This window comes from Melanerpes formicivorus, unplaced genomic scaffold, assembly GCF_026170545.1.
Source record: "Melanerpes formicivorus ecotype bairdi unplaced genomic scaffold, bMelFor1.0.p_v2 SCAF_10, whole genome shotgun sequence".
NCBI classification, from domain to species: domain Eukaryota; kingdom Metazoa; phylum Chordata; class Aves; order Piciformes; family Picidae; genus Melanerpes; species Melanerpes formicivorus.
Genome location: NW_027142362.1, coordinates 8501250 through 8642609, shown reverse-complemented (window position 1 = coordinate 8642609; position 141360 = coordinate 8501250). Strand labels below are relative to the sequence as shown.

General features: G+C 43.2%; 7 protein-coding genes and 5 non-coding genes across 13 annotated transcripts; 9 read left to right on the top strand and 3 right to left on the bottom strand.

Annotated features, from left to right (window-relative positions):
* The first annotated feature begins 25938 nt into the window (after window positions 1–25938).
* Window positions 25939–41302, top strand: LCTL (lactase like). Its single transcript, XM_068143539.1, has 14 exons — window positions 25939–26047; window positions 30783–30936; window positions 31473–31633; window positions 32551–32638; window positions 33246–33355; window positions 33652–33780; window positions 34717–34812; window positions 35619–35673; window positions 35765–35926; window positions 36640–36914; window positions 37268–37394; window positions 38053–38252; window positions 38800–38863; window positions 39631–41302. Exons 1-14 carry the CDS (start codon window positions 26021–26023, stop codon window positions 39744–39746), a joined length of 1764 nt encoding a protein of 587 aa, XP_067999640.1. The 5' UTR covers window positions 25939–26020; the 3' UTR covers window positions 39747–41302.
* Window positions 41290–52161, bottom strand: ZWILCH (zwilch kinetochore protein). The gene is made up of 18 exons (XM_068143537.1): window positions 51890–52161; window positions 51698–51749; window positions 49554–49649; window positions 49316–49434; window positions 48808–49004; window positions 48271–48350; window positions 47842–47997; window positions 47538–47609; window positions 47110–47203; window positions 46116–46171; window positions 45868–45970; window positions 44956–45035; window positions 44173–44329; window positions 43706–43734; window positions 43171–43307; window positions 42759–42854; window positions 42556–42674; window positions 41290–41689 (listed from the first exon to the last, which is right to left on the bottom strand). Exons 1-18 carry the CDS (start codon window positions 51943–51945, stop codon window positions 41598–41600), a joined length of 1791 nt encoding a protein of 596 aa, XP_067999638.1. The 5' UTR covers window positions 51946–52161; the 3' UTR covers window positions 41290–41597.
* A 172-nt stretch (window positions 52162–52333) lies between these two features.
* On the top strand, window positions 52334–58518 carry RPL4 (ribosomal protein L4). The gene is made up of 10 exons (XM_068143538.1): window positions 52334–52438; window positions 53828–53999; window positions 54831–54937; window positions 55705–55843; window positions 56440–56564; window positions 56940–57069; window positions 57458–57614; window positions 57802–57885; window positions 58112–58232; window positions 58322–58518. Exons 1-10 carry the CDS (start codon window positions 52436–52438, stop codon window positions 58436–58438), a joined length of 1155 nt encoding a protein of 384 aa, XP_067999639.1. The 5' UTR covers window positions 52334–52435; the 3' UTR covers window positions 58439–58518.
* On the top strand, window positions 53656–53756 carry LOC137444089 (small nucleolar RNA SNORD16). Its single transcript, XR_010988072.1, has one exon. It is a non-coding gene; the product is annotated as a small nucleolar RNA SNORD16 (small nucleolar RNA).
* On the top strand, window positions 54677–54749 carry LOC137444087 (small nucleolar RNA SNORD18). The gene has a single exon (XR_010988070.1). It is a non-coding gene; the product is annotated as a small nucleolar RNA SNORD18 (small nucleolar RNA).
* Window positions 55529–55628, top strand: LOC137444088 (small nucleolar RNA SNORD16). The gene has a single exon (XR_010988071.1). It is a non-coding gene; the product is annotated as a small nucleolar RNA SNORD16 (small nucleolar RNA).
* On the top strand, window positions 57115–57186 carry LOC137444086 (small nucleolar RNA SNORD18). Its single transcript, XR_010988069.1, has one exon. It is a non-coding gene; the product is annotated as a small nucleolar RNA SNORD18 (small nucleolar RNA).
* A 418-nt stretch (window positions 58519–58936) lies between the features above and the next one.
* SNAPC5 (small nuclear RNA activating complex polypeptide 5) lies at window positions 58937–60862 on the top strand. The gene is made up of 3 exons (XM_068143536.1): window positions 58937–59068; window positions 59586–59675; window positions 60170–60862. The coding sequence occupies exons 1-3, from the start codon at window positions 58979–58981 to the stop codon at window positions 60275–60277; spliced, it is 288 nt and encodes a 95-aa protein (XP_067999637.1). The 5' UTR covers window positions 58937–58978; the 3' UTR covers window positions 60278–60862.
* A 2605-nt stretch (window positions 60863–63467) lies between these two features.
* MAP2K1 (mitogen-activated protein kinase kinase 1) lies at window positions 63468–104098 on the bottom strand. The gene is made up of 11 exons (XM_068143535.1): window positions 103806–104098; window positions 84277–84487; window positions 82316–82462; window positions 77512–77589; window positions 76936–76987; window positions 70274–70398; window positions 68669–68876; window positions 68115–68179; window positions 66492–66553; window positions 65469–65514; window positions 63468–64382 (listed from the first exon to the last, which is right to left on the bottom strand). The coding sequence occupies exons 1-11, from the start codon at window positions 103883–103885 to the stop codon at window positions 64269–64271; spliced, it is 1188 nt and encodes a 395-aa protein (XP_067999636.1). The 5' UTR covers window positions 103886–104098; the 3' UTR covers window positions 63468–64268.
* A 7479-nt stretch (window positions 104099–111577) lies between these two features.
* On the top strand, window positions 111578–119948 carry TIPIN (TIMELESS interacting protein). Of its 2 annotated transcripts, none has more exons than XM_068143532.1 (8): window positions 111578–111891; window positions 112574–112732; window positions 113753–113846; window positions 114717–114792; window positions 115352–115474; window positions 116634–116697; window positions 118974–119171; window positions 119424–119948. In XM_068143532.1, the coding sequence occupies exons 2-8, from the start codon at window positions 112600–112602 to the stop codon at window positions 119573–119575; spliced, it is 840 nt and encodes a 279-aa protein (XP_067999633.1). In that variant the 5' UTR covers window positions 111578–111891; window positions 112574–112599; the 3' UTR covers window positions 119576–119948. The 2 variants fall into 2 exon arrangements, with proteins under 2 accessions (XP_067999633.1, XP_067999634.1); XM_068143533.1 differs by lacking the exon at window positions 111578–111891 and adding an exon at window positions 112041–112203.
* LOC137444085 (small Cajal body-specific RNA 14) lies at window positions 117490–117626 on the top strand. Its single transcript, XR_010988068.1, has one exon. It is a non-coding gene; the product is annotated as a small Cajal body-specific RNA 14 (non-coding RNA).
* Window positions 119949–120678: 730 nt separating the features above from the next.
* Window positions 120679–138827, bottom strand: DIS3L (DIS3 like exosome 3'-5' exoribonuclease). The gene is made up of 17 exons (XM_068143531.1): window positions 138681–138827; window positions 136165–136318; window positions 135024–135149; window positions 134266–134401; window positions 132898–133074; window positions 131938–132016; window positions 130511–130690; window positions 128996–129165; window positions 128061–128222; window positions 127074–127321; window positions 126286–126378; window positions 125072–125605; window positions 123949–124103; window positions 123673–123851; window positions 122903–123048; window positions 121282–121456; window positions 120679–121208 (listed from the first exon to the last, which is right to left on the bottom strand). Exons 1-17 carry the CDS (start codon window positions 138808–138810, stop codon window positions 120897–120899), a joined length of 3156 nt encoding a protein of 1051 aa, XP_067999632.1. The 5' UTR covers window positions 138811–138827; the 3' UTR covers window positions 120679–120896.
* Between the last annotated feature and the right edge of the window lie 2533 nt (window positions 138828–141360).

Genomic DNA, 141360 nt, shown 5'->3' with positions numbered 1-141360 from the left:
TCCCTGCCAGCGTGGCTTCCCAGGCCGTGAAACTGAAATCCAAACTCTTCAGATGTCCTCCCCAGAGCTGGATGAAAAATGAAAGCCCTTTTCTCATTAATAGCTGGAAATTTTAAACTTGTTCTTAATACTCCCCAGACTGTCTCTGTTCTCATGTCTTTCTTGTCTTATGCTTAAATCGTTTGCTCCTTAGGGGATACATTTTGATTTGTTATCTTCATACAAGCTTTAGGAGATCTGGCCAAAAGCCAGCTACAGTATTTAAAACCAGGGAAAGAGTCAACCTGTATCAGATCAGAAGTCCATATAGAACAGCATCCTGTCTCCAGTGACTCCCAGTAGCGAACACTTTGGGGAGAAAATGCAAACATCAGAGCATGTGTGGACTGCACTTCTTTCCTGCTTTCTGCAGCCAGTAGCTTAGTAACAATCAAAGAATAAGACACAAAAATGGATATTGTGGCATGGGTACATAAAAAATAGAGAGCTAAATACCATTTAGTATCTCAGTCCTCAGCATCTGTGATGCCACATTGCTGTGGTTGCTTCTTTCAGAGGGAGCTTTGGCAAGCAATGGAAACTTTGTCCTGTAAAGTTCTAACTCATCACCTGAGGTAGCTCAAGCTCTGCTGCCAGACTCTGGCAGAGGCAGCTGATGAGTTGTACCCATCCTGTTTTACAACCCTGTGTAGTAACTAACTAAATCAGTGTCAGTTCAGGTTTAAAGCACTGGGCTGTAAACTGGGATGATTGATGTGTGTCTCCCACAGCAGTGGCTGCTACTGGGACAGGAGAAGGTACCCCCATCAGCCCTTCCAGCTAAATCTGCCTGGACACATCAGACAAAACTTTTATCGCCAAAGTCTGTCCTTGGAAAAATGTCCTCCCTCGATTATTTAGACTGGAAAAGACCTATATAAGATCGTCAAGTCCAACCATTAACCCAACACTATCCAGCACACCACTAAACCATGTCCCTCATGACCACATCCCATGCCTTTTCAGTCCCTCTAGGGATGGGGACTCCACCACCACCCCGGGTAGACTGGGCCAGACCTCAAAAACTCTTTCCATGAAGAAATTGTTCCTCATGTCCAGCTTTAACCTCCCCTGAGGCAACTTGAGGCAGTTTCCTTTTCTCCTATCTCTTGTTCCTTGGGAGAGGAGACCAACCCCCACATGGATCCATCCTTCTTTCAGGGAGTTGTAGAGAGCCAGAAGGTGGCCATTCAGCCTCCTCTTCTCCGAGCTGAACAACACCAGCTCCTTCGACTTGTGCTTTAGACCCTTCATCAGCTTCACTGCCCTCCTCTGGGCCTGCTCCAGCACCTCAGTGCCCTTCTTGCAGTAAGCAACCCAAAACTGAACCCAATATTCCAAGTGTGGCCTCACCAGTGCCAGTACAGTAAGAAAATCATCTCTCTAGTCCAGCTGGCTACACTATTGCTGACACACACCAGGATGCTGGTGGCCTTGGCTACCTGGGCACACACTGGCTCATCTTCAGCCTGCATCTACCAACACCCCCAGGTCCTTTTCTGGCAGGCAGCTTCCAACCACAAGAAACTATTATGGTTGTTGGAAGACAGGATGGCATGCAAATAGTTCAGCACAGCCTCACATCTAGATATTAGGTTTCCATGGCATGAATAACTACGAGAAGCACAAGCTCTATACAGGTCCTTTCTCCTCAAGGGCAACCACTAAATTTCCTACTGCTTGCCAGAGTGACCACCATAAGGAAGAATATGGTCTAATGGACAATACCTCTACCCCAGCTTAGTCATCAGCGAGGGTGGAAAATAAGGTGACCCAAAGACAACACACAGAGAAGAATGAAGACTTTTATAAGAAATGGAAATACATTCATATGGGTTTCAAGCTTTTTGGTGTGGTTTTACATACGCAGTTCCCTTCGGGGTAATTGATGCTGGGGAAGAGTCTGGTTTGCAATAGGCAGGAAAAATTAAAGCACTCAAAGCAGCTTCATGTTGTTTGTGGGCTAAAGCAAAATACCAGGACTTGCATGTAAAACACAAATGAGAAGAAAGGAAAAACCATGTTATAAAAATCCCAGCAATGGTGCTGGGGTTATGAGAGTCACCAGATAACTTTACCTCTAACCTAACCCCTCAAAACAAGGTTTGAGCCTTTTTCCCACGGCCCTCCTCAGACTTTGGAGGAGGAACTGAGCAAACTGACATTTGTTTGTCAATACCCTGGAAACTTTCAATTCAGGAATACTTATTTCAGGAAAATGGGACTTAGGAACTTGAAGATTATAATATATTGTCCTCAATAGTCTGGTTTTTATGTCATAGAGAAGAGCAAAGCATCTCCTTATTTTCATGCAAATCTGCTCCCTCTGGTATTAGAAAGAAAACACTGCAGTTCATTGATGGGGAAGTGACTGCCAGAGAGCATAAATCCTTTGCCCAAGAACCACAAAGTGAATCTGGATCTCTGGAGCTATAATTCAGTGCCTTAACATCCAGGCTATTCTTTCTCTCTGACTCCACCAAAAGCCTCTCAGTCCCTCTGCACTTAGAACACCTGAAATTCAATCTCCAGCTTTACCAGAGTCTTGGTTGTACTGGTTGAATGCTAACAAGTCAGTAACACAGCTAACATGGTAGTGCTTGACCCATGCAGCATGTCCTTCTCACAAATGATGGTGTCATCTTGCTGATTTAAAGCTGATCTTCTGAAATGTTTCAAAATCCATGTTTCTCTGGGTTGTCTTCATAAGTTCTGGACCTTCTGGGCATCCAGTATAGGGTGAGCTATCCAAAATTCACATCATCCTTGTAGAACCATAGAGTTGTTCAGTCTGGAAAAGACTTTTAGGCTTCCAAGATCAGCTCTTTTAACATTTTTGGGTTGTACCTATATAATGCTAACTGCCTGTTCAATGAGGGTTTGCTCCCCACCCTACCACCTTGTTGGTGAAACTGTACTTAGAAACATGCTCAGCACAAGAGTTGAGTGAAGCTGCCCAGCCAAGAAAATTCAGCTTCATATAGCTGCTGACTCCAGTTAATATATTGCTGAAGATCCTCTTGCAAGGTCCCTCCAAAAAGCTGAGCTTGTCAGTGAGGCTTTGGTTCCAAGACCACAATCAGTCATCCAGGCTCATGTGACTAGAATCACACAGACGGAAGTCTGCATGAGAATGGCCTCATCTTACATAATATGCAATAACACACACAATCCAATGCCACCATGTGTGCCAGTTCATTTCTTTTTAGCTGGTGTGAAGTGTCTCTCTTACAAAGACAACAGGCACAAACTGGAAGCCAGGAGGTTCTATCTGAACGGGAGGAAAACAGTTTTTGGTGTGAGGGTGCTGGAGCCCTGGTGCAAGCTGCCCAGAGAGGTTGTAGAGTCTCCTCTGGAGAGATTCCAACCCCACCTGGCCATTGTGATCCTGGGCAAACTGCTGTGGGTGACCCTGCATTAGCAAGGGGGTCGGACTGGATGATCTCCAGAGGTCCCTTCTAACCCCTGCCAGTCTGGATTTCTGAGTTCTCAGCTGAATAATCTTTAACAAATTCATCACAAAGAAAAACAGTATCTTTTGCAGAACTGAGAGGAAATGTGGACAGTTCCCTTCTGCACAGATTTATTGGAAAGGTTTTAATAAACACAGATGTTGGGAACGGATGGCTACTGTGTAATCATCTGCAGAAAAAGCCAGAGGACAAAATATCCCTTAATGAAGACCTGCATACCACACCATATTCCAAAACAAGTGAGGGATAAATATGGTCAGTGTTAAACACAGACAAATCACAAGCATCCAGATGCCAAGATTAACCTTTTTTTTTTTTTAAGTATTTTTTCTTTTCCCATCTCTCACTTGTGAGCTAAAGAGCCCTTGCTCTGAGAAACATGAGAGACAGCTCAAGAGTTCAAGACACCTACATGGCATTTGAGTCAGTTTCAGAGAATTAAACAAGGAAGAGAAGGCTCCAGGGAGACCTTAGAGCAGCCTTCCAGTACCTGAAGGGGGTTACAGGAAAGCTGGGGAGGGACTTGTAACAAGGGCTTGTGGTGATAGGATGCGAGGGAATGGATTTAAGCTTGAGGGAGTCAGACTTAGACTACATGATAGAAAAACATTCTTCACAGTGAGGCTGGTGAGGCACTGGAACAGGCTGCCCAGGGAAACTGTGGATGGCCCCTCCCTGGAAGTTTTCAAGCCCTGGTTGGACAAGGCCTGGAGCAACCTGGTCTAGTGGCAGGTGTCTCTGCCCATGGCAGGAGGGCTGGAACCAGACTATCTTTAAGGTCCTTTCCAACCCAAACCATTCTATATACCTATGATTCTATGACATTCAGTTTTAAACTAGACTGATAGAGAAGACACTATTCCTGATATCCTGATTTTACACTCTCTGGTCTTACAAGGAGTGCAGACACCTTTTAATATCAACATGGCCATCGGGGCTTGTATGAAGAACTCAAGAGCTTTAACTAGATTTTAGTCTCTGTTCTGGTTTGTTTTTTAGAGACATAAAAGATCTCCATCAAAATATTTCTAAGGCAATGAACCCATTATTTGCCTGTGCAATTCCCAGGAACAACACTGTGGTTCTGCTGTGACCAGAAGTAATCCTAGAGTAGCACAAACGCTTTCACTTTTTCCAAAGAAAAGAAAAAGAAAGGACACTGAAGCAAATAAAATGCCCAAATTCTTGGCTTGTAACAGTTTTCACTACACACTGACCATATAATAAGCTGGCACAATATCAGAATCACATTTTTACTGAATTGCCCTTCCCTCTTTTGGGGACTTCCATTCACTAATCACAACTACATAATCCCCAGGAGAAAAAGGGTTTGCTTTTTTTTTGCAAGCCCAATATCCTTGTTATGCCAGTGAACTTTGCTGGAGGATCCAAAACTCAGGCAACTTAAGAACATATTTGTAATATTCAACAAAATAATAAATTCAGCACATGACACAGGAAATAATAATCAGATGATCTCAGCCCCAGAAGCATTTCACTGCCGTGGAAATGCCAGGTTGGAGAGTTCATGTGGAAAAGGAAAAGCCTTGTAACTTCTCCAAACATCAGTCATCACTTCCAGATACCTCTAAATACAGCCATTCATTTCACACTGCAGGATATTGTATTGAAAAGCAAGGCAGGGCCAGCACAGCACCTTCCACCACTAAATATGTGCTGCACAAACCTTAGCTAAGTGTGTTTTTCCTATTTGGAATAGGCCTCTTTCATTAAAAAAAAAGAGAGAGAGAAAGAAAAAAGAGGTTCTTGCTTCTCACAGAGCAAAGTATTTATAGCCACATGCAAAAAAAACATAAAAGAGCCTGCAAAAGGCCAACCCCAAGGTATTCCAAGATAGCTGCATGTCAAATATAGAATGACTCATCCACCTCTTTCAATGAAAATGTTCATCCTAGATAGATCAAAGGCACTAAGTACACCAAACCCTTTTTGCTAAACCTGGCAAGAAAAGTAAAAAGGTTTTCAATCAGCAGCCACTTGGTGGGAGGTCTGCGAACAAATGAAAGCCATAAGACGCTGCCATATGAAAGAGACCATCCCCTGCAAGGCACAATAGGGACAATGGAGAGCATCTAAGCAGTTTGCAAGGGGTAGGAAATCTAGATGAGTGGTTTTGTGCAGCTCTACCATATACCATATGGATCTGATATTAGCAGTTATGCATTATTTTTGCTATCGGCTTTCAAAGATGTCTCACACTGCCCACCACAGACACAGCTTTAGGACAAACACAGCCCCTTGTCTCATTGCAGAGTTACTTTCCAGCTTTGCAGTCTCTGCATTCCAGGATTCCATGACTCCTACCAGCTTACAGTTGGTCTGATTATGTCTTTAGGTAAATGAGTCACTACAAACGGTTATATTCTTCTTAGAATATAAATGACAACTTCTCTACAGACTTTCAAGACTCATACGGAAGCATTCCTGTGTGACCTGTCCTAGGTGATCCTGCTTTGGCAGAGGGGAGGTTGGACTCGATCTCTCAAAGTCCCTTCCAACCTCTATGATTCTATGAAGTTCATGCTGCCACCTCTGCCATCGCCCCCACAATGGCTGGGCTGTGGGAGAAGGGAAACAAGAAACCACAAAATGAAGGAAAGCAAAATGTCAAAAGTCTCATTCAAAATAGCCCTGCCTTGCTGCAGTGCAGAGCAGAGCAACACAAGGCTGAAGATGATGTCGCACAGCACTGCTTTGTGCCCTGCCTCAGCTGCAGCCTCTTCCCCGGCAAGCGCCGAGACCACGCTGCCATCGTGTGGCCAGCGGGGCCAGGCACCTTCCCCTCCTGGGCACCCAACTTCCTCTAGGCACAAACCATAGAACGGTTTGGGTTGGAAAGGACCTTAAAGATCATCTAGATCCAACCCCTCTGACATGGGCAAGAAGACCTCACACCCACCTTCCCCCAGGGCACACATCTGCCCTCAGCCACCCAGCTGACCCCTGGGCACCTTGCCCCACAAGGATTTTTCTCCAAAGGAAGATCAGAGAGATCCTGTCACTTGCCTTGCTCCTCTGAGCTGCACATGATCCCATCAAAACTTTTGCAATCGTGGAAGTAAGCTTTTGGACAGCACAGAACCATACAATGGTTTGGGTGGGAAAGGACCTTTAAAGGTCATCTAGCCAACCCCCCCTGCAGTCAGCATGGACACCTGAAACTGATCAGGTTGCTCAGAGCCCCAAACAACCTGACCTGGAATGGTTCCAGGGATGAAGCATCCACAACCTGTCTGGGCAACCTGGGCCAGTGTCTCTCCACCCTCATAGTGATGAATTTCTTCCTCCTGTCTAACTTAAATCTCCCCCTTGCCAGTTTGAAAACATTGCCCTTTGTCCTACTGCTACAGCAGCACTGTGTGGGCTTGGGCAAAGCCTACCTCCTCAGGACTGATTTCACAGACTGAGCTCTCTGAGGCAGGCAGGCTGTGAGCAGGCGCTCCTGCAATGATGAAATAAGAATGAACATCTATGGGCAGAGTGGATCCCATCCCCAAAGGTTCAGCACTTCTGAGTAGTGAAGCCAACATCTCATGTCCCTCTCACTGAATAATTTACCTCACTGTCTATGGGAAATGGAGAGAACAATATCCTATAAAGCCTCCTTATCTCATTCCCACTTGCCTTTGTCCTCCTGCTTTACTAGCTGTTGTTTACCACTTGCAGCAGCAGAGACAGCAGGCGGGGAGACCTATTTTACATCCTACAGCATGGCTAATCCATGGCAAACAAATAGCCAGAGGGACCAGTAATACACAGGCTGGCCAAATCATTGCCTGTGAAGCAAGAGTTGCCAGACCACAAGGCACAGCCCCAACTCACTCCACACTTCAATGCTGTGGATACAAGGACCGGGGGTGACGCAGACCTGCATTAACTCCAGCCTGACCACAGACTGGTGCCACTCCAGCTGCTACTTCAGGTACCCACACATGGGCTGGGCTGCCCAAGGATCACTGGTAGCTCCTGCAGAAGAACAGGGAGTTTTTAGGGACTTCACACTTCATCATGAGAACATTGCAGTGAGAAAAGCTGAGTTGCAAATTTCTTGGGTTCAGGGGTTTTTTTTAGCTAAATTCTTGCAACCCTTTTTAAATATTAAGTGTGCAGAACTGATGACTACCACAGAGGAAAAAAAATCCTGACACTAATACATAATCTTAGTCATAAAGAATTAATGTATTTTCCTCTATTTTGAAACTCATTAGCCAAGCTTTTGGAAGCAATTTTTTCCCTGACTCTCACACTTCACCAATAACAAACAGTTTGAAGATTTCTCTGGGTAACAGTTGCCTGCAAAAGCACTTCAAATTTATAAACTTCTCATGCAGTTTCTGACATTTATCATTGCTAAAGTAAATGGAAGCAGTGGAATCGACTATGCATCATGAGTAATATAATGCAATATTAAAGGACACCCAGCGGAGTACTTTAGGGGAGAAGAAATCTAAATCATACGCTTGGTGCTGGGAAACCATACAGGAAAATGTTTGTTGGGTGAGCGTGGCTGTGGCTGCGCAGGGCGCAGTGAGAGCAAAGCTGCTCTGCTGATGCACAGGGTTACATAATTGACAGCAGTGATTTACTGTTCCTGTGAATTAGAAGAGAAAGGAACTGTGGAAAGAATTCCTGAGGAGTGATCACAAGTCTTTCCACACCGCCCGCCACAGCCCAAGCTAAACAAAACCTTGCGGCGAGAGACGGAGATGAGCCGAGGCAAACCAAAAGGCTAAACTTACACTGCTGCCACTGTTGGGGTCTCAGGTGGGCAGCCAGGAACACCCCAGATCTTTTGGGGGTGTCACTCAATAGAGAAGGACAGGTAACTGGTATCATGGAATCATCAAGGGTGGAAAAGATGTCTAAGATCATCAAGTCCAACTGTGACCCAACTACCATGACCACTAAACTATATCCTGAAGTGACACATCTACAGCTTCTTGAACACCTCCAGGGATAGTGACTCCACCACCTCCCTGGACAGCCTGTTCCCAAGCCTCACCATTCTTTCAGTAAAGAAATTTTTCCTGTGGAAGAGTTTGATCAGAAGGATGAGCACAAACCCTAAACCTGCAAAGTGCAAGATGGAAATGAAGGCTGAGTGTTTCTCTCTGGTTTATATTTGGCTGTTAAGACGGACATGTGTGCGTCTGACCGTGGAAAGCTAACTTGTTGCCACGTCATGCTGCTCCTCATTGCCATTTCCTTAAAATCCTTGCAGAAACATCTGAGACTGACACAAGGAGCTAGCAAGGAAGCAAGATTCACATCTCATTGTGTGAATTCACCACGCTGAGTTTCCCTGTTTTGATGGCATAGGCATGTTTCTGTCTGTGCTTTATCAGTTAACTAGTAACAGGGATCACAGAGTGCAGTCAACAAGCTTATCTGCCCCAAGTTTCCCATTTCCAGCTCTACTTGACAAGCTAGCTGGTCATGTCATCTCCACCTACAGGGTCAACAAAGCACCACTGCATGGTCCTCCCACTAGCAGAGGGAGGCAAACCAAAAATCTTTATGGAGTCCTCAGCCACCAAGGACTGAAAATTGAAGACAACTTCAAATCTCTTGCTTTCTTCTGGAAGTCAGAGATCTGTAATCAGCTGACATCCTCACAGGGACTGTGACAACTCTTTCACCAAGCCACTCGTACTGCTGCTTCCCCTCTGGCAATGGATCATGTCATATGCAACACATTTGCCTACAGAATCACAAGAGAAGGCCAGGGACTGCATTAGGACATCTGTCATGAAAGGAACTATTATCTTTACAGCTGCTGAGGAACATGTTTTCTGACTGGACTTGCCTGAACACAGGTCTCACGTCAAGCAGAACCAGAAGTTATGAAGGCCCTGGTGTATGGTCCTAGATACAGCATAGGGAGAGACAGGTGTTAGATGTGCTTCACATCAACGTGAGATTGGTTTTCATAGAATCATAGAATGGTTTGGGTTGGAAGGGACCTCTAAAGGGCACCTAATCCAACCCCTGAAGGGGCTGGGCCTCAACCACCAACCTGGGTGACCTGTTCCAGCACTCCACCACCCTCATTGTCAAGAACTTGTTCCTAACATCCTAAATCTACTCTTCTCTAGTTTGAAACCATTGCCCCTCATCCTATCTCTACAGGCCTTTGTAAAGAGTCTCTCTCCATCCTTCCTGTAGGCCCCTTCATGTATACACTTGTTCCTGCTTGCACACACAAAGACACGCCAACCCATCCCTTCTATATGGCAAACTCATAGAATGGTAAATTAGATCCTGAGCTTCCTGAAGATGTTTTGGGCAGCATTAAAAGGAGGCCATACTCTAAAAGTGTAATGTGAAAGTCTAATTTCTTGCTCCAATTTCCAAAATGCCAAGCCCCTGTGAGAGACAGACACTTTAAAAGACAAAACATCATAAAAAGACCAAACATTTCTCTGGGAATATATTCTCTGCACTCTTCAAAGCCAAAAATCCCCTCACTTGCCCCTTTGCAAACTGATTCATTTTAGTGGGAACAACCTGCTCACAAAATCAGCAACCTCATGCAGTGACAATAAGTCATTTGTACACCTTACTCAAGGCCTGCAAGCAAAACCAAGAGCACCCTCTGTATTTTTTCCCCTCTGCTTGACAGAAACAAGAGGATTTTTACTAATACTCATTTTCAAGCTGCACTTGGTATTTAATCTGTTACCAGCCAGTTTTTTTCTTGAGTCATTTTGCACATGGATCAGATGCAACCCCCTTTCCCTGAGGTAAGGAGTAAATGAGTGCACCATCTGGCCAGCCCCTCATCTAATTCAGCCCCAGCACCCGTGGTGCTATTCCAAAATGTGAGGAATGCTCACCCAGTAGACCCAGTTCACATCCTCCCTCCTATTGACTAAAGCTGCTCTGTCCCCTTCTGGGCTGCTTTATGTAAGAGTTTCGTGGGAAGACTGGGTCTCTGAAATCTTAACCATCTTCAAATGTGCCTGTGTGTGGTCTGAGCAGGCAGCTTATGCAATGAGAAGTGGGAAGCCACTAAAATGATTCTGCTTCTAAATATTTTGACCTTTATTGACATTTATAAGTAGCAGGCAGCTTAATTACCAATTAAAGGAAGTTATTAGCTACAAAAGGAGCCTGTTCTTTTTTTCCCCTTTATGGCTTCTTTCCCAACCCAGTGCTGTTAGTTGAGATTTCTATGTCAGGACAAGGCAAAAGAGCCCAGGAGACCAAGGCTACGATACCGCTAACCCATACAGAAACGGTTGTAGAAGTCAAAGAACATTCATAAAGTGGATACTCCAGAGACAGCCCATTTGGATCAACAGACTCTCCATTTCTGCTGGAGCTAAAGCCTTGTATTACTATGTTTTGTGCCACATTTTTCAAGACAGAATTACTTGGTGGGCATTGCTGCTGGCTGGGTTTTTTTCAAGTACACCTATAAACAAAGCCTCCCCATACAGCTGTTTTCATGATATGCACTTAAGAGCTGGAATGAGGAGCTGAGAATATACAAGAGCTGGCTACTAGTACTAGTAACACAACTAGAAATTCTATGCTAAAGATGCATGAATTAGAATCATAGAATCACAGAACCGTAGGATGGTTTGGGCTGGAAGGGACCTTAAAGATCATCTAGTTCTAATCTCCCTGCCATGGGCAGAGACACCTTCTACCACACCAGGTTGCTCCAAGCCCTATTCAACTTGGCTTTAAATACTTACAGAGTTCAAGCCTCCACAACTTGCCTGAGCAGTCTGTTGCAGTGCCTCACCACCCTCATGGGGAAGAATTCCTACAGCAAACAGGACTCTCAAGACACTTAACACTATTTTTTCCCTTTCTCTGAATTTTTCCCCCCAGATCCTTCTGGCTATTTTATCTTTTTTGGCTCTGTATCCTTTACACTTTTTTACTGAATTAGTAATTCACCCTAAATTTCAGAGAAAAAAAAATAATATATTCATTTGCAACCTATTTGAAACTAAGAGTTTGATCCTGCAGTCACTGAAGGCAAAGGCAACAAGGGCATTCTGTTCAATGGGAATAGACCCAGAGTTCCCAGGCAGTGTGGTTTTAATCAGAGAGCCTTCACATTTAAAAGGAAATAATTTGCATCATATTAGTATTCATTGTCCACCTACACAGGATGGGAAGTTTGCTGAACAAAAAGGTTAAGTGTGCTGATGCCAAGAGGACTTGCACATTGCAGAGCTGATCTGGGCAGTGGAAGTGTCTCAGCTGTACCTGTTCCAGGAAATTACACCAAAGCCCCTCACATTCATGGCTCAGGGGAGTCAGACCTGCTTCTTATGGCACATCAAAAGTCAGCTGAAATGGCTGTGTGCATTCTTTCACCCCAGGAACATTCCAAGTGTACCAAAATCAAAAATGAAGTGAAAGAAGGTAACAGAAGGGAAGCTGCTGTAGCCTATCTGACAAGGTTTACTCAAATATGTCACTTCAGATCAACAGAGAAAAGTCCTCCTGAAAAGTGTTTATCAAAGGATCCTTGACTGGAAAAACCATACAAGAGTTCTTTGTGCCTGTTGCAAGAAAGCCTATGTGGTCTCTACCATGCAAGGGAGTTCCTTCTGTGCTTCACACAATCAGCTAGAGTCTACAGCTACTTCTGGAAAGCCTGTGAAAAGTGGCTGAGACAGAAGAGTTTGCTGTCAGAGGGCTACAATGTGCTTTAGGCACCTCCAGTTCAAAACCATGTTATTTAGGGGTTTTATACAAAGTGGACCTTTTTCTGTTTGATCTGTTATTTTACCTCTCATGATAAAAGACTCAAACCTCTAATTTTATTACAAGAGGCTCCCCAGAGCTCCTTTGAGTCTTTTCTCACTTTTAGTAGTTTCATTTATATTCACTGAATCTTCTTCCTCCTCATCTTTTAATTTAGAGGACAATCTGAAAGTGCAAAGCTCTTGTCCAATACCTGCTTGGTTTTTTGTTTGGTTGTTTGGTTTTGGATGGTTTTTTGTTTGGTTTTTTTTTTTTTTTGGGTGTGTGTGTTTGGTTTTTTGTTTGTTTGTTTGAACTCTGGAGGGATATCTGATGATAAACAGCACCATGTAAAACATCACCGATAAAACCAGGAGCTTACAGAATGGTGAAGGAACCCCTGGTTACTGCCCTCCCGTCCTGGAGAGCCTACTAGAGACAGTGTGCTCTCAAATATACTACCTGTGAGCTTTCTAAAATATGCCATAAAACTTAATCTGAAGCATAGAAAGGATAAAAAGGTGAATTACATCTGAGTTCTTGTAATTAATCACTGAACAGCTCAGGAAAGCTGGTGGAACACAACAGGTATGGAGATACCTTTCCTGCTTCTTGGCAGAAAGCAGCTTCTGTCACCTGGGTTGCACATGGCTCAGCAGGTCAGGCAGGTCACACAATGTTGTAGGCACTAACATTAGCATCCTGCCATTGGGATAGAAATTAATATAGATTGAACTGAACAGGGCAGAAAAATATGAGCAGTGCTTGAAAACAAAAAAGCTATGAGGCTCGTTGGTGTCAGGAGACTCGCTGTCTGTTCAGATTGAACGAAGCTCTGCATCGTGCAAGGGCAGTGAGCTCCTCCCAGCACCTTCAGTCCTGAGCACAGAAATAATAGAGAATTATCCACTTCTTTGGAAAGACCCTCAAGAGATTAGCTTTCAAGTGGAAAACACAAAACAGTGGAACATTTCACTGACATGTTGTAGCTGTTGAGGACCACATGAGAGAGACTGTTTACAAAGGCCTGCCACTGTGGGCAGTGGTTTTGAACTAGAGAAGAGCAGGTTTAGACTGGATATGAGGAACAAGTTCTTTACCATCAGGTTAGTGGAAGACTGGAAACGGTTGCCCAGGCAGGTAGTTGAGGCCCCATCCCTAAAGATATTCAAGGTGAGGTTCAACAGGGCTCTGGGCAACCTGATCTAGTTGAGGATGTCCCTGCTTACTGCAGAGGGCGATGGACTGGATGACCTTCCAAACTAAACCATTCCATGATTCTATGAATGCCACACCCTAAAAAGCCTGTATAGCTTCTAGGAAAACATCTCAGTCTGATTCCTCCTCTTATTTGGCAGCAATTCTGGCAGCTTCTCCCTAACCATTACCAGAGGGACAGAATGGGATCTCACAAACTGTGTGAACATCTCTGAGGAGCAATGCTATTCAAAGAGAGTCTCCTGAAGGTTAATAACAAGGAAAGCTTAAAGAAGTATCAGTCAGAGTAGCTGCTTGGAAAACCAAATCAAATCTGAGTTCACAACAGTAAAGAGGTAGGAAAGAAATATTCGCCTGGACGTTGATGTTCTTGGGCAATTCAATAAATCACATCACATGTGCAGCTTGATAGGAGTCAGACAGCTACAGAGCTCTTGAGGACTGGGCAGTGGGTTCTGGGAGGAAGGAAATAGCTGCCACACGCAGTAAATAAAAAGAAGGCTAAAAAAAAACATATACACACACACACAGAGTTCTGCTGCAGAATCATTCCATTCAGCATGCCTAGGAACACAGGCAGCCACAAACCAATCATTCATCTCCAGCATAAACACAGATTTGGTTAGACCAGCAGTGACATAGGTTGAGATTTTTAGTAGATGACATAAATAAGTGTATTTTTATATTTCCTGACTGCATTAAGCTTGAAATCAGAGTTCTAAAATGTGAGCCTCACACTATAAGGCTTCTAATAGCCAATAAATTCAGATAGTCACAGTGCAGCAATGTTCTCTCCTTAAAGGTACAGTCTGCTGCAGCAGATATAAATGCAAGAGGACTTGGGGGGTTATGGATTTGAAATTATATGAAGCTGAACATGATCATTCAAAAAAGGTTAGAGTTCTCTTAGGATGACAGCAAGATGGAAACCACTTCAGAATGCACAAGCTCAGATTCCAAATATTATTTCTACATGGAAAGAAATTAGTAAGGAGATAGGGGGAGTGTTGGGAAAAATTACTTTCCCCCCAAAAGGAGCAGTCCAGGAGAGGGAGAGATCAAACATTTCAGTCCAAGAATATCACCGTAGTTCTCTGTTCCTACCGCACTTCTTCTACACTAAGAAAGCATAAAACAAGTTCACAGAATCATAGAATGGTAGGGGTTGGAAGGGACCTCCAGAGATCATTGAGGACAAAACAGGATCACCTAGGGCAGGTCACACACCTAGACAGGTCTTGAAAGTCTCTAGAGAAGGAGACTCCGCAAGAAGTCCTCACCCTGGTCAGTGAATCCATTTCCCATTTGTAAAGTAGGGACTATAGTGCTAGAATTCCATTAGGTGGTGTTACAGGAATGATTGATCTTAGACAATTACCAGTAATACTGAAGAGCTCAAATACTTAGCTGCTAAAGGTTATTTTTAATCTCTATTGCAGCACTTTAAAGTGGAGATAGGTATTATCATCATATCCTACACCGAGGAACTAAGTACCACAGACACAATGGATTTTTCAGCTTCTCAGAACGGGATAGTGGCACTACCAGGAGTGACTTTCAGTCATCAGTTTGGCCATACAACACTTACAAGGCATCTAAGATCCCTAAAGGCTGATGTCCAGCAATCAGCAAATGTCATGAGAGAACCTGCAGGATCACAAGACTGGATTTCAGCACGACACTACTCAGAAAGCAAGCTCCAGCTGAAGGACGACAGTGCACTGCTTGGACTTTGAGGACAGGTCCTTGAATATGGAGCAAAGTTTAGCTGTGGGACCTACCACTTTCTGTGGGTCTCATACACAGAGACGTGATCCCAGTGGGGGAGCAATAAAGAGAGTCAGTGTGTACTGGCTCTGCTGCCCATTATTGACTGGAGGCTGCTGGAAGGGCCAAGAAGAAAATATCTGAGTGCTGATGTCGCTTTGATACAATTGCTTTGGAGGCCACTCAGTTTGCCTTGGGGTGCCTATTCACTTTAGGAGACTTGCTGATCTTCATCTGGTGGCTGGAGTTTTATGACCAGAAAGAAATGAAGATGGCAGCTAAGGGCCTCACTTCACAATGAGTAAAAGAATCCTTGTAAGGCAGAATTTGTCATTCCTAGTTCAGTTTAAAACCCAGCAGTTGAGACTAAGTACATGGGATGTACTAGCAGAACAAATTTTAAAACACCAAGCACTTTTGAGTGGAATTTAGCTGTGCCATGGCAAACAAACCAAAACTAATAACCACCTCTCCACCCACCTATGTTAAGGTTGAAAAGTCAAGTATTCAAGAAGAAACACCAGAATTGAGGTTGCCTTGTGTAGTTCTAATTCACTTCTGCTGTGCAACACAATTAAAAGATATTTTTCCCCATGGCCTCACCCCATTCAGTGGGCAGGATGAACAGAGCCATTCAGTATTGCTTTTTTTCCCCTTTTTGAGGCAACGTGTGGCCTTGGTTTTATATATAGCACACAGTTTAAACTCCTCACTGAAAACAGGATTATTCATATCCTTGTGGGTTTTAATATAACACTTATCACAGAAATATTTGCTTCAAAAACATAACCAATGTCTCATGAGAAAAGCCCTGCCAGTGAGCTAGGATGGTAGCAGGGTCCCTTCAGCCCAAGCACTCAATCAGCATCAGAGATCCCACAAGATTGTTTTGAGTAGTATGAGATCATCTGAATGTAACAGAGTGTATCACATAGTCTTGTTTTTAGCAAACCAATGGTAACAAAACCCCATTTCTCTGACAGAGAGCTGCAAAACTTCCACTGCCATCAATTCTGTGTTTGAGAAAGCATCTATTTCCTTGCAGAATCATGCACAGCATGTGCAAACCTTGTTTTCTGTGGTTAAAGCACCTCCCTCTAAGACCACTGGTCAAACAGCTCGATACAGAGCCAAGAAATGTAGCAGAGTAAGGCTAGGAGGAAATTATTCCTAGTGGACAACTCCCACTAAAATCTGGAATTTAGAAGAAAAAAAGGAAATTGACTCCCTACCTCTGTGTAGAAGTGTACATACACGTGGCTGTGGTTATACACCTACACCCCCCAAAGGCAGTCAGGTCTGATTGCAAAAAACACTTGATGTTTGTAAGAGTTTTGCTGGGACACCACAGTGCCAATGTTCTTTCTCAGCAGTTAATCAACCATCAGTAAAGTTTTAAATAAACTGTAATTCAGTGACTGTGCATAGCCATTCTTGTCACAAACAAGACAATTTGCATCTGCACTTTTGATTGGGATCTGAGATGCAAAGCAAGGAACTCTTCTTTTGAGATGGCCTGTCTGCAGAAAACAACGTTGCCTCAAGTGTTTCCACCAGCATGAAACCCACTGGAGACATGCAGTTTTCAAGGTAATGGATCCCACCTCCACAACCTCTTGGAGAACTGAGGTTCTGATTCCCTGTGTCATACAGTTTGTTTTACATCATAGTCCTAGAGAAAAATGCTTGTGTTAGAAATGCTCTTGTAAAAAGAACTACTTACTCTTCTGAGAGCCACCAAGATCTCTTTCTATTCTCCTGGTCCACGGTGCTTATCCCAAACTGTTCCTGCTCTTCAGAGGAGAGGATCTGACAGCTGAAAGAGAAATGCACCATGCAGGCAGTTTGTACCCACAAGACTGGAAATTTGGCATGTGTGGAGGCTTCAGCATCATTATTATTATTACAAATATATGTTGGAATTTGTATTTTTGGCATAACTGGGAGATTAAAGTAGCTCTTCTTTAAAATGTGTTACATCAGCTTGCATTGTCTCAAACTCAATTACTTCAGCAATGATTGGAACTAAAAGTCTTTTTTTTCATTTGATGTGGTGAAAAGAAAGTTAACAAACATGATTCAAGTCTCACTTAGCAGCACCATTAAAAATACCGCCATTGTTATCCTAGGATGCAGCTACCTGCAACGCTGGCACTGCCACAGCCTGCACTGGGTCAGCACACTTTTGTTAGCTAGAGTGTTGGTTTTTTTCTTGGCCTTTCAATCTAAATCTCCTCTTGTCCAATTTCAAGCCATTGCCACTTGTCCTATCACTGCAGGCCTTTGCAAACAGTCCCTCTCCAGCCTCCTTGTCGGCCCCCTTCAGATACTGGAAGGCCGCTGTTAGGTCTCCCCACAGAGCCTTCTCTTCTTCAGTCTGAAGAATTCCAGCTCCCTCAGCCCATCCTCATAGGAGAGGTGTTCCAGCCCCTGATCATCTTTGTGACCTCCTCTGGACCAGCTCTACCAGGTCCATGTCCTTCTTGTGTTGAGGCCTCCAGAGTTCCGCTCCACAGCACTCCAGGTGAGGTCTCACCAGAGCAGAGGGACAGAATCGCCTCACTGGATCTGCTGGCCATGATGCTTTAGACGCAGCCCAGGCTGCCATTGGCCTTATGGGCTGTAAGTGCACATTGCTGGTTCATGTCCAGCTTCTCATCCACCAGCACCCCAAAATCCTTATCTGCAGGGCTGCTACCACCTCATCCCCCAGCCTGTATTGGTAAGATTGTTCCCACAATGGCAGTTACTCCACTGTAACACCTCCTAGTTTCAGGCAAGACCTCGAGTTTACACAGACAGAATTTGATGCTACTGTGTGAATTTTAAGTCCATCCTCCCACCCACTGTTATCTTCAGTAGTATCAGTACTACAGCTCAATACAAATCAGTTGTAATAGCACCAGGGATCTTCCATTGCAGATGTGGACTTCACTTAACTAACTAAGTGTTGTATAAACACAGCAGGGGGGGGAAATGCTTCCTTCCTCAAACATCAATGCAATTATTTTGTTGCTCTGCCATGAGTCTCACAAGGCATTTTGCAGTGAAGTCTCTCAGGAAGAAAGGCTGTCTTTTCAGCCCTGTATTAGAGGTGGGAAAGTGGAGGAGAAATGAGTTAATTAGTAAGACATAACAAACTATGCTTTCTACCTGAAAGTGGACATAGCCAGAGTGCTCACAGGTTTTCCATTTCTGCAGAAATTAGCACTAAAGCCCAGAATCCATACAAACTCACAAGGCTGCTATCAGTATTTAACCCAGTGTAGAAGCACCTACCTCCTCAGCTCGATTGAGAGGCAACCCATTGTCCACCTGATGTTCTCATTGAGCTCACTGCAGTGCTCTCAAGAGTGCAGAAGTGCCTGCCAAAGGAACACATACAGACTCACTAATGCCCTGGAAACAGGTCAATGCTGCTTCAGCAACATGCTCAGGAAGATGGTGATGTAACAGCTGCCACAAATATAATCATTTTACTGCCAACACCTGGCCAAGTTGAGATGTGAATCTTATAAAGCTTCTAGTGACACTGCCTCATGTTTTTCTGAGCTTGGATTCACTCTCAGCTCAGGGTTGGGGTTTTTATTTTAAACTTTAATAAATGTATTTTCTGATCCAGAGCAATGTTTCAAGAAATTACTTCCATTATTCTTTTTTTCACTGCCAACCAAAAAAAAAGCTCCACCAAGGCTCCTGAAATGTTAACCCTTCACATCACAAAGTGACAAAGGCTCTCAGAACATCACCCATGCCATGCTGTAATTAGCTGAACTTTCTACTGACTTAGTCAGCTTTGGATCAGTCTCCAAAACAATAATGGGGCTGTGCCACAATGAAGCATTGGGGCAGATAATTCATTTTAAGAATATATTAAATCTCCATTGGCATCACCTGGTGTTTCCCCTTGAGGAAATGTTGCTAACAAGTAGTAACTAGTAAGGCCTCATCTCTGAAATTTATCCCTGAAAAGGTGAAAGGAACAGCAATTGCCTTTATTTGCTTAAACAAATAAGCTACAAAAAGTACCAGGTCATGTCACCAAATAACTGTCACTCTAAGAGCTCACCCCAGCTGGGCAAGGATTGAGATGACCCTAGTTCATCTTAACACTTTCCCCATGCAGTTTGTAAGTTTCCCCAGGAAATCAGGAGCCTGGCAGTTGAAAAATCAGTTCTCTCAGGCTGTGCTCCCATCAGCAAAGTCCTCCTTTCCCTCACAGTACTGACAATCCAATTCCAGCAATCCTGAGGCTGCAAAGTGCCTTTCCCATAGCTTTACTGCTCCTCTCCACATGTATTTGCCAGGCAGAAAGAGATAAATTTCTACCACTGAACCACTATCAGTAGCTCATCCATAAGTACAGATTTCCAACACTGTGGTACCCTGTGCAGCACTTCTCACACGCATTTTTCAAAGGAGGTGGTGATCAGCACGGTGACCATTTCACATGCTCAAGCTGGCCCTCCCCTGGCTCTCCTCAAGCTCCTCCAGTGCAGTGCAATGCCACCTCTTGGTGGAGCACAGCTAAATGCTCTGAAAAGCTCTCAAATCTTCTCTCTAGCCTAAACCACTACACCTGAGCAGAAGCAAAACTAATCTCAACATCTTCTGTTATTAAGGTGCTTTATCTGTCTACTTGCTTAAAATCTGGGCCTGCCTGCTGCATAAGAAAAGGTCTGATACTGTATCTTCTAGGGAAGCATTAAACATAAAGTGCCTCAGGAATGGGTTTTAAAACTGGTAGTTAAACTGGACAGCCAGAAGCACTGAATTTGAGTGTTTTGTAAGCTAAGTTGAATAGCCATAGGAAGAACAATTGGATGATTTTAGTAATGAGCTACATCAACTAATTCAATAATGTACTCATTCAACCCCTTCCAAAACAATTCATTAACTCCTACTCATTATCAGTTTACAGGGCTTGGGGACCTTCATTAATTATCACTACTCCTTGTTGTTACATGTATTTATGTTCTGGGTACAGTGTAAAGAAGGACACAGGGGGGAAAAAATCATAGCTGTGCCTTGTTGTTCATTCTCAAAAGCAGTGATGGGAAAACCTCCAGAAGCATTTTTGATGTTTTGTAGTTGTCAAGACACTTCATTTTCTCTCATTCCCAAGCTTCAGAAGCTTCCTCTTTCTGATTGCAAACAGATGATGGTAGAGCATGCAATTAGCCTAATACCAGTGAATTCCAATCAGTGGTAGCCTGCAGCAGCTTCTCAGTGTTCACATCAAATGGAGGCCTGCACTTAGCATGAAGCTGTCAGCAGGAAAAGATAAATTAAAATTGATTATTAGAAGCAAACTTCTGTGACCTTCTTCATTGCACCCAGGAGTATCTCTAACATCTGTCATTTATCATATGTCCTGGTCGGGATTTTCAACAATCCACTGAGCTTGGGCATTCAAAATCCAGTACACACCTTTGACTAAATCAGTGCAAAGTCTCAGGAGTTTGGGGGGAAAAGTGTTACCCAAAATGGAGAAGTGCCTGCACCTCTACATACACCAAGAAATATGATTATGAATATGCAATTTAGAAGCTTCTTGGGAAATTACACCTTTACAATCTCAGGGTTTAGTACAACTAGAATGGATTCTGCAGATTTGCCCTGTTCCTGATGGTCTCTGCAAAACAAGAGATGGCAGAGACCCAAGTATTTTAGTTTTTCTGAAAATTATCCCAGTAAAACCAGTGGCTAATGATGAGACTGTGCTCAGTGGGCACACAATAGGACAGCACCAGCTTGCAGAAGAGTGTAGGAACTGCTAAGTAAGTAGGCTGTAAGCTTCACAATTGCCTATCTTGATATCATCCCAGGGAACACAGTTCAAGCAAAAGATCTTTCAGATTTCTGGAGCTTCTCTCAAGATGGAGACTACCCCCAGATTTCCCAGGACACCAGAAGATGGTTATCCCCCCTAGTGGGAGGCCAGCAGAGGTACACCTGTCAAAGTGGGAATCAAACAGCTCCATGGCAAAATTCTGCAAATGGTGCTAGCCAAAGTTATCAGTGCATTGCATCCCAGATGCCCTGGAAGGGGTGCTGAGCCTCCTGGTGATCCAAGGGAAGGCAGGTTTGTCAGCAGACTATTAGTGGATGGTGTGAAGAGCTGAGGAAAAGGCAGATAACAAGGTCAGGCCCACTAGAAATTTTTGGGTTAGAAGGCAGAGCTGTGCAAATGTGACCACATCAGACTATTAGATGGCTAAAAGCATCTATGTCAGAAAGAAAAATGGCTCTAAGCATGGAAAAGTTGTCAGCCTTTATTCTGGGCAGCCCTGCTGTATATATGCAAGTTCAAAACCAGGCTTTTTGGAGCAGAATAAATCTTTAGTCCTTAATCTCTTTTTAGGGGCAGTAAAATGCATCTCCCACATTTCCAAACACTCCTTTCTGCCTTTAGAATGCATTTGGTCATAAGGAACAGTTCTGAACATCTTCTCTACTATATTCAACTGCTTCGAGTCAAAGCAGCACCATGACTGGCTGCAAAGCAAGGTATCCTCATTTCAGTTGCTTTCAGTGTTCTGTTTTCCTCTGGAAAAGTGAGTCCACGCCATTAGTACAGTTGAGCATTTGACAAAAAGTTTCCAAAACCAGCTAACATAATGCAAGGAAAGGAATTTTGTAACACAGCACAAAAAAATACAAGTACAGTTATACAAGTGTTCTTCTTCCAAGAACAATTGTAAGTGGGTTTTGTTTTGATTCTGAAAAATCTCCAGTATCTCAGGGTAGCTGCAGCAGACCACACACTGGAAAAATAACGTGTTTTTCTGGTCACTGTACAACAAGAAAGGATTTTTCTCTCTGGGACAGAAAAGGCCCATTCAAGGTTGGAAAGGGAGTGCAGCTTGGAAGAATGAAGAATCAGGAAGCTGGGGAGATAGGTTCTAATTGTGTGAGGATGATTTGATCGAGTTGTCTGAACAGCTGCCAGGAAGTTGGGAAAGACAGCTTCTCCTTTTTCATCAGCCTAGACAAAACATAGGGGCTAAGGGCAAAAAATCAAATAAATACCAGTTTATGGTGTCTGCAGTTAGAGGTAACTCCATCTATCTGGAGATAAGAGGGTTAGGAACACGAAGTGTAGCACAGCTAGAAAATAAAGTGGGGGGATAAGTATCAGCTTGTTTAAGACGGTGGGGGTTGTGCCAAAGTCTTCATGATACAGTCACCCAGGACCCTGCAGCAAGACAATACTGAAATCTCTACATCATTTATGGGTGAAGATCCACTCCCAGCTGCAGACAAGTGAACAGCAGATAAACTGTAACCTGAAAGTCAGTTGTGACTCTCCCCTGAACTTCACAACCCACAGTAGTAGGCCAGTTGCATAACCTACTTTCCAGGTTATTTTACTGCAATCATTGGGCAATTTTTGGATGAACTCCACCAAGTTTTGTTGTTGGGTTTTTTTTTTAACATTCTTTTTACTAGTAAAACAAATTAAAAGCTTTTATAGCCTTGATGTTTTCTGGCACATTTTTAAAACTGCTGCTAATAAATTTTTTTTCCCAAGAGGAAAAAAAATGACCAAGCTGTAGCAGTGTAAATATCTCATGACTCTTAGTTTTGTTTTTTGTAAAGTTGGGGTTTTAAGCAGGAAACTGTGAAACAACATCAGAGAAAAAGGTTGTGTTCAGAGAAGAAAACCCATGTAAGCACAACTTGCAGAGTGGGATGGTATCATGTTTCTGTCAGCCTGTGCTAAATGTAGGCTGCAAGAATCATGTTGTCATGCACACCAAGGGCTCGCTCCTTCTGCCCAGCAAAGTCAGTGGCAATTCACCAGATGACTTCAGTGATGCATGAGCTGGTCCCTGAAGCATCAGCCTGGTTTACACATATGGCACTGGGCAGAGAGCCAAGAGATCTGAGTTAAGCTCCAAGCTGGATACAAAATCCCTGTGCGATTTCTAAGGCAGTCTCTCTGGGCTTCAGCTTCTCATCTGTGAAGAGGGGTGATCTGTCTTTGTCTGCTTCCTCTGCCTGCCTCTGAATAGTCACAATCTGTCCTGTGACACACCAAAGCCCTTGGTTTTGGTGTGTGGTTTAGGTTCAATACTGATTTAATGAGGAATGACTAATCCACACCCTTAATCATCACAACTCTAGCATCATACAGCACTGCAGTGGCTCTTGTAGACTGCCCTGCCCGGTTCTGCAAGAGTTAAAGCATGCCAAAGGCAGAGCAAGTGCTTCAAAATGTGCCTTAGCACCAAACTCACCGGCAGCAGGCTGACCTGTGGGGACAATATGACCCTTTTGTGCATCATAAATCACAAAGTGATTGATTTTCAAGGGTCACCTCCTCCATGTTTGAAAATGGTCCATCCCATTAAGAAGGAAGTCAGGCAGAGGTACCAAGAGACCTGCATGGATGAACAAGGACCTTCCAGTTATATTGCTTCTACAATATCAAGCACTGTGGAGGGTTGAAGGCACTTTTTCCCTTCTGAGCTCATATGAACTACAATGCTCTGATTTCACACTACCAGGTGACATTTTTAAAGCTCTTTATGCAGGTCAAGGGAGGTGACTCTCCCTCTCTACTCTGGTGAGACCCCACCTGGAGTACTGTCTCCAGTTCTGGAGCCCCTACTACAAGAGGGATATGGAGGTGCTGGAAGGTGTCCAGAGAAGGGCCACGAAGATGATCAGAGGGCTGGAGCACCTCTGAGGGCAGACTGAAAGAGTTGGGCCTGTTCAGTCTGGAGAAGAGAAGGCTCTGAGGAGACCTAATTGTGGCCTTCCAGTATCTGAAGGGGGCTACAGGAAGGCTGGGGAGGGACTGCTCAGGATCTCAGGTAGTGATAGGACTAGGGGCAATGGAATGGAGCTGGAGGTGGGGAGATTCAGGCTGGACGTGAGGAGGAAGTTCTTCCCCATGAGAGTGGTGAAGCCCTGGAATGGGTTGTCCAGGGAGGTGGTTGAGGCCCCGTCCCTGGGGGTGTTTAAGCCCAGGCTGGATGAGGCTCTGGCCAGCCTGATCTAGTGTGGGGTGTCCCTGCCCATGGCAGGGGGGTGGGAACTAGATGATCCTTGTGGTCCCTTCCAACCCTGACTGATACTATGATTCCATCATAAATCGACCACTAGAGGGCACCAGTACAGCTTTAAAAAAACCACCAGGCCTTGCAGCACTAAACCCAAAGATGTCACTCTTCTGGTTGTGGCACATTTACATCCTTCAGAACAAACGCTGGAGGAAACTCATGACACACTTAAAAGGTGGTTATGCCTACATAAGCATTTTCCTCCCACTATCATGTGAAGGGATTATGTACACTTGCAGGACCACAGGTGTGGAAACACTGCTGTGATGCTACCATTGGCTCACTGCCTGCAGCTACTTGGAGTGTACACACCACAGTTTACCAGCACAGTTTTGTACTAGCACTCACACCCTCCCTTTTACTTTCAGAAACACTCCAGCAGTGGAGAAAGAGGACAGAGGACACAACAAGGAGCCCTGGCTCCCTTGGCTTAAATAAAACCCTGCTCATCTTTACAAACACATTTTGCAACCACTCTGGAATAAGAGGCTCATGTTCTTCTTTCCTTCAAGGCACATGAAGCCTTTGTGCTTCATTATGTCACGAGCTCAAAACCAGCCATCCCTCTCTGACAAGCAGCTCTGGTTGCTTCCACAGCCAAGGGGCCAAAGACACACTGATCACGCTCAGAACGATTCCAGTCAATACCCTAAAATACAGCACAAGCGATTCCACACAGTTTAATTCACTTGGAGCTTCATCACAGTTTAATTTCCTCCATTATTCACATTCTGTCCCTTCTGTTGATGCTGTTTAACTACACTGCTCAGTAACTGCACACCTATTTACCCCCACACCCCAGTGTGTGATGCAGACTAAGGCCTCTTCAATGATCATTCAGCGACTGACCCAAAATTGCCTCCTGGCTTCTGTTTTAAAACCCACCTCTTGCTGGGACATAGCTTTTGGAAAGCAAGAAGTGCACCTTGCAGCTTCTTCCCTGTAACATCTCAGCCAACCCAATCTGCAACTGCCTGATTGTGAGTCCTGGGGAACAGACTGCAGGAAAACGTAGCAGCCACAGGTGCTCCCAGCTGCCATACCCTAGGAAGGGCTCTGCTTCTGTGTACCTGTCAGTGCTGTCCCAAAGTATCAGAGCACCTGCAGTAAAAAAGAGTCTTGTTTTTGTCTCAGATGGAGCTGGAGCCCTGTAGGATGTGTCAGGGAGCTCTGAAGGGATTCTCTGGTACCTGAAGGATGTCCTCACACCGTTCCTTGCATAGTGACACCTTTGACCTGTATTGTTGGCCTGGTTTGGAAAGAACATCCTGGGTTCCAAGTTCAGTTCCAGATTCCCCTCTTCCACCTTCATCCGAATTTATTTCAGCTTTCTATCAAATTGACTCTTACAAACATTCCTGACAGGAGAGCAAGGACTGCAGTGCAACAAGGCACTTGTTACAGAAACCACTTAAGAGAGACCTCAGCCAAATGTGGCCAAGCGGAGGGGGGCCCAGCGCAGGGCCTCTGGGAAGCGTAGTTCCCACGCCGGAGACCAGAGGGCGTTGGGCGGCGGGCAATGCCCCGCGCCCTGCCCGCGCCGGCGCCCTGCGCACGCCGGAACCGCTACGAGATGTTTGGCTTGGCGCTCTCCTGGGGGTGGAGTGTGCGGCAAGGGCGGTCGCCGGGTTGCTTCCTGTTCGGTTTTTATTGTTGTTTTGGTTTTGTTTTTGAAGTTTAAAATAGCTGACTGAAAGTCATTTCCGTTGAGCACAACATCTAATGAACTGGAATTTAATTACTTTTCAGGTATTCGAGGTGAAAGCACACACCCAAACCCCTGGTGTTTACAGAAGATGAATGACATCGATGTAGGAAAAAAGTACATTGTACCAAGTTCTGGGTATAGAAGTGTGAGGGAGAGAGCCAACTCGGTGCAGCATTAAGAGCAGGAATGGTCACGATTTCAGCATGCTAAACATAAGGTCTGTTTAGTTTCCCATTATTGTTTTGCAGTATATAGTTATTATATGCAGCAGCCTTTTTGCTGTGCCAGCTCTATGGAGCTTCACTGCATTGAGGGTCAATAGTGAATGCTCCCATCTGCGTGAAGAGGTCATTCCAAGGGGTACTGTAACTGCCTTACTAACAAGTCTGAGCACTTACTGAGCATTTTCACTTGTGAGTGTGACTTTTTATTAACATTTCAAATGCATACTCTCTTCTGGTGTTCAGATCTTCATGTGAATACTGGTTACAGAAGTACTGTGTCCTTCAGATAAGGCTCACCTTGCTTCACTTTGGAGGATAAAGGATTTCACCAGGTGTCTCGTGGGCTGACAGTGCTGCACTGCTGGTTTTTTTGACATGGGAGTGATCTACTCTGCAGCTGGCAGAGTGCAGTTTGTACTCGCAGGCCCTGCAACTCCTATGTCTGTACAGGCTCTATGACTTGGCAGAGTATTGCTGACAGTGTTTGGAGGAAGGTAGAGTCTATAATTCCATTAGAGCAGGCACCAGTGGAGAACTAAGAGCCCTCTGGAGTTGCAGCACAGCTTCTTAACAGCATTCATGATGTTGGTATCACGGCTTGCCAGCCACTTTAGACCATCCAGCAGCAAATCTGCACTGTCACATTAATGGTGATGACAGTGATGCCATTGGTGGGCAGGTCTGTTCCCTAGCCAGTTGCAGTGGACTTAAGCAGCAACAGTCGTGTGTTGTCTCTGCCTGTTGGTCTGTGTCATCTAATCATGTTGGTGCTTGGTTGAATGTTTCAGGACAAAATCCCTGCTTTACCTCTGTCCTGGTTTTGACTGTGATGGAGTTAATTTAGCTGGCACAGTGCCATTTTGCATTTAGCATGAGCATCATGCTGACAACACACTGATGTTTAGCTGTTGTAAAACTCAGTCAGTGACTTTTCAGCTTCTCATGCCCTGCCAGCGAGAAGGCTGGAGAGGCACAAGAGAGAGGTTGGGAGGGGTCACAGCCAGGACAAACGACTCAAACTGCCCAAAGGAATATTCCATACCATAATAATGTCAAGCCCTGTGTATAAATTGGAAGGAGCTGGCCGAGAGGGCAGATTGCCAGTCAGGGATTGGCTGAGCATTGGTCAGTGGATGGTGAGCAGTTGCACTCTGCCTCACTTGCCTTTCTTGGGGTTTATTTCACTCTTTTAATCTTACTATTACAGTATTTTAGTTTATTGTTCTTATCTTACTCCATGAGTTTTACTTTTGTTTCTTCTCCCCCTCCCACTGGGGAGAAAGGAGAAGAGTAAGTGAGCAGCTGTTTGGCACTTAGTTGCTGGCTGGGCTTGATGTGACAGCCTCTAAATGAATGAATGCAACCAAACCAAGACATTTGTGGGTTTTTTTCTCTGAAGGCTGAAAGTAAGCCATGTCCTGCAGATCTATACAGTGTGGCATTAAATTCTCTGAGGATGCTTCAGGTCAACTTAACTCTATTGCTGTAAGCTTGTTTACCCTTCTACCTCTACCATTTGACTTGCTGCCTGCAGGGTAGTAGATCCAGATAACTGATTGCAAAACAGGGATTCTGTAAAACTTGTGATCACTGATGCAAGGAAGTTGCTTACACTCATTCTTAACTGGAACTTTATCTGTTTGATTGGAAACACGAGAAAAGAAAAAGCATGGTATTTTTCAAGGCTGCATCCTGAATATCTGATTCAAAACTTTGCCATGTACAAACAAACCCTTTGGCCAAACAAAATCTCCCAGTGAGATCTCCCTGACAAATACCATCTAGGACACAGACATTTGCACCAAGAGAAAAAGGTTTATAAATGAATGATCTACACATTTATAGATGGCATAATTGCACTTGCTCTTGATATTCAAGTGCCATTCTGTATGAATGTATAGATCACTCACAACACAAACTTTGCTTACAAAGGAAAATCCCTCATTGCTAAAAGATTCGTGTGGTTAAGCTAAACCTTTCCCTGCAGCATTGACTGTGAATACAAAAGGATTGTTCTTTTTTGTTTTGGCTGTAAATGCTCTTTCCAGCTAGATGTTTCTCCCGAGTTTTTGTGACAGTTGGATTAATTCCATGCAATTACTCCCTGAAAGGAAATTTATTCTGAATGCCCTAGTGAATTTCTGGCAGTTCAGAGGAATCTCCCAGTTGGGAAACATCCACTGTGAAGCAGAGCAGGTAAGCCAGAAATGGGGGGAAATGAAAGTAACTCCATCTATGATAAGGGTAGAAGGTAACAGAGCTGCTGGAGAGCAAGACAGTCAAAAGGGTATTGTTCAATACCAGCCTCACAGCCTAAATTTGATGAACTTTTTTGCACTATTCTAATAGCTGTTTCCTCTGCTGCATCGGTAAAGCTATGTGCTAGAAGAACAGAGCAATGAGGAGTTCCAAAACCATGTATTCATTTGAAAACAAAATTGATAGTGGGGTTTTCTCATTGTGGGCTATTCTATTTTCTCCAGTATAGGGTGGTGTAAAATAGTGTTTGCTTTAAAAGGTGCTTCTTGTGCTTGAGGAATTCTAATTTCAGGACTGAAGTAATTTCTAATGCAGTTATCAGGGCAATGAGTGAAAAAATCCAATGCTTTTGATTCAGCTGTTATTCCTCCAAAATATGAATGAGATAGTTACAAATTATTAAAACCATAATAAACACCCTAAAACCTTGTTAAAGCTATGCTCTAACTTTGGAACAGAACCATCAGCACCCCTGTGTTGTTCCCACACAATGCCTCAGCTACAGAAGCCAGTGCTTTACCCTGCAGAACACACTTCCCCTCCTCGCTTCCTTTCACCTTAATGTTGCTCACTGCTCTGAAGAATATGAAGGGTAATGCTAAATTTAAGCTAATTTATTGACTGGGCTGAAGAGCCAGATTTGATTGTCAATGTCTAAATTAAAATCAGATGTGTTTGCAATCTTTTATACTCTAAATACTTAGAGATTACTTAAGACTCTGTGATTTTTTACATGGTTGTATCTTGCTCTCTTTTCCTCCATTGCAATCTAAGCATCCAAACTAGAAATGCAGTGGTGAAGATTCTCCTAATCCAAGGCTAAAGGCTTTTGATGTAGAAGCAGATATATCTCCCCAAACCAGCTCTGCAGTTGCTTTGTTAATGAGGAGCTTTGAGATGCTCTTTAACAAGCACAGAATAAAGAGAGGTCTCTGAGCTCACACATTCATTACATGTTCTGAAAAGTGCTTCCTTTGCCTTCTGGTTTTAGACAAACCTGTTCCTTAATTTTGGTCAGGAACCAAGTTGCAGCCAACACAGGTACAACACAGGCTGTTTGGATCCTGTATCCCAGGTTACCCAAGGACTGACCAATAGTTCAGAGAAGTTGCTGCAAAGATTTGGTGCAGGTCCTACATTTTTACATGCAGGAGACAGATGCTTCAAAATCATGTTAAAAAGCAGGTCAGAAATAAACTGTTGCTCAGTTCTGTTTGGCCAGTCTCTCCCATTACTGATGCCTCCTAGCAGAGAAGGTGAAGAGCACACAGTGGGCTCACCATGGGTCTCCTGATTCTGAAGATGGTTTTGTCACTTGTCCTGGAGCTGTGCAGAAGGAGCTGATGGGAAGAGATGCTGTGTACAATGCAGTTCCCTTCTTGGGTGTTGCAGACAGACTGCAGCAAGGCTGGATTCATAGAGGCAGGCAAGGACATGGTGTTTTCAGACCTTCGTGTTCCTGCTCTTGGGACTCCCAAGGCTGTGAAATGCTTTGTCCTACATAGGTAATCCAACTGACTGGTTCAGTGTAATCCCAGTTTACTTTTCAAAGTTTCAGATGTATCTACTTTACACAATTCTCCAACAGAAAACATTATTATGTTTAATAAGATACTTGTTCTACTTTTCCTCACCTTTTAATTCCCTCTTAAATTCAACCACAGAGATTCAGGAATGTAAAACAGATCCTTGGGGAACTGTGTAAATTTGGGGAAAACAGTGTTGTTCCTTCTGAAACTTTATACAAAATGGATAAGATTACTCACCCCATCAATAGTTTCACCTGATTTAGCAGTTTAAAACTTAGTGCATACACAGTAGCACTAAAAATCAATCCTGGACCTGAATAACAGCAACATCCTCAAGACAGAAGCTGTAATCTTTTAGAACTGTAACAACTGCAAGTATTCATTTCCCTTTTCAACTTCCACAAGGTTTGTTTTCAGTAGGTATTTAGATAGCAAGATGCTAGCAGCATGATCACTTTTCTTTCTTGCTCTCACTAGTAACCACTCCTTACAGGAACAGTTTGAAATCCAGAATAAAATAGATACCAACAAAAAGACTTTTTGAATATGGTCAAAGATAAGCAGCATTATACAGAAGATGCAGTTAGAATTCTGCTTTTCATTCTTCTTTCATCAGTCTGCCAAAAGCTGCATTTCCACTTAACCCAAACTCTGCTTTTAGCCTTCAATGAAAATTGGGTGGGAAAAATAAGCTTTTGCCTTTTGCTCACCTTCAGCCTGCTCTGTAGAGTGGCAGTCCTTGACAATGCTCTTCTATTTTTCAGGTGGGAACTTGCAGAGGATACTTAGCAGCAATGAAGACTCGTATTTTGGGAACATGGTACATGCTTGTGCTGGTAATACATCTGAACACAGCTGAGGATTTCCAGTGGACAAAGAATAATCCAGGCTCTTTCTATTATGGCACCTTTCCAGCTGGTACTTTTAAATACAGTTCATTGTGGGTTTCATAATGGTCTAGATCCACCTGTGTGTTTGCATAAAGAAGTTACCAAAACCTTTTCCTTGTCATTTCAGGCAAATAGCAGAAACAAAAATTCAGGCTCTTGCAGAACACAGTAAAATGGTGATTGATAATATAACTATATATATATGTAAGAGCAGGCAGAAATTATGTGGAAGCTTGACTTTTGTCTATTTTTTTTCCTTGCAGAAAGGTAATTCTGCCAAGCTATCACTGCACTACCTCAGCACTGTAAAATACCACTAACAAGGTTTCATCTATGAAAGTAGATTCCTTTACAGAAATGGACACCTGTAGTCTAGACCACATGTTCACAGTTCTTTTATACGTACTAATAAAGTAGAAATCATCAGCTTCTCGTTCAGCAGACATGGAACCACACACCTCACACCAAGCTATGCAGCTCTCAAGGTGTATCAATTGCTTTTTCTTATCAAAGTTCAGTCCAGTTTTGCAGGAAACCATTGAAATCCTAACTTTTTACCTTCAGGTTTTTTGTGGGGTGTTGGAAGCTCTGCATACCAGACTGAAGGGGCCTGGGACAAAGATGGGAAAGGACCAAGTATCTGGGATGCTTTTACTCACCAGAAAGGGAAGGTATTCAGAAACGAGACGGGAGATTCAGCGTGTGATGGATACTACAAAGTCAAGGTACCATTAGCGAGGAACCATTCCTCTAGAAACATTCTGGAGTGATTTCCTGAGACTGATTTCCCATCTTGAAATAACAGCCAAGATAAAATGCTTGAATTGCTCTATGATTGCAAAAGGAGTTAAATGAGTTGCTGTCATTTAACATAGAAAGCCAAGGGATGATATTCTCTATTAGCTCTGTAAAGTCTTCTTCCCTAATAATCTCAGAGAATCAATAATACCACAGAATTCCCTAAAATACATCTCTCTTTTTCCTCAAATCCTGTGTTCAGTTTTGAGCCCCTCATTCCAAGAAGGGCATTGAGGTGCTGCAGCATGTCCAGAGAAGAGCAACAGAGCTGGTGAAGGGTCTGGTGAACAAGTCTTGTGAGGAGCAGCTGAGGGAACTGGGGTTGTTTAGTCTGGAGAAATGGAGGCCGAGAGGAGACATTGCTCTCTACAACTCTCTGAAAGGAAGCTGGAGAGAGGTGGGAGTTGGTCTCCAACTCCAGTATAAGACAGTTAAAGGCAAGCCTGTGTAATCCTGCTTGTGTGCCTAAGATGAAGCGTTTGAGCTCAAGATCTACAGGCTCACATTGTATTTCAAATCACGCACATTACACATTATGATGCAAATATAACTGTGCTGCAGAATACCACAACTCATCTTTCTGTCCTATCGTGGATGATGAAAACATTCAGTTCCCATAACTGTTAATACAAAACATTACAGAAGAGAATAAAAGCAATGGTTCAAAAGAAGTACCCAAATAGAAAGAGCCATCAGTTCAAAGCAAATGGCAAATGTAACTGATGGGATCCTCTTTTCTGCAACTCTTCTGTTGATGTTTTGCACTCAGGACTACTTAAGGCAAATGCATAACTGAAGAGTTACTCTGCTCTTGAGATATGCTGATTGTATTTTCTTTACACAGGATGACATTCAGTTACTGAAGGAGCTGAAAGTTAATCACTATTTGTTCTCTATCTCCTGGCCTCGGATCATGCCCACTGGCATCAAAAGTAAGCATAACCATTCTACTGTCTTCTTACTGCTATTAGCAGGAAAGTGATTTTACTTGTGAGTACACAAGGACAGGCTGAGTTGGGTTTGTTCAGCCTGGAGAAGAAAAGACTCCAGGAGACCTTCTGGTGGCCTTTCAGGACTTAAAGGGGCTGAGGAGAAAGCTGTGGACAGGCTTTTGAGCAGGGTCTGTTATGACATGACAAAGTATGATGGTTTGAACTAAAAGAGGGAGATTGAGACTGGAGAGAAGGAAGAAATCTTTGACCCTGAGGGTGGTGAGACCCTGGCCCAGAGAGGTGGGAGATACCCCATCCCTGGAAAAATTCCAGGTTGTCTGGGGCTCTGCTCAACCTGCTCTAGTTGCAGATGTCCCTGCTGGCTGCAGGGGGTTTAGACTAGATGACATTGAAAGGTCTCTTCCTTCTCACCCAAACCACTCTATGATTCTATCCCATAGTTGTTTAACATGACTGCTAAACATGTTTCTGGGATTTTTGTCTGCAGAACAGAGTGCAACCATTACACATCTATCACTGTAACGTAAAACTCCTTGATTAAAGTTTTTAGCAGTCCAGGTCATTTCTCTTGTGTGTCTTTCATCAGCAGAGCAACTGAATGAGAAGGGAATACAGTTCTACAATGACACAATTAATAGTCTTCTGGAAAATGACATTATCCCTATTGTGAGCCTCTACCACTGGGATCTGCCACAGGTTAGGCAGCATTTAAATTACTGAAACGCCTTAAGAGAAATGCTGCTGAGAGGAAATTTATTTCTACATTTAAGGACTATGTGTGCTTTAGAAAAATGCTTAAAGATGCTTGCATACATTTAAGTGTGTTTATCATTATCTCCAATTCATTTGCATTTTATATACATTGAAGTTTATATACCATGAAGCTTTGAATAATCTCCTTCTAAGCTACAGAAATATAAGACCAAGTGTCTGTTAACAGGCAGATAAAACTTAAATCAAGTTACTGAATCCTGAAATTCTTCTTTATGAAGGTTCTCCAGGAAAAGTATGGTGGCTGGCAAAACATAAGCATGATCAATTATTTTAATGATTATGCAAATCTGTGCTTTGAGAAGTTTGGTGATCGTGTGAAACACTGGATTACTTTTAGCAATCCTTGGGTAAGTTATCAATGTTTTCCTTCCAGTCACTCCCATTACACTTCTCTGTTCCAACCATTCTGTGGAACTGACACTACAGAGAAATAAATTAAGAATTAGAATGGGAGTGAGAAAAGAAAGACTTATGCCATTCATCTTTGTGCTCAACATCTCAGCAGCCAGATTCAAGAATCCTCAGCACAAGAAGGATATGGACTCGTTGGAGCAGGGCTAGAGGAGGCCACAACAGTGATGGGAGGGCTGGAACCCCTGTGCTTTGAGGACAGGATGAGAGTTGGGGTTGTTCAGCCTGGAGAACAGAAGGTTCCAGAGGGGCCTTCTGGTGGCCTTTCAGGACTTAAAGGGGCTGAGAAGAATGCTGGGGGCAGACTGTTGAGCAGGGGCTGTTGTGACTGAACAAGAGGTGATCATTTGAACTAAAAGAGGCAGATCCAGACTGGAGAGAAGGAAGAAATGTTTGACAGAGGGTGGTGAGACCCTGGGCCAGGTTTCCCATAGAGGTGGTAGATGCCCTATCCCTGGAACCATTCCAGGTCAGGTTGTTTGGGGCTCTGAGCATCTCAATCTAGCCGAAGATATCCCTGCTAACTGAATGGGGGTTGGACTAGATGAGCTTTAAAGCTCCCTTTTGCACAACAGCAAAGCTTTAAGATATGAGAGAGATTACAAATGACCCTTTTCCTCAGGTAACAGCATGCTGGTGAGTCAGTCCACTAATGCTAGTTACCAACACATTGCTTCCAACAAACCACAGCATCTTATCTAGCAAGCAGTGGGGTAGCAGGTAGGAGCCAAGCAGAGGGCAAGGAAAGAGGGGCCCGGAAAGAGATTGAGATAGCCACAGACCATGCAGAAGAGCACAGGATCCAAGTCCACAGGATGGCAGAAAATGTCTTAGCTCTGATGTTCAGAGAATAACCAACTCTGTGTTTGTAGGCAGTTGCTGAGAAGGGTTATGAAACGGGAGAACACGCACCTGGACTGAAGCTTGGTGGATGCGGAGCATACAAAGCAGCACACCATATAATTAAAGTAAAATTATGTGTGAATTAAGGCTTTTGAGCAGATAATTAAGGTTTTTTGATTCTGCTCTTCAAGCAGAAATACAGTTTTGCAATGTTTTAATTTCCAACTTGCATATCAAAATGATCACCTGTTTAAAAACAACCACAGATTCTTCAGGTGCCCCAGGAGATGCCAGGTGCTTGTTGTGACACTGCTGCAACAACTTAAATTTCCCCTTGTTATTGGAGTTTCTTTTACAGTATGTTTCAAATTGGTTGAATAAGAAAACCTCTAGAAATAAGGAGTAAAATCCTGACCTGCTGTTCCAGTGAGACACTGGAATGGGTTGCCCAGAGAAGTTGGGGACACCTTATCTCTGGAAGTGTTTACAATCAAGTTGGATGAGGCTTTCAGCAACCTGATCTAGTGGAATGTGTCCCTGCCCATGGCAGCAGGGTTGAAGTTAGATGATCCTTAAGGTGCCTTCCAACTCAAACCATTCTATGATTCTATGAAATTAACCCTGAATTTGGCAAGTGACTTCAGTAAGCCTGGCTCTTATAAACTTTGTTTTGCCTGAATAAGTTAGGCAAAGACACCCAAAGAATGCTGCTAAATGCTGCATACAACATCCTGGAATATAGGGAAAGAATCTTGTATAAATGCTTTTTTGACCCCTTATAGGAATTGAAAGCTTCCACAATACACATAAAAAGGATTATGTCATGTTGTCAGACACCCCTTAGTGCAAAAAACTGTTCTTCATCTTCCCTGGCTTTCTCTGCCATGGCATAACAGATTAAAATGTGCATAGGATTGATTTTAACTTACAGACTCATGCAAAGGTCTGGCACTCTTACAACACCACGTGGCGCAGTGAGCAGCAAGGTAAGGAGGACTCACTTCATAGTTATGCTTCTCTTTATATTAAGGGCTTAAAGATTAGGCACAGACTGCAGATTTGTCGCTGTGTTTCAAGGTATGGTTGGAATTTCCTTAACTAGTGGTTGGGGTGAACCTGTTGATCCGCACAACCAAACAGATCGAGATGCTGCTGAAAGATACATTCAGTTCCACTTGGGATGGTTTGCAAACCCCATTTACAGAGGAGACTATCCAGAAGTCATGAAGAATTATGTAGGTAAGTCTCAGTAACCCACTGCAATGTGAATAAATTACACACTCCCAGCACATCACAACAGAACAGCCCCTGTCCCTCTCCAAAGTACAGTTTAGTGAGGTATGAGGACACAGTAAGTGTCCTGCGAGTTAGACACAGCTCCTGAGCAGTTTGGAGGACACAGCAGAACCAAAGGGCTGAAGCTGCTGTTGAGCTGCACATCTCAGTGCTCCACATCAGAAAAGCAGCAGCTACCTCTCTTTTCAGTCATAGCCCATTTTAAGTGGCCAAATCAAGGGCTGTTAAATCTTTGTCTTGGTTTGCCACTTAAGGACAATGATTCAGATGTTTTTCCACCACAAACACTACAGGGTTCCCCTATCTTTGTTTCACAGCATGAAGACGACAGGCAATGTGCCCAGCAGCAAAGCATTTCTGTTTTTGTCATATTCCATTTCCAAGCATTCTGTTGCTATTTATCATGCTTTGGGAGAAAAACCCAAACAAAAACAGAAACCCCAAAAAACCAAACACACCCTTTAATTCATTGTCTTCTCCCTGAACTGTTCCCAACACCTCTAAACTGAAAGGGTGAGCGGTTATTTCATCATGAAAAAAGTGATCAAACTAACCTGTCCTCTGTGCTAAACTCAGGGAAATTTTATTGTTGCTGAGGTAAAGAAAATGAATTTCTGTACTTTTCAGAAGTATGTTTCCTATAATTATTTTGATAGGTAGGAAGAGTGCCCAGCAGGGCCTGGGGACATCACGATTGCCAACTTTCTCAGTGCAAGAGAAAGCCTACATTAAAGGCACGTCGGATTTCCTGGGAATAGGTCACTTTACTACTCGTTATGTCCTGCAGAAGAGCTTTCCCTTTCTACAAGTGTCCAGTTACCACACTGACCGTGATTTGGCTGAACTGGTGGATCCAAAGTGGCCAGCTCCAGGACCTAAATGGTTATATTCTGTGCCTTGGGGAGTCAGAAGATTACTCAACTTCATTAAGGTGATTACAAGAGCAAAGCTTTAAAGGGATGTGATCAAAATGTCTGGTTGCTTACAGAAGCTGCAGGGGAAGCACTTCTACTGTTTTAGATTTTCAAGTTTCACCTATGTAGTGTCATAGGGGATGTTTCTTTGCCAAACTACCTACCTTAATTTCAGTTCAGAAAACTGCAGAATTGAGTATTTTTTCAATAAAACCTGTAGTTCCATTCCTAGATACACATTTGTCTTGCTAAAGGTAACCAAGTAAATCTAGGGAATTGCTGCTAATGCATTTTACTAAGAACATCCTGTTCTGTCAAAACAAGATGATTGTGCTGATACAAGCCAGTCTAAAACTCTCTTTGCCTGCAGACCCAGTATGGGAACCCTCTCATTTATGTGACAGAGAACGGAGTTGCTGAAAAGGTGCAGTGCAGCCAGCTGTGTGATGAGTGGCGGATAGAGTACCTGAGAGGATATACTAATGAAATACTGAAAGGTAACTGGGAAAAAAAGAGTCCTTGAAGTAAGTTTAGACTGGATTAGAAAGAAGTTCTTCACTATGAGGGTAGTGAGACTCTGGAATAGGCTGCCCACGGAGGCTGTGGATGCCACCCTCCTAGGGATGTTCAAAGCCTGGTCAGATGAGGCTTAAGCAGCTGAGTCTAGTTGTGGGGTGTCCCTGCCCACGGTGGGGAGGTTGGAGTAGGTAGTATCTAAGGTCCCTTCCAACCTGAGCCATTCTATGATGATGGTTCTATGAGGATTTTGGAGTGTTTTCACCTTCTGTTTATGTTTCAGTCTTGTAATTTATATAAGACATAACTGCCACTGATCAAAATGGCAGCAAACTAGACTAATGTTCACAGGAATGACAACCTAGCCTAACCCTAATAAATAACCTACATGAGATTTAATACTGTAATAGATCAGTTTCTACTTTCAGCAAGGAGAAATGGCACCTCATTTCCATTCTTACAGAGCTCTAGTACCTCTAAGCTAAAGAGAACATTGCCAAAGAATCTAAATTACTTTACACTTCATTTTTCTGTCCTCCTTTCCTTCTCTCTTTCTGTATAAAACAAAAACACAAAGCCAAATAAGTATAACAAACAGAGGCAACAGGTTTAACAGAGTAATTTGTGTTCTGTTTACAGCTCTAAATGATGGTGTCAATGTCAAAGGCTATACTGCCTGGTCACTGCTTGATAAATTTGAATGGAACAAAGGCTTCTCTGAAAGATTTGGATTTTATCACATTGATTTTAAAAACAAGAACAAGCCACGATACCCAAAGGCATCTGCTGACTACTATAAAAATATTATCAATGCAAATGGATTCCCAAATCCAAGAGAGGTGATGTCAATTGCTAATTTTCTTTGGTTTTTTTCTTCAGTGTATAGCCAAATATCACTTTTGTGTTTGATGAAACAATTTGCCTGAATACAGGGCATCAGAAGGCACTTTGGTGCTGTAAATAAGAGAGGTGTTAAATACACAGACCTCCAGAGACAGAGGAAGTAGGGACAGCCTCAATTACTGTTTCCAAAGTATTTCACAAACTAATTAGCCTTAATGATATGATCAGAGGTTCTGAATCCTAAATTACCAGTGCTCTGCCTGATTTCTAGGCAGAAAATGACACCTATATCCTACCTTAGTAGAAAATAATGTGGGATATGTGCTTTGAAAAAGGTCCTTAAACAGCTACCTATATGAAATATACAGCAAATCTATTTCACTGTAAAAAAAACTCCAAAGAAACTCACAGAAAACCACGTGTTTACAGAATAAAATTGTTTCAAGTCAACTGTAGTGGACAATATTCAGGGACAGATGAAGTTGCCCTGAATGAGAGAGAGCATTGCAATCTAATTAAACTGCTGCCTATCAACCTTCCCAGGTGGCAAACTGGTATGACAAGGCCATGGACACTTGCTCTACCACACAGAAAGTCCTTGCTACAGGTAACAATCTGTTTTCTGTCTTGTTTTGTGAAGCTGTATTTCAGATTTTGGATTTCTCTGTGAATACTACTATTGGTAGGTCCTAAAAGCACCAGAGCTTTCAAATACAAGCCTCTACAGTCTTTACTCCCTCCAGCTAAAATCTCTGTAGCTAAACAGATTAACTTTGGGTGGTAATGGAAAACACCAATTGAAAGATGAGATCAGTTCCACCCAGTATAAAATGCCAAAGTCACAATGCCAACTTTATCCTACTTGGTCCCAGCTGCCGAGGTCTGTGTGAATTAACTGTGCTTACTGAACTCTTTGAGGCTTATCTATGGAGCAAAACACTTTAAACTTAATGTGTTTTATTTTGTAAAGAGCTGTAATGCAATCATGAATAGGTGAAGTGCTACTCAAGGATTTCTCTGACAATTCTAATTTATACTTTTCCCTAACCAAGGGCAGACCACTGACAAGATACTGCATTAATTCAGAACATGCACAGTTTTGCAGCCCTTTGTGCACTGACATAGCTTCAAAAGTTTGCCTTAGAAAGAAGAAAAAAAGAATGAAAAAAAAAACAGGGAAAACTGACAAGGATATGCTCCAGCTTTTGCAGACTTACTGAATTTTGTTTGCTGTTTATGCCAGTGTCAACACTTAACAAAACAACATTAGCCACTGATGTTCAAATAATCCTTAAGCTGTTAGCTCGTAAGTGAACAAGTAGTGCGTTCCAGAAGATGAAATTTCTTATGCATTACTCATTTCTCAAATTTTAGATTCCCTGATTACTCATATGGAAAAGGTGACAGAGATTGTTCTGCCTACAGTTTTCGCTCTCTGCATACTCATCAGTATTGTCCTACTCATACTCTACCTTCGAAACCACAGTTAAAACCCCATGCCTGCACACAGCTTTACTGTGCATAATAAACAATATGCAACTCTTACACTGTATTGGTTAAAGTTGATCACAGATGCCTCTTTTTAATACAACTGTAAAGGTAAAGTATTACTTTACCTCTCCACTCAGCACTTCTACAGGTTTTCTCTGTTCAGTTCCCAAAAGAAAAATACAGTTATTTTTTTTCTCAACATCCAAAGTCCATTTTCTTTCTGCATGAATTCCTACTAATTTTAAGCAGCAGATTTGGTTTGGAAATTACTATGCATTTTGTTCGCCAGAAAGCAGTTAGCTGACATTAAAGTGGCTCAATCTTTCAAGTGACTAAAAGCTGTTTGCAAAGTCTGATTTCAGTCTGTTCAGACTTTTAATTAGCTTGTAACTGCCATTTGAAGAGAGAGACACATGATTTTAAAACAGAGAAGGATTGAAATACTCCAAGGTAATTGCTCTAAATGTAACTTCTTATTTATGTCTAAAAGTTAGGATAACATGCACCTTGTTATTTAGATGTGGAGAAGAATTATTTGAAGTGATTAACCAAAGATGACAACTGCTGAGTCAGATTTAAACCAAGGACTCTTCTCTAGTTTTGTTTACAGGGAGCTAAGTTTCCCTCTTATAAGGCAATACACAGAATTGTGTATTACAAGCAATTCCAAAGTCCAAATTCCATGCACTTTTACTGCAGGTAGCAGCAAGTTAAGTGCATGGGTATAAAAATTTCATTCCAGATTCTCTGGCTGTGTTGGCCTTCTGATATGCTTGAAATTATTCCTCTAAAGCAGAGCAACACACAAGTTTCCTGTTTAGCTTGCACTGGATTTTTTGACTGCAGAGCAGCAGTATCTGAACCCAAAAAGACTTGGCTCTTAGCTTCTCTACAAAACCTAACATTTAACTGAGTTACTAAGACACAGTATTAGGAAAGGAATAACAAATATGATTTACTGAGGAGAAGCCAGAAGTGACAGAAATGTACAGCTTTTAAAAGGCACGAATATTAGAGTTTTCCTTATTCTTACTTACCAACAGCTAACAGTTTCTTTTATGCAAAATACTTCTATCTCAGATGATTTAATCAGCATATACTACACTATGTAATGGTTTAAAATTACACTACCAAAACATTACAGGCACTAATCAACATCAGAACACACGCAGCTGCCATCCCAACATGTTGAAATGATTACACCCAGCCAATTTTGCTCAACATTTTCCTCAGAAAATTATGCAAAGTACCCAAGACAACACTGGTAAAATGGTTCACTTTGCAATTGAGGAGGGAAAAAAAAATATTAATCTGAAGAGAAGAAAGAAGAATACCCAAGAATACTCCAAAATATAAACACAGGGACAAAGCAAATCAGCCTGCAGAAGTTCACAGCACCCTGGATGCACAGCTTTCCAAATCTATCTGGACATTGGAACATCCCTTGACACCAGGAAGACATGTCAATATTGTTTGTGTTGGGTGAAGGCAATTCCCACTTTGAACAATGTCTGATTGCATTCTTAATGAATAAAAATGAAATTCAAACCCCCAAAGTGCAGAACTTTATTGACTATATGTAAATATATGAACAACAACCAAAAAAATAATAATCTATTAGTGCATAATAATTTATACATTCAGAATTGCACATTTCTAAGCAAACTAGATGGGTACAGATGAATTACGGCCACGTATGTCACAATCCAAGCACACTAAAGCCAAAGCACTCTCTCAGATGTACACTTCTTCAACTCAGAATATTTCTAAATGTACTGGTGGGACATAGATAGAACTGAGCTTTCCCTTTACTGTACCTTTCCAGTGCCTGCCTGCAGGGCAACACGCCTTTATATGAAATGCACCTGACTGCACCGAGCCATTGTAATGAAATACTGCCTTTCTTCACTGCTTCCATTAACTGTGGAGTCAGAAAAGAGACCTGCACAGATCAAAAGAAAAAGATGTGATTAGCCACTAGTTTTAGAAAGGAGAAATTGCAGAGATTGGTTCATGTAGCAGCTTCCAGAACTGGTTTCCAATGGTCAGTTTTACAGAATGAGCACTTCTGTCATTCTGGTTTTGTCCTGAAAAGCTTTACCCTGTATCAAACCTCACCCCCAAAAGGCAAATTATTTTTACACCAGTCTATATGCTTGATTCTTCCCCCTTCTCATGGGTTTTCACATGATCTACACTTCACTGCAGCAAGGCATGCCTTCTCTCTCCTTAGCATCTCCTTGTTTCCCTGACCAGACACCAGTTTGCACTAACAATTCCTCTTCAAACCCACCCTCAGACACACCGGCAAAGATTTTTAGAAATAAGATCATAGAATACATTGGGTTGGAAGGAACCCTCAAAGGTTATCTTGTCCAACCCCCCTGCAGTCAGCATGAACATCTGCATCTACAGCTTGTTGATCAGGGTCCCATCAAGTTTGACCTTGAATGTGTCCAGGGATAGTTTGTTCAGAGATGTGGTGGAGGCCCTGTTTCAGTGTTTCACTCCCCTCATTGTGAAGACCTTCCTTGTTCCTTGTGGAGAACACTTAATTTTGTAATTTTTGGAACTATTAACTTTAAAAAGTTAACTCAGCACAGGTCAGAAGGCAGCCAAGTCACCACTTCCTGAAAACTTTTTACATTATATAAACAGAGCTTCACCCTTTCATTAAAAGACAAAACACTGTTTTGATTTTTGCTGAGGATTAAGTAGGAAAACATTCAGACCACTGAATCTAGTATAAAAACTGAGCTGTTTGAAGCATATACTTCCATTATTCCTCTCACCACACACACTCATTACCTGTACTGTCTGATGTCATGTGTTCAACCGGAGAATTACTACTAACTTGCCATGTTGTTTTAACCTCCTTTGGTCCATGTCCACTACTTATTTCCACCTTCCATATTTCTGGGTGATCACTGAAATAATCAGATTGCGTCAGAATTCAGTCAAGTACTCAGTCAGCTGAATTTCAATGCTGCAGACAGGGAAGTTTCTCTTACTTTTGGCAGAATTTTGTGACAAGAGCTGGTCTGATGGGCAGTTGAAACACATGCTTCTCATTTAGAGGGTTGTCCTTGTAATACTTCATGCAAATTCTACAATAAGAAGCAATTACTGAAGTTATTTACAATTACAATCAATTTCACCAGTTACCAACTTTGTTTAGAGAACTGTTTGTGCAACACTCTGTAAACCTTGTGCAAAATTAACTATGCTCTCAGATTTTATAATTTCCTTTGGGTTTCAGTTTTAGACACACAGCAAAAATCGAGCAGGAAGATCCAACTGCAGTCTCACTACAGCTGGCACTAAAGAGGGCTGCTTTGGGATTTTAAGAGTTTATCACAGCTATGGAAGAGAATCTATTTGCTGTTATCATTTAAGATCAAGAAGCAAAAATGCAATAATTACTGTGTCAAAGGGAAGAGGTTCTCATGTTTAAACTGAAGCAAGACTGTACAGCTGACCATTATCTCCAGCATGTGGTGAAGCTTTTGAACACGATGAACTTGCTCTTGTAGATCTACTGATGTGGAAATGAAGTAATCCTGCAAGAGTAAACAGCTTCTGCTTTTAATTGGACACTCAGCTTATAGAGACACAACACATTCTCAGTACACTAAAATCCTTTTCCTGACATTTTCGTGAAGCCAAAATTTTAAGAAGGGCTCAGCAGAGCCAGAACAAAGTTCCATGACATCAAAGTCTAACCAGTGGTTTGCTGACCTGCCTGACAATGACCCACATCAGATACCCAGGAAATTATCTATGGATAAGGCAACAACATAATGACATTTCTGCTATCCATTGTTCCATCCTCATGATCTACAACTCAGTTTCTCAGCTGATAGGAAGGATATGACTTGTATCCACCATCATCTAAGTGTGCTTTACTTTATACTGCTTTCAGAATAGCAATAATAACAACAATAATAAAGCATCTCACCAAGCAGGTTAAGGTTGCAAGCTCCTGGCCTATACAATGAACAGGAAAACAAAAAGATAAAATTAAGATTTACTGCACAGGGTCAGATGAAATATAACCAACATCCATAAAGGAAGAAACAGAGCATGAGGGGTTTACTTTTTACACCTACAGCAAACAGATACAACACCCAAAGAATCCACAGTTACCTAAATCTGTTATTTATTTTACTTGAAGTTCAATCTCAAGGTTATTTTTTTTAATTGAATAAGAAATGCACATTATACAATCTACAGTTATTCTGAATTGCTCTTTTTTCCATTTTGAAACTATATAGAGTTGAAAAGTAAATGACTAAAGAGTCTGGGAACAGCCCTTCAGTAAATGGGAGAAGAACTGAGATCAGAGTTACTAAAAACCTCATGTTTTCCTACATGGAATAACTTTTCTCTTGAATTTCTATCCAAGTTAGCAGGTACCAGGCTTACCTATGAAAAAGTTGACATAATCCTTCTTCATCTTATCCAAACCAATCTCCAAGAGCATCTGAATTGGAGTGATGCCAGTGAGGGAAACAACCTCTACCTTCCCATGGTAAGACTGCTGAATGAGTTTACTCAGCAAACTGCTGCTCCCCCGATGAATCTAAAAATTGGAAAAGTTTTCTTTGTGGTACAAAATATCACAAACATTGTTCAGAAGTAGGGAACAGGGAAATAGTGCAGAAAGTCCAGCAAAGGCTATGAAGATGTTGAGGGAACTGGAGCATCTCCATGAAGAGAAAAGGCTGAGACCTGGGGCTCTTAAGCCTAGAAGAGCAGTGTGAGAGGGAATCTTCTCAACACTCAGCAAGAGATAGAGTTGGAGGCAAGAGGATGGGGACAGACACTCTTCAGTGGTGCCCAGGGACAGACAAGGAGCAATAAGCACGAACAGGAACCCAGGAGGTTACACCTAAAAGTAAGAAGGAACTTCTTTGGTGTGTATGGGCTGGAGCCCTGGAGGAGGCTGCCCTGACATTGTGATCCTAGGCAAGCTACTGTGGGTGCCCCTGCTTTAGCAGGGAGGTTGGACTGGATGATCTCCAGAGGTCCCTTCCAATCCCCACCACACTGGGATTCTGTGAATTACAGCACCATGCAAACAGAGACAAACTCTGACATGACAAATTAGTGTAAAAGCAATACATCCCAGAAACAAGGGGCAGTTAAGTGACTGCAACAATAACCTACTCCAAAATTTAACAGTTGTTGTGAAATCCAAATACATACCCAGGGCTGTATCTCCCCATGTTCCAGGGATTTTATGATCAGTGTGAAACACTCTACCAACTCCTGATAGGAACTGACACCTGAAGAAAAGAAAATTTCAGTATTTGGTTTTCCAATCCAGGCTCCAGCTGTTAATTCAATAATACATGCAAGAATGAAACCCCCCATTTAAAGAACAAGAGCTGAAATGATAGATGGAGCTGCTTGGTGTTACATTAGTCATATCAGGACTTTAAAAGAGTTATTCTAAAGAAACAATGATCAAAAGAGACTACAGAACTGCACGACTTAGAGAACAGCACAAGGGAGAGTCAAGCATTTTGCCTGTATTCTCTCTGTACACATTGAAGCTCAACACTTCATATAAATTTAAGTATCTAGAATATGAACTCTTAGCATCTGTCTATCCAATTAACTGCTCCCCAAGCAAGACAAAAGCTTCCACACATTCTGAAAACTAGTAATAAGCAAGTGAAAATGTGTTTTACTGGAAGACTGAAGTGTCTTACAGAAATGATAATGTTTGTATGCAGCTTTCTCAACCCAAAAATTGTACTTTTGTTCTAGAAAGACCAAAATTGTCTAAAGTTTTCAGTTTTAGAGCAACTGAGTGTTACTGATGGGTTAGTACCTGTTTTGATCAAATAAAACACAAAATCTCCTCACACATAAAACAAATCTCCTGCTAGCTCTTGGTCTACCTAAATATACTGTAAAAAGTGAAGCATCTCACAGAGCTAAAATGAGCTCTTTCAGAACAAGGCTGTTGATAACAATTTTCTGAAGAGCTGATCAGTCCTTAAAACTCAGAGAAATTGTTATTCATTTCACTGAGGAAGTAAAATGCATGCACAGAACAAAGAATTAAAGGGGGAAAAAAATATGGTGCAAATAAAATCATGCCACACTTACTTCTCATTTTGCACCACAACTGTTCAGCAAAGTCCAGGTCTCCTCGCTCAGTGAAGGCTGATGTGATTGAACTGTCCACTGCAGCAGTGTCACATTTGATTTTCTGAAAGAGTTTGACTCAAGTGAGAAAAGGATGCCTAAGACTTTAAGGCCTTAAGAATTCTATTTCTATCCAGAGATCAAAATGGGGTGCACTGTTAATTTCTCCCCTTTCCTAGAGAACCTACTGCACAGGGAAGCACACATACCTGTGTTCCGCTCTGGTTTCCAGACACACAATATCCCTCAAGCTTCTTCTTTAAATCTAGCAGAAAGGAAGATTAATTTTAGCATTAGGAAAGAAAAAAATACATACCAAATCACCTGTACAAATCTCCTGGCACATCATAATCAAGAAATACACTGATAGATGGCTGATAGAATTTATCCACTTTTAAACTGTTTTTACAGGGTAAGAATATTGTCTGAAAGATAATTTCTCAGTATGTTTTATTCTAAGCTATACATTTCCCCCATATACCTTTACTACATTTTGTTATCTATTTAGTTCCAAGTAATGGAGAGCAAGTGGTCCAGTAAGTGCCTCTGGGTTTCTTCCACAGGTATTTGTCAGAGATTTTATCTGTTTTATCATAGAATCAGTCAGGGTTGGAAGGGACCACAAGTTCCAACCCCCCTGCCATGGACAGGGACACCTCACACCAGATCAGGCTGGCCAGAGCCTCATCTTTTGTCTTCATCTTTTGTCCAAGTTTTATCTACATACTAAAAAAGTTTTAGATGCATTTGAACATCCCTTTGTGCTTTCCTACATCCAATTCTCTTTTTAGATTAGCTTTATAATATATTAAATTTCTGACAGGGCACATTGTGCACAACAGTTTCCAGAAAGAATCAGTAATTTGGGATGCCTCATTTAAAATGTTATCAAAGTGTTGTTTTTCACCACTAAAGGGACACTTCACACCTTCAGAATCTTATGTGCCTGTCAGGTAACTGGAAAGATGCATCCAGAACTCTCTCCAATTGCTTTTTAAACATATTGTGTCATTTTACAAAGGAAATAATTGTTGCTTTTACACAAGATGTTAGAAGAAACAAGAATTAGATATGTACTGAGTAACCTCTTTAACTGCTTTTTGCTGGTGGCTATAGCCCAGAAATTAACATCTCTAACTCCAGGACATTTAAATTGTATGTGGAATTTCCTTTATCTCTCCCCATACAATAAGCAGAAATTACCAGTCAGAAATTCCTGGATCACATCAACAGCTGATTCAGACTTCAATGGTTCAGGCCATTCAGTCACACCTGTCTTCAAACCATCAGCCAAGGCCTAACAGCAGCATGGAAACCAAACCAACACAAATCAGTTCTTGTCTGAGGTTCTGCATGTGTCACACTTCAAAATGTAGTTAATTGTTTCAAGAATCACACATCTCTCTCTGTACAGCTAACCATGAGCTTTGAAACCTCCAGAATTTCCTGGCTTTGGTGTTCCTGAGTTATCCCTTTTGTATTTCCTAAAGCTGAACTTGAAGTTTATTCTAAAACAACAGCTTAAAGTAATCTTTGCAACATCTGGTGGGGTTTTAAATGAAGTAAGTTATTCACACACAAAATCACTTTTCCATGTAAATCTGAAATTGGAATTTCTCACTTATACTCACAAGGAGAAACTGCAGTTCTCTGTACACCTGATACACAGGGCTCCTGGGGTCCCCAGGCTCCAGGGTGATGTTCTGAAAGTTCCAGAAGTTTATGTCAGTTTCAAACGTTACAAATGAACAGCCCTAAAATTCTCCATCACTGAAGTGCACATTAGCATCATTTATACTTTAGGTTATGAGCAGATTGTGTTGCTTATGCAAAGAATATCAAACACAAACATCAAGAGTCAAACTGATTTATCCACCACACAGCTCATGCTACAAGCCCTGGGAAGAGTTTGCTTGCTTTTTCTTCTTGACTTACCAGTGTGGCAGCTGAAATCAGTGGGGGTGTCTCCAGAATCTTATTCACAGTATTCCAGGTAATATCAACGTAAATATTGCTTTCAGATTCTAAAATGGTGTCCTCTATTGCAGCAGCTCTGATAAGCTCATACTGAGCAAATCCTTTTGTTGTTACCTAGGATGAACAGATTATTCATCAAACACACACCAAAACCTCCACAAGGTTGAATAATTGGTTTTAAAGGCATTTCACACAGACAAAAAGGCTGAAGAGCAGACCAAGGCATTAAAACACAGGAAGCTCAAATGGTTCTTCAAAAGAAACTGTTACTACAGTGGTATTAAGGTGAATTTCTAAATGGAATCTATAAAGCTTCCTAAAATCAGTTTCATAAATCCAAACCCCAAGTTTTTAAACTTAGATTGAAGATAGACCACAAAAACCTACAACAGATGAATGATGTCTCATTTTATGTTCTGTTTTGAGCTCCTCCAGGTTTGCAAAATGGGTTTTGTCAGCTGTAGGACCTAGGGAAGGAAAGAAGGTAAGATTCAAACCCACATTTGGCACTTGAGAATAAATTTTAAAAACTCCATTGGGTCAAGTACAACTCGTGCTGTCCTCTAGGAAGCAGGCACTTTTCTTACATCTCTTCTGTTAAGAGCTGGTGTTAACACAGAAATGGTTACTAAGAGTCAGCATTTGCATAAGGAGTGGAAAGGTAGCAATTTACATTTGCTAAGTGAAGGCAGGTTTGCACAGATAGTGCTGCTCTAAGTATATAAAAAAAGTTCTTTCCCCCACACAAAATGGGTTGAAAATATCTTTTCCATTTTCCCCCCTCCCCAGCTCTTGTTTTTTAAAACCAAGGAATTACAAAGCAGCACCAAGACACACAAAGGACAAAGACAGCATCACTACATCAATATTCCCACATTTTAAAGCTTTCCTCACTGAATATAATATAGACCATTAAAACCTTACCATCATATGTAACCATATGTAAAGTGATCCCTGTGATTTTCTTTCCAGCTTTGAGAGGCTCAGCTCCAAGCCAACAAGTACGTTCAGGATCAGAAGCATCACACTTTATCCAGAGGGGAGGCAGCACAACCAGGTCATGGATCTTCAGATGGGTCATGTTTGGATTGTGGGCCATTGTATACAAGGAAATCAACTGCCTAGGAATATGAACAGGGAAAACAGATGATGCCAGAAAGGATGCCTAAATCTACCCCTTACATAAAACTTAACTCCTAACTACCATGCTTGTTTAGCAGAGATCAAACCATTTTACACAATAAATACAGTATTATTCTGCAGGGCTAAAATGTTCACAACTCCTCATTAACCCAATTAGTTATTTAATTCTGAGAGACTGAAAATATTACAGGTTCTGAATATGAAGACATGCATAAAAGAGATGAACATGACAATGAAGAGAGGGATATGAAAAGTCCATCAAAAGGGAAAGCAGACCTTGGACACTTACTTTGCCCTTCTGACAGACAGAGACACTGGTCCAGAGCTCTCCTTTGGTAACAGCTCAGAGGCATAAATGTCATCATCTGTCTTTGACACTTCGAGTGAATCACTTTCTTCATTGTGTCTCTAAGTGAGAAAGCACAGGGAAGTAAAAAAATGCAAAGTATGTGAAGCTCTTTGCTGGGCTTCCAGAAGTCTAGTTTACACTTTAAAAACATGAATTAATTACTATCATGCACACTTACTGCTTTCTGCAGAATGTAGGCAATATCACTTCCACTCCAAAACCTCTCAAGGGGACTTTTGCAACTGCCACCAATCAAACAAATCTCTACATCAGCCTGGAAAAACCAGAATCAAAACCAGAATGTCTAATACCCTATATATAAAAGCTGCATTTCAGCAAGTTTTTATAACAGAAATTTTAAACTTAGGAAATTCCACAAAAAGTTTTTCCAACCATTCCTGACTCTAAATCTTTCTTACTTCAGGAAGAACAGTTACAGATGGAATGAAATCAGCTGTGAAAATGCAATGACTTTCAACTAACCAACACAGAATTACCTTATTGAAAATTAAGTTTGCTATGAGAAAACTGATGCCTTGCACGTACCCCTCAGGCTGTTTGGCATCCTTAAGAATTCTTCGTGCTTTTCTACACAGTATGAGTTTCTCTGAATGTTTCATGAGTGTGGTGGGTTGAAATTTCCACACACACACACACCCCCCCCAAACATTCAATTTGCCAGACCAGCTCAGTGGGAAGCAAATGAAAGTTGGTCTCTTCTCCCAGGCAACCACCAACAGAACAAGAGGACACAGTCTCAAGCTGTGCCAGGGGAGGTTTAGGCTGGATGTTAGGAAGTAGTTCTTCACAGAAAAAGCGATCTGCCATTAGAATGGGCTGCCCAGGGAGGTGGTGGAGTCACCATCACTGGACATGTTTAGGAGGAGACTGGATGAGGCACTTGGTGCCATGGTTTACTTGATTAGATGGTGTTGGGTGATGGGTTGGACTTGATGATCTTGAAGGTCTTTTCCAACCTGGTTAATTCTATTCTATTTACAGGCAAAACTATAATCTACAATGGAATGCAATGAATATGTACAAAATACACAGTATTTACAGATATTTACAATTAACAAACAGCACAAGAACCCCCCTGGTCTCTGAAGCTACTAGCTTCTCCTTTGTCTGCCCCACCCCCGGCCAAAAAAAAAGAGAGGAAGGAGCAGAGAAAGTTGCTGTTAGACTTAACCAAAACAATGCAGCCAAGGTCAGGCAGAAGCAAGTTAGTATCTCCCCCGAGCAAAAAAGCAAGAAGAGAAGAAGGAATTGTTTCAGTACAACCAGTCTTATGGCAGATAGCTCTCCAATTAAGTTGTTTAGAATTACCTTTATTTTTCCTTTTTACACCCAACAGTGATTTATTTACATTTTACTACCTTTTTGCTCAAGATCTGTGACAAAACTTAAAGGCATAGCCTAAAACTACCACAGTGAGAGTCCTAAACACAGGAGATATTAAACTCAAGCTGGTTTTCAAGAATGAAGAATATCCATCTTCAGCTTTCCCACACACAGAGCAGCTTTGCTTCATTGTTCACATCTAGTCTGGTTTTCACTTTTAAATGACCACCTACAAACTATTATCAGTCTTCTATAAATCCCAAGACTAATACAACTAAACTGGAGGTGTTTAAGCCCAGGCTGGATGAGGCTCTGGCCAGCCTGATGTAGTGTGGGGTGTCCCTGCCCATGGCAGGGGGGTTGAAACTAGATGATCCTTGTGGTCCCTTCCAACCCTGAATGATGCTATGATACTATGAAATTTTTTTTCACCTATTCCCATGCTACAAAAGCCATTAGGAGCAATTGCTATTTTCATACAGCTATCCCATATAAGCACTCAGATAAAAAAGCATGCCAGAAGCTGCAAGGTTTTGAAGCATGAAAACATTGAATGCAGCTGCTGAAGCAGATCTCTCCTCCCAGCAGCCACACGAGGTACCCCCCCAGCTCAAAACACCCTCGGGGATACTTGATCCTTACAACCATTTTAAACGAGTTAACTGTTTACAGGTTAAAAAAAAAAAATAAAAAAAAAAGAAAGAAAACAAAAGAAAAAGAAGAAAGAAAAAGGGGAAAAAAGGAGGTGGAACTCTGGAATGAGGAGGGAAGAATGAGGAGGGAGGTGAAGGGTGAAGGGTGGTGGCGATTGTGGCACTCAGGTGCCCCGGCTCTCCTACATCCCGAAGTAGAGGCAGGCCTAAAGAGGTACTGGTAAGATACACTTTATTTTTATGTGGTATCACCGCCCGTATCTCAGCTGCTGACCGTTTTAAACACATAGACTCAGGTTACACGACTGTCTTCAAAGGTATTTACCTCAAAGAGATATGGATGCTCAGGAAGACTTTCGCTTCCTTCCTCATATATTCTGAAAGAAAAGAAAACATTAAGGTAAAGTTTTTGATCTCGGCGTTCCTCGCTAGCACAAAATAAACCACCACAGGTCTACACTCAGAGCCCCAGCAGCCTCCCCACAAGCCGGGGTCCCACTCGCACCCCGAGCCCTACCGGCGGAGGTGTCCGTAGAGCGCCACAGCCGCCGCCCGCCTCCGCTCCGCAGCCATCGCCGCCAGTCCCAACCGAACTGCGCGCCGAGCCCGCCCCCCCCGGCACTATATCCTGAAACAGGAGCCCAAGGAAATCACAAAAACGATTCTTTTTCCCCCAGCAGCGGACTTCGTTTACATTTATTCTCTCCCTTCGCCTCCTTGTGTAAATAACTTTAAAAAAATAACAAACTGTATAATTTCTGTCAGACTGAATGGCGCGTCACGCTGAATCCCTCCGCCAGAAAAGAATCCCTCGGTTTGGGAGCAGACCGAGAGCGAGAGAAGCCCCGGAAGGGAGAGAGCTCGGCACCGTGCATCACGGAGTATGCGAAGGAGCTCGGTCTGCGGCTGGAGTTTGGAGTAAACCAGCGGGCGCGAAAGAAGTTGGCAAGCACTGCGCGGAAGGACAGCGCTCTTAGAGAGGGGAGAGTGCTAAGCTCTTCCTTTTCCGGTCGGGGCTGAGGCGGGGACGGGCGGGAGCACGAGGTGCTCCGCCGCCGCCACCATGGTGAGCTGTGGACTGGGGCAGCGCGGTGGGCCGGGAGGCGCTGGGGTCGTTGGTGATCGGGGAAGATAGTGGGTGCAGGCTGGGGGGAGCTAGTGTCGGCGGGTGGCTGCGTGCTGCAGGGAACCCGAGGGCTGCACCCCTGGGGCCGGCCGGCGGGCCGGCCGCCATTTTGGAGCCGTCAGCGCTCGGCCTGCCGCGTGGAGCCCGTGTAGGGTGGCCGGGCCGGGAGGGCTGAAGCGATGAGGAGCTGGGGCGGGCCGCAGAGAGGATTGCGACCGAGATCTTGGCTAGGTCGACTGGAAGTTATCCTTGCCTGGGGTAGTAAAAGAGATGTGGCCCCCTTCGCCTTCTGGCAGGGCTTTCTATTTTCCCTGTGTGTTTCTTTAAAGCAGAACAACCACGCGGCAGCTGCGGAGCCTACAGAGAGTAAGATTTATGTAAAACCCATCCCTTTTTATTTTATTTCTCTGAAACAGAATTTAGGATGCCTTGGTCTGGAGCCAGGTTGCAAATTAGCAGCTGTACTTGCTGATATAATCCACGTTCTGGTTGCTTTACTCATCAAGTTTGTTCCGTACGTGCGTTGAGGTCTCTGCACTAACTCTCAAGACTCGGTGCTAACCGAAGTTAGGTGCTGTGAGCTGGTTGGCTTTGTAGCATTTATAATACCTCTGATTGTGGATGCGAAAGGGAAGGATGCTGCTTTGTCTATACTATTGCAACGAGTCACTAAGTAATAACAATGCAGTTTATTGGTAAGAGATTACTTTTAAAGAGTGCTGCTCAGACGAGGCAGGCATTAGTGTGGGTCTGTTCAGCTTGTTCAAAGAAAAATGCTGCTGCTAGCACCTGAAATGTTCCACCTCGGATTTTGAGGCACCAGGAAGTGTGCAGAGAGCACATACCTGACAAAACCATGGTTAGATTGCTTGTAGCCATTGTGAGTGTCTGTATTGTATTGGGGAAATTGGTTGCAGTGCTACAGTTCTTAAGTATGCTCTCAATAAGAAGCTTTTGGTTAACTGAAGGCACTCGGGTGGGTTATAGATGGACGTTTTCAGCAGTAGATAGGAAGTAATTTAGAAAGTGTTAGCAAACAGCCCAGATAGTCGATTCCAGATTAGTTTTACACAAACGACTTGGAAACCTGCTGCATTTTAGACTGCAGGTGTAGTTTTGTGACCGTGGGCTGTGCTGTGGGGCTCTGGGAGCGTTATTGCTGTGATGATGTAATTTGCGTCTGATCCGGTGTTCAGCGACGGTTGCCTGCTGTCAGCATGCTGGCACTGTTGAACTGAAGACCCCTTCGTTCTGAGCAATACGTGATGAATTTGGGTGCTAGCAATTGAAGTGACCGGTGCTGAAGAGTGTTTCCTTCTCCTCTTTCAGGCTTGTGCTCGACCGTTAATATCTGTCTACTCGGAGAAGGGGGAGGCGTCAGGCAAAAATGTCAGCTTGCCGGCTGTGTTCAAGGCCCCCATCCGCCCGGACGTGGTAAACTTCGTTCACACCAACCTGCGCAAGAACAACAGGCAGCCCTATGCTGTCAGCGAGCTTGCAGGTATGACTGGACCCCAGAAGGGACAGAAATGCAGCAGCAGTCTGTGGCCTTAATACAGGAGGGCTGAAATAGAGACAAATTTAGAACTGAAGCAAGAGAAGCACTGTTCAGTGGCATTTGGTATAGAAGGCACCTGCTCTGATTAGTAATTCCTTTTAAATTGTGTGTAATAATAACCTTTTCTTCTTCTGAACAGCAAAGTGGTGTAGGGTTTTTGGGGTATTCTGGGGTATTATCTGAAATGCATGTTGCTGAGAGTATCATGGCACCTGGGTCGGTCCTCAAGTGTGCAAGAACACAAAACGTCAGTGTGTTAGGCACAAATGAAAACCGTCACTTTATAATCCCAACTCCCTGTTGACCACATGAACCTTACCTCTGAGGCATTTGTTGAGAAGCACCTTAGGCAAAAGAGCATTTTCTAGAGTTGCTTCCAGAGCTTGTAGGTGCAGATAGCTCCTGATTGCCAGGACATCTGTGCTGGGAACATGATTTTCAAGCTTAGTTTGGATGGTGTTTCACATAAGCGTTGTAACTCACTAGGAACAGCCACACCCATTCAGTGCCAAACCCCCAAACTGAGGATCAGGCTTAGAAATGAGTGTGTTAGGGTACTTGATTGTGACCTAAGCAGGGCTTCCATGTGGTAGTTAATTTCCCTGGCAGGATTTGTTTCACCAAAATGATGAGATTCCACTTCATTGGTCCGTGTTTCTGAGACACATGATGTAAAGTGGAAGTTCTGATCGGTGTTCCTCAAGTCAGCTCATCTGTGACTGTGGGAATAATGCTGTTGTCAGACTGATCCAGGTTAAAATCTTTCTGTTCCAGGTCACCAGACCAGTGCTGAGTCTTGGGGTACTGGGAGAGCTGTTGCTCGTATTCCTCGAGTGCGAGGTGGTGGAACTCACCGCTCTGGCCAGGGTGCCTTTGGAAACGTATCTTTTAATAGCTGCTGTGTGAATAGGGTGCACTGAACTCAATGCTTTTAAGTATTTACATGTGAAATGGTATCTTCTGATGGAGGTCATGACTGGGAGGAGATCTTGCCAGTACTTATCAATAACTAAAGGGTGGGAGGCAGGAGAATGGGGCCAGACTCTTCACTGGTCCCACGGGACAGGGCAAGGGGTAACAAGCCCAAACTGGAACCCAAGAGGTACCATGTGAACAGGAGGAAAAAATTCTTTCCTGTGAGGGTGCTGAAGCCCTGGAGTAGGCTTTACACAGAAGTTGTGAAATCTCCTTTGGAGAGATTCCAGACCCACCTGAACATTGTGATCCTGGGCAAGCTGCTGTGGGTGACCCTGCTTTAGCAGTGGGGACTGGATGATCTCCAGAGGTCCCTGTCAACCCCCACCATGCTGGGATTCTTCTTAATGGCTCCATGCAGGAATGTGGACCACAAGGTTTGAGAGACTTGTGATTAGAACTTTATGCAAATTGAGAGTTGCTTTAATAAACTGCAGCTCTGGGGGATCACTGCAGCAGTGGTGAGTAGCTTGAACATCTCACGGTGCATCCCATCTTGCCATGATGTCGTAATTTGCGTCTTACTCTGTGCTCAGTGACAGTTGCCTGCTGTCAGCATACTGGGACAGATGGCTGACGAACACTTAACGCTGAGCAAGGATGAGCAAGGATGAAAGAGTCACACCAAATAAAAGAAGCTTCCAAAAGGTTGTTCTTAACTGTAGATCCATAGATGTGTCGTGGAGGCCGCATGTTTGCCCCAACCAAGACCTGGCGCCGCTGGCACCGCAGAGTGAACACAACTCAGAAGCGTTACGCCATCTGCTCTGCCCTGGCAGCGTCTGCCCTTCCAGCGCTGGTCATGTCTAAAGGTGGGAATTCTGCCTGGAGATGTTTGCCTAAACAGTGTCAGTTACTGTGTGATTACTCTGCATGCTTCTCTGGATATACATCATAAAGGGATTTATATAGATATAAGTCCTTAAAGGGTTTAAGGAGCAGTCTTTCAGCAGGGGGTTATTTATCATAGTATCAGTCAGGGTTGGAAGGGACCACAAGGATCATCTAGTTCCAGCTGCCCTGCCATGCGCAGGGACACCCCACACTAGATCAGGCTGGCCAGAGCCGATTTATGTTCCATACAGCTTGGAAGGTACTTTTTAGTCAGGTGGTGCTGAGGCACTTTGTGTGCCTTGATGTCAAGAGTCTTGTTCGTGTGGTTTATGGAAGGTGAGATTAAATTCTGAAGCTCAGAACAGTTTAGTTCGATTCCTGTTCATGGAGGCCAAAGGTTTCATACTGGGGTACAGAAAATGCAGTATGAGGCAGACCTGTGGGACTCCACTGGAATTTCACTGCTGTAGATTCTTTGCCTGAATCATGAGTTTAACTTCCATTGGCTTTGAGATCTAATGTCTGAATACACAAGGCAAGTGACTAACTGGGTGTCTCGTAAAATCCTTGCTAGGTCACCGCATTGAGGAGATCCCAGAGCTTCCTCTGGTGGTTGAGGACAAAGTTGAGAGTTACAAGAAAACCAAGGAAGCTGTTCTGCTGCTTAAGAAGCTTAAAGCTTGGAATGACATCAAAAAGGTGAGTTGACGAAGTGTCCTTGAGAGCAAAGCCCAGGTAGTTGGGAGTCTGCCACTGTTTGAGGAGGAATTCCAGATAGTTCTGTTCTGATCTGATGCTGCTAGAAAGCTCTTGGTAGCAAAGCTCTTGTACTACTACTGGAAAAATAATACTTTTTAACTTATTACATACTCTGTATGTAGTTGTCCTTGCTTTGGTTGTTGCTAAATGGTATTCATTGGGGTTTTTGACTCTTGAGAATGATGAACACCTCACTGGTCCGTGTTTCAGACAAGCAGTGACGATTGTCCAGTTCTGACTAAAGCAGTCTTCTTGTGTCTAAAATCAGTTGGATTTGGAATACCTTGGACGTTGACCAGTTTGGTTTGTATTTAGGTTTATGCCTCCCAGCGTATGCGAGCTGGGAAGGGTAAAATGAGGAATCGCCGTCGCATCCAGCGCAGGGGACCCTGCATCATCTACAACGAGGACAACGGTATCATCAGAGCATTCCGGAATATCCCAGGTAACTTCCACTTGGAACACACTTGCTGCTCTCTTGGGAGACTGCTGAGAATGATGAGATTCCAGTTCATTGGTCCGTGTTTCTGAAACACATGATCTTTGTGGAACTTCTGACTCACTGAAGTAGCCAATCTGCTGTGCATGAGAATCTGTTTTGCTGATGTTCAGAACGTCGGTGACAAGTTTTTATGGCTGTCACCTCCCCCAAACTGTATTTGGAGTAGGTAAGGATAATTTTGAGTCTGCTGCTGGACAAAGGCGGATTATTATTAGAGATTTAACAGATTCTCATGTAGTGCAGAAACTAATTAGCCCTGATCTGTTTCTGCATTGTTTCTTGTCTGATTTGATTACAAATTAAAGGGGTTGCTTTGTCTGCTTTTCCATAGGAATTACTCTTCTTGATGTGAACAAGCTCAACTTGCTGAGACTTGCTCCCGGGGGCCACGTTGGGCGTTTCTGCATTTGGACAGAAAGTGCCTTCCGCAAGCTGGATGATCTGTATGGCACCTGGCGCAAGGCTGCCACGCTCAAGAGTGACTACAAGTAAGTGCAGCCACCGCTGGACACGTCTGAGGGGGCTGGAACAAGCAAGGGAGAGCAGCCCATGAGTGGTGCAGGTTCTGCTTGGAGAAAGAAAAGAAATGCTGATGCTTTTTTCCTAAATGTCTGTTTTCATTGAACTAGCCATGATTTTATTATCCAGCTTACACAATGAATGTTTGTTTTGCAGCCTGCCTATGCACAAGATGACCAACACAGACATTGGAAGAATCATGAGAAGCCAGGAAATCCAGAAGGCTCTGCGTGCTCCCAAGTAATAATTGTTACCTAACCAGTGCCAAGTGCAGTCTCTAGTGATGGCCAGGCGTGAGGCCATGTAGTGAGATCAGGAATATCCCTCCAATGGGATCTTGGGCAGGGCTGGGATCCCCTTAGTTTCTGGGTGTAACTGCTAGAATTGTGGTTCCCCAAATCCCAGGGAAAATGTAGCAGAAGGTGAGGTGTGCAGTGAGATCATGACACATGTCTGTTCTTCTCAGGAAAAAGATTCGCCGCAGAGTCCTGAAGAAGAATCCACTGAAGAATCTGAGAATCATGATCAAGTTGAACCCCTATGCCAAAACCATGCGGCGCAATACCATCCTGCGTCACGAGCGGAATGTGAGTGGGCAGGGCAGCTGCTGCCAGCCAGAAGTAGTTTAGGTACTGATGAACTAGTAGGTGCTGATGATCTTTTTTGTCTTTTTTAGCATAAACTTAAGGAAGAGAGGAAGGCCAAGGCCAAGCTTGCATCCAAGGCCCCAGCAGAGCCCAAGGCAAAGACTGCGGTCAAGACTGCCAAGACTCCTGCCAAGGCTGAGGCATAAGCCCTCTGCAGAACTTTATCCACTTCAGTTCAGCAAACTGTACTGGGGCTTTACAGCTAATAAATGCTCTTGGAACAGAACTACTGGTGGTGTTTTCTGAGGAGGTTGTGCGGTTGCGAGTGGATTTTGAAGTGTGTGCTCAGAATCCAAGCACAGGAGTGTGGGAGTAGGGTTAGAAGAGACTTGGCAGGTTGCCCAAGATCACAGTATCCAGCTGGCTTTAGAATCCAGAGGGAGACTGTGCAACCTTTCCAGGCAGCCTGCTCGCGCCCTCCACCGCTTTCACGGGTCATCTGGTATTCCTAGGGACAAAGGTGGCGCTGGTCTTGGCAGTATTCTGCTGGGGCTGGGACGTTGCCGTTCCTGCTTTCAAAGGGTCTAGACGAGCAATGGCCACGAGGTGGCAGCAGCCGCCCGGATTGGCAAAGGGGCAGTGGCCTGACGTCACGCAGATGCGTCTGCAGCTGGTCCTCCAGCACGGCAGGGGGCGCTGCACCCGCGCCTCGTGCCGGTGGCGGGCTGCGGCCAGGCGGGCGGAGGATGCTGAGCCGCCTGCAGGAGCTGCGCAAGGAGGAAGAGACGCTGCTGCGGGTGAAGGCGGCACTGCACGACCAGCTCACCCGCCTCAAGGTCCGGCGCGCCGCCACCGGCACCCGCTACGGCCGGAGGGAGGGGGCGGGCGAGCACCGAGCTCTCTGCGGCCATCTGGCCTGGCCTGATCTGCCCCGGTTCGGCAGGGTCCCTTCGCGCCGCGGCCCCGGCCGGGCCTGCCTCGCCTTTCGTTGCTGGTTTTGTGTCGTTTAATGCATACAGTGGCCGTGGGTTGTAGCAGGGCGGCTGCCGGCCGCGGTTCTGAGGGGTCGGCTGCCGGCCGCGGTTCTGAGGGGTCGGCTCGTTCGCGGTGGCCTCCGCGCCTTAGCTATACCACCACCGGGAAGCCCAGCACAGCCCCCTTGGTCTCCCGTTGGTGGTGCGGCAAAGGCTCGGTCGTTGGTGCCCTGCTGTGTGGTGAGCAGTGAAACAGGATTTAAAAGCTTTGCGCTTACTCCTGACGTTATTCAAAAGTACTGAATTTAAAGTATTCGATGCGCTAACTAGAGTCCAAAAGATGATGACTGCACAGGGTTGTGTGTTCCCGTGTCTGCAGGTGGAAGAGCTGGCGCTGCAGTCTCTGATCAGGGCTAGAGAGGAGGACACAGCAGACCCTTCAGCAGTGGTGACAGAGGACCCTCACCAAGTAAGAGATGTCCTTGTCTGGGGGCATTTTCCTGGGGTCTGTCAGCTTGCGTGACAGGGAGCAGGGAGCTGGGTAGGTGTGAGTGGCTGTAGGTGTTGCTGTGGGTGGTTTTGGTTTAAAGTTCTTAATGCTGACTTTATGCTGATCAGAAAAGCTTATCTAGTTTGTTTCAAAGGTTTCACCTTTTCCACCCCTGAAGGCAGCATGTTGTTTCTAGGGAGGCTGGGAGTGTAGCTTTCCTTCACCATTTGTTAAATACTGTGTCTTATACTCTTAACTAAAAAGCTGATTTAAGCAACTGATGACAGATGATGGAGGCATGGTTAATATCTGAACATTTCACTAGCTAGAGGGACAGCCTGAACCAGTTGAAGCTTTTCTGTGGAGAACTAGTTTTTGTCACTGTTCTGAAAGACTCTAACTGCAGTTTTAGTACCCATTTGACAAGCACTCAGTATTGTTAATTAGCAAGATAAATGCTTTTATTGTGACAGGCTCTTGGGCAGATGGACAACGAGGCTGCTATCAATCAAACTGAACTACACCTCGGTCTTCAACCTCATGAAGAGGAGGAAGAAGAGGAGGAGGAATCTGATTCTTGAGAAAAAAAGATCAGAGGTGGCTTCTAATACAGACTCAAGAATCTCTTCATTCATGTAGAATGCAGTGACTGATTTTCATTGTTTCCTGTATATGAACTGTAAGATATGCAAGGCTCTTGGAGCCTGCGCTTGAGCACATGTCACAAGCTTGGTACCTCTTGACTTAGATGTTCATAGAATGAAGAGTTGCTGCATGAACATGTAGCATAATCCATTCCACTTTTGAAACTTTATGTAGCTTTTATGTGGATGGGAGAAGTCATTCATCAGCTCAGACTAATTTACCATGCACATTACCAGCAATAAGTCACCTGTTCTTACTTCCTGATGCTGACAATTAAAACCAGGCCATGAAGGCTGGTTGCTGAACCAATGATTCTATTACAACCTCATTTGCTTAATCTGGGAATTGGAAGATCTGCAGTGAGGAAAGATGGGTCCAGGATTGTTTTCAGTTCTGTTACACAAAAAAATGTACTTGAGCTCCCTGTAAATGTGACAGATGTTGGTGCTCTTACACTGGGGTCAGCAGGTGCTGTACCATCAGCCTAAATCTGAGTGTGATAATAAAGTGACCTCTCTGTACCCACTGGTGCTCTTCTCAAGTACTGTCAGCCTGCAACAGTGAAGTGTTTTCTACTTCTTGTTCTTTCAGAGTAGCAGCCAATTAGCCTTCTTTTGTCCACAGACTGTACCCTATGAATTGGCCCCAGGTATTTGTAGTAAGAACTAGTATGTTAAAATTAGCCTTATTTTCTTTTTTCCCCTCACTGTAGCTCCATAACTAAGTGGAAGTAACCTTCTGCTTGCAAGTGAGCTTCAAGGGAGGAGTATGAGGAGTTTAAGGTGGTAGTTCTAAAAGGGAAAGTGAACTCCCCTCCACCATTTCTGTAATGGTATGGTAACAAGCTAGTGCTGCTCTTCCAGACAGACAATATGTTCTTCCTCATGCAGTTCAGACACCATGTGGAGCAGCTGGTTATTTATCAGTTCTTAAAAGCTTGTTTTAAAGCACAGAAAGCCAAGCTCTGTTAAGCTGATGAAAAACAAACAATAAAAGCAATGTTCTGACTCAGCCACTGTGTCAGGAAAACAGGTATATATATGGTCACTGCCCAACCAGGTCTAAAGGTGCTGCTGCTGTCTCTGGCATCACTCAAAGAAAGCAGCATAAACATTCTTTTGATGTTTGCATTTAAAGAGGAATGGAATGTGTCAGTGGCCTGTGGCCAGTCAGAACATGTGCTCCAGCGAGTTCCTGCCTCTGAGGAGAGGTTGGTTATTGGCTGTCATGAGGATTGTAGTGACTGAAACAATGTTGGAACATTAAGTGTAGCTTCACTCTGTACTGAAGACTAACTGGCTTTGGAGAATTTCACATGGCTTAATAACAGAGCTGGGAGCAGGAGTGCAGAAGAGTCAGCAAAGCTTTCTGAAGACTTATGGATCAAGTTGTTTTCATGGCCTCACTTCCTGCTGCCTTTGGTGAATGAGTCCGTTGTTTGGTTTCGGGTTCAAAGAGACCCATTCTATTCCATGTGGCAGTAAAGCACTTCTCCTGCTGTCCCACTACACATAACCATGCTTGTAGTATGCAGATTATTCCTGTCCAAAGCAAACAAGCAAGGGGAGTTAACTCTTTAAAAACCCTTGCTGTTCACATACCTTTTTGCTGTTCACAAAGGGAAGGTGTGTGTTCTCTTTGTGTAATTCCTATATAAAGCTCAGAAGACAGCTTTTAAACACTACAGTGTCACTACCAAATCACATTCATAGAATAGTTTGGCTTGGAAGGGACCTTAAAGATCATCTAGTTCTAACTTCCCTGCCATGAGCCCCAGGACACCTTTGGCTAGACCAGGTTGCTCAAGGCATTGCCCAACCTGGCCTTGAGTGCTTCCAGGCAGAGTATCTACACCTTCCCTGGGTAAGCTATTTGTGTCTCATGACCCTCGCTGTAAGCAAGGACAAGCTGACAGAACACTTGGATGGGTCAATGAGTCATTTCCTACTGGCAAGGGGGTGAGGGCAATTCCATCCCTCTCTCTGATACTCAATACTGTCAGCCAAGGGGAAGTTCGTGTCTAGAATGATTTGCATTCTGTTTGGGAAGAGAACCTCAGCCATTTCCTTGTCCAAAACACCCCTTGAAGGACATGAACTTTTTATAGTTGTGCTCAGCAGAGCTGCACCCACCCCCTCCCTGTTCTGTTGAACAGCAACAGAAATTCACTTGCCCAGCAGCTGAACCTTTGAAAGAAACCACCCAGATGAGTAGAGCATGGCACCACCACTCCTCTTTAGTGACAGATGCAGGCAAGCAGGACTCTCCTGGCTGGGCGGATTTCACCATTCCTGTGTTTCATGCCTGGATTGGTTTAAGCTGCCTGGCCTCATGAGGAAGTGGCACAGAACAACAAAGCAAGCTGGATTCTATATTGTAGACTATGCTGGCCTCATGATTACTGTAAGACAGGAAAGGGCTTGGCTGAGGTTTGAGAGACTTGTAACATAGGCTGCAGCTCATCAAGGCTCCTGTTCCACAATTTTGTGTTTCTTCCCCAGTTTCCAAGCTGGGATCTGATCCCTTTGTTCCAGTTTGGGTTTGTGCACACCAGCAGTGGATCACAAGGTTTTTCACCTGCCTGTGTACCTCAGTACCTCTTCTCCTGTTTTCTTTGTTTTCCCTTTGTGTAATCCCTGCAATGGAGCAGTAAAATCCTCCTTCTCTCAACTGACATTTTGGCTTTCCCAGCTCCTTTCCTCCAGAGGGGAGGTGGGGGAAGAAGAAAGCCCTCTGTTGAAACTGGACCACCAAGGCTCAGCGGCCAGCCGAGTCACAACCAGGACAGTGGTGGTTGGCCCGAGGAAAACGCCTGTCACACCCCACCCAGGGGGTGGCAGCACCGAACCGAGCATCGCCTGCTGTACAAGTTGTGTGAGCAGGTCAGATGCAGCCTCCGCGGTCAGGCTGCCTCTGACATTCCACAGAAACCCAGTCAGCAGGGTGGTAACTCAGTGCAGTGGCCACTGACGACTCCAGCCGTGTTTCACACACTTACATAAGCAAATCTGTGCCTCTTAGAAATGAGGATGCTGGATGGCTGATGAAAAACAGACAGAAAGAGGGGGTGTAATGCAGTAAAGACCGGGGAGCAGGGCTTTGAGTTTTAAGGGAAGCTTCAAGAAGTTACTTGATAATATATTTATTAAGATCGCTAAACATCTGAGAGAATAAAACAATAGAGGATCTTCATACACTTCAGACACTAAACACAGTTGTCATGAATCCTTAGGTTAAAAGAAAGCAAATTGCCTGGATCCTTGTCTTGATTCTGTAGGACACCTCCAAGAACTAGCTTTTAAAAAGCAATGAGAAGGACAAACATCACTAAACCCAAGTCTGATGATATGTTTTAAAAATAAATATAGAAATATGAACAAGTCTACAGTGAGAACATCGCCCTGGACGTTCCACGAAGTGCAGAGCTCTTGCCTTCTTCACCTGGAAAGAGAGATCTCTAAATAACAGCAAAACTGGAACCACCAGGCCTGGCTTTCAGATACAGTTTGGCAGCAGCAAAAGCATGCTCGACGGATAGAGTTTTGGAGCATCCCTAACCCTGTCTGCAGGGGAGATTAGGTTAAGCATGATTGAAGTACCAACGATTTACAAAGAATCTTGAGAAAAGTTCAAACAAGCTGGAGGTGAAGACTCCTCCCCACCCCCCAAGTGATATTTTCATTAGGAAAGAATATCCATAATCACTTAAAATCAGCAAGCACTGTAACGTTTTGGTCAGGAAACGAACGTCATCCAATACAATACCAATTATTGTTATGACAAAGTTTAAAACCATTTGGCACATGCTAGAGAGACATTCTTCCTTAAGAGGTGAAATACGTGTTTGAACAGGTACAAGCTGAGGGAAGAGGACCAAAATAGCATTGTTGTTAACAGATGTACAGTACAGGAGTTGCTCTTCCACACTCAGACTCCAGCAGCATGTGTGGGTGTGCTCGGTTGGTTAAGGCCTATGGTTGAACAAAGCCACCCCGCAAAATCCACCTCCTCCGCTTCAGATCTCTTAATGAAAGCATGAATCTGGGCAGAGGAGAAGAACATTAATATTCCAGCACTCAATCTGTTCAAAAATCATTTTGAATAACATGAAATACAGTAAAATCCTGTTTAGGTTCAGGATATAAGCTAGCTAAAATCTGACTAAACACATGAAGTGACCGGGAGAGCTTTGCTGCAGGATTATGGAAACAACCAGCACGTGAAACATCCACACTGCAGAATGTTCCAGGGGAGTTCTGCCTACACAGTGCCTACCACAGAATCCTTACACCACACTAAGTGATAAGGATGTGACACAGCCACTTGAGATAACGCTCTGGGAAATGTCTGTCTGTGGACAGAAAGGGAGTCGGGCTGGGGTTTGCACCCCTGTCATACAGCAGGGCAAACCTGATTTTCTGCAGCAGAACTAAGTCCTAGCGCCACGCTTAAGGCCATGGAAAGATCCACTGAAACCAGTAAGGTCATTTCATGCAGACAAAATGCAGGGTTGTTTGTGCTTAGCAGTCCTACAGATTTTGCAAGACAAAGCTGATGACAAAAAGAGACCAACTTTGTTTCACAACAGAGAAGAAAGTATTTAACTAGTCCATAAGGTATGCGGATTTTTCTTCTTTTATCAACCTAGAAATAATAATTTATATACTTACTGCCCATCCCTGAAACCATTCCAGGTCAGGTTGTTTGGGGCTCTCAGGAACTCACTCTAGCTGCAGATGTCCCTGCTTACTGCTGGGGGGGTTGACTGGATGGCCTTTAAAAGGTCCCCTCCAACCCAAAGCATTCTATGACTATTGATTAATAAGCCCAAGAAAGAATTCCTTTGCTAATTAAATTAACAGCATTAAGTCATGTATTTATGGTAATTATCAAATGGCAGACTCCAAAACCCACCAGTTTTGGTGTTCCTGACAATCCCTGTTCTAGCTGCCTGTGAATCCTGCAGCTCCTTGCTCCTAAAACCAGCCTCTCCTCAAGCTGTTTGAGCTGCTTGTGTCACCACAAACTACACCCTAGGCCATATGCTCTCATCCTGATCTCAGGTCAGCTGAGGAACCCAACCCGCATGGAAAAGTGCTTTAGTTCAAGTTCAGAGCTTTCACTTACCATCAGCTGCTTCAAATCAGCTCTCTCAGCAGGATTTTTAATTAAACTGGAACAGAGAGTGTTACACAAGTTACACATCATTATCTTTTCAAGTAAAGATCAAGTTCTATCATGTTGGTGTACTGCTTTGGTCTGAAGAAGATACCACTCTAGATAAAAGCATTAGGCAATGAAGTGCCTCTCAAACACAGACCAGGTCTGTAAGCAATTCCCTTCTGCAGGTTCCTCAGGAATGTCTTTAGGTACAGAATCCTGAGTTGTCTGATCCTGTTCAGTGGGGGCACGAGCGAGTGTCTATAACCAAGCTGGACAGAACAAACTCCAATTTCAACAAGCAGCTCAGCAATATGAATCACTTTATCCCTCAAGTTGCTTTTACCCAAGTCATTCCAACCTCAGTATGAAGTACAGCTACTGCATTACTGCTCTTCCTTTTGCAAGCAGTAAATACATACATGCAGCTGTTAATAAATCCATTCACTTTTCAAACTGTAATGCACTGCCTCCCTCAGCACTGAATGTACTGCTTTGGTCCTGGTATCACTGAAGTGCAACTGGAAAAGTAAATAGGTGGGAGAATGACTCTTGTAATAAGGATGTTAGCTCAGTGAAGCACTGAGAAAAAAACAACATACATCTGGAGCCTGCAAGACTTCTGCATCACATGGAAGAGTTTCTGCAGTTTCCTTTAGAGGTGTGCTGTATGATCAGTCTGTAAGTGCTACAGTGTCTTCAGTACTGACAAATTACTGATCTAAGCTGCACGCAGAAGCAGAAACTGTCTTAATTGAGGAACAGCTCCCAGCTTTGGGGCTCTCTTTGAATGCTTATGTTGTCAAGCTGGTGCCTGTAAAATGAGCTTTAGGCACATGAACAGAGGAAAAGGATTATGTTAACTGAAATTTCCTTACATTTACCACAGTATACAAACAGGAACTGATTGCCAAGTTATTGACACAGTAAGACAGCAGGGCTGATCCCAAATGTTCCCCTTTGCATCAGAATCATAGAGAAAATACTCACCATTTGTTAACAAAATCTTGAAATTCAGAACCAAAAACACCATTGGGCAGCTTAGGAGGTGGCTAAAAATGAATATATTAAAATCAGCAGTCATTCAGCACAACTAACAGATGACAATGCACAATGTACCCAGAGATCCACTAGTTAGGTGCCCTGTACCTGGGTAAAGCTGTAAAGCCTTAGCACTAGCCAGGCCTTCTTTCACAGATGAGCTCTGAAATGAATGTCAGGTAGACTGCAGCTTCCATGCCTATGAATGAAAGCTACCATATGATTTACAAAAGTAAAGATACCCAGTTTATCACTGATCAGTTTTGCTTATCACCCTCACAGCTGCAGGATTTTAAGTGTTTTCAGTAATAAACCTGTTTCTGTGGTGTGTTTTTTCATTTGATTTATTTTCTTCCCCTCCCTCTCTAAACACACACCTGAATGGGGTTAATAGAGCCTTGAGCTGTCATTAAAGAAGGCTCAGAGCAGCAGGCAGTAATTAGTGCTGGGTTATTCTCCTCACTACTTATTTCCAGTTTGGGGGAAGGGAAGATGCCCTGCACATCACTAGTTCCACAATCCCTTTGATCTAAACATTCCATCCTAAGGAATGAGTTTGTGCAGGTTCTGAATTCCAGCAGAATTCTGATAGAGAAAGAGGTCCTGTATAACCCTGTCTGTTATGCTCTTGCTCTCCATTACATTTGCTATACAATCAGAATTAGGTTTTCATTCTCACATCATGGGTCCTGAAGGCACCCACACTTGGGTTACTTGAGCAGTTGGCAGATGGCCTGCATTTGGTTACTGCTCTACACTTTGCTGGATGCAGCAGCTGACGCTACAGGCTGCTTGTGCTACAGCAGAGAGGACAGAAGATAATCCTGCCAAATTCTCAGCTACTGCAGCTTTTCAGCTTAAACTGACCTACTCAGGGGTGCCACAAGAACAGGACCAGAGTATCTCAAGTAATCCAATGCTAACTCTATGCCAGGATGCAGTGCTGCCATATTCCAGAGTTACACAACATGCAAAACAGGTTTGTAACATGAGAGAATTGTGCATGCAGAGGAGGAACAGAAACAATTTGTCAGTCCTTGTACAGTAGCATAAGCAATGCTCCTCTGCAAGGACCTAGACACCACCCATGCTTCTAAATATGCGTGTGAGACACTTTTGTGATTCATTCACCTGGAACAACTGTGTTAAGCAGCTGTGGCAAATGACAGCTAACAGGGGCAAGCCTTTTTTAGAAGCACACAGGCAGGGGAGCCACACGAGTTTCAGTAGGTAGCACTTGTGGAAATACTGGGAACAGAGAATCAACTCTGAAATCCCAATCTCTGCTAACAGCCTTCTAGCATAGCTATTTGAAAAGCACAGTAGAGGAAATTAGCTTGTTCATAAGACTAAAATTAAGTTAAAAATCCCAGGTTTGTGTATGCTTGATTGTACTGTTTGCTATTAACTGTCCTAACAGGCTGCATGATCCGGACTCTGGATGTGTCTCTCCTGTTGCAGCTATGAAAGATCAGACCTGGCTTATCCTGACACCCACCCCACACCTCCTCAAATTCTGGAATACTTTAAAAATTGGCAGTTGTATTAGTTCAAGTGCAAACAGTTAATTACCTCATTGACAATGTAATCAAGAAGTTCAAAGATCGCCATTGGGGGTCTGCTGTCTGGTCCGTAGGCTAGGAAGAGATTGTACAGGCAGGGAAACACAGCGTTACTCTCCTTTTCTGGCAGGAACCTTTCAAGAAGCTAAGCTCTATGCTCTATTCTTACATGGCATCCAGTAGATATGCAGAAAAACACGGTGAAACAGCAACTGGGTAATATTTCCATGTAAGGAAGCTGTTTTCAGGTTTGATTCAAACCATTAACTTTACTGGGAATCATTGTACTGTACTTTGACCAGCACCTTAGAGAGATGAACCACAGCAACAGACTAAGATCTTAATGGTGCTGGTGAAGAGCTCTTATTAACAAAAAGATCTCTGGTCCTTGTTTCTCAGATACCTCCTCAGAGTGAGACTGAGCCAGATGCCCAACACAGTCATGAGGTTTTTAAGTTTTTTTTATTTAGAGCCAGATGATGCAGACCAGTATCAGGTAAGGAAGAGCTTTACGCTGACAGAGAAAGGCATTAGGAAAGACTGCACCAGACCGTTGCAACTTACAGCTGACTGGCCGACCAGGTGTTCTTTGCCTGGGCGAGATCTCTGTGACTGGAGAATCTCCCTCTACAGGGCAGCCAAACATTAGCTCAAGCTCCTTGGAGTCAGGAGGAGGGATTGGGTACCTGCCAATAGCCATTTCTACCAGAGACAGCCCCATACTCCATATGTCTGATTGCACTGAATAATGGGTCCCCTGTAGTCTTTCAGGCTAGAAAAAAAACAAACAGGAAGGAGAGACAATATTGTAACAAGAAAGAAAAAAGAACTGCACTCTGCAATAACCTGGATAAGATGAAGGATGAAACCCTAAATTATTACTAAACCCCTGAATGATTACCTGTTCCAATGAGTGACTTATTGATTTTTTTAAATACCCAAGCTGGAGTTCCCCAAACATTGCACACCACTGCTTCAGGTAACTTTGAGACTTCTTCAAAAATGATGATGTTATCTTTCCCTTAGCATAGTATCTACATGTTGCAACCTTTAATGACAACAGGATAATTAAAGAGCAAGGAATAAACTACTATGGGTCTCCTGCTGTATGTTAAGGGAGACAGTGTCTAAAGTACCTTTTCTTGCAGTATCTAAACAAATAAAGTCACCATTGTGGCTCAGTCTGTGACACGTGGTGACAGAGAGCAAAGCCGAGTCTCAGTCTGTAACAACATTAAACTGAGGAAAACTGAAGGCAGGCAGCACTTTGCACTTCTTTCTACTAGAAGCAAAAAGGGAAAGCCAGTAGCATGTCAAGGGCCCAGATATGGAGCTGTGAGAGTTTTTTTGCTAATTGGCAACAGTCCCTAGATGTACATAAGAACAAAAGGCACAGTTTTAGTTCAAGTGTATCACCAGTATTACATGACAAAAGCGACTACTGTCTAGGATGTTGAAATGCAGGTCCCATGCTGAGCAGCAGCATTAGAATGCTTTCACCCCTTTAAGTTTAAGCCCACGCAGCTTCAGTGCTAGAGCAGAATCTCTGATTGTACCAGCTAATTGGTTGTGTGCTGAACAAGGTACATTACAGACCTGTTAGTTCCATTAACTGTGACCTTCACATAATGCAAAGAGTTTAACTGAAGAGCAAGTTTCAAGGTATTCCTCATACACAGGAATAAAGAATACCCTGTAAATAGCCTCAGATTAACTTGGCCTTGTCCACACCAGCCACTTCCATGCTGCTGCAGCCCTGTAGGGTTCCTGGAAGCAGTCACAACAGGATCACTAGCAAGGCAGCATCTTGCCTGCAAAAATGACCACAGCAAAATGCTGGAGTGGAATGAGAACCAAACTGAAGGAGGAAAGCAAGCTGCAAATACTGGGTTGTTTTAGAGAGACATATGCAAACTGATTGGATTCTGCAGCATAGAGGCAATCACATCTCTTGCAGTGTTATCAAATACTCCAAGTTGCTTGCCTTTTCTTGCAGCAGTTCCTTTCCCCCACACACAATCTGATGCTGAAATATTCCTGGAATGCAGGAAGCACTGAACTCTGAACAGCAGTAGTAATAGCAACAGTTGGTTTCTTGTTTGGTTACTGGAGTTGAGAGAACTCTACCATAAAACACAGCAACCCCAGAGCTACAGAATCTGTACTTACAGACATGTAGGAGCGGGTGCCAACAAACGAGTTTGCCATAGAATCTATCAGCTGCCCACTGACACCGAAATCACAAAGCTTGATTTCACCTCTAGAGTTTACCAAAATGTTAGATGGTTTAACATCTGGGGAAAAACAGAAAAAAGGATTATTTCTATTTGTAATAGATAAAAGGGGAATTTTGACAACAGAAGTAACAGGAAAGGTGAGAATTCCCATGCATCTCCCTTCTAGCCATGGCACTATTCTGTCTGAATGCTCAGAGACTTGGTTCCCTACCTGGGCCCATTTCACAGTCTCTCTATTTAAACACAAGGAAGTAAAAAGAAAGGTATTAAATTACAAGTGTAAGAAGGTTGCTAGTTCTCAGCCTGGATTTCACCCCGTTGCTGGGATTTCTAATCTTTAGTTTGGGCAACTACGTTCTCCTTGCAATGACACATTTGAAAGTGTGTGTCATTGTAACTCCTCTTCAATTGCATTATTTTGCCTAGATATAATCAATAGAGAGGCCTTAGGAACTTATTTTACAAAGGTCAGTGAAGTACATCAGCCACACCATCATCCCTTGACTTATCCTTCGCATGTACATAAGCACAAATTATCCTCTAGCAACTGTTCCTGCAGTTCCTGGAATCAACAGTTCAGGCTGGTTGGTTATTTTTGGGGGAGTGAAGGTGGTCTTGGTTTTGTTTGTTTGTTGTTGCTGGGGTTTCTTTAAAAGCTCTGAAAAAATAATTACCCTGTGATTGAAATTCTGCACTTAAAATACCCTGAGATTGTTTACCTGTGATAGAAGCCTCTCATGATTGTGAATTCATCATTTTTTTTTTTCCCAAATGGATATTTAATAAGGGTCACTGGTAGCTAAGCAACTAATAATAGCTATTTGTGAATGTAAAAGGCACAGAGAACAATTGTTTAGTATTTCTTTTGTAGTGAAAGACCTTCTTACAGCTATATCTTGCTGCTTAGCTGGTCATTACCAATGCATTATGGAGATCAGTCATCAACAGCTCACAGCTGCGTACCAGAAACTGGATTTGGAAAGAGATCAGCCCAGCCTGTCAGATTTTCCTACTGTTATTCAAGAGCAGATCCAGAAGTCCATAGTCTGTTGCAGATTTCCATTTGCTTTTCACTTCTAACCATAAATATATTCCAGGTGGCTTTCATTTTGGTGGCTGAGGAACTGACCTTAGTTTGGGAAGTCAACAGAAGGTCACTGAAAAGATACTAATGTGACTCCTCATCACAGGAAAAAGGTCTCCTTTCAGAAGGTTACACCTCAATGAACAAGATCCATGGAGATTGGAAATGAAGGCAAAACTGTATTTTACCCCCATTTAAAGGAGAAAAAAAAACCAAACAAACACCAAACAAAAACCCAAACAAAGCCTGAACAAAAGTTACCTGTTTTAGGAAATTGCATCTACCTTCTCTGATTCCTGACATCACCTTTCTAGGGAACTTAAACTGTCCAGGCACACTGGAAACTATTTTTCTGGTGATTTGTGTATACACAAGTTCTTCTAGGCTCAGCAGCAGGAGAGCAAGCCTACAGCTTGGACACTTTGCTTGCAGTGAAGATCAGACCATCAACACTCCACCCAATGATCTAAACCAAACTACTCTACAGTCCTAACAGTGGAAATGATGCCTGTGTACTCATTTCTACCACAGCTGCTTTTGCCAGGTAGAGTCTCGCTCCTTAGGGAGGTGGGAGAATGAGGGCATATTTTTGTGTGCACTACTTTTAATTCTCTATCCCTAGGAAAGTTACTAGCTTATAAACAATGTTCTCCTCAAGAGACTTTCCTCCACCAAGAGCAGCAGAGGCACAGGGTAATGAAAAGGAAGAATCCAGTCTGGGAGCTCAACCTGTCACTTTGACATTAAACAGACAAACCAAGGAACAAAACAAAACCAAACCAAACAAATAAGCAACCAGAAAAAACAACAACAACAACAACCAAAAAACCTCACACTAACAAAACAAAAAATATCCAAGCAGATGGTGCAGTGAGGCAGGCAGCAGAGAGTAAAGATTCTCAGCTATACAGGAATCTGCACCTGAAGGTCTGTGCAAAATCATGGTGGAAAAAGCAATGTTTGCAAAAGAGGCTGGAAACACTGCAGAGCCTGAGCAAACCCTAGGCACGGCCCCTCGATCTGTGCTGCTTATCTCTGCACATCTAATTGTTCAGTTCAGAATAAAGACATAAATCCTCCCTTATCTCTACAGCTCATGAATACTTCATGCTCATAATTAAATGGGGGGAAAAAATAACATTAGCATTCCACTGCAAGTGAACCAAGAGACATCCTCTTTATAAGCACCTTACAAGCCCTAGAATCCACCTGGTCTTTTGAAGACTTCACTTCTACCTTATTTCTGTTGCTGACAACCCCACACTGTACCTTTCTTACAGCAGCACAGCAAACCATGACTCCCCACTGGAGTTAAAGGGCTTGCCCTTCCCTCAGCATCTTCCTTTTCCTCACAACGTGCCCAGCGGGATCAGAGCACGATGTTTGGAAGGCTGCTGTCTTTGCACCCCTCTCACTGTAGCATGCTCTGCTATTTTAACTTCAGAGCACTTCAGCAGTTTCTCTGGAAACCAGAGATGTGTATTGCCAACTGGAACAGGCATGCCAAGGCAGCCTTCAAAATGTAAGCTCTAACTAGCAGGAAACAGACAAATCTAAAAACGACCAAGAGTGCTTCACAAGTGAAGCATTTAAGTCGGAAAGAAAATGAAAGGACATCCCATATCACCATCCCTGGTGTTGTGCAGGCCTGTGCATTATTACTTAATGGCAATATCAGCATGCTTGTAATATTGACCTGGCCATTGAGGCTACCAAGCAAAGTAGAACCATAGAATGGTTTGGGTTGGAAGGGACCTTAAAGATCATCTAGTTCCAACCCCTCTGCCATGGGCAGGGACACCTCCTACTAGACCTGGTAGCTCAAGGCCTCATCCAACCTGGCTTTTAACACATCCAGGCTTGGAGCCTCCACAACTTCTATGGGCAACCTGTTCCAGTGCTTCACAACCCCTATGGGGAAAAACTTTCTCCTAATAGCTAATCTAAATCCATCATCTTCCAGTCTAAAGCCATTATCCCTCCTCCTGTCACTACATGCCTTTGTAACAACTCCCTCTCCATATTTAACATTCAGACACATTGTCTAAGCAAACTAAACCTCAGACATAATTTCACTCTACATACTTCTCATACATTACATTTTTTCCACTTGCCAGTCCCTCCTTAATCACAGACCACCACACAACAGTACAGCCAGTATACAGCTAAGCATCAGTCAATTTCCAGAAGAGAACTTCACTCTGCAGAATAGCAACTTGCTCATAAATCTTATGTGCAGAAAGGTGAACCAACAAAGCTCTCCTCAAAGATAAGCTGTAACATTTCAGTCTAGTGTGCAAGCTCACACCTGAGGTCTGGGTGTCTAAAGATAACACACTAATGGCAACCTGTAACAGAGAGACTGATGGACAGTATCAAAGGCAGAATGTAGTTAAGTCTGTCTCCCTGTCAACAGATGGAAACATTGTTCTGGCTGGCTTGCCTTTTCCCTGCTAGCACTAGCCACAGTCAACTCCCTCACAGCCACTTTGGCTCCCACGTTATCAGACATCACACATTTCAATGACAGCTCCTGCAAAGCACCCAAGGTCATGCACTGCTGGTGCACACTGCATGAAAACTGAGCTGAGAAAATAAAAGTCACAATTTGTATGTGGAATTGTGCACTGCAGGGCACTTTCAGTCCAGTAACGCTGGAAGCAGCATAGAATAGGAACTTCTGTTCACCCGTGCACTTAAACTGTAATCTCTGATGTAGCCAATACTGTGAGGTTAAGCTGCACTTAAACAAGATCAGGAGGGCTTGGGTTTGGATTTATGAGATTGACAGATTGTAAAAATGAAGATTAAAAAAAAAAAAGCTGCCTCAGCAGCCAGCTGAGCAAGAACAACCTAAGAAAAAGGCCCCAAGCAACCAACATAACACCACACTGTTGTGTCTGAATTAAGAGCTATGAGATACAACACCAACTCCTTCAGTATGCCCCCAAAATGCAACCATCTCTTTCCAAGCAGCCTCCTTTATGCTCTAAACAGAGACAAACGGCTTTGCAGCTACCATCAAAACCTTTCCACAGCCTACTTGCAGCCTCCTTTCTCCACAGCAGAGCTACAATTGTTTAAAACATACAGAAGAGAAACATGTAACAAACAGTCTACCTCATGTGTAAGGTGATCCTACAACAGGAGTGCCAATTACTCATTCTGCTCTGGCCAACAAATGTATCAGTGTTTGATAAAGATAATTTTATACCCTGGAGGTTGATCTGTGGTACAAAACTCTGGAATGGGTTGTCCAGGGAGGTGGTCGAGGCCCCGTCCCTGGAGGTGTTTAAGACCAGGCTGGATGAGGCTCTGGCCAGGCTGATCTAGTGTGGGGTGTCCCTGCCCATGGCAGGGGGGTTGGAACTCGATGATCCTTGTGGTCCCTTCCAACCCTGAATGATACTATGATACAAAACTCCTAACAGTTGCCATGGTTTATACATACTGCATGATGGCTGCAATGAATGGTGTCATTCAAACAGCAGCACTCCATCATTCCATCAAGAATAATGGAAGTTATTACTTGATCATCCCAAGTGTCATTTTTGCTTAATGGAACATACAAGAGATTCATGAAGGAGCTGGATTTCATAAATGGCAACCATAAGCTGAATATAAGGCAGTGCACTCATTTTACAGTGAAGTAACTAAAGCCCCCAGCAGCGTAGAAGCAACACACTCATTTTGTAGGGCTTCACCATGTTTTTAAAGTCATTTAAGTATAAAAAGAGATGCAACTCTGCATGACAGATGTCTAGAGAGAGCATGCCAATGTAAGACAGCTGGTAGAAACAGTGACTTGCTTTTCAAAGTTTTAATGGCAATAATCACTGTTGGGCTGTGAAACTAATTGAAGGACAGAAATTTTAATTGTGAATCTCTCCAAAGGGTTTGCTGCCATACTTTAATAGATGGCTTACTAGCAACAGTTGTAATGAAGACACAGATATGGTGGGACACTACTTTAATAATCTTCTTCATGATGAGTTTATAATTGCAGCACAATGCCACCATTATTTATTCATAATGATGGTATAATTATACCATTACAAACCCTCATTCACAGGTATCCTTACTGTCTTCTGTTTCTCTTTTGCTCTTTGAGTACAGGAGTGGAATCTACATGAAGCACTTCCCCCTGCATGCACTGCCTCAAGTGCTGACTGCTCTGGAGTACAGATATACACATACAAAAATACTGCCCACAACTGCACTAGACAGGGTCTACCTCCACTGCAGCTACTTTAGGCAATAGTTAACTTAGCACAAGTACCACTGCTACAGGTACAGATGTTTGAGAGTCTATTCAGTCCCTAGTACTATTCAAGAACACAGCCTTTGCCCTGTCTGTGACCACTCAAGTTTTTATATCAAAAAAGCCTTCTCCTCCCAGAAAATGGTGGAAGACTTACTTGGTAGAATAGAATAAACCAGGTTGGAAGAGACCTTCAAGATCGTGTCCAACCCACCTAAACAACTATCCCATGGCACCAAGCACCCCATCAAGTCTCCTCCTGAACACCTCCAGTGATGGTGACTCCACCACCTCCCCAGGCAGCCCATTCCAATGGGCAATCACTCTCTCTGTATAGAACTTCTTCCTAACTTCCAACCGAAACCTCCCCTGGAACAGCCTGAGACTGTGTCCTCTTGTTCTGGTGCTGCTTGCCTGGGAGAAGAGACCAACCTCTGCCTGTCTACAACCCCCCTTCAGGTAGTTGTAGAGAGCAATAAGGTCACCCCTGAGTCTCCTCCTCTTCTGGCTAAGCAACCTCAGCTCCCTCAGTCTCTCCTCATAGGGCTTGTGTTCCAAGCCCCTCACCAACTTCGTTGCCCTTCTCTGGACTCGTTCCAGCAAGTCAACTTCCTTCCTAAACTGAGGGGCCCAGAACTGGACACAGTACTCGAGGTATTTAATGGTAATAGAAATTGAATCACTCAGATCCTTCAACATATTCCTATCTTTCCTGCAAAGGCAGTACTCAAGGTCTCAAGGTAGATTCCCAGCTCTAACACACACTCCTGACTGGACAAGTCACTCTGCAGCAGTTTCAAACACAGACAGGATTTCTGTGTGCAATCCAAGCACAGTGGGTTTAAACCTGGATTATAAACATAGATTAGCAGCTGTGAAGATGCACAACAGTAAGATATGGATTTTTTTTTTTTTTTAATTGCCTTATTTAGGAAGAAGTTCTACACAGAGAGAGTGTATGGGCTGCCTGGGGAGGTGGTGGAGTCGCCATCACTGGAGGTGTTCAGGAGGAGACTTGATGAGGTGCTTGGTGCCATGGGTTAGTTGTTTAGGTGGGTTGGACACGATGATCTTGAAGGTCTCTTCCAAGCTGGTTTATTCCAATCTATTCTATTTTACACTACCCTAAAACACCACCCTCTGAGCCAAAAGCATATTGGACCATAAAGAAAACCCTATCATGGGAAAAGCACCTATTTTAATTTGAATTAAAATGATAGTCAAATTACAATACACAATTTTATCTCACCTCTGTGCATTATTTTATGCTTTTCTCTCAGATATGTGAGTCCTTTTATTACCTAAAGGTGGGAAAAAAAAATAATATTAATGAAGCAGAAGAGATAATTGCCTGCACAAAAATTCTAATTGAATGCAGTGTAACCAATCCTAAAATGTAATCACTGCAACCACTGCACTGTAATTACTGACTAGAAAATAAATTCAGAAAATGGAGAAAAAAAAGATAGAATCAACCAACCTCTCTAAGTTTTGCCCACAGAGCTTAGGGATAAAAAGGTAACACTCAGAATTTTTAATGAAGTGTTAATTTTGCTGTTGTCCAGAAGCATCAGCTGATATAAAAGCAGAGAATCAGAGCAAACACAATAGAATGTGTTACTCATTCCAGTGTCCTGAACTACCAAGTGATGACCTGCACAAAAGCTGCTTGCTACAAGAAGGAGCACACTCAGGAATCTGCTAGTATTTCTCTCCCCCACATCCTTCAGCCCTGAAGTGGCAGCTTCCTGGAACTGGCATTGCCACAGTGAGACAGAAGTATACCCACTTGCAGCCCTGGGGAGCGAGCGATGATCACACTTACCGCAATGCTAACTTTGCCCAGGATCTGCTCTGGAATTCTTCCAGCCTTTTTCAGCACTTGATCCAAGGAGCCACCATCCTAATAACAAATAGTCAAGCTTTAAGCAAATTACTCAAACATTTTTTTTTTTAAAGAGGACAGCAGTCTGGAATCTAAGTCCAGTGAGAGGTAAAAAAGAAAAGGCTTGCTTTTACTGTTTGATGTAGCATAGTTATGGTGCCTATCTGAATAAATAAATCATTCCCCAGGAGGAGTTAATCCATTTTATGTTTATTGAAAAATAAACATTTGGCTAGTAACAACATCCACTCAAATAAACACCACACAGTGATCTCCCATACCAGTATTTCCATGGTGTGGATCTCGTTCAGGAAGTGCTGTCCACAAACAGCTGACAACCAAGCATTAGGGATTCTGTAACTTCCAGTGCAGGGCTGTAACATGCATTTCTCATTTCACAGCCAGCCCACAATACCCTCTCCCCCTCTAAAGACACAATGAGGAGGACTGAAGCAGCATAGGTGGTTTTATGATCCCGATTGCAGGGATGAAAATCCATCACACTAGAAAAGGCAGAGCTCTCTTCCTGAATGCAATCCAGTTGCAGAAAACATCCAGTTGGAAAAGACCTCAATGGTCATCCAAATCCAACTCTCACCCCAGCACTGAAGGGTCAACACTAAAACATGTCCCTAAGTGCCAGGTCCACAAACTGCTTAAACACCTCCAGGGATGCTGGAGACTCCAGCACTGCCCTGGGCAGACCATTACCCTCTTTGAGAGCCTTTTCAGTGAAGAAATATTCCTTAACATACAGCCTGAACCTCCCCTGGTGAAGCTTGGAACCATTTTCTCCAGTCTGGTCACTTGATACCAAGGAGAAGAGGCTGCCCCCTCCTCAGTCCAACCTCCCTTCAGGGAGTTGTAGAGAGCAATGAGGTCTCATCTCAGCCTCCCCTTCTCCAGAACTGAACACAATACTCAAGGTGTGCCCTCAGCACTGCTGAGTACAGTAATGTGTGGTAGTGGCACCCCATGATCATAACTGAACTCAGATTTCTGTTCCACTCATCTCCCAGGTGAAATCCTACAGAGTTGGCCTCTGTTACTTCTCCATGTCCTAGGATTGAGGTTGATTTGGCACAGCTCACAAAGTGCCAAAAGGGGAATAAATTCTTTTAAAGCACAGTTAAGCAACAACCTTGCTGATCTTACTAGGTTAAATAAACTGAATGCATGCAGGCATCTCCAAAGTCAAATATATTCCAGTGTTGCTAAGGGCTTTTGAGGAGGAAAACTGTAAAAATAATGCTATTTTTAACTTCTGATTCAATAATAGGCTTGGGCACAAGTTGTATATTCTCTAGAATAGAGAATCTACAATCAGAGAATCAAGAAAGTTGAGGAAATCCAGTTGATCTGGGCATCAGGATACATTTGACATACCCCAGTACACAAGACAAAAAAATCCAACTTGAGAAACTGATTGTCTTCTACCCTAAATTACCTTTTGGGAGCTTTCCTCACCATTCTTCCATGTAAAGAGAAAGGCTAGAGCACAAAGTTTTATCATTTGAAGACCACAATCTAGAACTCTTATGAGAAGCAAAGGATTTAAAATATCAATTTGATCACGTATTTTTGTGGGGAAAAAAAAACCCCACACCCACACCACACTTGGTTAAAAATATACCAACACAAAAAAAAAGGGCTATGTAAATCTCTTGTACAACCAGTCTGCATTCCTGGACAGCTGTCTCTGCTGAGACACCAATATATTAACAAAGATTTCATACAGAGAAAAACAACATTCTCCCCCACCCTTCCTGAAAACTAGCTCCACTCCTGGGAAAGGCTGACTTCAGTTCAGATGTTTAGTGTTGACTGAAGCCTTCAGTGTCTTTCAGAGACAGACTCCAGCCCTTTTGCCTGTTAAATACCTGTTGCTAAGCAAAGTTATGCCTTGATTTTGGATGTATGTTCCTAAAAATATCAAACACTCAAGTCTTCAAGTTCTGTGCTTCTTCCACCTCCAACTTTTTGTTCATATTCATACATTTTGTAACCCACTGCTAAAAATAAGAATTTTGACTGGCAGGGTTTGAAAGAAAGTTATGCACACAAAAAAAAGACAATGGAGATTCTCATCTCACCTTTTATCCAAAGAGAGACTGAAACTTTCCACCTCATGCTCCTCATTAAGACAGCAGTTTAATGGCTTAATTTAGACTAGTATTTAAATAATCCTTCCCTGTAGCATAGCTTGTTGATCAACACTTCTATGTGTAAAATCATGTATCCAGCTGGACTCAGACCAGTTTCAGCACTGAACCACCAGATTTCACATTGCCTTCTCTTAAAACTGAAGAGATATTTACTGTCAGATGAAGCAGTCCCCTCTTAGGAACTTGTAAATCCTGTTAATTTTCTCTGATGAATACACTCCAGGCCTCTAATCTCTACATGGAATTATACAGTATCACAGTATCGCTAAGGTTGGAAGAGACCTCAAAGATCGAGTCCAACCTGTCACCACAGACCTCACAACTAGACCATGGCACCAAGTGCCACCTCCAATCCCCTCTTGAACACCTCCAGGGACGGTGACTCCACCACCTCCCTGGGCAGCACATTCCAATGGTGAATGACTCATTCGGTGAAGAACTTTCTCCTCACCTCCAGCCTAAACTTCCCCTGGTGCAGCTTGAGACTGTGTCCCCTTGTTCTGGTGCTGGTTGCCTGGGAGAAGAGACCAACCCCTTCCTGGCTACAACCACCCTTCAGGTAGTTGTAGAGAGCAATGAGGTCACCCCTGAGCCTCCTCTTTTCCAGGCTACACCACCACCTCCCCTTTTGTCACGTGTTAACAAACACATTCTCTTAGCAATTTCAGATGTGCAACTGTGACCTTTAATAACGAACTCTGAAATGAGGCCCAGGCTGTAATTTTTAACATCTCCTTTCCCACTTTTCATTATTTTTTCTCAATTTTGAGAAACTTACTTCTCTACAATTCCCAATAGTCATTTGTATTTGGGGGTATGCACACCTTCTACTCGGCTAGCACATGCTTAAGAACTGGCTCCTGATCGCTCGTTCCTAGGCAACCATCGATTCCTTCTAAAAATTTCCGTAAGAGAAGACCAGAGAAGCATTAAAACAATCACAAGTACTTTCCAGAAAAAATAAGCTCTCTCTCTCTCTCTCCAGAAACTGATTCTTTTTTGTTTTTTTCACCCCCCTCAAGGAGGAAAAAAAAAATAGGTAAGTTAAAAAGCTCTTCAGATTTGTGGCATTTCTTATTGTTCAAAACCTCCTCTACTGAGCAAGCGAGGGAAAAAAAATTGACTGGCCTTTAATTACCAAAAATTTACTTTCAAGGGTTTGGTTCCATATGGTTAGAGAAAGGCAAACAGATGCTGAGAAGAAAGTGTACTTTTGTATTAAAATGAAAACACAGGCAAATTTTTGGCACTTAAGCTGTTTAAAGCCCTTCTGGGCACTATTCTTTTATGTTTGCATTCCCTGTAAAACTGGAGAAAAAGGAGACAAATATGGATTCAGCTAACTAAGAATTAACTGGACTCCTTATCATAGCTACTAAGGACTACACAGCTGTAGCACGAGAGCTGGTCCATTCCACATGGAAGGTGACACTTATAACTAAACCCAAATGGGAACAAGTAGCAGATTTGGGTAAGTAAATTGCACCCTCAGCATGTTTGCTGATGACACCAAGCTGTGTGGTGCAGCAGACACGCTGGAGGGAAGGGAGGCCATCCAGAGGGACCTTGACAAGCTGGAGAGGTGGGCACAAGCCAACCTCATGAAGTTCAATAAGAGCAAGTGCAGGGTCCTGCATCTGGGTCGAGGCAATCCCAGGCACAAATACAGGCTGGGCAGTGACTGGCTGGAAAGCAGCCCTGAGGAGAGAGACTTGGGGGTGCTGGTGGACAAAAAGCTCAACATGAGCTCTCAGTGTGCACTTGCAGCCCGCAAAGCCAATCAGATCCTGGGCTGCATCAGGAGAAGTGTGGCTAGCAGGTCGAGGGAGGTGATCCTCCCCCTCTACTCAGCCCTGGTGAGACCCCACCTGGAGTACTGTGTCCAGTTCTGGAGCCCCTATTACAAGAGGAATGTGGAGGTGCTGGAACGTGTCCAGAGAAGGGCCACAAGGATGATCAGAGGGCTGGAGCACCTCTCCTATGAGGACAGACTGAAGGAGTTGGGGCTGTTCAGTCTGCAGAAGAGAAGGCTCCGAGGTGACCTAATTGTCGCCTTCCAGTATCTGAAAGGGGCCTACAGGAAGGCTGGGGAAGGACTTCTCAGGATATCAGGTAGTGATAGGACTAGGGGGAATGGAATGAAGCTGGAGGTGGGGAGATTCAGGCTAGATGTGAGGAGGAGGTTCTTCACCATAAGAGTGGTGAAACCCTGGAATGTGTTGTCCAGGGAGGTGGTCGAGGCCCCGTCCCTGGGGGTGTTTAAGACCAGGCTGGATGAGGTTCTGTCCAGCCTGATCTAGTGTGGGGTGTCCCTGCCCATGGCAGGGGGGTTGGAACTAGATGATCCTTGTGGTCCCTTCCAACCCTGAATGAAACTATGAAACTATGAAATCAAAATGAAAAAGACCACAGATAAAGGAGAGGCAGTTGGAAGGCTACACGTGTACAGCTTCTACGGCAAAGTGGATACTGGAGAAGGGGTAAGACAGATCATCTCCCAACCCAATTTGCAGAGAAAATCCAAAAGACAGTATTTGATTCTTTGGTCTGTTAATAACTTCAGATTTATATGGACTTACCATATGTTCCATGCAAATGCTGATTTCTCCATCACTGTAGAAAGCTCCATAAAAGCCCACTATGTAAGGAGAGTTGCACTCGTGTAGAACTTGCAGCTCACGAATGATCTGGTTTCGAATAGCTGGCTTGATCTCTAGATGAATTAGCTGTAAAATAATCCACTCATTATTTTCAGAAGGAACAGGCTGTTCAGAAAGGTTTTCAATACCTAGGTGGATCAGGCCCTGAGCAGCCTGCTCTGATCTCATAGCTGACTGTGCATTGAGCAGGAAGTTGGACTCCACAACCTCCTGAGGTCCCTTCCAACAAGGATTATTCTGTGACTTAACTGTAAAATAATCCATCATTATTTTCTTACTGGCAAAGAGACAAAACCCACTGCAATACAGCATGAGAAAGCTGAAACACCAGCACTCAGGAAAAGGTGGAATTTCTATCTCTTCACAAAATACTTCTCTCTCAGAAACTTCTTATTCCAGTCCATTTTCTTCACTTACCTATTTGGTGGTTGTTTTTTTTATGGGTGGTTCAGAAACTGAAGGGTTTTATGCTGAAGAAAAGCCATAAACAAATGTCTAAAGGAAATGTGTCAAAGACGTACTGACTCAGAAGCAGCTGCTGAAAAATATCTGCACAGGTGTTTGTAAAGCATTAGTGGAAGGAATGAGCTGAACCTCAAATTAACAACTCCCTGAACTGACTCTAAAGCCAAAGGGGAGATTACATAAAATACTTTATTCCACTTGACTGCTTTTTTTTTCATGCACCACATGAAATGCATTTGTTTAGTGAAAGGGAAAATTAAGGAGACAATATAGCAAACAAATTTTAGTCAATATATGAAAGAAAAAATGCAGTTCAAGCATCTGCTACACTGAATATTAATGAATTGGGGCAAAATTTCCTGTTAAACCCACAGTAGGTAAAAAAAAGCTACATACAGAATCACACAGAATACATCTGGTCAGAAAAGGCTTCAAAGATCATCCAGTTAAAAAAAGCAAACAAATCAAGAACAAAACCCACTACACCAAATGGATTTAGTTCAAGAAAACCTCAGTGATTTGTACATTTTGTACTTCTCACACATCAGAATGAGCATTTTTCTTTGCTTCTCTCCAAACCATCAGCATACTGAGCATGGTTTCCTCAAGTCAGTACAGGCATATTTTCCTTCAGTTTTAAGAAAGGTGCAGCATCATCCTCAGCAGAAAGAACTACCTGAAGTCCTTCAACTTCTCAACAGAAAAAAATGGAAGTTTTCAGTGTAGTATAATAATGGGATTTGAGTGTGATCTGTTGTATCCTTCTCAAAGGCATAAGGCACCCAAACAGATTAAGCATTTCCCTTACTGTATTTGGTTCCCAGGGACATTCAGAGCTCCTCACATAAACAAAATGAGAATTACAACATCAAGTTCTCACAGTTTACGAAAAAGCAACCCTCAGTTCTCTTACTAACTTGGTCACAACTGCCACTGGTTGTAAAGCATACAGCTGAATCCCTGAAAGCCACTGTAGGCATAAGGAGAAGTACCTTTCTGCACAGAAGTCACCTGCACAATGAAACTAGAAAACAGAAGATGTCACTGTACTGCAGTGCATTCCCTCATCCTCAGGCCTTTGAGTTCTCTTTTTCTTTCCAGTATTATCCAGAGGCCATTTTCTGGTTTGCAGCTGGGGAGGAAGATGTTAGGACAGATGATACCTTTTCCATTCCTCTAAACTTAATAGCCCAGAATACCAGACATTGTCACTTTTATGCTTTCCTGTAACTGGGAAGTTTAGGATGAGGAGGTACAACCTTCTTTTCTTTCTGAAACACATCATCCTTTCTGATGGTTGGCACTAAACAGTATTTGTGTGTGTGTGTCTGTCAACACTTCTTATTTCTCTAATTCAGAGACAACCTCCTTAATTAAAAAAAAAACCCCTAAGCTCCTATTTTTGAGGCACTCACCTTTCTTGCCATTATGAGACCAGAAGGCTTGTGAGATACTTTGAAGACCACTCCACCATTTCCTGCTCCCAGCTCACTGATCTTCTCAAAGTCATCATCCTTTAGCTCTCCAACTTTTTGTTTCTGGGTAAGGAATGCTTCAAGACGTTTTCGTTGCTGTTCATCCAACTCTAGCTCTTCCAGCTTCTTCTGAAGTGCTTCCAAATTTGTCCTGTACAACAGAGAAAGAACAGCTTGATTACTGAGCTGTTTGAGCTTACCCAGCCGGGTTGCAAGAGAGAGCCAGAGCACTGAGGTCAGAGGTTAAGTCCACTACATTTTCACACCAACATCCATTATCTGTGAGGATCCAACGTGTACAGTCACCTCCATGACAGACATATTACTGGCACCGATTGAAATAAACAGTTAATTCCAGATAAAACAACAACAAACATGCACAGAGGGCACCTATCCTCCCCATCTCAGAAGTTCTGACCAAATTCATGCATGTCAAGTTTTACTACTTATAGGAGTGGCTCAGTGACTCAGCATTTATGACCAGAGATCTCATGAATCACAACACATCACTCCACACTATTTTTAGTTTCTCATTTTCCCTGATTGTGTTGTCATTTCCTGCAGTTTGTCTAAATGTTTTATCTAGTGATTCTTACATAATTCTCTAACTAATAATCCACTACTTTAAATATTGGTAACAAGTTATCAAGCACAGCCATACAAACATGCATTAAAAACACTGCCACCAGAAACAGAAGTTGTGGTGGTTTGGGGTTTTAATGTTTTAACTTGGGAAAAGAAACAGCCCAAAGGTTTTAAGCTTACTTTTTCTTGTGTTAAAGGCTCATCTACTTGAAACATAGGTATAACATCATTAGGCAATGCCAAATAGAAACACAAAGCTTGAAACAGCTACATTTGGGACTGCAGATTCAGTGTCTCAGGAAGATTCTTTATTGTTAACTTCAGATCCTACACAAATCCTTCACCCCAAAAACACAACTTAAAAGCTAATTAACAATGTCCTGCTTCTAACAGCCACAGTAAGTCCCTGCAAGAGTACTCAATAGCAAATACCTGTTTTGCTTAGATTTAGTGCAATGTTCTCAGGGAAGAGAGCATTGATAGGAATGAAAGCTTTAGGAATAGAATCTACTTCTTCACAGCCTAAACCACGTCCCAGGAAAAGTTCCAAACAATTTAATTTCACCAATAATCAAGAAAGTTGTTTCTAGTCATCACTTCACCAATGCCCACTTTTGAAACATGACATTCTCTGAATGCCCAGTAAGGGACTGGTCAGTTGAGAAGATAGCAGGTTAATTCTCCAAGCAATGACAAATAAGCCCCAGCCTCAACAGAAGGGCAGAATTATGGGATGAACCTCTCATTCATTAAAGAGCCAGCACTTCCAGGCAGACTAACAACCTTGGTTTGACTGCTTGCAAGGCCTAATGAAGGCAAATGAAAACAATATAAATGTAAGTATTTACAGCTCCTTCCTATCACAATCTCTCAAAGTTTAACTGGTGAAGCACCCCCACTTCATTTATCATTTGAAATATGCGAGACAGGATACAATGGCTAAGTTAACTTAGGAAGTGATAACGTTTAGAAGAGCTAAACAGAGGAAACAGCATGAGACCTTTGATGGAGAGGGGAGTCCAAGCATAAGATTACCAGGCAACACTTGTGAGCAAGTTTCACAGATCACTCACCCTGAGCAAATGTCACTTGGCACTGCTGCTCCAAACCACAACAGTCTTACAGAGTCAAGTCTGAGGCATTTAATCTAATGCAGTTATATTGTAATAAATGTCTTTAGTGTGTATATATGTATATATATATAAATCATTCTGTTGCAGATACATCATTTCCAGGCTATCCTCCAAAGAGAAACATACACCTATTTCTGTCCCTGTATCATGCTTTATATCAGTGTAGTCATACTTCAACATAATCATACAATATCCTAGGCCCTCCACAATGAAGTTCCCCCGTGTAGATAAGCATAGCTTACAGGAACACCACGTTAATCTGACTGACAGACTCTGATTTAAAGACAAACCACTAAAAGCCAGACGTGTTCTTGAAATCCAGTTTCCAAAATGCAAACCAGAAAGCAGATTAATCACTGGATTATCTTTTTTCCCCTTCCAACATGCACAGTAAAGCAAACAAATCCTACAATGAACTCCAGAACAATGAATGCTGGACACAAACTCTGTGTTTCACCCTTGAAGGGGTTGTGAGAAGAGGGAACTCATGTGTTGTTAAGATGGTACAGCAACAAGCTCAGCCAGACCAGCACCAATCCACTCCCCAGTCCCACTGCCTGCAGTCACGACGGAGATGAAGTGCTCTGGTTGGTGATTTACAAGGCCAGCCACACGCTGCTTGCTTGCTCAAGTGGTTCACTCCTGTAACAGGCTTGAACAACGCCAAGCCTACCACACAAATGAGAGCAACATAAAAATCAGTGGGTTTTTTATTGAGCAGTATGTTATGCACTGGTAGTTGTAGGAAACACAGATTACTTTTTTATTCTATAAAACCCTACACCTCTAGTGGAAATGCAGAACAGAGATCCCTGGTATTCTGGGGGACAAGATAGTATCCTCCAAATATTTCTTAATATTAGAAGAAGATCTACTTAATTCCTGTTCAGTGATTAAAAATAAACTGTTTCATAGTACCTTTGACCTGTGCTTATATCAAGGTCATGGCTGCCCAGAAAATATGGCCTACAAAACATATGAATGAGGCAGCTTTGTGGGACAGGACTTCTGCAGAGACAGATCTACTATTGTGTATCACTGCTTTAAAGAAGTCAGGACCACACAGACAAGGTCTTAGCATCCACTGCCTGGCTCTCCCTTTCAAAAGGAGCCAAGAGAATCTGGAAGATACAACACAATTCAGAGGAATATCCAAATAATGTAACAGCAATGGTTTTGTCAAATTAAGTTAAATATCTCTGAAATTAAAAAATATATCAAGCTCCTAATAATATAGTATTGAAAGAAACTGTTTAGGAGCTTGATATATTTCATATACAGAGCCAGATTTTCAGAGGAGCTGAGCAAGCTCCCCCTGAGGGGTATATATGGCTTTAACACCAAAATGGAACCAAATTGTCCTCCAAAAAATCTGATCTTAAGAAATCTCAGTTTCCTCTGAAAAACCTGGCCCAATGTGCCACAGCAACAAGTGATCTTTACCTCATTTAAAAGTTTTGAGAATGAACTTGCTGTCATTTTAGGGGTTTACTTAAGAAGGCTGGGCTGCTCATTTGGAAAAACAAAGAAGAGTGGCAGAAACAGGATGCAGCAAGGCTTCTCTTGCTTGGTTTTGAAGAAAACAACTACTCCGTTTTCCTCTCTCCCAGAAGGGGTTATCTGGGTTTGGAGACAACACAGAGATTTTGGAGCAGACAAATTGCTAGTGTGATGAAACAAAACAGTCAGTCATGTTGATGCTTTACTAACAAAAAATTTGCTAGGATGGCATTTAGCACATCTCTGTTAGTTTAATGTACTTCTGTATTTTTGCATTGCTCATTTCCATCTCAGACTTGGTATTCACTTCGAATACAGGCATTTCCTTGCTTGAAAGTATAAATTATTACTTGGTTCCTTGTTCAAACACCAGTCAGAAGATTCCAAAGGCTCTCAGAGATGGAAAAGCATTACTCCCCCACACCAGGTTTCTCCATTTAGAACACAGGTCACTAGCTAAATCGCCAGAGTGTTCTGAGCTGTAGCAGCGAAACCTTCATTACTGGCAGTGACATGCAAGGCAACAGCAATGAAGTTCTCAGATCTCACTTGAATTTTTCAGGACCAATTCTCTAAATGTGAAGTGAATCTGCAGACTTGGTGAAAGATAAATGCCCTGTCAGAATTACTATTCAGAATGTAACTAAAAAGAACATCTTCAGGTAGTTTGAATGCCAGACATGAGGACAGGACCAAATTTTTTCCTTCCAGCCCTTTGCTTGAAGCACTAAATATTAATCAACTTCAAATGCAAATAAATAAATGTTTCAAAAGAATCTATGTGCCATCAAGATGGGTGATGGTAATCTACTCTGTATTTCTAGGTGGCAGGACTTTGATAGTTTCAGTTTTGAACTCTAACTACTCTAAAGAATACTATCCTATGACTGGTAACTATGGCTGGGATTCGGACTCACCATGCAAAAACACCACAGCCAAACTACAGCATAGAGCACATCTAGAAACAAGAGGCAAGCAAATCACTGCATATGAAGTTTTACAAAGGAAAACTAAACCAACACAAACTACAGAAGAGGAAATACTTAAGAGAGTTCATCACCAGGACACCAAGAAAGTGTTAAGAAAGCTTTGGTATCTAAAAGTAGCAGCGTGCTAGTGTGCTAATGCCTGCCTCCAGAAGCAGCACTAGTAGTTACTTAATCTTATATAAAACTTTTATTCAGAGACAAAGATTCCTATTAAAATTCATCACCATTACCTGCTGCAGTCTTGGAGTTGTTTTTTCCCTGTCAAAGCTCTACGCCTTTGCCAGCGTTCCATCAAAGCAGGAAATCATCAAATCACCTCAGTGCTTCACTGTTCCAAGCACTACTCTAACGCAATGCGTTATCGTTTAATTGATTGAGATCAGTTTTAAAGCCAAGCACATACTAAACATACTGCACTAGGGAGAGAGTCCAGCTCTAGTAATGTGATCATCTGAATGAAGCCACTGAGAGGTCAGTGCCGGTTCCTCCATTTGTTAAAGGAACAGTTCAATTTCACAGAACATCACTATCTCTTGATTCTCACTCCCTGTCCTCCTCCTAGGCAAGCAGCACTTCTGCAACCTCAGAAGTTTAAAAAGAGAGCAGAACAGACTTCTATCAGTGTGGTCTCCTACCAAATACAGACAACCACACCCCAGCTCCCCACAGAACAATGACTCTGATGTACAAAGAGAAACTTCACCCTTATTGCTGTTGATTTACACATTGCAAAATCCACACTTCTGAGGCCAGCAGACAACTGCAATCTGACATCTTGGAGAAACCACCACCCACCCCTTCTGCAGGCAGTTTGTGGAGTATCAGAGGTGAGAAAAGTTTTCTGAAGAGAACCACACTATCACAGGTATACTGGGAGACGTTCAGACTCAAAGCCACCTCGTCTGAGACCTTCAGAATTGTCTTGCCTATCCCACTATCTCACCTTCTGACAAAGTCAAAGTGGATGCTGAGAAAAAAAGAATAGTTACCGCTGGACAATCTTCTATTCTATGCTCCTCAGAGATGTACATGGTCTTACCCAGAAACTCCCAAATGGACAATGTTTGTCACAAATACCATCACAAATATCACAGTATCACTGTATCACTAAGGTTGGAAGAGACCTCAAGGATAATCGAGTCCAACCTGTCACCACAGACCTCATGACTAGACCATGGCACCAAGTGCCACGTCCAATCTCCTCTTGAACACCTCCAGGGATGGTGACTCCACCACCTCCCTGGGCAGCACATTCCAATGGCAAACAACTCTCTCTGGGAAGAACTTTCTCCTCACCTCCAGCCTAAACTTCCCCTGGCACAGCTTGAGGCTGTGTCCCCTTGTTCTAGTGCTGGTTGCCTGGGAGAAGAGACCAATCCCTTCCTGGCTACAACAACCTTTCAGGTAGTTGTAGAGGGAAATGAGGTCACCCCTGAGCCTCCTCTTCTCCAGGCTAAACAACCCCAGCTCCCTCAGCCTCTCCTCACAGGGCTGTGCTCAAGGCCTCTCCCCAGCCTTGTTGCCCTTCTCTGGACACGTTCAAGTGTCTCAATACCCTTCTTAAACTGAGGGGCCCAGAAATACCATCATTTCACCAAGACACATTTGGAGCCTGTTCCATTAAGGGTTGGTTACAATTTTTACCTGTTTAAACACCAAAACCCCTCATGATTTAGCACTGCTGTCAACACGTGCACATCTCAGAGGTGGGCACTGCAGGTATGTGTTGGTGAGTAGTGGATACTAAGCAAACCTTTATTTCCTATGTGCAGGTTGGGCAGGGAAAAGTAACAGATCCTGCAGAGTGCTCTCACCCTATACACAAAGATGAGCAAAAAACAAGAAAAGACTTCCCAGTTCAAGCTTTTGGGGGCAGCTACTCCAGTACTGAAGAACATAGTCCTGGAAGAGAAGCATTAACATTTTAGAGCATACTTGCTCTCTTTGAACCAGTAAGAAGAGAAATGCTGCCTTTAGTCTACTAGTATATATCATAACAAAGCCAGAAAATAAATCCTCCTTCTTAATTCATACTAATAGTACTCCACATTCTTGTGATTTTTTCTTTAGTTCACATTAGTGACAAGTTAATCATACACTCATCCCTAAAGGCTACATTAAAGCTGTACTCAAGCCTGAAGTCTACTTTAGAGAGAGGAAAAAAAACAATGTGGTAGAGAAGGGGGGGAAACAAAAAAAAGTCTGACATAGTCTTTAACAGCAATTTGTCAAACAGTTGTTCAAAGTTATTACTATCAGTTTTGCAAGCTGAACAATTAGTATGAGTGAAAGCAGAAAGAAGCACGTTCACTTTCAGATCTACTGTCACAAGAGGATAGAGGCTTGGGGGTTGTTTTCCAGAACAGCAACAGTAATGCTTTCCCCAAGCCTACACAGCTGTCAATTTAGAGAAGAAAGTAGGCAGTTCACTAGATAATTTCCATGAACAACCTCAATCAGGGAGCTGAAGTATTAGGAACATGAAGACATTCTGTGGTTTTGAAAAGAGAGACTACTACTTGGCACAAGTGTGCCAAACCCGGGCAATAAGACAGATTTGTATTTAACTTTTCCTTTAACAAAGAGCAGGTCACAGAATGACATGGAGGATAAAAGTAATTACAGCAGTCTCACAGCTGACTGCAGAGGTGTCTGTCTGTGCTAACTCCCATTATGACCTCCTAAAACTTGCAGTTAAAACAGCTCGACAAGATCCAAATTCCTTGTATGTGCAGGGAAGTCTTGTTTAGGAAAACAACTCTCAATTCCTGCTTAGTTTCAATCCTTGCAACATGTTAGAGATCCTCCATAAATAACTCTTACCTTTAAGTGGGGTATATGATTGACCAATGTACCTCTCACCTCTAGCAAGAATTTTAACAGCTGAAAATTCCATTCTACTCTCACAATGCACCAGACATGACTGGGTGTATTTGGGGGGTTTAATGATGCCAGAAATAAATTACCCAATAAGAAGCAGTGAATTTGATTGAAATCTATTCCTTATTAAAAAATATGTAAACCAGAAGTACTAGAAAAGCATTATTCTGTCAAAAAAGGTATCCTGCTAGACTGTGAAAAAAGAGTCTCCTTTTTCTAAAGCTAAAGGCATTTATTATAAAGAAAATGTGACAGGATTTGAAGTCTCCTTGAGTCTCCAACTAATGGTGCAATTTAGCTTCAGAACCTGCTTACAGGCTGAGCTGTCAGGTAGGAATCCATGCTTTAAGCTTCCTCACTCTTTTGCTTTAGCCTAACCACTACCCCATTAAATATCTCAGACTGCTTAAGCCAAATAACATGTTTGAACTGAAGACAGAGTTCACAACAGAGTTAGACCACAGACATGAGCAGTGGTGCAAAGGGACAGATACTCAATTGATGCCCTGGGTGCCTTACTAACAGCTTTTTTTGCAGGTGTTCTGAGCCACCACTGGGGTTACAGCCCATTATCCTGGGTGGCTGCAGTAGCTGCCAGCAAGGCTCTAGCACCCCTTTCACATATTTAGCTCTGTGGCTGAACAATGCAGCTGGTGGTTTGGTTAGTAGTTGTTTCTTCTTTCTTCTCAGATAAAAAGCTTCTTCAGGACTTAGTGTAGCACCAAATTCCAAGTTTGTCACAAATAAACTTTACCATCTCTAACTAAGCAATTCAAGAACAGAATCTCCAGAATCAGAAATGCAAGTTCTGGATCTCCCCTTCAGGAATTCTCTCTGCACCTCTCACTGATGTCTCCCAGCACTACACAACCACAAAAGAACCATAGGGTAAGTAACACTTCCTTAAGGGCAGAAAAAAGGAACTTATTCATCAAGTGTTTAAAACACGAAGGATAAATAGAAGTTTTAAAGTTCTGATCATCAGCCAACACCTGGGGTCAGAGTAGCTGGAAGAGCAGCCAGGCAGAGAGGGACCTGGGGGTGCTGGTTGATGGTTGGCTGAACATGAGGCTGCAGTGTGCCCAGGCAGCCAAGAGGGCCAATGGCATCCTGGCCTGCATCAGCAACAGTGTGGCCAGCAGGAGCAGGGAGGTCATTCTGCCCCTGTACACTGCACTGGTTAGGCCACACCTCGAGTACTGTGTCCAGTTCTGGGCCCCTCAGTTTAGGAAGGAGGTTGACTTGCTGGAGCATGTCCAGAGAAGGGCAACAAAGTTGGTGAGGGGCTTGGAACACAGCCCTGTGAGGAGAGGCTAAGGGAGCTGGGGTTGCTTAGCCTGGAGAGGAGGAGACTCAGGGGTGACCTCATTGCTCTCTACAACTACCTTAAGGGAGGTTGTAGACAGGCAGAGGTTGGTCTCTTCTCCCAGGCAACCAGCACCAGAACAAGAGACACAGTCTCAGGCTGCACCAGGGGAGGTTCAGGCTGGAGGTTAGGAAGAAGTTCTATACAAAGAGAGTGATTGCCCATTGGAACGGGCTGCCCGAGGAGGTAGTGGAGTCACCATCACTGGAGGTGTTCAGGAGGAGACTTGACAGGGTGCTTGGTTGCATGGGTTAGTTGATTAGGTGGTGTTGGGTGATAGGTTGGACGCGATGATCTTGAAGGTCTCTTCCAACCTGGTTTATTCTAGTCTAGTCTAGGTCCTGCTTTCCATTGCTTTATCCCTGAAGTACAAGTTACATTTAATGAGAAAACCCAGGGATAGATACATGCAGCAGTAACAGTATCCTCAGGACTCCCTTATGTGGTAGGGGCACAGCCTTTGAGAGACAGCACAATAAAAAAAGATGAAGTTACAGTATTGGTTTACAAAGCCATGGAAAAGCCAGGATTGTAATTGAGCTGATTTCTGTGCAAGAGCTGAACACAGAACGCAGAAGCACAAACTTCAAAAGCTGCAGTTAACATCAGGGACTGGGAAAGAAAATTGCCAGAATGTGCCGATGAAAACACACAGAAACTCCCTTAACTGGGATTCAGAGAAGGCCACAGATGGAAGGTTTAATCCTTGCTTGGATTTCAAATGATGGATTGCATAACACCAAACTAGAGACATAGTGGAAGAAATTAATGATTTTTACTTATTCCTAGATAAGTAATCAATAATAATAATCAATATAGAAATATTCACATAGAAACAGACTAACATATCTATAGCCAGACAGACTTTGTTTTAAAAAAGGGTATTATGTGATGGTTATATTTGCTACATTAAAGCTGCTGACTCATCTTCCCACCACACTGGAAAAAGTTCTAGAAAAGCACAGAACAATGCTGAGTTGTAAAAAACACTGGAAGGAGGAAGGAGTTGCCAGGGAGTTGCAAGGCTTGTTTTAAAAACCCCCTAGAAGACATTGAAGAATCACCCAAAGAATCAGACCCTGCTGGAGTATCCCTGTCCTAGTACTCAGGCTGTAAAGGAAAACAATCTGCTTCCATTCTTACTCATTTTTCACAGAACCAGAGAGTATCTTCCAACCAAAATGATTCTGAGTCCAACTATTCGGAATCATTCAGGCTGGATGTGAGGAAGTTCTTCACCCTGAGAGTGGTGAAGCCCTGGAATGGGTTGTCCAGGGAGGTGGTTGGGGCCCCGTCCCTGGAGGTGTTTAAGCCCAGGCTGGATGAGGCTCTGGCCAGCCTGATCTAGTGTGGGGTGTCCCTGCCCATGGCAGGGGGGTTGGAACTAGATGATCCTTGTGGTCCCTTCCAACTCTGACTGATACTGATACTATTAACCAAACACTACCAAGTCTGGTGCTAAACCATGTCCCCCAGCACCACATTTCTGTAGCTTTTAAATCCTTCCAGGTATGGGAATTCAACCACATTGGTGGGAAGCCTATTCCAAGGCTTGACAACCCTTTTAGGGGAAAAAAACTTTCCTCTTGTCCGACCTAAACCTCCCTGGCACAAACCTCTCATCCTATTATTTGTTACCAAGGAGAAGAGATCAAACCCCACCTCACTATAACCCTCCTTTCAGGGAGTTGTGGAGAGCAATGAGGTCTCCCCTCAGCCCCCTTTTCTCCACACTAAACACTGCCAATTCCCTCAGCCTCAGCAGACCTGCTCTCCAGACCCTTCCACCAGCTTCATGCATGTGGTGCACACCACAGTTCCTTCTGCTGTGTGTCTGAAGCAACTGAATTCAGGTGAAAGGCCAGGTCTTCAGCTGTCAGGATGTGGAAGTTCTGCTGGAATTTACCCTCCTCTTGTCCAGACAAGACTCAGGATGACAACTGCTTCTCAACAGATGTTTGCAGAGACACTGAGCAGTGAATGAGGACTTCCCAATTGTTCATTTCCTGTGGGTACTCTCTGGCAGGATGCCTTGCACATTCATTCCAAAGTATAACCAAGATTTTGTCTCAGTAACATGGAATAGAAATCAGAAATAATCCAATTGCTACTTTTTACCAACATTATCAGTAAGTCTTTGGGGGAGGGGAGGTGTGGGGGGAGATTATTCCATATCTTCCTTTTAACAAAAAATAAATACACAATTTAAAAGACTTTGGAAGCAAGACCCTGCTCCCCAAAACTGCAGCAAGCTACAAACTGACATTACCAACGAGCTGCTTCCTCAAAGACATTTTTATGTTTTGGCAGTGGAATTTGTACACTCTATAAAGCCCAGTCAATCCCCAGGGCAATGATGAGAGAACAAATGCAGCTGTAAAAAGAATAACACAGGCAAGGAGGAGGGGGAGGCTTTTTTCTGGAAAAATGTAGGACTTAATAATTTAAAGGGAACATCTTGGTTTACCATAGCATGAAAGAAAATTCCTTCCTCGAGTCATTTCAGAATGTTTCTCCTGTATACATGGAACTATTTACTTAACAGCTACTCAAATAACTGGCTGATGTATTTCCTGTCTCATCTAAATTACCCACAATTTTCATGTTGGTTTGGGGTTTTTATAAGCTACTGCTAAGGCAAAGGCTCCTTGCCCAGATTAACAACAGTAGCACTGTTGTTATGCCAAATAAAAATTCAACCACATATTGGGTTTACCTAGTCTCTTTCTATTACTCCTTTTAAGCCTCTTCAGCTACCAGCTAACACTGGGAGGTCTCAGAGGTAATCTGCTCCTCTCGAGACAGAGACCTGAGACTGTTCAATTAAAAGATGTGCTACTCAGAAATTGCTGTAATTACTGAATTTCAACATATCTCAACAGTATCTCTCAGGCTCCGAGAACACAGTCCCCTCATCTTGCAAAAGCCTGGGCTCCTGCCAAAGGAGGTGGCTCTGCCTCACTCCTGCCCCTAGCCATTCATTACTGAGGAACCAAAAAATATTGCACATTTTCAGATGGATTATTTCCCTGATCAAGCTCACCACAAGGCTACATCAATGCTGCTGCAAGCACAAGGCAGCAGCCCTCCAAAAACTAATCTGCCCTTCTTCGGTGGAAAGGTCTCAGTCAGACCAGCAAGCCTATCTCACTGTGAGAGCCGATACCCAGAAAAGAAACAGCAGGAACACATGGGCACAGCAAGGAAAGGAGAGGACTTCTTCAGGAGCAGGATCTTGCACATGCTTCACTGTGAAATCAGATCTTTGTAACCATCTACAGAACTGATACAGTAGGGGACAGAACAGTGGTTGGATGCATGTTTTACAGCCTGTGCTTTCTTTACCCTTCATCTCGTTGGAACACAACATTTGTTTTTACATCACTTTTATTTAACTCTCCTAAACTGTTCTATGCTTTTTGAACAAAGACACCATCATAACAACTTAAGGATGCCTCTATTACTGTCCTTACACTTAAACATAAGTGCAAATACATAACAATACTTGGTATTTAACGTTATCTCTGTATTAAGCATCTTAAAATCGTCCCTACATCAATAATTGCATATTAAAAGCTGGCTGTGAAGGAAGAACAGCACAGGTCAATGTGCCACCTGCATTAATTTCTGTACTAATTGTGTACACTCACTCAGCTGTAAAAATCTTTTCATTAAATGCATCCAGAAATAACATAAGAAGTTACTAAGTTGATGTAGGCTCTTATGTTCTGCTGTTTTGTTATAACAGATCATGTGCTCTGCTAGCTTCCTGAGTATTATTACTATGTTATTTCTAATTCAGTGAAGGGCTATGACCAGGCTCATGCACATTTTAAAAAGAATGGTTATGAGTATGTTTAAATTTGAAAGATTCATTGGATGACAAAAAAAAAAGCTCAGTTTTCTGGTAATTATCTCGCATTTATGATGGCCTGCATAAAATGCACTCTCTCATGTGTTTATAAGCCTGGTTAATCCTCCATTAGTGGAGGGTGAAAAAGAAAAGTTTCTGAACTTTATTCCTTAATAAAAAAAATGTACAAGCTTCTAATAATTCTACAGATACACTCAAAGCAACTACAGTCCAGTCAGATCAGTCATAAAATTCCAGGACCTAATCTTCCAGAGCATTACATGTGCATGTGAAGCTCCCCTCAAGTCAGAAGAACTGCACACAGGGGCTGCTCCTTCTCAGAGCATCTGAGAAATCTCTCTCAGAGATTTTAAAAGCAAATAACCCCCCCCCCCCCCCCCCCCCAGAAGAAAGGCTGAGCAAGCATTGAAACCAGGTATGAAAATCTTCTTCATCTGAACTCTTATCCCCCCAAAAAAAACCCAAACATGACAAAGAAATCACTCCATGGAATCACAGAACAGTCAGATTGGAAAAGACCCTCACGATCACCAAGACCAGCCGACAGCCCTACTCTACATGGTTCACCCCTAAACCATATCCCCAAGCACCCCATCAAAACGACCTTTAAACACATCCTGGGATGCGTTTAAACCACATCCCTGGGCAGCACATTCCAATGCCTGACCACTCTTTTTTTCCCCCCCCAACTCCAGTCTAAACCTATGCAGTTGCAGCTTGAGGCCATTCCCTCTTGTTCTATCACTAATTTCCTGTGAGAAGAGACCAGCACCAGCCTCTCTAGAATGTCTTTTCAGGTAGTTGTAGAGAGCCATGAGGTCTCCCCTCAGCCCTCTCTCTTTCAAACTGAACAGCCCCAGCTCCTTCAGTCATTCTTCATCAGATTTATTCTCCAGGCCCTTCACCAGCTTCGTTGCCCTCCTCTGCATTCACTCCAACACCTCCACATTTCCCTTGCAGTGAGGTGCCCAGAGAAATCCTCTTGGACCAAGGTCTACTGGAAAACAACCCACTGATTCTGCTGCTCATGCCACTCCATTTTACAAGGCAAACTTAAAGACCAAAAAAAACCCTACACCACCGATAATGAGAGAGAATCTCCTTTCCTACTCCTACAAAGTCCCAAGTGAAATTCTCTTGAGAAAGATGGAGAAAAACAAGGCATCTTGCAATTGTCACATAAGTAACTATTTATTTTGCAATCTGTAACACAAACTGGAGCTCAGACCAGTTTTTATTCCCAAATTCTTCTTTGACTATCAGACACAGGCAGTTGTACTCAGAGGGCATGGCAGTTATTCAGGGGCTTCATTAAATGTGATTTAAAGAGGCGAAAAAAATCAGCAAGAAACAACTAGAAAAAAACTGACAAATTAATAGTGCTGTTCTTAACCTATGGCTGCAATTTTCTAGTCATCCATTTCTACAAAATGACTTTTCTGGTTTTATGTTTCTAAGGCACTGAGGTACTATAATTAAGACTTTTAAAAAAGAGAATTGCTCAGAATTGGCCATTATGGGTGTAAGCACCACCAATAACAGCACCACAGCCTTATCTCTGCACTTTCTTGGAGGCCATGTCCTTCAAAAAATACAGTTCCTAAGGTGATAAAGATAGAATCACAGAATCACTATGGTTGGAAAACAACTTAACTTCTTAAATACTTCTCAAAGACATAGTTCTTTAGAGCATATTAAAGTAAGATCTAAATTCCATTGGCTAATTTTGTTTACAACTGTTTAGAATAGAATAAACCAAACCAGGTTGGAAGAGACCTTCAAGATCATCACGTCCAACCCATCAACCAATCCAACCCACCCAAACAGCTAACCCATGGCACCAAGCACCCCATCAAGTCTCCTCCTGAACACCTCCAATGACGGCGACTCCACCACCTCCCTGGGCAGTCCATTCCAATGGGCAATCACTCTCTCTGTATAGAACTTCTTCCTAACATCCAACCTGAACCTCCCCTGGCGCAGCCTGAGACTGTGTCCTCTTGTTCTGGTACTGGTTGCCTGGGAGAAGAGACCATCATCCGCCTGTCTACAACCTCCCTTCAGGTAGTTGTAGAGAGTGATAAGGTCACCCCTGAGTCTCCTCTTCTCCAGGCTGAGCAACCCCAGCTCCCTCAGTCTTTCCTCATAGGGCTTGTGTTCCAAACCCCTCACCAACTTTGTTGCTCTTCTCTGTTATCTAATTAAACACAAAACAAAAGCATTCTTTCACACTGTCCTTAGTCCTCCTCTACCAAGAGCATCATCTCACTCTGCTCGTTCTACCTCACATTATACCTCGCTAACATCAGAGATTTGCTTGGCCCTGTCCTCCCACAGTAGAGATCACAGCTTAAGCATCATTCAGGAGACACCAGTTGTGGCTAAAGTACAGACACAGTTTGTATTCTTTGGAACTTTTTAAAACAGATGGGGGGGAGAAAAAGCCATTTCAATCTGAACAACCTTCTCAGTGTGAGCACTTATACAATACAAAAACAGGCAACCAAGCATCATGGCTTGAATTGAATCTGCTGCTGATATTATTGGACTGTACAGAAGTAATGGCTTGGCAAGTGGAAGTCACAAGAGTTTAAAGCTTTAGTAGGTATAGGCACACAGTGCACTGATGCCATCAAAATACAAGGAGTGGACCCCATCTGTGTTTCTGGTGGGATCCCAACTCCTGGATGCATGGGAAGCTGAGCACTGAAGCGCAAGTCAATTTGCTTTTGCTCTGAAGGGAGGAAGGAGTCACTGGAATCAACTGCTCCAGGTGTGGAAACACAGCCCCACCATTTGGACTGGTCAAGGACTCATCCAGACTGTACTGAAACAAGGCGGAGCTCCAGAGCATCTGCAATGAGAAGACCTGTGTACCAGAAGGAGATCTCCTTTTGAGTGAGAATGGACAGTGAATGATGGAGGGCACTTAACCATGTTTAGACCTTTTTTTTTAATTAAAAAAAAGGATCAAGCCTCAACTTGAACCTCATTAAATATGATTTTTAAGAAGCCAAACCAGTTAATAATCAGTAGTGTATTTACATAATTGAAAATCATATAATACATACATTAACTGAACATATTAAAGCCAGAATTTGGTTATTCAGTGATGAGCCACTGTAAGACTCAATGTGCCAAAGACATTAGCCGACACCAATGCTGAAGAACAACAGGGTGCTCCTGTTACATTCTACCATGTGAGAGACCATGGCTGGTTAATGGTAAGTTTTCATCCAGGGTGATACATAAACAACAAGCAAACAAGTATCCAAGATATGCCCCTCAATATAAAATCCTGAGACACAACAGTGGTACTTCTGTCTCAGCATGGTTTGTGCATATCACCACACATGCCTTACCTGCCTACCTACAGCAAATTAAAACTTAGCTGCACTTTGTCTTCACAGGCATTTTGTATCAAATTACCTCTCTCATTATAAATATGACCCTTTCTATTGATTGGTTTGTGTTTTTTTTTTACAGTAGATGCAGGTAAAGAGTGGCATGAAGTAATGTTCAGGTGAAAAAAAAGCTTACTGCATTAGAGAAAGTGGCATGATCTTGAAACCTCCTGCTTCTTTGCAGAGTTTCTACTACCTATTCTGGGCCTAGCTTGGCTCTAAAGAAACACATAAATTGAGTAATGACTGTCAGATATTCAAAATAAGTTAGAAGTTTGAAAGGAACACAAAGTGGAAATTTTGTCCTGCTTCCTTTGGCTACTAGACAGTAAACCATCCCAGCATGTTCAGTCAGAAGCCAAGTGTTCCTTTTATTCATTTTCTTTCACATTTGGTTGGTTCCCCCCCCATTTTCTCTGCAAGATCTCTACACAAGTGTAACTGTGCAGCTCCCAAAGTACCAGAATGAAATTAAACCAGCAGCTGGCCAGTATCATTTTGGTTTCATTCTGAGGATCTAAAGCAAAATGGAGGGTCAAGAACAGCAGCACAGGTTCGACTCTTTCTGTGCAACCGCTCCTCAGCGGAAAGCATCAAAAAACAGAAGTGAAGCTCATAACATAGGAAAACCTTGCATTAAGCTGTCTTTACTGTCCAGCTAGGGATTTGGAAGGCCCTAGAGAGAACCACAACATCCTGTACAAATAATTCAAGTAATTGCTGCAAATAACAAAAATTGTTTCCAGAGAAAAGCACTGTGATATTTTCATTAAAACATTCAGTATACGTACATTTAGACTGCAAGTACACTAACTCTCCTTTATGCTACCTTGCCAGGGAAAAGAAATAAAAGTTAAGGAGTCAGGCAAGTAAGATCCAGGCCTCATGCAGTCTTCTTAAAGCCCTATACCTCACGCTATAGACTCCTTCTTACTCCAGTCAATGAGTTACCATTGCCAAATAAGGATGAAGACAGGACAAGACAAGAATGGAAAGCAGGACATCCTGAATCATCCAACCCTTCTTTCACTTCCTCCCTTTCCCCTTCCTCTCTTTCAGGAAGTCAAAGTGTCATATATACTCATTCCTGAAAGTATTAAGCTTCAATCTTTTAAAATTAGCAAGAGATTCCGAGGGTCAAATACTCACTGGAGTGTGTTACAGAACCCTCTACCTCTGACAGCTAGAAAGTTTCCGAATTCCAACCTACAACAGATGGCCAATACATAGCTGTTTGATTTTGTGCCAGCATTGCCTTTGGGCCTAAATAACTTCCTTCCTTCTGGATGTTTAGGTCCTTCATGCATTTACTGACAGAAATTGTAGCACCTCGCTCTGAATTTTCATTTCACTCAACTAAGTAATTTGAGCTTCTCTCATTCTTTATCTTCAGAGACTCTCTCTGAAGAGCAGGGAAGCATCCAAGATCATTTGCAAAGTGACAGGTTTGTGTATTGTAGAAGCAAATGAGTAACTGGAGACGCACGTAGCCAAAATTCCATCGTACCGGGAACAGAGCTTTATAAAGTGTTAATATGGTAGTTCACAGATGCACAGCATACTTTAAAAGCTTGACAATGTACACAGGCTGACAAACACTACGGATTTCAAACAGTAACCAAAAAGGGGAAACAAAAAAAAGCAGCACAGAGCAGGAGAGGAAAAAACCCACAAAAAAAGAAACAATTCTACAGATGAAGGAAAAAGCCCAACAGTTTTCAGTTTAATTTCCAAAACATTTCCAAATGGTGATGTAAATATTATTTGCTATTTGAAACGTTTCACAATGAGGAGTTAATATTAGCAGCATGAGCAGGCATTTCCACAATTAATTAATTATGGCTGTTTATAGGACAACAGGTTGCTGGATTTACTTTCTCTAAGCTACTTCTTTTTGAAATACTCAACACAACTCTAAGCCTGGCAAGAGCTGGGTAGAAGGTCTTATAGGACAAAGAGAAGCAGCCTAGGAGACACACATACAAGCAAGTCAACATACAAACCAGAAAATGAAGCAAAATAGTTCATCAGTGTAAACAATCCTCAACACTCCTACGAGTCTCCAAAGGTTTCCAACAAGTAAATGAGTATCAGACATGTATAAACAATTTAAAATTAATCACATCTGAGTGAAGAAATACTGTATTTAATAGGCTGTATGTTTGGGGATTGACTTCAGGTACGAAAACCAGCAGCTGCTAGAATCATTCTAGAAAACAAGACTAATATGCAAGAGAGATCCCTAAGGACTAAATCAACTGAGCCCACAGAAAATAAAATGCAAACTGCTATAAAAGTAAATGTAAACCCAGTATTTCCCCCCTATGAATCCAGAATAACTGCGTAATACTCAGATCATAATGCTCAGATATAGTCAGTAACACTTGCCAAAGAACAGTTTTTAAACAGCTCATCTCTCACTTCTTCATCAAAGGAGTTTGCCAGAAATGTCACAGCTAGAGCTGCTAGATGCTGATTATATTAGTTATTTATTTTGAGGTGTTCTCGTGGTCAAATGAGATCTGAGCCTGTCTGCAAACGTGCAACAATGATACATGCAGAGTGCTGTAAAGCCTAAGACTTGTATGTCTCACTACTCTGTCAGAGGAGTAAATGAGCGTTATCACAGCTCAGTTTTCATACCCAGGAGAAGACCAAACTGACCATACAGGGAGAGGAATCTGTTTTTCCGAGATGCACCTTTGTTCAAGGCTCAGTTAAGAGCTAGCCTATCACCGGAATGTAAAAATCAGATTGTGAACACAGACCTGTTAACCTCAGAGCAAAACCTTTAATAACACTTCATTGGGGTGCTAGAACTGAATCTGCATATCTGAAGCCTCCATACGCACCAAGATCCATAAACTCAGAGGATTCATGCTGGATAAGTAACAATTCAACCTTCACTCTTTTTTTCATCCCCACATGTGACATGATGATTAGCTTAGACCTACCTTCCAGACCCTGATACGGTGCAATGTTTGTGTCACAGAAAGCTCAGCAGCCTTTCCTCCATGCACACTCACTGCCGTACCTAGCCTAACACGATCATTACTGAAAAACAGATGGACTGAAACCTGCGGTAGTTTGTTTTAAAGCCAAGGAAAACCAATGACAAATGCCTGCCATAAAACAACAAACAAATGCCTTTTCTACGAAATTGTGATTTTCAGTAATTTCTCAAACACACACACTGATGAAATACGTTACTGGAAAGGTGTAGTGAGTAGATAATTATGTAATCTGAGGGTTCAATGGATAGTATTATAAGACTACAAGAAGTGAGCGACACAAGTTTTCTTCTATTTTTTTCTCAGCTTATTTACGTTGCACATCTGACAGAGTTTGTTTATTGCCGGTGACACCATCCACTTATTCCGCTGAGGAGACTCTCAGCAGGTACCCCGAGGGGGCTGGGGCGGGGGGGGGGGGAGCGGAATGCAACCCCAGCAATCGATAATTTTGATTTTTCTGGAAAGCAGGCCGTGCCGGCTTAGAGCACGACGACTTAAGGAGAAAGTAACCCAGACGCGCTGCTGCTGCCACTTCACCGCCTCGGACAGGCGCTTTCCCCGGCAGGGGCCGGCCCGCGGGCGCACACCGCACGGCTCCGGGCGGCGGAAAGGCTGCAGCACGGACGACCGCGCCCCTCACCTCAGGGATGCCGGACGTCGGCTACCGCAAAGCGCGGGCAGCCCCGCTAAAGCCCCGACCACCCCCAGAACAGGCTTCACTCACTCTGCGGAGCTGGTCCCGTTGACGGCGGATCCATCCGGAGCGGGGTTGAGCTGAATCGGCCCGGGCTTCTTCTTTGGCATTTTCGCCCCCAGACGGCGCAGAGGGTAGCGGACGGAGAATCCCCGGTCCCACTTCGGCCAGGTTCGAGGGACTTCCTGCGGCGCAGCAAAGTTGGGGGCTACCTTCACCGCCGGTGCTGCCGCGGGCTGCGGGCAGTCTCCTCAGCGGGCAGGTGCCTGTGATGCCGCCACCAGACCCGCGCCGCACCACCCCTCCCGCCCAGCGCCGGCCTCCCCCGACTAACAGCGCCAAGCTCTCCCCCTCCCAGCAACTCCCGATGGGGAAACCTGCCCGGGCTCAAAATGTGCCCTTTTTCGGGTTTGCGCCTGCGCGCACCGCCCCGGCCCGCCCGCAGCGCAGGCGCGGTGGGCAGGCGCAAGCGCGCTCCGAGCAGTGAAGCCCGACTGAAGCCCTGCCCTCACTGCGCTCTGCCCGCACCTGCGGGTAGGGGAATCGCACGGTGCGGGGCGGAGGCGGCGCGGGGGAGCTCCGGGTACCGGCACTGCGCGGCCCCGCCACCGCCCCTCCCTGGTTCACAGGGGTGATGGCTTAGCGTCAAGTTTTTTTTATTTGGGTTTTGGGATGGAGAATTCTCAGGGCGATTATTTAAATCCGCTGCTCCCAACAAGCGCTGTGGTTTTCTCCGCAGGGAAATCCCCGCGGTTCAGACGCGGTTTGGCGGAGCAGTTCGTTTATCTCCCTCCTATGCAATCGTTAACGTGCCCCGATGTGGAAACCACTGCACTGGTAATTAAAACACGAGCCTCAGTTGGGGTACTAACGGCTGCTAAATTTTCCCCCAAGTAACTGCTTGAATTAAAAATGGAAAGTGAGGATTACAGTTACAGAACTGTCAATTATAAACACTTAACACGAGTAGGAAAATGAGGAGCCTGAGCTGCTGGTGTTAAAGCACTGCCGTAGTGCTTCACATGCACAGTGCTGGTCCAAGATGTGATGAAGGATTTATGTCTGTACATTCCTGTCAAGTTTGACTTGACTCTCTACATTTCTGTAAGTACATTATTTTGCTGAGCCTGAAGACATAACTTTATTTTCCAGGAGCTTGCTATCATGAGCTCTCAGCACAAGAAGGATGTGAACCTGTTAAGAGCAGGGCCAGAGGAGGCCACAACAATGATGTGAGGACAGACTGAGAGAGTTGTGGTTGTTCAGCCTGGAGAAGAGAAGGTTCCAAGGAGACCTTCTGGTGGCCTTTAAGAACATAAAGGGACTGAGAAGAAAGCTGCAGACAGGCTTTTGCGAAGGGCTTGTTGTGATAGGACAAAGGGTCATGGTTTGAAAAGAGGCGGATTCAGACTGGAGAAAAGAAATAAATTTTTTACACTGAGAGTGGTGAGAAACTGGTCCAGGTTGCCCAGAGAGGTGTGAAATGCCCCATGTCTGGAACCACTGCAGGTCAGGTTGGTATGGGAATCTGAGTAAGCTGCTCTAGTTGCAGATGTCCCTGCTGACTGCAGGAGCATTGAACTAAGTGACCTTTAAACGCCCCTTCCCACCCAAGCCCTATGATTCTATGTTTTGAGGTACAAAAGCAAGAATGTATGGCTGAGGAAATCAGATTCAGTAAATAAATGTTTAAATCAGTGTTGGATATGGGGATTGTACTTTTATGAACCCACTGTTTCTGTAATTTAAGGTTGGACACAGAAGTCCTGATGTGCAAATCCTGAGCTGTTTTACAGCAAGGGGACCCTAGCCATGGGGAGAACAGTGCTTCTTTTGAATAGGGAATTCTGGGGAGAAAAACACGCATGTAAATACAAGGTTACAATTTCAGAGAACAAAAGACACCTTACTGCCCCTAAAAGCTTCCACACTGGGATTTACACTGAACACTGCCTTGCTTTAACACCAGCTTGCTTCCACACAGCTCTAAAGTACTCATTTTTAGAAAAAAAAAGTTTACCACATAATCCTTGAGGATATATGAACCACACCATGAAGAGCAGCAGGAGCAGAGGGATCCCAGGAGGAGCAGTGGTAAATGGGATGACCATGTCCTGTGATGTCTCAGCTAGACCAGCTGACACAGCACTGGTCTGTCAGCCCAAAACACATCCATCCCATTAACAAACCAGGGCTGCCTCAAAGTGTGTGTCACCCTTTGTTGAGTACCACTGAATGCCCTTGCTCCAGTGGTTTCTCCTTGGGTAGGCAAAATTGCTTTAAGTGTAAAATACATGCTTTTCATTCAGTTGGGACCAGCTGTTCCTCAATAGCAGTTCTCTTTCCAAGAGGGAGAATTTAAATGTAAAGATTCCTGATATTGAATTGTAGAACTTGGAATCTTAGAATATCAGAGTACCACCAATGGCTCTAGTTGGATCACCAAAGCCAGTCTGGATATTACACACAGGCAGTGTAGCCATGACAGTTATATGCTAATCATAAAACTCAGGAGATCAAAGTCAAATACATTTAACTTTTGTGAACAGAGTGGCAATACAACCCTGCCTGTACTGCTGTGAAGCAGATTGATAAAATTTGTGTTTCTTTGAAAGATCAGTTTCTTGTGGCCTGAATCCAGCAGAATTCAGATAGAAACTCTTTAAAGGCCTCTACCCTGAGAAGTTACCCATGAAGCAGATTTATTCTGCTTTCTGACACAGCTGAGAGTTTCTTACCACTACTGTAAGTTTTTGCACTGCACAGTGCTCTGTCAACAAATGTGATACACCTTGAAGAAAACACTCTGCAGTTACTCATAAATTTGCTGAAGTGGTAAATGGAATCTCTCACAGACATGTGAGCCAAGAATTGAGGTAGCACTGAATGCCTGGGTGCTAAGGTGGTAGTTGATGGCATGGTACTGAGTAGAATAGTTAAAAATCCACTTTGGGGGCAGTTCCAGCATTGACCACTATAACTGGTAATATATTTCTCTGCTTTATGTCTTTTGCATAAGAGCAGAAAAGGATCAATACCTAGAAATGCCTTCCTTCTTGCTCAGCAGCTGCTCTAGCAGTAGCTTCAGCGCTGTGCTTGTGACTCCAGGCAAGGAGCAGAAACAGCTCACGAGCTCCCATGACTGGGGAAGTGCAAGAGCTCCTTTGTCTGAAGCACTGGACTCCTTTGCAGAGAACATGTGAATACCAGACAGGTACTGAATGCACAATTACTGTATGTGCCTCATATAGCTGCAGTTTAGTTATGCTGTAATTGGCCACATGAGTTATGCAACTACAGTTATTCTGCTGTGTTGCAAAATATGGCCTCTTTTCCCCGAAAAGATTATTGCAAGAAAGCTTTTTCTTTTCTTTCAAACATTTGGACTGAAGAAAGAAGAATTTTAGTTATGATTTGTGAAATTCCCTATAGCTTGAATTATTTTTCTCCTTGCAACATTGTTTTCCTCCATGAGACAAAAAGCCAACACATCAGATGGCTGACTGGATATATCCACTGAGAACTGAGATTTTGGAATGCAGAATGTTTGAAACAGCAATAAAGAAGTGTGGCTCTCACTGACTGACTCATCTGATGAGAAAAGTGCAGAGCAAATTCCACAACAAAACTTCGGTTGTAAATACTTGGTATAAAGAACCGCTCTGAATTCCATATGTTGTTAAATTTTGTGGTTTGCAAAAGCAAAATAATAGTTTAGAATCGTAGGATCATAAAATGCCAACTTGAAGTGGACCTGAAGGGTAACTGGGTTGGGTTATTTTTAGAAAAGCTATCAATAATGCTTTAAGAGAAAATGAGATTATGAACAAACTTCCCTCTATGTTATGCATAAACGCTATGTCGTTCCTGACATTTTGCCTGTTTCTAAACAGGAAAAGATTAAACTTCTATTTTCACATCTTCGCCGTTCAAACCACGCTCCCTCCATCCAATTCCAGCTGTTACAAGACAGCTCCCTCCTCTGGAGAACTTCATATTTGCACTGCAGACACACAGCTGTGGACGTTGAAAAACTACTGATTTCACTCATCTCTTTTAAAAGTCCTTTTGACATACATCACGAAAATATATTTTGAATTGACTGAACAGATAAGTAAAGCCATGGACTTTATAGAAATAGTCACCTAAACGTAAGGAAAAACTTCTTTGCGGTGAGAGTGCCAGAGATGCCCAGAGAAGTTGTGGAGTCTCCTTCTCTGGAGATTCCAAACCTGCCTGGACATTGTGATCCTGGGCAATCTGTTGTGGGTGACCCTGCTTTTGCAGGGAGGTTGTACTAGATAATCTCCAGAGGTCCCTTCCAACCCTCACCATGCTGAGATTCTACATGGATTGATTCCACCACAGGAATAATTTCTGTGGAAGTCCTGCTGCCACCATCAGGTTCCTCAGACACTGTAATTCTCCTGGAGCCTCAGAAGGACCCCAGAGCTGGGTGGCCTCTAGGTTTTGCTCAAAGCCTCACAAAACACCTTATTTGTTTAGTGATCATTGATATTTTATGATGGTTGTCACATCAGTCTATATAGGCATAGACCATTTTTCTTTTATATGATTATATAGCACATTTAAAATGTTTCAAGATGGTTGTAGGTTGAACTTCTGTCAAACACATGGGTTTAACTTATGTGCAGTTGCAACTAAAATCAAGCATACTTCCCTAGCCAGAACAAAACACAGCTGAGGAATTTGACTATTCTTCATGGAAAGAATTGGGTTTTCTTTACAAACAGGTGTTTTCTGAAGGAAAAGATGATTTCTGAGCAGGGAGACTTACTGATTCATTAATTCCACCACTGCTTGGAAAAATAGAACTAAAAGATGTCTCTGTAAATAGAAATTGAACAAAGAAGCTTGTCTTCATTATCACTTTTTTCTCTCATCTCATTTCTTGCATGAAATGGAAAACATGAATATTGTATAGAATAATTATAGCACTAAATTAACCCAACTCAATTGCCATGTAAAACTGCACATTTTACTGACAAAACACATTCATACAAACTTTTATTTGGTAAGATTTAATAATTTTAAACCAATTTAGTGGTTTACAAAGCAATTTACAGAAATAATTAGTCCCATAACAATGAAATTTAAGTATCCCGATTCAAACTTGATGGGAATTGGCTAATAGGATCAAAAATAGGGGGCTGACAGACAAACTGACTTTCAGCCAAAGATCACCACTTGTCTTGAACATCTTGTTTTCATAGTATCACAGTATCATTCAGGGTTGGAAGGGACCACAAGGATCATCTAATTCCAACCCCCCTGCCATGGGCAGGGACACCCCACACTAGATCAGCCTGGCTAGAGTCTCATCCAGCCTGGTCTTAAACACCCCCAGGGATGGGGCCTCGACCACCTCCCTGGACAACCCATTCCAGGGTTTCACCACTCTCATGGTGAAGAACCTCCTCCTCATGTCCAGCCTGAATCTCCCCACCTCCAGCTTCATTCCATTCCCCCTAGTCCTGTCACTACCTGAGATCCTGAGAAGTCCTTCCCCAGCCTTCCTGTAGGCCCCCTTCAGATACTGGAAGGCCACAATTAGGTCACCTCGGAGCCTTCTCTTCTTTTCCTCAAGCAAAAAGGGTTAAAAAAGAACCCTGTGGATCAGAACGCAATCTTAAATGTTTAAGAAAAGCTTAATGTTCAAAATGACTTTGCCAATGTGATACTTGCAGGGGTTTTGCAGAACAAGTACTACTCCTATAGCAGAAAAACCCTTCAAATGTAAAAGCAGCCAATTATCCATTTTACAGATTTTCTTTGCCATATACTACATGTAACATAAACCAGGAAATAAGACTGAAATATAAACTAAGGTGCCAATTTTCTGTGTGTTTTCTAGAGAAATGACACTATCCAATACAGAAATAAACAAGTAATATTTCCATTTCACCTCAACTAGAAACCCGTAGTCTTTTCTAGAATAGAGGCCAGCTATGGGTTGGGGGGGGTTTGTTTGTGTTTTTGGTTTCTTTTTCTCCTTGACTTATTATTTTATCAGCATGTGGGCTGGTTATCTATTTCCTGAGGAAAAACCGATAATCAATGCCCACCAGCATATGCTTTTCATTTAATTAAGGGCATAGGACTGGAAAGAACCACTTCGGTCATCAAATCCAGTCTCTAATTAAATGCTCTTCAAATATATTGATTAATTCAAGCTGCATAAATATGGTAGGTTTTGTAACACTCCACTCCTCTGCAGAGATTTTAAGTGATCTTCTGTTTTAACCTTTGTATAGTATTTTTTATACCTTTCCAGCACTTTCGTAGTATCTGTTACCTACCCATTCTGGCACAGATAAAACACCACAGGACTGAGCTGAGCTCAGACCAGCTGACCTGGGCAAGCCAGGTAAATTAGCACTACCTTCTCTCTGCCTTTGCTCTCAGAGAGCCTTACTACATTGTTTCTCTTCATTCACCAGTTGATTTTGCAGAAAATATGCAGGGATTTGTGGGAATTTTGAAATCTTGAGCCTCTCAGTAATTTGGCTGGCATTAGCAAAGTATTTCAAACCCAACTGTTTCCCATACAAACCCCCTTCCCCCTTTAGTGTTAAGGAAAGCAATTACATCAAAAGTTGTATCACACTAATAGTTGTGGACCACATATTTAAGCTATGGACAAAACCTAATTAATTTGTTCGTAAAGATTTTTAGCATAGTGACTATTATTTTCAACGCAAAGATGTTTGGTTTTCAGTCATTTTACGAGACACAAATCTTTACACTGTTGTGAGCTTGCAATTACCAGCACTTGATCTATTATTATTAGCATATCTTTGTGTTTATTTTCATACTTCACGTGCCTCAATTGGAGAAATTGGCCGTATCTAAAATGTTAAGATCATTAGATCCAGTGCTGACAAATCAATTAATGTGTTCTCCCTATAGTTAATGTGTTCTTGACTATAAAACACGCTGCTGCTTTGGGGCACACACATTCTACGCATTAACTGTTAAAATAAATTCGACTACAAGAAAAGTCATTTATTTTTCTCAAGTGGAAAATAGCTGCAATTGATTTTGTCTTATTATAAAGGAGTACATTAAATTACCATAAATATTAGATGTCAAGTTTATAGAGAAATAAGGGAAAACCAATTCCTTTAATGTATTAATACTCGACATTAATTTGTCTCATTTTGCTTGATGAAGAACCTATAATTTAAGTCGGATACACTTGCATGGACTGACCTACAGGAATAGGGAGAGCATTTGTCAAACCTGATGGCACTGGAGCCTGCAGCTTGGAGCCTCTCTCCTATTGTTTCCTTAGCCTACAGTCTAAGCCCTTTAAAGGCATTTTATGTGCACAGCAGCCAAGTCCCAGAGAACTTGGTGGAGTAATTATGGTTTAGACAACTGCAAACCATTTAGTTCTAAATTACCGGAAGGCTCTGTCCTTGGAGAACAGCCTGGGACTGCCACCAGCTCTAGGTCTTCTCGTCAAAGAAAACGGAGGAGAGAAAGGGTTCAGCATACGCGATTTCAAATCCAATGTTGGGGCTGCCTCATAGGGGGGCCAAGAAATCTTATATACTTCGAATAAACCCCTCATCCCCAGCGACTTTTGACTGAAGCTGTGGCAGTAGAGAGTATCCAAGGTCCCATCAAGGCAAACACCTAAGCAGCCTCTCCCCGCCCATAGCGTTTTGGCGCCAAAAGCGCTGCCGCGTATGCGCACGGCCGCTGCTCTCAGGCCGCTCGTCTGGAGCCTCGCGAGACCTCGGCCTCTCGCGGCGCTTCCCGCCCGGGTGCCCGCCGCCGTCCCTGGCCCGGGCAGGAAGCGGAGGCGGCGTGGGGAGGCGGGAGCTGCTGGCTTTGCTGTGCGTGGAACTGTGTTCCCTTAGAAAGACGAGACGCTCCCTATTCGCTCCACTTTCCGCCCGTGGAAGACAAATAGGCACCCCCACGCACTCACTTTCTTCAGGGCTTGCTCCGGCGGTGCGAAGGGAGCGGGGCCTCCGTGGCGCCCGGCACCGGACTGTAGCCTCGGAGCACTGGCCCTGAAAAGCCTTGCGAGCAACTTCGCAGCCTTCCGAGCCTCTCAACCTGCCCGAGGCTTTTCCAGCTCCAGGTAGGAAGCTCACCTCCGAAGGCCGGTGTACGCAGAGCTGCTTGAGGTGTCTTCTTGTTGCTAAAACCATCTGAGAAACAAAAACCCCTTAAAAAAAAAAAAATTAAAGAAAAAAAAAAATTAAAGGAAAAAAAAAAAAAAAAAAAAAAGAAAAAAAGGGCTGGGTGGGGGTGGCGGTCATGAAGCCTGAGAATGCAGCCGTGGAGAGACTAGGTCGTCCTGAAGTCACTTGTGCTGGTGTACTAAAGTCTCTGGAATGAGTTTCGCTTGAGGAGCAGGAAAGGGGAATCCTCCAGACACGATTCCGAGCGGGTAAGCTGCAAGTCAGAGGAATCCTCACCCCACCCCCTATAGTCTTTGACTCTCAAGGATGGGAAGGGTAAACGGCTGTGTCTACACGTACTTTGGTTAGAAAACCATTTGTCTTGTTCCTGTCACCCGAACCTGCCACTCCCAGGGAACTTTGATGAGTTGAAACACGCCAGACTTGCTCGGTCCAGTGAGGCTGGGTTGTGTCACCCCCCCGTATCGTATCTTACTTAATTTGTATAAAGTTGGGTTTTTTTTCTGATTGGTAAATCTCTTTCTGGAAGAGCTGTAGACACACTGTGTGCAACAGATGTTTAGCTGCCTCCGAGCAGCCTTGCTGCTGTTCTTCAAACGTGTTTGCTGTGTTTTGCAGGAAGGGAAGAAAGCTCATCAGTGGCAATGATGGATCCTTTGGAGAACAACTTGTTTGATCTTCCCGATTACGAGAATACAGAAGATGAAACGTTCCCACCTCTTCCACCTCCTGCCTCTCCAGGAAGAGATGATGTTGAATGGGCTCAAGCTAATGGAGGTGAATATCTGTGACCCATAAATATGCCATTTTGCAGTATAGGCAACAAAATGCTGTGAAATCAATCTTTTCGGTGTGGTACTTCGCTACCTTGATCTTACTGCATAAAATATCTTGTGAAGATAAGAAAACAGTCTGTAAATTTCAATTGTTATTCATTGCATGTGTCTGAGCTTCTGGAAAAAGCCTACATTTGTAGGTTCCACAAAAGTATGTACACAAGTGAATTTTTATGAAATTCAACCCCTTCTAACAAGATGTTAACTTTTTACAACTTGGATTTCAGAAGAGATCAAGACTGCTGAATGTAGCATTCCAGAGAGATGCTGGTAGATTTTGTAAAGGTTGTGACCTGGGAAAAATCCAGGAAACTTCAGGACAGTGAAAATTAATTGTTGGTATTTGAAAAGATCTTGCTGTGTACTGAACAAGTTCATAGACAATATAAAGATTTTGTTTTATCTATTGCTTACTTATACTCACCTTTGCCTATAAAGCCAAACATGTTTCCCTTGATCCGTCCATTTGTTCACTAGAAAATAGGATTTTTAGGTAGATTTAATTCCTTGATCCGTGAAAAGGAGACCTTCTGACTTCTTGATGTCCAAAGTAACAAAAAGTAAAGCAAGTATGATAACAAGTTACGACTTCTGAGATGAGATGAGCAGTGGTGCCTTGTCTGTTGCAGTCGAGCACTGTATACCGGCCTGAATCAAAGTATATGGACTTCAGACTGGAAATGTGATATAAGAGTTCTAAAACTAGGAAATTGCCCTTTCAAGGAATCTCCTTTGCTAGAAAAGTTGATTCCTCAGTATATTTTGGAGTGCTGGATTTTTATCCCAATCAGTGTTGTGGGAGAAGCAAGGGGAAATATGCAGAGGTTTGTTTGGAGCACTGTACCTGCAATGGAATTTTTTGCGGTGCTGCCTTTGTGATAATCTAGAAACTCAACATTTGCAGGGTGAAATTACAGTTGATGTCAGATGTGTTATATACTTGTGTTAATTTCTTTATTAGAAGCAGATGGAAACCAGCAATCACAAACAAAGGATTCTGCTGTAGCTACACGGAAAGCAGTTAAAAGACACATGCCAAAACTAGATGCCTCTAGGTAATTTCTAACAGACTATTTCTTTCTGTGATGAATTTGGTAGGTGGCTGTGGGAGGATGATGAAGGTGACTCTGGTCCCTGCTTGCTTTTAGCCAAGTCAGAGCTCAAGAGTTTTGGAGTTGAAAGTGCCTCTTTTGCACTGTATCTCAACCTTTTATTCCTTGCCTACCTGTAATGCCACTGCTTGTTTTAACTGTCTGGAAATCTTCTTGGGACTTAGTACATGACTAATACTTTAAGAGATATTTATTATTCATCCATAGGACACTTCCAGCTAAGTTGTCTTTATTTTGCTTCAAGCACAGTACTTTTTAAAAAGTTTATTTAAAGCCTGCTTCAAAAGAAACCCTCAATGTAATGGTGGCTGTAAGGCACTAGTTAAAGTACACTTAACGCTTCACTTACCTACAAATGGGATAAACTCCATATAAAGGTAAAGGATATTAATATTTTCTTTGCAGTTAGTGGTAGGAGTGAGGGAAATTCTTTATAAGCAACACAAATAATCTGAACTTCCAGTTTCCTCTATTGGAAATAGACTGGTGAAGTTGGTCAGTGATACCACAGGTGAATACCTTGATCATACATCTGAGTAGTTTTACTTGGCCAATATAGATACCAAAACTGAACGTTCAGTTTTCTTCACAGTTCTCTTCTTGGGTCTTGCAGCAGTCTTTGTCCTATTTTGTGTTTCCTGCTTCTCTCCCATATTTCACATAGAGCTCTGTAGCTTTGGGCTATTTAAAGGAAAGTGAGGGGGATTTGTTGGTGTTCTGGGTTTAGTTTTGTTGTGGGTTTTGTGTGTGTGTTTTCGTTACTTAGGAGGAAGTAGTGGGTTTCAGGTAACTTGACCCATTTCCCATTACCAGGTTAATTTCAGAAAGAGGACTTCCAGCACTAAGACACATGTTTGACAACGTAAAGTTCAAGGGTAAAGGGCATGAGGTGAGATTTTGTGAGCTTTTGTTCGTTTCCTGGGAGGTCGATCTAGATTTGAGAGATTGCTGCCCATCTGATATGGAGATAATTGGCGTTGCACTCTGGGTACCCAGCTTTATAGCAGCATTTGAGGCTGAACTAAACAGGAATGTTTTAACAAAATCTTAAAACTATTTACTTCTGCTCCAAAACTCTTTTTGTATTGTCTATAGAAAAAGAGTTTTGAAATTGGAGGAGGCTAATGAGACTGCCAAGTACATGTGGCCTTTACTCTTTCTGGTACTGAAAATGTTCTGGCTGTTGCAACACCTATCTCCCAAAGCTTTTTGTGTTAACAAGCATGACATACTCTTCCCAAACTTGGATTGCTCTTCTCATGGCTTTAAATTGCACTTGCAGATGTGACTGGGGAGAAAAAGTTACCCATGCTTTTATATTACTTACATTTTCAAGAGACTTTCAAGCTGCTGTCGTTTAATATTTTCAGGAATGTTCTTGTCTCTTCTCCCTCTGCATTCCACTGACTTAGCTTTCACCAGCTGTCTGTCTTTATTTTACGCCCTAGGCAGAAGACCTGAAGACACTCATACGACACATGGAGCACTGGGCTCACAGACTCTTTCCAAAATTGCAGTTTGAGGATTTTATTGAGAGAGTGGAGATGTTGGGAAACAAAACGGAAGTTCAGGTATGTGTTGCTGCTCTTGAGTGGTCTAAGAGGTAGGTTTAAGCATGGAAGGTGGGTTTTGCTTGGAAGAGAGCTTTAAGGTCACTGGAGACTTCAGTTGTGTACACCATGAAGGACTACAATGTTGTTCAAATTAATTTCTCTCTTACTGTTAAATAACTGCTTCTTTCCAACATCTAAGTTTACATTTAGTTATAACCTTTATTTGAGTTAGCACTTCAGAGAATTGACTTTGACTTTCCAGAACATCTTTAACTGAAGTAATTAGCTTAAGAGTGCTGGAACATTTTGTGTGTGGATTTCGATTGGTTTTGGTTTGGTTGGAGATTTTTGTTGTGGTTGTGTGGGGTTTTTTGCTTTTGTTTTTGTAAACATTTGAACCTGCAGAAGAAGAGTTCTGAAGCTTGCTGCTTCATCTGGCTGGGTGATAGGCTGAACATGAGCCTGCAGTGTGCCCAGGCAGCCAGGAGGGCCAATGGCATCCTGGCCTGCATCAGGAACAGTATGGCCAGCAGGAACAGGGAGGTCATTCTGCCCCTGTACACCGCACTGGTTAGGCCACACCTCGAGTACTGTGTCCAGTTCTGGGCTCCTCAGTTTAGGAAGGATGTTGACTTGCTGGAACGAGTCCAGAGAAGGGCAACAAAGTTGGTGAGGGGTTTGGAACACAAGCCCTATGAGGAGAGACTGAGGGAGCTGAGGTTGCTTAGCCTGGAGAGGAGGAGGCTCAGGGGTGACCTTATTGCTGTCTACAACTACCTTAAGGGAGGTTGTAGACAGGCAGAGGTTGGTCTCTCCTCCCAGGCAGCCAGCACCAGAACAAGAGGACACAGTCTTAGGCTGCACCAGGGGAGGTTCAGGCTGGAGGGTGCTTGGTGCCATGGGTTAATTGATTAGGTGGTGTTGGGTGATAGGTGGGACACGATGATCTTGAAGGTCTCTTCCAACCTGGTTTATTCTATTCTATAGGTAAAGGACTAGGAAGACAATCCACAGCATTAAATTTTGTTGGTCAAACAGGTGTGTAGTGAGATGAGTGTTTTGGTATTTCAGGGTAATAAAGTGTAAATAGGAATTTGGAGTAGTGTTAGGAACATCAGTGCCACACACAACATTTTGTTCCAGATGAAATGTTAGTATTTTAATCTCTCAATTGCAGACCTGCCTCAAGCGGATTAGACTTGACCTTCCTATTTTACATGAAGACTTTGCAAGTAAGGAAGGTATGCTTGGTATGCTTTTGTTCAGTGCTTAAAATTCCTTTACTTCCCCTCCTTCTGACCAGATCAGGGTCCTCTGTTTTAAAACTAAGCCTCTGTGAGACTTCAGATGACAAAACCAAACTGGTACTTGAACTAAAATGCTACCTGTATATAAACATCCGTAAAAGTGTGTGGTATGCTGAAAGGAAATGGAAAATGGGTGTTATTGCCAGAATTATTAGAAAAATTATTAACCCTATAATTACTAAGTAAACATACTGGTCTGTACTGTAGTTTTCATGCAGGCTAAAGAGCTCTTGGATCTTACTGGTGCAGAAACCAGACATCATATTTCTTATACTACAGGCTTTTAAGGCAGTCAGGATGTAGTGGACAATATTAGGCCTGTCAGTCTTGGCATACAGCTTCTACTGAGTATTTCTTATTCCAGTATCAAAATCCAGCCATTTAACAGATAGATAATTCAAGAGTCTTTTGCAATCAGGTCATGTTTTCAAACTAGTTATTTTTTTTTTTAAAACATTTTATGAAAATAGGGAGCAGAGTTCATCTGGTAGTTTGAAACAGTCCTTATTAGCAGAAACAAGAGACTTGCATAGTTGTTCCTGAGGGCCTTTGCAGATGTTCACGCCCTCACTGAGTGTCTCTCTCGAAATAGTTATCTACCTGTTGTTCACCCAACCTCAGCCTCCAGACCAGCCAGTGTTTGGGAAAGGTGTTCTGGTGGATGAATGAACCAGTGGTAAAAGCTTGTCTCCCCTCTGGGGACCACCTTTGGGCAGTTGGTGACATGTGGCTGTCTTCACTGCTGGCTGCATTTGCTAGGAACCGAATGCAGCCATAAGACACCACAAAGAGTAAAGCAAATGGTTCCTGCCGACAGCATCTGTAGAGTTATCAGATTTTTCTGTGCGATGGTTCCATACAGTTGTGTGTGAATGTGCTGCTGATCCACTCTTGAACCATCTGAGTGGTCTGCTACAGCTACTCGGTCTTCAGCTGAAAAACTATGCAGTTTTGAAATAAAAGCTCAAGCTAGAGTATTGTATTGAAAGCCAAAACCTTGTTGTCAGCTAACTTCTTTGTTCACAGGCTTAAACTGGTGCAGAGGCACAAGCCTATTTTACCTTGGGTACTCTTTCAAGAGTGCTCTGCTACTCTGTTGGTGGGTGAAGTTTGTCTAACAGAGTTGGACTACCCCCATTTTGCATGTTCTAATGTTGGCAAAGGAGTAAATCTTCTATACTAGTACACACCAAGTTCAAAGCTGGCTATTCCATTTTCAAGAAGGGAAAAAGGGATGTCCCAGGGAACTATAGGCCAGTTAATCTCACCTGTGTCTGGTAAGATCATGGAGCAGGTCCTCCTGGAGGCACTGCTGAGGCAAAAGTATAATGAAGAGCTGATTGTGCTCAGTCAGCACAGCTTCACCAAGGGCAAATCCTGACAAACCTGGTGGCTGCCTATGACAAGGTCACAGCATTAATAGATGAAGGCCAAGCAACTGCCATCATTCGCCTGGACCTGAGCAAAGCCTTCGACACTGTCCCACACCACATCCTGGTATCCAAGCTGGTGAAGAATGGGTTTGATGGATGGCCCATTCAGTGGCTAAAGAACTGGTTTGCTGGGTGCACCCAAAGGGTGGCTGTCAATGGGTCCATGTCCAAGTGGAGGCCAGTGACGAGTGGTGTCCCTCGGATCAGTACTGGGACCAGTCGTCTTAAACATTTTTGTTGGTGATCTGGACAATGGTGTTGAGTGCACCCTCAGCAAGGACTAGGGGGAATGGAGCAAAACTAGAAGTGAGTAGATTCAGGTTGGATGTTAGGAAGAAGCTCTTCACCGTGAGGGTGGTGAGACACTGGAACAGGTTGCCCAGGGAGGTGGTGGAAGCCTCATAGTATCGGTCAGGGTTGGAAGGGACCACAAGGATCATCTAGTTCCAACCCCCCTGCCATGGGCAGGGACACCCCACACTAGATCAGGCTGGCCTGAGCCTTATCTAGCCTGGTCTTAAACACCTCCAGGGACGGGGCCTGAACCACCTCCCTGGACAACCCATTCCAGGGCTTCACCACTCTCAGGGTGAAGAACTTCCTCCTCATGTCCAGCCTGAATCTCCCCACCTCCAGCTTCATTCTATTCCCCCTAGTCCTATCACTACCTGAGATCCTGAGAAGTCCCTCCCCAGCCTTCTTGTGTGAGCAGTTTCTCTGGGTTGAAGTGTTTGATTTCTGCCTCTCTTCCCCCTCCCACCCCTCATTTCTAACCAGATAGTGAAGGGGAAAGCAATGGACTGGATGCAGCTGCTGAAGATGAACGTACCTTCTCTGGAAAGGTAGAGGAACTCAACTCTCTGCCTGGTACGACCCTCACAGAAGAACAACAAGAGCGAATCAAGAAAAACAGGCAGCTGGCCTTGGAACGTCGGCAGGCAAAGCTGCAGTGGAACAGCCAGTCTCAGCAGAATGGTAAGCAACTCTTGACTTCAGTGTTATCATTAAGGTCAGCAGCCTGAGCAGCTCCTACAGCTGAACTGCACAGTGTAACTGGGAGTCAGTGCTGCTAGGAGGTAGCAAACTGTAGCTATCAAATTCAAACTGTGTTCCTCCTTCAGGGCTAAGTCACAAACCACTCCCTAGTTGTCACGCCATGTAATGATAGCTTTGAAACAACAGTGTTTTCTCATGGTAGGAAATGTGGTTGTTTTTTTTTCCCAACAGAGCTCTCCACTGGTTTCTCAGAAGAAGAGTTTAACACCCCAGCTGATCAGGACCCTGCTGACCTCACTGAAGACACTCAAGTTAGCACATCCACAGTTACAGAAGCTAAGAATGGAGATACAGAATTGGACTATGCCAGTGAAAACCAGTAACTCTTCTCCATACTTGGAATGAACTTCTTGACCAAAAGGCCTCAATACTTTTAAGTACTGTCATTCTTTTGAAACATTGCTGGCTCTTAGCACTTCGACTCCAGGAGCTTCATAGCTGCACTGTGACTGTACAGTTGGACAGAACTCTGCTCTTCGAGCTGCAGATGAGCAACTCTATACAACACAAAACAGAGCAAGGTTCTTCATCTGCATTTGAGATGTCTTTCCGCCTCCCACAACATCCTTTAGGAAATATTAATGATTTTTTATAAAAACAAACTACTTTGGGTTTTGTTTACAGCTGTCAGACTGAATTAAGTGGGATACTGACAGGTGAAGTTTCTAATAAAGTTGTGTTGTTTGGGGTTTTTAAGAGAGAGTATGTATCAGAGCAGGTTGTGCTGTGTCTGGATAGGTTTTTTAACTTGCTTATCATTGGAGGTGTTCAGGAGGAGACTTGATGGGGTGCTTGGTGCCATGGTTTAGTTTAGGGGGGTTGGATTGGTTAATGGGTTGGACATGATGATCTTGAAGGTCTCTTCCAACCTGGATGATGATGATGATTATTACCTGGATCTTTTTCTTATAAAAGGGGAGTTACTAAACTTCAGAAGTTAAGCCTTGTATATACAGGCCCTCCACCCTTCCCTTCAACGAACACACTTCAGCATTGACCGAATTAGTCACTTTCTTCTGCTGCCTCTGCTTCCTGAGGCTCTGTTCTATCCTCTAATAGTCCTGCTTTTCCCTGCTCTGGAATGAACAGAACTCCACACATGGTAAAGCCCTGAGCCTGCCATTTCCCACAGCACAGACTGTTCCTAAGAGACAGAGTAGAACTTGGAACAGGTGCAGCGAGCTCATCAGCAGGTGTTATTTTATGCCAGATGTGCAGCTGGGAGATTGTAATCAACAACATTCTCTATTCTAGACTAGCATGGAAGAGTTTCCTTTTTATATCCTTGCAGCTATGAGTTAAACCTCCCTAAACAGCAGTGGAGGATAGCCAACTGGAGGAAGTAGTTAGGTTTTAAGAACTTAATTTATAGACAAGGAAAAGTAACTGAAAGATGGTTAAAAGTATTCGCCACACTCTCTTTGGTCTGGGAGATGAGATTTATGTACAAAATCTTTTACAAATTCATCCATGTTCATAATCAGGTAAAAAGAATTCTTATTTAAAATAGACATTTAGTTTCTTACTAAAAGGACTTTTGATTAGTTAAATAGACTGCTTTAAAAAACACCAAACACTCCAAACTTAATGATACAAAGTGAGGAGTAGCGGAATATCAACAAGCAGATGTTGCCAGGTTGCAGTTCAAGTTCTGATGTCAGCTGAAACATCCAGTAGGGCCAAATCCCTGATCTCCTCCAGCAGCTGGTACAGGCTGGCTCCCTTGGTCTGGCAGTACTTCTGATAGTCTTCATCAATGACTTCAGCTCTTGCCTTTTCCTGGGCACGCTGGGCTTCCTCTGCAGACTGACTGACTTCTTTTACCAGGTCAGATTTCACCAAGTGGAAATTCTTCCGGGAGACCTCTGTGGCTGAAGTCTGGTACGGTGCATTCTTCATTATCTCAAGCTTGATGGTGTCAGCATGGCAGTGTGAAGTCTGCACAAGTATTTTCACCTTCAAAGCAACATAAACAATATTATTTCTGATGGTGCTATTTCCTTTGACTTCCTCCAGGTTAAATACTCACCGTAATATGATCAAAAAGGCTTAATGTAACTGATTCTCCTGTAGTGGTAGTGGAAGTGATTTTACTCTGAGAGCGCTGTAGTGATCCAGGCTTCCACGCGCAGCTCCCATCACCTTGACGAGAGATGACTAAGCCTTCTTTGTTTTTCATGTATGCAGCACCTTTGATTCCATACCTACAAAAAAGCAGGTGAGCAGACAGAAGCTGTTCTAAGTGTCCACTCTTAACAGTTCTCTTCATCTGGAAACCAACATGGGGCCAGCTAGGATTATATGAAAGCAACATAAAGAGACAAACACTGATAATTCTGCTGCTGGGACACCAATGGGTGTTGTCAAAGAAACCCCTACCCAAAACTGGCATGAAGAGGGTGATTACAGTGTTGTTAAAGCAGTGATCCATGATCTTATGTGCTGGGTGGAGCCTGGTGTGGCCAGATGATGGAAGAGCAGCATTACAAGTTATTCCAGACAGCACTGGGAGGAAAAGAGTTGTCCATTTATAAAGGTTATGTAAACACCATCAGTGTACTTGTGCTGGGCTCTCTGGAAGGAAGCCTCTTGTGGTTGGGCAGGTTCTGGCACTTCAGCCATGCATCCAAGCCTCATGGAGTATGGGAGAGGACAGGCCTACAGTGTGCTGATTTACATCCAGGCTCACCTCCCCAGTCTGGGGCCAGGATGAAACAGCCCCTGGCTGTATTCATGGAAGTCTAGGGTGTTCACATACTGGCTTACTTTACCTTATCCCCACAGGATATGTGTGGTTTGGTTTAGTTTGTTTTCATTTCTCATACCTGTTGGCTAGCTTGGTACACAGCAGTGTTGCTACCAGCCATGCCCAGACACAAAGAGCATTAACAAAATGCCCAAAGCCAGCAAGGGAGAGGAAAGGTTGCTCTCTTCCCCCACCTTGAAGAGCTGGCTAAGCCTTATCAAAGGCAATGTTCTTCATGTTAGGGTGACCACTGCCATCTTACATCATTCACTTGTCAATTTATGACCAAAACACATTTAGTATATCATAAACCAAAGATTTAAAAGCTCAGAAATCAAAATGTAATGTTAGCTTTGTGCAGAGTTGTTATCTAATGTAAATCACAGGCTAGGCTCAGATGCAGCCATTTGTACGCCTCACTGCCACAACCACCACCATACAAACATCTCCTGTGCTTTGGTAGGTAGTCCTGTTGCTCTAGGTGATCCTGCTTTGGCAGGGGGCCAGGACTTGGGGATCTCTGGAGGGTTTTTTTCCAACCCATAAAATTTTGTTTCTGTGATTCCCTGCCTCCTACAAGGAGCAGCTGTTAAAAAGGTCCTCTGAGCCTGCAGAAGCCACAGCTTGGGGTGAGGGAAAAGAGCCCTGAGAATGCAGAGCTTTGTGCTTTGGAAATCCTACTGTTAAAAAAATATCCTTTCAAATAAATACATACACACTGCAGCACATCTTCCCCTTTCCTCAGGGGAGCTCCATTTCAGAGCTTTGCATGGCAAAGCACTGCTTATGAGTAACAATAATCTACACCACCAGGCCATGCTATGAACACTTCTCAAGAACCAGAAGTGTCTTCACACAACTTGAATAACACTTCTGTCTCCTCTTGAAGCTCTCATCAGCTCACCTGGGCACAAAGACCAGCACGCCGTTGGTCCGGATTGAGTAAATGACCCCGTCAGCTATGCAGCGCTCCTCTGCTTCAGGGGCTTTGTCTTTGAAGTACATGCACTGGAAGAGTTCTGTGGACTGCTTCTGAGCACGCTGGGCTGCCTGCAAGCACCCCCCCCAAAAAGGAGAAGACAAAACCACCTGTATGAGTATAAGAACGAGCTAATTTGGCTTTGATTTCCATCGATTCTTTATTCTGTTAGTTACTCCCTTGCCTGTCCCCAACAAAAATTACATTTAACAGGAAATCTGTAGTGAGGTGGGGGTCAGTCTCAAGTTACAGGATGAGAAGAAATGGCCTCAAGTTGCACCAGGGGAGGTTTAGGTTGGACATGAAAAATTCCGTCCCCAAAAGGGTTGTCAGACCCTGGAACAGGCTCTCCATGGAGATGGTTGAATCCCCTACCTTGGAGGGATTTAAAAGCTGCAGGAATGTGGTGCTGAGGGATACAGTTTAGTACCAGACTTGGTAGTTTAGTTAATAGTTGGACTCTATGAGGTCTTCTCCAACCAAAATTCTATGATTCCATTCTGTGTAGTACAGCTACAATATAAAGTCACCTTCATAACCCCTCTCAGAAGAAAAGTGGTATTTAAGTGACAAACCCTCAAAGCATTATAAATCCAAATGAGTGATACTGTGTCACAGTACCCCAAAGCCACAATGAGGACTGTTTTGTTTGGTACCATCCAAACACACAGAGACCTGCCCAGCCACCATCTTACCCTGTTTCTGTTATTAATGTGTTTGCACAGTTCCTGAAGGTCCTTATCACTGAACACATCATCCTTAACATCACCTTTAGCTTCACTCAGAGCCGCTGCTGTCAAGAGTCTGTGGACAACCATATCAGCATATCTTCTAATGGGAGAGGTGAAATGAGTGTACTTCTCCAGAGCAAGCCCTACAAGCAAAGAAGGAAGAGGTTTTAAGGAATCAACTCTTTCATGCATAAGAAAAGCAAAACCAGGAATAGGATAAGAACTAAAGTGCCAAGATACCATAATGATGGAACTCCCAGTCAGGACATGAGCCAGTTGAGAAGTAGAGAGCGTTAGACATGGCATGAGTGGCCATGGACCGCAGCAGCATGTTTACAATTGGATCCAAAGGGTCATTTGCTTTATCCAGAGACTCAGCCAGTGTTTTGTTAGACCTGCCAAAAAAGTGTTAATGGTGAAGGAAACTAGGCTGTCCCTGGTCAAAATAGCTTCGAGTTACAAACAGCCTACACAAGCACATCAACATTAATAGTTATCAAAACTATGAAAGAGAAGCAAAAGGACACTAAAATGTTCCACACAGTTTAGTAACTGTTCTTCTTTTCAGAAAAAAAAAGCCCCAGTTTTCCCCAACAGCCCAATCTCCTGCATCCTGAAGAACCAAGAGGGACTGGGGCAAAACCCCATCTGTGCTGTGCAAAACAGCAAGCCTGTCCAAAAGCTGTTCTGTACAGGAGAGCACAAGTGGGGCAAAGTGACATCCAAGCAAAAGGAGGAACAACTGATGCCCTTCACACTCTGTGGTATCCAGAAATGCCTCTCCACAGGATGAAGCTCACAGCCAGAAGTGACAAAGTAATTCTGAATTGTTTGGAGTCATTTCAAATGACTCTTGCACAAAACTGGAATTAAACACATACTCTTTTGCACTGCTATTCCAGGAAACGGCGTGCAAACCAGGCTGTTACAGAGCTTTGCCACTACACAGGGATTCTGTTTGGGTGTGTCTAAAATTATTCAGACACTGCCACAAGTGGCGTCTCCTGTTCAGAACATCATCTCCCACTCACATTGGTCACATTTTGGGTAGAATTGGTTTGCAGTGTCTCTTAACTTAAGGAGAAACTTCTTTGCTGTGAGGGTGCCAGAGCCCTGAAGCAGGCTGCCTAGAGAAGCTGGGGAGTCTCCCTCCCTAGAGTGATTTCAAACCCACCTGGACACTGTGATCCTGGGCAACCTGCTGTGCGTGACCCTGCTTTAGGAGGGGGTTGGACTGGATGATCTCCAGAGGTCACTTCCAACCCCCACCACACTGGGATTCCATGTGATGGTCTGTGACAATAACCTACCCAAACAGCCAATGTCTCGACTTTGATTAAAGCACTTAAGGGATAAAAGGTACCGTGTGTCCATGGAGAAACCTTTGGCACTGGCACATTCTCGAAGCTCAGTGAAAAATTCCTGCCGTGGCGGAGGGTGTTGGCGCAGCAAAGCCTGATGAGGGAAATGTTCTGCAATCTTTTTTGCCACCCAGTGGTTGGCAAGAATCATACATTCTGCTACAGTCTCGTGCACCTCCAGCGGCTGCTTGGGGATGAGATCATGGATATTGTGTTTATCGTCCAGCTGCACTCGGATTTCTACCCCCTCTAGCTCCAGAGCACCACGGCTGTCCCGCTTGGCTCGAACGTGTCGGGCTATATCGGTGAGTTTTGATATGGCCCAAACCAGTTCAGACAACTTCTTCTGTCTTGTTCTTTCATCCAAGTCTTTCAGTTCAAGGATATCACTAACAACACTTGTGTCTCCATCTAATAATCCCTGTGCTGCCTCGTACACTAGCTTGTACGCCGAGCGAATGATGCTCTTGTTGTAACAGACTCTCAGCACTTCGTAGGATTCTTTCTTTAGTTCCCACAGGACACTTACAGCATACCTTAAAGAGAGGATCACAATTGTTACAAATCTGCAAGTTGCATTCTGTTTTGGTGGTTTTTTTTTTTGTTGCCAACATCTTTTTCTTCATGAACCAAACCAGTGAGCAGCCTGAGCCAGGCAGACATGGGGATCCTACCTGTAATGTGATACTGCAATACCACTAATACCATTTGCCTTTCACTCCTCTGTATCACAACTCAATAAATGAGGACCAACTACATCCACAGCATGTTCAATCCACCAGTAGAGGCAGAGTACCCCAAAGATTAATGGGCTACATCTCTTCTAAAGCATAACTACACTGCAATAGTTATCTTTATTCATTTTTATTTTAGTCAGATGCATCTACAGTGCCCCTATCTGCACCCTGCACATCCTTGTGCCATCCTCCCCATTAACCCTGTAAATTGTACTGAAGTGGGGTAATGGCATGTCTGAGAGCAGGACAACAGTGGAAATTGTGACCATTCACAAGGGTGCAAGCAGAACACAAAGATGCCTTCACCTTCAGGCTGCTGTTCAAATACAAATCAAATTGCTAAGGGTACAGATAAACATTAGTGGAGGATGAGACAATGATTGTGTTCAGCTATTTGTGGCTCCATGCTATTTGGCTTACAAATAGCAGTGCAAGCTTCAAAAAGCAACTGCAAAAGCATCTGGTACCCCAAATCTTACCTATCAACTCCACTGAGAAGAGAGCAGACATCAGCACTCAAGACAGAGGGCAGCATGTCATAACGGCGATCCGCTAAATAGTAAGTTGTTGCCCTGAGGAATAAAATACATTTAGTGTTCTTCTCACAAGAACCCACTGGTTTCTATTCCCATTTGTGGTATCATCTGCAAATGCCATTAAAGGCAGAGCTAGGGCTGCACAAAGCACATTCAGCTAAGAAAAGAACCTTTATCAGCTACACCAAACATCTCTGCTGGTTCTACAGTTTCCATGTCTTTGCATCTACAGAGAAAACATTTCATAAAGTGAGCCTGCAGTGTAAGTTCAAAACAGTGGCAATAACACACACAAAAAAAAAGAATGGAGTATTTGGCATATTAAAACACGAGACTGGATGTTAAAACAAGCTGGGCAAATACTTCTGGAATTAATCTAAGACTTAATTCCATTTTGTGGGTATTTGTGTGAAGATTCATCTCCCTTGGAATGCAAACAAGTGATCTGTAAATACTTCACATCACTCATGTTCAGGTAGACTGTAAAGCAAATAGCAGCAATTAAGGAAAGATAAACTATAACTCTGTTGAGCAATTTTGCAGTCAAAGGGTGAAGGTAGGTTAGAAAGTTTCTTCCCCAGCAGGCCTTTCTTATCCAATAAAAGCAGAATACCACTAGTTATATATTAGTTTTAATAAGCTGTTTCCGTGACATGAAAGAATGACTCCTCTCTTCCAGTATTTCCTTAAGGCATCTCCATAAGTTTTCTAATTTTTAGGAAATCACTTACCTGGCTCTGGCTTCAACATCTGTGTAAGAATTTGCTGCCACAAAATGTGTGACATCTGCAATGTGAACACCTAACTCCAGATTGCCGTTGGGCAGCGCTCTGACAGACAGTGCGTCGTCCACATCCTCACAGCCTTTTGGGTCAATGCTGAATATCAAGTGTGTATCTCTCAAGTCAAGACGTTTTTTTTCCTCCTCTGGACTCACTTTCCAGGGATTCTCTGCAGAACTCACAGGCATTTCACTCATCTGCACAAAAACATTATCGACGATGAACACACAATTACATCTTTGCTACAAAAAGAAGCCGATGACATAGACTTAATTAGCTGGCCCTTTTCTGCAGTACTGCAGTATTCTGCGTACTTTATCATCCTGGCCAATTCTAGGCATTTTCCAAGCCAGTCTATTACATTTACTTTATAGAAAGTATGAAATGAAAGTGAAAAGAAACCTACACTTTATTAACAACTGATACAACTAGGGTGATACTGCAGCTCTGGCAAACATAACCAGTGCCTGTTGGTTTTTTTCTCTATGAGAGCTGCTTCCCCTTCCGGCTGAAGTCAAAAGGATTTAAGAGAATGATTTTAGCAGGACCATACCTTTAGGATCAGTACCATAAACACATTAAAGGCAGCAATATCTTAAAAGTCTACCTCAAATTAAAATGAAGAGTTTGTAATCCCAAAATCCCAGCGTGGTGGGGACTGAAGGGACCTCTGGAGATCTAAGAAAATCCCCCTGCTAAAGCAGGAGAGCCTTCTCCTCATAGCAAACAGATTATCTTAAAAGCACATCAGTTGAAAATTCATAGTGTCTATAGAACCACTGATCCAAAAGTAAGCCCAGAAAAATAATCTACAGATACTTTTTGGCTTTCCAAACCTGTTAGCAACTAAGACATTCAGCTGTAAGAGGGTGCCCCCACTCTGAATAGATGAAAACCTGGTAACAGAGAAAAAAATGCATCTAATCAAAGACTAACCTGGATTTCTGAGAAAGGGGCAACACAAATGCTGTTCTCCACCAGAATGGCTGCAATTTCCCCCTCAAGATCTCCAATTCTTCCTAGAACTCTCACAAAGTGTCCATTTGGATACACAGAAGTTGACTCCCAGGAATCAATACGCACAACAACTCTATAGTCCTGCAGCGAGACAATGCTGTTAGAGCAGCAGTCTGCTCCTGACAGACAATCAGTAAGAACACCTCTTCAGGGGCAAGTAAGGCTATCCAAGACTGGCAACTCCAAAAACTTTACAGAAATGAAAATGAAACCCACAATGAGAAGCACACAAATAAATACTGAGAATTTAATTTCTTTCCTGACCAAAGACCCACTTGGGGTCATTGTATGGAGAACCTGTCTTGAAATATAACAAATAAAAGCAAACCCAAGAGGTACACAAAGATTCTTATACCAGGAAGGGCACAACTGGAATTTACTTTTTTGCTGTGAAGAAGTACTTAACTTTAAAAGGTAAAAGCAGCTAGGAATGAATGAGCCCATATTTCTAATGGCTGGCTAATTGTCACAATTCACGATCAAGCTGTTGGAAAGCTCTCCTTTCTTTCATCCACTTTTATATAGTCACAGATCAGATAAAGCCACACAGGCTGTTACAATTTATACCTCTATTATGACCTTTAATTTATGAGTTAAAAAACCACATCAAGAAGTACAGAAATGCTTAGGGTACCTGGATTGTGACTCAAATCCCAAACTCAAAGAAGCTTTATCCACTGAAGCTGATGTGGTTTTGACAAGATTTGAGCACATTCCTCCAAGGCAGAGAATGAACTACTCTCACAGACTTCACTTTACTAATGGCTTTCCCCATGGTTCTGCCAAAAGAAACATCACTAGAGCATCTAACACTCGCAGGAATACAGACTAAAGAAACACTTCTGTCCAGTTACCTGTAACGCTTCAGCTTGCTGGGTGCTGATCCGGATTTTGGGAATCCGGTAGTCCCAAGGTGTCACAAGCACTTTCTGAGAATTTCTGCTCTGAGGCTGGATCTCTTCTTTAGAGGGGAAAGTCACCACATAATCCCTCCAGTTCTTTTGAATGATTCCAACCACTTTACCTTTTAATGAAAGATATTTTTGGCTGTACATTAAACAGGAGCATGAAAGTAACTATGTAGGAGGTACAGAAGATTCACTGCTTTGTAGTAAGAACTGAAGTGCCCACAAATCTGTATTACAGTTGCTAACAACATATGGTATGCAGACAACACTGTAAGTTTGTTTTAAGTTATCACTGGAACAGACAGATTTTAATGAGCTTTTATTTATGTGACTAACCCATTGTAAAGATTTCAACTGATGCAGGATATAAGTTCTTCAGAGAGATTCCCACTACTACTGAAATGTGGCCAAGTCTAGTACAAAATACAATTTTGAATGGTAAATATCAAAATTAATCAGCATTTTCTTGCAGGAAGAGAACTAACCTGAAACTTTGAACTCAGCAAAGCAGTATTTTCAACTAGGACTCTGATGTGTTGTGTGTCACACTGTAATGGGAGCTGGATACTTCTTCACCTAACAAAAAATGTTTTCATCTTGAGCATCCTTTGTCATCAGGGAATTCAAAGGATGCTGTTATCTTTTCTGTATAATCAGCAGTGATAGTGGGAGCTGAGGGCACACTCTGGTCTGAACTAGCATGGCAGTTGGTCTCTTCAAGAGCTGTGAAGAGTGACATCATGTATTGGAGTAGCAAAGTAATGCCAGCTCAGTATTTTAGGAAGAAAACTACAACAACTCACCTATTTATGTTGAAAATCAAGGGAAAAGAGCATATAGAAAGAATCCAGTGGCCTTCTTGTTGGGATGTTAGAATGCTTTAATTTGGATCATTATTTAAATTTACTATGGTGCACAAAATGTGAGAATCACAGTGTCCTGCTTTAGCTGGGACAGAATCCCAGGCCCACCATGGGCTGAAGGCTGTCAGCAGTTTGGAGTCAGAGAGGGCAGCTGAGCTGAGCTGGCCACAGCTGTATCCCAGACCAGAAACATCCTGCTCAGTATTAAGGGGAAAGTTTGCTGAGGGTGGGGCCTTCCTGCTTGGACTCCTGCTCTTGTTTTGGTTCCTCCTGACCCTGCTCCTCTTTCATCTTCTTCTGATGACTGCATTCCTGTTTACTGCAGCCACCCTCCTCTCACTGGGCAGAGTATAACTTGATATACTTTGCATTGGGATCAGTTTGGCTGTTCCATTAAATTCGTTGTCATTTCAACCTATGCATCTTCTCTCTTCTGTTTCTCCCAATTTCCCTATTCTGTCAAGGAAGGGTCATTAAGTGATAGAGCAACTGCTAGATTTTAGCCCTGGATGGAGGCTAAAAATAGACACACATAATGAGAGAAGGGACTATAAAATAACAGTACAACACAGCATGGACCCTTAACAAAATATGGTACCTGTGGGCATAGGGTCACCAGTGGTCTCTGCAGGACCTTTATCCTCACTCTCATTTTCACAGAGAGCAACAGTCCTTCCTTTCCATTCCTGCAAAGGCAGTAACTCAACAGCCACCACATCACCATGGATTGCACGATTTCGAGCTCTGGCCCCATAAATAAGGATGTCACTTTGAAGTTCTAAATTTAAAACAGAAAGAAATAGAACTATAAACTGCTCAACAATTCAAATCCCTCTGCTCTTGGCAGCATTCTGCTGAAATCAAGAGAAAATGACATTTGCAATATGACTTCTTCCCAAAAGGACCACTGGCAAGTAATTAAAATTGCAAGAAAAATAGAACTTTTAAAAATTGTAAGTAGATATTAAGCAATTCTCAAGTGAACTCCTGGGTAAAAAGCAGCTCTATCATGGAAACCATTGCCACAGGATTCTGGGCAGGGTGCAGAATAAAACCAGTTTTGAAATAATGATGAGTGCATTGAATACTGGTTTGATTGCAGGGTCTGTCACAGGAACACTTGGAAGTACTTGGTACTGGAAGCTGGAACAATGCATTGGCACAAGGATAATGGGCTGTTCTGACAAGGGTATTTATGGCATTGTTCAGTCTGGAGAAAAGGAGGCTGAGGGGAGACCTTCTGGCTCTCTACAACTCCCTGAAAGAAGGTTTGAGCCAGGTGGAGGTTGGTCTCTTCTCTCAAGAAACAAGTGAGAAGACAAGAAGAAAAGGCCTCAGGTTGCACCAGGGGAGGTTTAGGTTGGATATTAGGAACAATTTCCTCCCAAAAATGGTTGTCAAGCCCTAGAACAGGCTGCCCAAGGCAGAGGTGGAGTCCCCATCCCTGGAGGGATTTGAAAGCCATGTAGACATGAAACTGAAGGCCATAGGTTAGTGGTGACCTGGCAGTGCTGGGTTAATGGTTGGACTTGACCTTGAAGGTCTCTTCCAACCTGAACAAGTCTATGATTCTATGATTATTCCTAACTCATACCAGAAAGGCAATACTGGTGTTCCAATCTGATCCAAAAGGTATTTCTCCTATTATGTTCACAAGAATCAGCTTCCTAATTATGTCAGTATCTATGCAAACACTGATTTCAGTCAAATGAGCAAAGCAGACAGGTAACAATTTGCATCAGTATTCAACTTCAGAAGAGGTCTAGGGAAACCTGTTAGCAAGATAAGTCCTAAACATGGCCAAAAGGTACTAAGAAGGAGGATGCAAAAGGTATTGGTTTCTCACATGGACCATCTTCTGGGTTCACCTTCAGCCTCCCTTCCAGCCCATGATAATAACCCAAGTATTGAAGTAACTTAGCTTTCATCTTAACATCTGAACAGCTACATAGATATGGCTACATGGCTTCAGCTAAAAGTATAAGCAGTGTCAAAAAGGCATTGTGGAAACCCTCATTTTTTCACCTGTTTCTTTGCTGGCAAATCCCTGAAGTCGAACAAAAGCTTCCAGTTGTGCTCTGTGCTTATTGACATTCAGTGTGCCCTAAAAGAAAAAGAAACTGGTCAGCAGAATGGAACAGTGAGACCCCTAAATAGCCAACTCTAAAGTATAGCATTTTAGTTTTCCTTTTTTTTTTAGATAAATTAGTAGGTCTTACTGGTATGCAAGTGGTTTTGAACACAACTGTTCTCTCTATAGGGGGAAACGTACAATGCAGAACTTTAAGTACCTGCTTGTGGGAGGGAATGGTTAAGTTCTCTTAATGCTCAATTTAATTGTAAGATGGTAAAGGTCCTTTAATAAAAAGCACAGGCAGTGTGAGATTACTTCTGCTGCCAGCCTCAGTATGGAATCTGGAGTTACTCCTACAAACCTCAGCCTTTCTGTTCATGTCCTGTCCTCTCTTTGCTGGTGAAATTCTCGAGAAAAGAATAAACTACTACTTCTAATTCTTTATATTATTTTAAGAGGAGGATACTTGTCCACCAACAATCCATATTAAGGCCCTGAGCAGCCATAAAATCATAAATTAATTTCAGTGAGAGATCTCCATGCCAATGAAGTAAGAAATGCTGCCCTTGTGCAACATTTTTCATATTTAAGAATGCGATCTAGCTGCTTCATGTCACACCTGGTTTCTCAGTTTATAGGTATCTCATATATCAGCATGAAGAAAAATCCATAGTAATTTTAAGGTCCTCAATAACAAATTTTCATTTTAACTTCTCCAAGAGAAAAAAAGCCCACATGTTCAAAAGATGAAGCAGGAGAGATATTTTGAGACTCCTAATCCCTTCCTCTAACTCTTCCTTTTTTGTTCTCTTCCTCTCTTCCCACTATAGCACTACTTCTTTATCCAGTCTAATCCAGGACCAAGCACCAGACTGCACTGTTGTGTGTGTGCTTTCTATACAGCAAATCACCTGTATGTATCTTCCAGATTTGATCCCAGCCTCCAATATTTCCAGAGGTAAGTGCTCAGGATATTCTTTCCCTTTGTTTTCTTGGCTTTCGCTCTCCCGTTCACCCTGAGCTTGAAGTATGGAGTCAAAGAGTTCATGGGCAGCTTTTAAGTCAGGCCAAAAGTTATCCAAGTAATTCTGTATGCAAAGATATAAACAATTATTGAAAGGCCTCTGTTCTTGCAATAACACGTTTTGAAAGCCCAAAATGGACAAGAGCTGTCTCGTATGCTGTACACAAACAGCACTACTGAGTAATCACAGAATGGTTTGGGTTGGAATGGGTCTTAAAGACCACCTAGTTAGAAACACCCTGCCATGGGCAGGGACACCTCCTACTAGACCAGGTTGCTCAAGGCCCCATCCAACCTGGCTTTATATGCTTCCAGCTTTGAATCCTCCACAACTCCTCTGGGCAACCTGTTCCAGTGCCTCACCACCCTCATGGGGAAGAATTTCCTCCTAATGTTTAATCTCAATCGAGTTTCTGCCAGTTCAATGTCTCTGCTCTGAACACCACAGATTCATTCCAGATTCAACTTAACTCATTTACTAAATACAACAAAGGAGGCATGACTGTTAAGAGAGCATTCTAAATCAGAGTCACAAACTTTTACTACTGATACACCCTATCCCTGGCTACATACTACTTGTAAAGTACCAGAGCAGAAAAATCAGACTGGCAGCCCATGATTTGGGCCACTTTCCATTGCCCCACAGAAATAAAAAAAACTCAAAGTATTACCATTTTTTGTATAGCTTTAAGGTAAATGTTTGCATCTGGTTTTACTCAACCCCCTTTCATGGCTAAACCCACACCCCCCATCTACATATCCTGCTAAATACAAGCAGTATCAGAGATCAACAATGAAATGCAGAATGAATCATCTTCTCACACATCACTCTGGCCTAAGTAGTCAAGGCTAAACTAAACTGGCACAATAATGCTGATGGATATTTAGGTTCCAGCTGTTTATGGACAACCTGCACTACTGCTTTAGACAGCTGGCTGAGGTAAGTTATCATTGCTCATCAATGCCCAATTCCTTAAAAACAAGAAAAACAATGAAAAGGGTTCCTAAGAAAGATGACCTCTATCTTCAGAGTAGCTGTTTTTCAGTTCTCTGCTTTCCTCACTGCCACCATCTTTTATGACATTTCCATGACTGACATCTTTGCTTTCTTTGATAAATGAAGACATGAGTTAGCATCATAGCTTTCTTAAATGTGAACTCTGAAGTGATTTGCAGTATACACTGGGCTTTAATGTACTTGCTTCATCATTTTGATGCAGCATAAAGGAAACCTTTTATTTTTCTGGCATGTTACCTTGAAGGAAATCACAAACACTCCTTCTGTTTCATTTCCGTACTGCCTGATAGCATCTTCATCTTCTGTTACCATAACAACTGGCATCTGCCCCAAGCAGTGATGATAATACCAGACTGCTGCATTGTAAATACTCCTAGAACACCAAAGTTTGAAATCAAATTTCTGGCATATCTCATTTTCTACTTGCAAGACATTTGCAGGATTTCCATAAACAAGATTTTGGTTTAACAGGCACTCTTTCGAGATGTATACACCAAGCTACATAAACTTCATAGCTGCAAACATTTTTATGTGCTGTACTTAAGCCCTGAGAATAGAGCAAAATGAAATGATTCCTCCCCAATACATCCACTTGTGCCCAAGCTGCATCCTAACATATTGTTCCTCTGAGTGGAAGTTTATCAAAAGCACGTGGAACTGCTCCCACGCTGTGGTGTTTGCAAGCTACCAAACATCACATCTAACAGTCCAGTCAGGTGTGTGTGATCTGTTTATTATGCTAAAACATTCTTTTAAATGTCTGTGTAAATTCAAAATGAGCTGATTTTTTAGCTTCATTGTGTTTGAGTACATTTTTGTCTATTTTCCTATTAAATCAATGCTGACCTTTTATTAATCACAAAAGCACAATCTAGGCTTTCAGTTACTGCAGACTGTTCCAGAGCTAAGCAGAACACGAGTGGGAACTCTTAGGTACCCAGTGCATGCTAATATTCCTAAGTACAATGTCACAATGTGGTCCAGCGTAGCCCTACCTGGTCTGCCATTTCTCCGTGGGTTCTCCCTTCTGTCTTGGCAAGTAACAGTGCTGGTGGAATTCGTTAGCAAACACAATGCAGTCATGCCGAGCATCCTTGACTAGACTTCGTAACTTGTAGTGTCTGGAAAACAGAAAGGATAAATACTCATAAAATTGCTCTGGTTGGAACCAGACCTTTAAGATCACATGCAACCATTACCTAATTCTACCAAGTTTGGCCCTAAACCATGTCCCTCAGCACCACATCTCTGCCTATTTGAAACACCTCACGGGGTGAGGAATCAAGCATCTCCCTGGATATCCTATTCCAGTGTTCAACAAGTCTTTCTTCTAATACCCAACCTAAACCTGCCCTGGTGCAACTTGAGGTCATTTCCTCTCACCCTATCACTTGCTACTATGGAGACCAACCTCTACTTCATTACAACCTCCTTTCAGGTAGCTGTAGAGAGCAATAAGGTGTCCCCTGAGCTTCTTTTTCCCCAGACTAAACAACCCCAGTTTCCTCTGCCCTCCTTATAAGACCCCTTCTTCTCCAGACTCTTCTATAGTCTTGTGCTTTCTTTTGATGATGCTGTTTTAACTCCAGACGGAAATACAGCTGAAAACCTTAAGGAAATGTACTGTCATGCACAAAGAAATGAAGTCATTAAATTACACACTGATGATAAAACTTAAACCATCATCTATAAGCAAACTTTTCTAATTCCCATTATGGATGCTTCTGCTGTTATGAATGCATAGGTTAAGTACAATATAATAGTATTAACTGCTCCCCAAAGAGAAAGGCCCTGTCTTTAACACAGCAAACCAAAACCAAGTCAATAAATTATCTGTGGCAGATGATATATCGTTACTGCAAAGTCTCCTGTCACAAGCCATCTGATCAGTGAGTAATTCTACAGGTACACTATTGCTTCTATCAAGTGAAAAACTGACAAGCATTGATTCCCATGGGTCACAATGGATCCAGTTCTTTCCCTTCTGTGAAACCACATTAGGATGTTTGAATGACCTAAAACCAAAATCACCACAGGCTCTTTGCTGACTTTGGGTTACTGTGCTTAAATGTATATTTTTACAAAGTATCCTTACTTCAATTTTAAATTAAAAATAAGTTAGTACAGGATAAATACCTGCGTCCTTTTTGGTGTTGCACGGCTTGGCATACTGTCTGCATGAAAATAATACCTTTCAGCTCTGGAAACTCAAGAATCTCAAGGTAATCTTGAACAATCTTGCAGTCAGGGACAACATAATGTGTAACATCATCTGATAACAGCTTGGCATCTAAAATACAATCCAGAGTTTAAAGGTCTGAAGTTTCAGCTGCAATCCTGCATGCTTAAAAATACTCTCAGATGTCAGGAAATTGGAGTTGTGTACCCTCAAAGCTATACATAGCTCTTTTTCTCATGAAAAAAATTGTGACTACTGTGGTACAATCCCTAAAATTCATGAAACCTTTTTCATCCACTGATGCCAAAATTTAGTGCAAATTCTACCCAAATGTGTGAAATGTGTGCCCTTTCATTAGGAAAAGGAAGCAACAGTCTTTTTTTCTCCACATCCCTATGAAAAAGACACCATAGACCTGCCAGAGAAAATCCTTCAGGGTAGAATAGAATAGAATAGAATAGAATAGAATAGAATAGAATAGAATAGAATAGAATAGAATAGAATAGAATAGAATAGAATAGAATAGAATAGAATAGGAAAGGAATTAACCAGGTTGGAAGAGACCTTTGAGATCATCAAGTCCAACCTATCATCCAACACTATCTAATCAACTAAACCATGGCACCAAGTACCCCACCCAGTCTCTTCCTAAACACCTCCAGTGATGGTGACTCCACCACCTCCCTGGGCAACACATTCCAATGGCCAATCACTTTCTATGAAAGAGTGATTCCAAGGAGTGCAGAATGATGCATAGTCCTGTTACACTGCTTCCACAGAGCTGGAGCTGTTCAGCCTGGAGAAGGCTCCAGGGAGACCTTTGAGCAGCCTTCCAGCATATGAAGGGGGCTACAGGAGATCTGAAGAGAGACTGTTCACAATGGCATGTAGTGAAAGGACAAGGAGTAATGTCTTCAGACTGGAAGGAGCAGGACTGAGGTTAGACATCAGGAAGAAATTCTTCCCCAAGAGGGTAGTGAGGCAATGGAACAAGTTGCCCAGAGAAGTGGCGGAAGCTCACATTTAAGTCAAGGAGAGGGGAAGTTAGGTATGGGAAGAGAGGTGAGACTCTGCTTCTGGAATGTGCCTCCAACTTATCCTTAAGGAATTTGTAACCAACTGGAATACATTAGGAAGGAGAAACTATCACTAGTCCTCATATCCCAGAGAGCAGTAATATACTACACTTCCTTCTGTCCTAAATTTGCACGTACACCAGGAAGGACAACATCTCTGTCAATTTCAGTTCAGAATCAGAATGGTTAAAATTCTCTACCTTTTCTTCTAGGTAAACAAATATTCTGGTAAATTTAAGTAGGTTGGTTATTTTGTTAGTTATTTGCCCAGTTGGTTTCCTGCACTAAATAAATTCTGCTATTTAACAACAACAAAAAACCACCCCTGAAATATCAACCAAAGGTCACATGATGATCTATGATGCACAAAATAGCACCACAGTATGTAAAAACGACAACAAATCTAGATATCCGAGAGGCTGGCAGACTTCTCTTGTCTGAGATGGCCAGACAGAACACAGGCAACTACATCTAATGAACAGAAGTGACTGCTGGCGCAGAATTGGGACTGCTTCAAGATAACAGCTTGGCCCCACTGTAAGAATTAACAGGTACGTATAGATTTGATTCTATACATTCATTCTACAAAGCAGCACCCTGCAGAAATGAAGGCGATTTAAAAGGTCTTTTTTAAAAGGGAAGCATGAAACGGGTACATTCCTTTACCCATCTATCACTGTAAACTGTTGGCAGTTAAACCCTGTAACAACCAACTTCTCAGCCGCTTTTTCTCTTAACACCTCGTTGATCTCTGAAAGAGTTTGCTTTGAGAAGTCGTTCTGCTACAGCCTTGACTTGGTGCCGTTTCACTTTTATCTTTTTTAGCACCATTCCCACCTGGCTCGGGACGGCAGCGGAGAGCCTGGGACAAACTACCGGTGCCCACACGTCTCCGGTACCCGCACACCACCCCAGCCCCCCGCTCCTCCGGCTCTCTCCCGTCATTTCTCCTTCCTTCACCACTGGTCCCGCTCGCTGCTTTCTGCACCCGCTCCCGGTCCCACCGGTTCCTGTCAGCCCACCCCACTACAGAACCCATGTAAGGCAAGGCCGTGTGGGTCACCTCCACTCTGGGATTAACCTGTGCACGGGCATCTCCTCTGCCCAGGGATCACCCTCTGCCCAGGGATCACCTTCTGCCCGGGGATCACCCTTTGCCCGGGGAGCACCTGTGCCCAGGGAGCACCCTCTGCCCAGGGATCACCTTCTGCCCGGGGATCACCTTCTGCCCAGGGATCACCTTCTGCCCGGGATCACCCTCTACACCCAGCTTTGGAGATGAGACACCACAGCGCCCAGGGACAGGCTGTACACCGGTCCAGCTTGGTCAGCCCGGACCCCTCTGCCCCTTCCCCCTGGAAGCCCGACCTGCCGCCTCCCGGCGGCAGCCCCCTCACCGCGCGGACAGGCGGCCCGGCACAGGGCGCTGCGGCAGGGCACGTCGGGCCGCAGGTAGTGCTCCCGCACGACGCGCACCGAGCGGCCCTGCTGGCCCCGCAGCTGCAGCACCTTCTCCGTGCGGAGCATTGCGACGGCGGGAAGCGGCGGCCGCGCGGCCAGGCCCGCGGCTCCCACAGCGCTTGCGCATGGCGCCGAGGGCGGTGCAACCGTGAGAGGCAGGGCCACGGTGGAGGGGCGGGCAGAGATCGGGCAGAGATCGGGCAGGAGGTTGTGGTAGCAGGAGGGAGGAAATTGAGGGGTGGCTGTAAGGCAGTCGGAGCGGTAGCGGAGGGCGGACGGGAGGGAGCAGAGGAAACATGACGGGTCGGAACATGACGGACAGGCAGGAGCGAGATGAGAGAACCGGGCCTGCAGCAGGGCTACATAAATGCCAGTGTGTGAACCTCCATGGTCTTTCATGTCAATTTCCCAGAGAAATTACAGAATCATAGAGTGGCTTGAGTTGGGAGGGACCTTAAAGATCCTCTAGTTCCAACCTCCTGCTGTGGGCAGGGACACCTTCCACTAGATCAGGTTGCTCAAGGCTTTCTCCAACCTCGTCTTTAGACACAGGGATGAAGCACCCACCACTTCTCTGGGCAACCTGTACCAGTGTCTCGCCGCCCTCTTAACTTCTTTCTGATGTCCGATGTAAACCTATCCTCAAGTTTGACACAGAGTGCCTTGTCCTGTCACTACAAGCCCTTGTGAAAAGGGCTCCTCCAGCTTTCCTGTAGCCCCCTTCAGGTACTGGAAGGCTGCTGTAAGGTCTCCCTGGAGCCGCCTTTTTTCCAGGCTGAACAGACAGAGCTCACTCAGTGTCTTCACAGGAGAGGTGCTCCAGCCCTTTGATCATCTTTCTGGCCCTCTTCTGGACCTCTTTTTGCTGTCCTTCTTATGTTGCGGGCTCCAGAGCTGGACGCGGTACTCCAGCTGAGGTCTCACGACAGCAGAGTGGAGGATGAGAATCACCTCCTTTGACCTGCTGGCCATGCATCTTTTGATGCAGCCCAGGACACAGTTGTCTTTTGGGGCTGACAGAGCGCGTTGCTGGCTTGTGTCAAGCACCTCATTGACCAGCACTGCCATGTCCTTATCTGCAGGGCTGCTCTCAGTCCACTCATCACCCTTTCTGAATTTGTATTTGGGATTGCCCTGGTCCAGGTGCACAACCTTGCACTTTGCCTTGTTCAACTTCATGAGGTTGGCATGGACTCGCCTCTCCAGCCTGTCAAGGTCCCTCTGGATGGTATCCCTTCCCTTCAGAATGCCAACCATATCATACAGCTTTGCATCATCCACAGACTTGCTGAGGGTGCACTTGATCTCACTGTCCATTCCTCAGACTGACTGGTTTTGTGTAATCACTTGCCAGCGCTCTGGAAGTTGGGATGGTGAACCCAGCTAGCATGCGTGAGGAGTGCAACCCTAATGTCAACTTGTTTTATAGTTGGCACCAATATTGTTCACATTTATGGAGGAGAGGATAAAGACACTCAAAGATTAAGTCTAGTCTAGTCAAGATCAAATAGAAAAGCAGTGGAAGGTCCTGAGAGCAATTCATCGTTTCTGGGTCTGAGTCAGTGCTCTGTAATGCTGTAAGTCTGGCGTGTTGACTATTAGAAAATCATTCCTACTTTCTCAATTCCCTGCATCATAACCTCAGTTGAACACAAATGCATGGTGCCAAGTATCTAGTATTTGTCCTTATGAGGGAAAAAGACTGGGAAAGAGCCAAGGCAGTATGTCACTGTATGTTCCTGTTTATTCTGCTTCTTATTTTTCACATGTTTTATAAAACGTGTATCTCTAGTGACTAATACTTCTAAGTAACCACTTGGTGCCAGTAAATGGAAGCACCATCTGTAAGGAACTGATTTGCAGAAGCCAAGTTCTCAAACATATGAGGAGGAGGAGGTGTTATAACTTGGTGAGAGACGACCGAAGTGTAGACTTGGTTTTGGTAGTCAAGATGATTTTAGATGTATTATGTAAGCAGGATGTGAGAGGAAAGGCGTAATGGAGACCAAAATGATGGAGCTCTTGTTCAGTAGAAAGAAAGCTGAAATAACCAGTGGTGATAGAAAGGGGAAGAAAGCCACAACATCAGGGGGAAAAGACATTTAATTCAGATTGGAATGCAGTAGATGCTGGTTGCTGACACAGTGAAGAGCACAGACCAGTGTGCTTACTCAGTGTCATTCAATGACAGCAATAAAACGAAGGTTAATTAAATGAAAGTGATGGAGACCGCTGCTCTCACTTGTTCACTGTTTCACAGACAAAAATGTAAGGTCTTTGGGCTAAGTTCATGCATTGCTGACACTGCTGAGTAGCCGCACTCTTAGTTCTAATATCATAGTCAGAAAATGTTCAAAATTTTCAGTTTCCCCCCTCTCTTCTTTCTTCCTTTGGAGAGCAACCTCATATGAGTAAAAGCTAAAGGCTGAGTCAACGAAGTCAAAGGTTGAGTCACTGAAGCCAAAGAGACCTGTTTACAATTTATCTAACAACTCAGTTTGTGCCAGTGAGATCACAGACAAACTTTTGTGCTCATCTGGCAATTGTCTTTATACATGGCAAGAATTTTGTGCAAGAGCATCTTTAATTGCTTAAAACAAAATGCCCAAATGTTCA

Excerpts from the sequence above, each read along its gene's own strand:
- TIPIN (XM_068143532.1), top strand. The coding sequence starts at position 112,600 with ATGATGGATCCTTTGGAGAACAACTTGTTTGATCTTCCCGATTACGAG. Across the intron at positions 113,847-114,716 it reads CCAAAACTAGATGCCTCTAG|GTTAATTTCAGAAAGAGGAC; the intron begins GTAATTTCTAAC and ends TCCCATTACCAG. Across the intron at positions 114,793-115,351 it reads TCAAGGGTAAAGGGCATGAG|GCAGAAGACCTGAAGACACT; the intron begins GTGAGATTTTGT and ends TTTACGCCCTAG.
- SNAPC5 (XM_068143536.1), top strand. The coding sequence starts at position 58,979 with ATGCTGAGCCGCCTGCAGGAGCTGCGCAAGGAGGAAGAGACGCTGCTG. Across the intron at positions 59,069-59,585 it reads ACCAGCTCACCCGCCTCAAG|GTGGAAGAGCTGGCGCTGCA; the intron begins GTCCGGCGCGCC and ends CCGTGTCTGCAG. Across the intron at positions 59,676-60,169 it reads TGACAGAGGACCCTCACCAA|GCTCTTGGGCAGATGGACAA; the intron begins GTAAGAGATGTC and ends TTATTGTGACAG.
- MAP2K1 (XM_068143535.1), bottom strand. The coding sequence starts at position 103,885 with ATGCCAAAGAAGAAGCCCGGGCCGATTCAGCTCAACCCCGCTCCGGAT. Across the intron at positions 82,463-84,276 it reads GTCTCATAATGGCAAGAAAG|CTAATTCATCTAGAGATCAA; the intron begins GTGAGTGCCTCA and ends ATTATTTTACAG. Across the intron at positions 70,399-76,935 it reads GCATAAAATAATGCACAGAG|ATGTTAAACCATCTAACATT; the intron begins GTGAGATAAAAT and ends GTTTTTCCCCAG.
- ZWILCH (XM_068143537.1), bottom strand. The coding sequence starts at position 51,945 with ATGGCTGCGGAGCGGAGGCGGGCGGCGGCTGTGGCGCTCTACGGACAC. Across the intron at positions 43,308-43,705 it reads TTGCAACCTTAACCTGCTTG|GATTACTTCATTTCCACATC; the intron begins GTGAGATGCTTT and ends TTACTCTTGCAG. Across the intron at positions 42,855-43,170 it reads AACCTCTTCCCTTTGACACA|AATTTGCATGAAGTATTACA; the intron begins GTAATTATTGCA and ends TTCTTATTGTAG.
- RPL4 (XM_068143538.1), top strand. Across the intron at positions 55,844-56,439 it reads AGCGCTGGTCATGTCTAAAG|GTCACCGCATTGAGGAGATC; the intron begins GTGGGAATTCTG and ends AATCCTTGCTAG. Across the intron at positions 58,233-58,321 it reads TCCTGCGTCACGAGCGGAAT|CATAAACTTAAGGAAGAGAG; the intron begins GTGAGTGGGCAG and ends TGTCTTTTTTAG.
- DIS3L (XM_068143531.1), bottom strand. The coding sequence starts at position 138,810 with ATGCTCCGCACGGAGAAGGTGCTGCAGCTGCGGGGCCAGCAGGGCCGC. Across the intron at positions 134,402-135,023 it reads ACGGAGAAATGGCAGACCAG|GAGTATTTACAATGCAGCAG; the intron begins GTAGGGCTACGC and ends TTGGTGTTCTAG. Across the intron at positions 123,852-123,948 it reads CTGGGAGTTCCATCATTATG|GGCTTGCTCTGGAGAAGTAC; the intron begins GTATCTTGGCAC and ends CTTTGCTTGTAG.
- LCTL (XM_068143539.1), top strand. The coding sequence starts at position 26,021 with ATGAACTGGAATTTAATTACTTTTCAG. Across the intron at positions 30,937-31,472 it reads TTATGGCACCTTTCCAGCTG|GTTTTTTGTGGGGTGTTGGA; the intron begins GTACTTTTAAAT and ends TTTTACCTTCAG. Across the intron at positions 37,395-38,052 it reads TACTAATGAAATACTGAAAG|CTCTAAATGATGGTGTCAAT; the intron begins GTAACTGGGAAA and ends TTCTGTTTACAG.